At 37.2% G+C, this 144,179-nt stretch overlaps 1 pseudogene; it reads left to right on the forward strand.

The window, feature by feature from the left end:
• The first annotated feature begins 19,816 nt into the window (after positions 1-19,816).
• Positions 19,817-78,013, forward strand: LOC149218574 (putative cellulose synthase A catalytic subunit 1 [UDP-forming]; annotated as a pseudogene).
• The last annotated feature ends 66,166 nt before the right edge of the window (positions 78,014-144,179 follow it).

Raw genomic sequence — 144,179 nt, forward strand, 5'->3', positions numbered from 1 at the left:
TAGATGTGAAAAGAAAATTGATAAAAATGCAATGTTGTGTATTAAATAAGAAGAAATTCACTTGTCAACTCTACGAAAGAGAGTCTGAACCAGGAGAGTCTAGCTCTACAGAATGCTCTACATTGTTCATGTACATCACACAATATATAGTAATCACAGATTTAGGGAAGTTAGAACCGTAACCTAAAAAATAAAAACTAATTCCTATCCTGAGGTCTTGTGAACCAACTCACTATTCTAAGATATTCTCCATTATCTCTAACACTCCCCCTTAATGGAGAAGGGGTTCACAAATATGTCTAACATCTCCCTAAACATTTCAAACTTGATTTTGCCGAGAGGCTTAGTGAAAATGTCTGCAACATTATCACATGTATTACAATATACCAAATGGATTTCTTTTGGTTTCACTTTCTCCCTAACAAAGTGGAACTATGTATCAATGTGTTTAGTGTTTTTGTGAAACACCGGATTATTGGCAAGTTTGATTGAACTCTGATTGTCACATTTTCTCATTGTTGCATCTTTCTATTCTTCCCCAACATCCTAGAGAAGTCTCCGCAACCAAACTGCCTCACATATTGCTGCACACATAGCTTGATACTCTGCTTCCACTGAAGACAAGGAAACTGTGTTATGTTTCTTACTGCTCCATGTAATCACCCCGGATCCAATGCTGAATGCATAGCCTGTTATGGATCTGTGATTGTCTACATTTCCAACCCAGTCTGAATCTGTAAGTCTTGTCAATCTAAAATCAGAGGAATCAATATAAATAATACCATAATCTACAGTACCTTGTAGATACCTCAAAACACTTTTCGCTGCATTCCAATTACTTTCAAGTGGCTTGGACATGTATTGAATTAACACATTGACTACATAAGCCAAATATGGTCTAGTAGTGGTTAGGTAGATTAGGCCCCCAACCAATTGTCTGTGAAGTGTCACATCTGCCTCTTTAGAGCCATCCTCACTCTGCAGTTTGATGTTCTGCTGTAATGGTACTGTTGCAGGCTTACACTGATCCATCCTAAATCTTTCTAGTAGTCCTTTGACATACTTTCCCTGGGACAAAAATGTTTTTCCTGAATCTCTCCAGATCTCAAGACCCAAACAGTATCTTAATTCACCAAGTTGTTTCATTTCGAACACCTGTGACATTTGTTGCTTGATTTCTTTGATTAGATATGTAGCATCACCTGTAATAATAAAATCATCTACATGCAAAGAAATCAACACTATGCGCCCTTGTTCATCTTGCATGGTATAAAGATTAGGGTTGTTTTTGCTTCTTTTGTAGCCAAATTGTAGAGAAAATGAATCAATATTTTCATACCAAGACTTGGGTGTTTGCTTTAGTCCATAAAGTGATTTATTTAATCTACACACTAAATTTTCTTTCCCTTTCTAGACAAACCCTTCAGGTTGCTCTAAATAAACCTCATCTTTCAATTCTCCATTTAAAAATGCAGACTTTACATCTAGTTGGTGAATCATCCAATGTTTCTTAGTAGCTAAAGCAATCAACATTCTGATGGTATTAAGTTTAGCTACAGGGGCAAATATTTCTTCATAGTCAATGCCTTCTTTTTGTGAATACCCCTTTGCTACCAATCTAGCTTTTAATTTATCTATAGTTCCATCTGCATTAATCTTGGATTCATACAGCCATTTACAACCTATGGTTTGTTTCCCTCTAGGAAGTTCAACCAGTTCCCAAGTGTTGTTTCTAATTATAGATTCATATTCCCATTCCATAGCTGTTTTCCATTCGCTACATTCATTTGCTTCCTTATAACTAGAAGGTTCAACAATATTCATCATACTAGTTATAAAAGCATTTTCCCTATATCTTGTAGGCAATTGAGCTTTTCTACCTAATCTCCTAAGTGGTGGGGTAGCTTCAAACCTTGTATGATCATCATTTTCTTTTTCTTCCCATTGTTGTTGTTGCTGCTGCTGTTGTTGTTGTATCTGCTGCTGTTGTTGTTGTTGTTCATCTTCTGCCTTTGTCTGTTGTTGATCCTGATTGTTTCCTGTTTCTTCACTTTCTTCTTCCACCAAGTATGGAATATCCCATTCCTCATTGTGCTTATCAGATTCTTCACGATCCTGCTCATGGAATATGACATCTCTACTAACAAAAATTTTGTGAGTAGAGGGATTAAATAATCTATAAGCTTTATATTGTGAACAATACCCTATAAAGGTACATCTGACAGCTTTTGAATCTAGTTTTCTTCTGTCTTCCTTTGGAATATGGGCAAATGCTTTAGACCCAAATACTCTTAAATGTTTTACTGCAGGCTTAAATCCATATAGTGCTCCATAAGGAGTTTTAAACTCAAGACTCTTTGTAAGACACCTATTTTTTAAGTAAATTGTAGTATTCAATGCTTCAACCAAAAAACCATTTGACAGATTCTTACCTTTCAACATGATTCTAGCGCATTCCACCAATGTTTTGTTCTTTCTTTCTGTTACTCCATTCTGCTGAGCAGTATGGGGTACTGTGAATTGCTGTAATATTCCATGATCTTTACAATACTTGATAAGTTCATCCTTTATGTATTCTCCCCCTTGATCGAAGCGGAGAATTTTTATCTGCTTCCCTGTTTACTTTTCAATCATATTTCTAAACTGCTTAAAGTATTCAAATGTGTGACTCTTCTTACTCAAGAAATATACCCAAGAAAACTTTGTGCAGTCATCAATAAACAGTAAAAAATATAGTGCACCTCCTAATGACTTTGTTTGCATGGGTCCACAAAGATCTGTGTGCACTAATTCAAGTATATCTCTTTGTTTCTTCTCTATTCAAACAGGGAATTCTTCTCTATGCATCTTTCCTAATGTACAAGCATCACAATCATTATGCACTTGTTTTAACATAGGAATATCTCTTACCATTTCCTTTTTCTAAAGCAACAACAAATCATTGTAGTTGATATGAGCAATTCTTTGATGCCACAACTTTTCTATAGTCAAACCCACTACTGTTAAAGCTCAAACTGGTGCTAGTCTTACATCCAATTTGTACAGACCTCCTGTTCGAATTCCTGTAGCAATTGTCTTCATGCCATCTAGTAGATCTTTAATATAGCAGTTAGATTTTAAAAATTCAACTTTAAGATCTTGATCTGTAATCATGGATACATAAATCAAGTTCTTTGTTATACTGAGCACATACATAACATTATAAATTTGTCTTACATTACCATTAGGTAAAATGATAGAAATTTTCCCACATCCTTTGATCTGATGACTTCTATCATCACCTAGGTAGATTTGTGCTCCGTCGTTGATTTCTTTAAAATCTTCAAACCATTGCTTGTTCCCTGTCATATGTGTCGATGCTCCCGAATCTACATACCAGATGTCTGCATCAACATTCTCATCACGGTCTACCATGAACAATATGAGATTTTGCTCATGATTATCATTCGTGAGATGACCTGCATGTCATTTCTGCCTCTGCTGTTCTTCATGATATTTCTTCTTCTTTCACTCTCTAGCTATGTGACCAAGTTTTCCACAATAAAAACACTTAATTCCAGAGTTATTTCTATTTGGATTCATACCTTGGGTCTGATTTGGTCTTTTCTGTGAGCTTCCTTCGTTTTGATGTTACGGATTTCCTTTTCCTTTGTAGAAGTTATTTTTGCCATCAATTCAAGATCGACACTCTAGGGCTTCAGAGTCGATCTTCTTTCTTCTTCTTGCATCATTATTCCTGTCATTTCTTCAAAATTCAGGATTTTCTCTCTCGCATTTATCCCAGTGATGAACATTTGGTAGTCATCAGTCACACCATTCATGGTAATTGTTACAAGATCTGTATATTCAACTGTATGACCAATGTCTACCAATTTTTTCTTCAGATCTTTGATCCTTTCTATGAAGGCAGCAACTGTTTCATTCTCCTCCATATTCAGGGATAAGATCTTGCTCTTCAGGAACAAAAGATGATTTGTATTCCTAATCTCATACAGATCCTTCAAAATTCCCCAAATTTCGCTTGTTGATTTACATTCTCTGATATGTGGTATGATGCAGTCTTTCACTAACATCTTCATCAATGTCCTTGCTTTACCCTCACGCTTTTATCCCAATCTGGGATTGTTGCTGATCCAGCTACTGGCTTCTGTTCATCCCCATTTCCAATTCACATAATTGGAGCCATCGAGCTTGTTATGCTCATTCAAGCATGCTTCAAACATTTGATTATTCATCTTGGCAATTTAAAAAATTTGACAGGTAAAAAAAAAATGATAGATTTACCCCTGATCTGTGTCAAAGACAGACAATCACTTATCTCCCTTAGCTTAATCTCTGTTGTTTTCAACAGCCTCCTTCTAGTCTTCTCTCAGCAGACCTCGGCCTCCACGCAGCATTCTCTCAGCCTCCACGCAACCTTCTCTCGGCAGCCACCACCAAAACGTAGCCCCTCTTTTTTGTTGTGTTGTTTGTTGCTTCCCTAACCTTGCAGCCTTCTCTAAACTTCTCTCACCATGTTCGTCACACTTATCCACCATAGAGTCGTGGAGATCTTCGCGCATATACACTTGATATCTGCGACGATCAAAAAAAAGAAAATGTATAGAAGGTGTATAGTGTGATATTCGCGGTTTTTCCTCAAAGACACGCAATGATTTCACGTTAGGCACAACTGGAAAGTTCCACACTCAGCGAACAAGTTTTCTTAGCCCTACCGCTCTGATACCACGATAAAAATGCAATGTTGTGTATTAAATAAGATGAAACACACTAGTCAGCTCTACGAAAGAGAGTCTGAACCAGGAGAGTTTGGCTCTGCAGAATGCTCTACATTGTTCATGTACATCACACAATATATAGTAATCACAGATTTAGGGAAGTTAGAACCATAACCTAAAAAATGCAAACTAATTCCTATCCTGAGTTCTCGTGAACCAACTCACTATTCTAAGATATTCTCCATTATCTCTAACAAAAATTACTTGAGAGATTATCTCTAAGTGATCCATTTGGCATGTACTCATACACAAGCGTTTGCTCAGAGCTTTCCTCGAAACAATATCCAATCAGCCCCACAATATTCTTATGATGAATGAGAGACAATAGTTCTAGTATTGAGAGTAGCCGCATGGATCGAGTAGGTAATAAATGAAGATTATTGGAAATCGCAGACTGTAGATGATAAAAGTTGGTGACTATTGGCTCTTGAGGAAATCTAGTTGCCATCATCATTATTAGGTCTTCTTGTCAATAACATAGCTCGAAGAATTGTACCAAGTAATGATGAAAATGCATTAAGGGTAAAATAGGTTTGCATGAATATATCAATCATAACCCTATATGGAACTATAAACATTAAATCGAATATAGAAGTGTAATATACGTCCCAACCAGAGATGCGGTGTCGGCTCCATGTTGTTGCACTTGATGCAACTATCCTCGATAGAGAAGAATGGAGGAAACGAGGTTCGAACGCAACTCGGAAAATGTTGTGAAATGAAAACCTCGCCACTACTACTAAGGGTACTTTTAAGACATTTTTTTAAGATAACATAAATTTTTTGTCTTAAAAAATCACTTTTAATTTTAGTTATTTTACATTAAAATTTAATAGGCAAAACTTTATATTTAAGACAAAAATAGTTTAAGACAAAAATATTTTAAGACAAAAGTAGTTTGAGACAAAAATATTTTAAGATAAAATTCTATATTTAAGACAAAAATAATTTAAGACGAAAATATTTTGAGACAAAACTTTATTTAAGACAAAAGTAGTTTGAGACAAACATTTAAAGACAACTTTATATTTAAGACAAAAATATTTTAAGACAAAACTTTATATTTAAGACAATGGCCACTTTAGATGGAGCCTATTTAATACAATTAACAATTAAGACACAAACATATCAATTTAAGACAATATTATCTAACAACTACAAAATTGACTCTAATAGTGCACCCTAAGTCCGCCAGCTTGCAGGCAACTACTGTCTTGCACCTATACTGAGGTTTTTATTTTACTTACCATTCCTGTTATCTTATATAAAGACAACAATTTGTTGGGCTCTTTGTTTTGTGGGTGTAGTCAACTAAGAAGAACGCGACAACTTTTACTAACAAGATTTCTCAGACATCAATTCCTCTTTTGTCCCTTTCATATCTATTGATACGATTAGAGACAAATTGTCTATTGTTGCATTCAGCACTGCTACATGGAGGGGGATTTAAAGACAATTTTTTAAGAGAAAAGAAATATTTTGTCTTCAAATTTTCAATATGAGGCGCTAGTAAAGAAAGGTAAAGGTAAAGGATTAGAGGCCCATCTACTAGCATTCACCAAGTAGTTGGTGTACCATGGTTGTGAAGTGATATTCAACAAAGGAAAGCATTCCTAAGACACATAGCCATAGGGTAGGTGAAGCAAATCGGGGTTCATGTGAAGAACACGTATAAGCTAGATGTGGAAGATTGTTCTGCATTAAGCACTATGGCGGAGAAAGTGCAGGTCGCGATGTCAATGAACTTTGGCACAAAATGCTTGGTCATTTGCATCATGGTGCCTCGAGTATACAACAAATAACCATGGGCCTCCCTAAAGGAGCACTTAAGCAGTAGGATATATGCAAAGGATGTACGTTGTGGAAGTACATAAAATCCACATTCCATGATCGGGACAACAAAGCACATGCAGTCCTAGAAAGGATCCACTATGATGTTTATGGACCTTTCTTGACAACCTACACTATCAAACACAAATATTTTGTCATTTTTATTGATGACTTCTCATGGAAGTGTTGGATCTTCTTCATGTGGAAGAAAGATGAAGCACTTTCCAAGTTCGTAGAATTCAAGGCACTGGTTGAAAAAGAAGCTAGCAAGAAGGTGAAGGCTCTGTTGTAGCGGTTGCAACACCCTCCAAAATTTTGGCCTGCACTTAAATTTCGGAGCCTACTATGGATATTGTGATCGATCGTTCCTTAGTCACTTATTGGTAAGTTGATGATATCAATCTCCCCTTTTCAATCTTAAGATTCGTTCATGCTTTTATCTTTACATAGAATGTGTCATCTTTGGGCATGGGAGTTATTGCTTGTCATGCAAAGGGAGGTTTGTTTTTCTTCAAGGGGAAATCTTTATGAGAATGGGTTGTCCTCACCACATAGACATGTTTCACACTCATTTCACACACTCTTACACAAGTGTCGCCTTTATCCTTCCAAAGTCTATCATCGGAGCCGCACTAATCATAAGCTGCCACAAAGGTTGTTGCATTAAACGAAGTATGTGTTATATGTTCTGGATTGTCTATGTTGTATCGCTAAGTTTTCAAGTGTGTGATCATAGTCAATATTTATCATGTTCACATCAGTTCCACTGATCCCACACTTAACTAAATTTTGGAGTTTCCTTAGCAACCTAACCTCATCCAACTTTCCTGAACTACGCACTTCACATATGTAACCCTCAATATTTTCCCTTACCTGTTGGAACTATGTAATGTGCATAAATCCAAACCTCCCTTAGCATTCAAAACTGTGCAGTGGTTTCCTCCAATGTCCTTCCCTCAGTCGGAACTCACTGTCTCCAAAAACTGTGCAATTTTGTCCCTTGACTACCCAGTCTGCCTTGCATCGTGAAATTGCGTAGATGTGTCCTCCCAGGCCTCATCCCATAGCAATTCCTTGCATCCATAAATGTGTCCTCTCAGGGCCTCATCCCGCAATAGTCACTGCCTGTTGAAACTACACAATTATGTCTCTCAGGGGCCACGAAGAAAGATGACATGATAGATGACTCTCAAGGAGTTGAGGAGAAAAATAAGCAGATCAAGGAATCCAAGGTATGATAGAATATCAATACCGCATGAAGAATCCATCTGATGCATAACCTTTTGGAGGTTAGGTATGGAAAACAAAGCACATCTTTTGAAATACACCTCTTATTGTAGCTTAAAAGTTTGCTTATCATTGTTGTATCATTCTGTCTTCAATGACATGCATGGTTGCAAGAACTGAAAGTTGTTCCATGTGTTTCCTCTACGTGTCTTGTTCCCTTTCACTTGTTTATTACATAGCTTAGAAGATGAAGAGTATTACCACTTATTTATTTAAGCTACGATGGTTGTGACCAGCATGATCTTATGACTAACCAGGCATGATGCAAGGCATCCTAAGTGGGATGAAAGATGTTTGATTATATGTATATAGTCAATACACTCCTTTGAATTGCTCCTTTGCATTAATCCTTGCTTTGTATCTTGCATGTACCCTCACTGCTTGTCAGATTTGGCTACCTGTTGCTAATAGTCTCTGAGCTCTTTCCTAACAAAGCAGGGGAAGGAATTTCCTTCAGCCTGATTTCTTCAAGGCTCTTCATAGAAGTATAGAGATAAGAGAAGGAGATGTGGAATCTCACTATCAAACTCTTGAAAATACTTTGCATGTTCGAATCTATCCAAATGATTAAGCTACCACTCAATAACATTGTTAATCTTGGAAGACTCAAGAAAGATCACATCTCTAGATATTATAAACTTCTTATTCACTTCATCATAGAGATGGTATGCTTTGGAGGTATAAGTACCCAAAGAAGATACATTTGGGACTCCTTGCACTGAGTTTTTTTATTTATTCCTTAGGTATGAAGGCATAACAAGAAGAACCAAAAACCCTGAGATGCCTCACCGAAGGAATGTGGCCATAACACATTTCATACGGAGTCTTGTTTCTAATAGCAGGAGATGGACATCTATTCTTTATATACACAACACATAGAACCACATCAGCCCAAAACCTTATGAACTTAACATGTGAACTATGCCAAGTTCATAGTGAAAGATACATTCCAATGAACTATGTGTTGAAAAATGCAGCAAGAAATTCTCAATTTGATTTTTCCTTGACTAAATTGAAAAAAATTGAATTTCCACATCAACAGACAACTTGAATGATATTAACTTGTGTGACATGGCTTGTGTCACCTAGTTTACTTAATAAATTCGAGTTGGAGGAGTTGGAGTTCAGTTCTGCATATGTGATTGCTAATTTGTAGCAATAAAGGTCAATTATCTCAGGTTGTTGTTAGTTAAACTAGTTCTAACTTTTGGAGGGACTAGTGAAAGGTCACTTAAGCAATGGGACTTCAGTCAAACTCATTGATCGTCTAGCTAACTCATCAATCAACCCAAAATAGTTGGGGCATGCAGAGATGTCAAGTTCCCTAAGATTGTTGGAGATTACAAGGAAGTTTTAATTTCTTGTAGCTCACACAGTTGCAAGAACATACTATATAACCATAGTAGAGGTAACTTGAGTAGGAGCTTCTTGTGAAATTGGAGAGGGAATGATTGTTGGTAGCATTAATAGCCTACTAGCAATTTGTTTTGCACCACACTTCAATGTTTTGGGCAGGGTTTTCAAGGGTGGATAACTTTTTATGGTGCTTTTTGGTCATGCACATCCTCACTAAGTATCTTGGGAGACTATAATAGTTCCTTGCATGCACGTCCTCACTAAATATGTTTTGGGATGTTTGTACTAGTTCCTTGCAAATTTCTGTTTGTCAAGGCTTAACTACTTATGATCTTAGGTGCTCACAACAGTCTGACAATTTATGACACTCCCCAAATCACCATTCCTGAAAGGATCCAACAAAAAAAATTGAGAGGAGGATGAGAAGGGCACACTCTTATTGGAACTAGCCTAGAACTAGTGGAATTGGTTGGTCCCAATGGTTTTAGAGTTGTACCAGTCTAGTTTGGTGGTTCAGATTGGCTAAGGTTGGTTTTGTATTGAACTGACCTTAAAACACCAAAGTGACTAGTTCTCTACTAATCTGACCAATTCTGAAGAATGTAGTGTGTGAGGCTCCTTCCTAAGGTCCTCTAACTAAAACCAAATTTCTCTAATTTTAAGCACGATAAGATGGGAAATAACATATTTATATCTAAACATTTTTTTGATGATAATATATTGTTAAAATTTATTTACCACAAATTAAATAAGTAAGAATTTCATTGCAACCATTTACATAAGTAATCAATAAACGGAGGAATACCTCTTCCAATAGGTTAGTTAATATGCTCCTGAGCTCCTGACTCTATTGGGATGCTCCTCTTGACTACCTGACTGGATTTGCCTCCCAGCCAGCTAGGAAGTATTTCCTAGCCCAGGGAACCTCCACAGGTTCCCTAGCCCTCCGAGCCCATGTCCAACCAGATGTAGTGTGTCCAAGTTTAACCAACACTCTCCATATCCAATGTTGATATCCCTCCTCTTTCTCCACATCCCTCATCCAAAACAAAATCCTCCAAAATAGAACCAAACCAAAACCAAGACCAAGGATCCCCCCCTCTCCTCTCATCTTCCTTCCCTTTTTATGTCTCTTCCTCCCATCCACCTCAACCACCTATCATTGACGTCATGACTACCCCCCTCATCCTTTAATTTATTATCCTTGACTTTTCTTACCATATCTTGTTCAAGTAGATTTGAGAAGACATTCTAGGGATAAGATATGAATATTTAATTTGGAAATTAATTGGAGAAGACCATATCTTCTCCCAAGTATATTTTGAGAAGACACCTTGGGATGTGGATATTTAATTTGGAATTAATGGAAGGATACCATATCCTATCCAAGATTAAATTTGAGAAGACAAGTTGGGAATTGAATAATAACAATAATAAATTTTATATCAGTAAATAAAAATTACAGTTTCACAAATGTAGGTATTTACCAATATTTCTTGATAATTATAAGTCAATATTTTCAGGTAATTTAAACACTAATAAAATTTGCATGATAAGATTAAGTGGGGCATTACATACACCCCTCCTTCAGAAAACTTCGTCCCGAAGTTAGAGTGAAAAAGATATAAGGAGTTCGAAAGCAGTTTGATAATAAGGCATAACAAAATAGAGAGAGAGTTATAGTAGTAAAATATAATAATTCAGACAATGTTACCACTTCCCATCAAGTGTCTCCAACTAATATATATCCTCATATCCTTCCTAACCTACTTTTGTTCCCACCCTATCCATCCTCCGTTGTTATATACTGTGGTATTAGCTATACCAATCTAACCACTGATAAAACCAATATGGTAGAAGCGTCGACTATATCGACCTAACTTTCCCAGTAGGAAACTGGTAATCGTCATCACCCGTCTAGGGGAGTGTGTCCATCACTACCCACCCACAATTCCAGGTTTGGAGGTTACACAGTGGGAAATACCTCCACCCCTCCGTACAACTAGGGTCAACACCAACTGGCAATCATCATCACATGTCTAGGGGAGCGTGTCCATTATTTCCCTCCCATGATTCCAGGTTTAGAGGTTACACAGTGGGAAATACCTCCACCCCTCCTTACACTAGGGTCAACACCCTAATATGGACCACACTATAGTGTTGGTTGGATACTTGTCATCGAATAATCCAGTCAGGTAGTCTTATCACCTGTCATTTACATTTTACCCATGACTTCAAAGACTCTAATTCATGACTTCAAAGAATATGCCAAGGTAATTAGAGTCTTGTAAACAAACAATGTAACTCATCCAAATGGAAATAGTATAAAGATGTTAGGGAATTATCTCCCAGGATCAACCAAATTGGCCATAGATATTAATCCCATAGAAACATGTGCCACAATTGTCCATAAAGTTGTTATAACCTCCTCAAAGAAGTGGGCTGTCCTCATTCAATGTGCCAAAATGGTTAAATGCACATGTACCAACACCTCTCCTCCAAGGGATAAGATAAATAGTTCACCCTAAGATATTGTTTAATGAGGCTAGGACACTCTCCAATATAGTAATAAAGAAGCTTCCCAAACCCAGAGAAACTATATGATACAATGTGAAAATAACATACCATGTGACCAAAACCATGGGTGTCAATGTAAAAGACCACCCAAGTAAGGTCTAAATGCCTCCAAATGAATGAGAAGATGCCAAATAACAGAAGTGATTTCCTTTATCAAGAAAATAACTACTCACAACATGCCACATCATAGCAAAACTATAAATATCCATTGTCGTTCTTCTAACAAAACATAAACACTTTTCCACGTCATCAAGACATCCACCAAAGGGACATCAATTATGCAACAAAGGGTGGGTATACTACTTCAAGGTTCATCAATCAAAATCATGAAACAATAATCCAAGTGAAACCCTATGAACACATGCAAACATGCCCAACAACTAATTCACTATGTCAAGGAGCAATAATTAACCAACAATACTTAAGGAAACTCTTAATTGATGGATATCCCTCATCATAAATGTGCTAAGGGTAAATCAAATGTTTGAGCAATGTTATGAAAGGCCCTCAATCACATTTCAACTACCATATGTGCTAGATGCAAGCGTCCAAACAAGAAATGATGATGCCAACACTAGTAGAAAATGAGCAATTAGTGACTAGGTGACTAAAACCGTTAGTCACCATAGCTTTTCCAAGTGAAATACTACCAAAAATGAGCAATCTTAAGTGACCGAACTAAAAACGACTAACATAAATCACTAATTTAGTCACGGGTTAAAATATGTGACTAGCTAATAAGTAATACAACTAAAAATGACTAACATGAATGACTAATTTAGTCTAAGAACAAAAATACAACTACCTAACAAGTACTACAATAATATGAATCAACTTTTTATGTTAGTCATCTTAATTGTGTCATACAATCTAGACTTACAAGTGATAGGGGATTGAAAGGTTGTTAAAGATTGATTGAAATGTTATCCTTCCTTAAACACTTATTCATCCTCACATGGTGTATAGGTGAGCCAACTTTGCACTATGTATTTCTAATAATTTGTAATTTTAAAAATATATTTTTTAATAAAAAAAAATAATTTATGTATTTTTTTTAAATCTATTCATTGAATCTAATTGGATCTAGTTCTAATTTAAAATTAATTTAAATGGAAATTTTAATTTTCAAGACTATAATATCAAATAAAAACTACTTTAATTTCATATTAACCGACCTACATCCATCTTAACCTTGGATCTATCAAGCGTTGAGAGGGGTCCAATCTCTCGAGGTGAAAACTTTTTTTTTCTAGTGCAAAACTTGAGGAAATGTTTTCACCTTGAGAGATTGGATCCCTCTCGGCACTTGATAGTTATATGGTTAATATGGATCTAGGTTGGTTATATAATACTATATAATATCTATATTTGTATTTGTGTCTCTTTGTTATTCCCTCTATCTCACCCCCCAAACATACACACACTCTCTCTCCCTCTCTTCCCCTTCTTTGTCTATATCTCTCTTCCCCTTCTCTCCCTCTCTATCTATATCCTTCTGTCTATTCCCTCCCGCTCTCCTCTCTCCCTCATTCTCTCTCCATGACTCCCTTGTCACCCCCTCTCTCTCTCCACCTTTCCCCCTCTATGTTTTTCTTGTCCACTCCCTCTCCTACCCCCTCCAATTCCATGTCTCTCTCCTCATCTCTATATTCCTTCCTCTCTATCCCTTATCTCCCACCTCCCTCTATCTCTCCCCCCCAAATCACTCTCCCTCTCTTTCTCTCTCTCTTCTGTCCAACTCTATCACTATCTCCCTCCCTCCCTGTCCTTCTCCATCTCTATGTCTCCATCTCTATCCCTTCCCCTTCTCTCCCTATCTCTATCCTCTCATTTTCTTTCTCTTCCCTCCTCTCCTCTCTCCCTCACTCTCTCTCCATCTCTCTCTTCTCACTCCTCTCTCTCCACCTCTATCTCTCTGTCTTTTTTCTTTCCTCTCTCTCTCTCCCACTCCAAATCCATTTCTCTCTCTCCTCTTTCTCTCTTCTCTCTTCCTTCCTCTCGCTCCCTCTCTCTCCTCTCTCTTCCTTCCTCTCGCTCCCTCTCTCTCACCTCACTCTCTCTCCCCCCCCCCCCCCCCATCACTCTCTCTTTCTCTCTCTCTATCCTCCAACTTTTTCACCATCTCGCTCCCTCCCTCCACCCCCTCCCCAACTCTCTCTTAAATTTGATCACATTGTATTATGTTTAAGAAATTATCTAAATTAGAAAAACTTAATTGGTTGTAAAATATTAAACCTATATTTTGGATCAATCATGTCAAAGAAAATAAAATAATGAAAAACTTTAAAAAATCATGCACTATATTTAATCTATTATAATTAGTCAATTTGCTTGCTCTCATCCCTTGGATCCTTAGCTATGATGGATCTATGCCAGTTCTTTATATATATATATATATATATATATATAACCGACATAGATCCATCTTAGCTTAATTTTATTAAAACCTTATTTTAATTTCTATGGGAATATTTTTAGTAGTCGTGAGGATAGAGAGTTTAGATATATCTCAAATTGTAACATTTTCCCTTTTAGATTCAATTAAAAAAATGTTGTAAAATTAAATTAAAATAAAATATTTTTACTATGAAATAAGTTATGGTTTTTTGGCATGTGGTAGTGATGAGCCATGGTATTGGCCCATAAAACGCTGTAAAATTAAATTAAAATAAAATATTTTTACCATGAAATAAGTTATGGTTTTTGGGCATGTGGCATTGATAAGCCATGGTATTGGCCCATGATATTGTAACAAAGCGGATTTATAAGTTAATATCCATGATAAAGTGAGGGTGAATATCCATGATCAACAATCTTGTCATAATGTTATAAAATATTTTATTGTGAAATAATTTATGTTTTTTGGGCATGTGTCATTGTTATAAAATATTTTGATTGTGAAATAATTTATGTTTTTTGGGCATGTGGTAGATAATCCATGGTATTGACCCATGGTATTGTAACAAAGGCTATTTTTTACAAGTTAATAATATCTACCGTAATGTGGGGGTGGATTTACAAGTTAATATCCATGATAAAGTGAGGGTGAATATCCATGATTAACAATCTTGTCATAATGTTATAAAATATTTTATTGTGAAATAATTTATGTTTTTTGGGCATGTGATATTGTTATAAAAACATTTTGATTGTGAAATAATTTATGTTTTTTGGGCATGTGGTACTGATAATCCATGGTATTGACCCATGGTATTGTAACAAAGGCTATTTTTTACAAGTTAATAATATCTACCGTAATGTGGGGGTGAATATCCACAATTAAGAATCTTGTCATATTGTTGTAAAATATTTTAGTTGTGAAATAAGTTATGGTTTTTGGACTTGTAGTATTGATAAGCCATGGTATTGGCCCATGGTATTGGTTGTAAAATATTAAACCTATATTTTGGATCAATCATGTCAAAGAAAATAAAATAATGGAAATTTTTTAAAAAATCATGCACTATATTTAATCTATTATAATTAGACAATTTGCTTGCTCTCATCCCTTGGATCCTTAGCCAAGATGGATCTATGTCGATATATAAAGAACCGTCATAGATCCATCTTAGCTTAATATTTCTATGGGAATATTTTTAGTAGTCGTGAGGATAGAGGATCCTTAGCTAAGATGGATCTATGTTGATATATATATATATATATATATATATAGATAAAGAATTATCATAGATCCATCTTACATGTGGCATTGATAAGCCATGGTATTCGCCCATGGTATTGTGACAAAGTGGATTTACAAGTTAATATCCATGGTAAAGTGAGGGTGAATGGAACAATAATATTTGATTATAGAATAATTTATGATTTTTGGGCATGTGGTATTGATAATCCATGGTATTGACCCATGGTATTGTAACAAAGGCTATTTTTTACAAGTTAATAATATCTACCTTAATGCGGGGGTGAATATCCACGGTTCAGAATCTTGTCATATTGTTGTAAAATATTTTGGTTGTGAAATAAGTTGTGTTTTTGCACTTGTAATATTGATAAGCCATGGTATTGGCCCATGGTATTGTAACAAAGTCTATTCACAAGTTAATAACAAAATCAAAATATAAGAAATTAAGTTTTATTATTTTTACTAATTTAACTTTTTATTATTAATTAAGGTCATATTTAAATGTTTACAATCATCCCAATATCATTTTTAACTTCTTCTTCTTATTTTTAATTTAGCATATTACTAAAAAAATAACAAATTCTTTCTTTTCTTTTTCGTTTCCAGTTTAGGGTTGGGTCCAAATAAAATATTCACAGATTACAACATCACATTGTAGCACTATATTTTTCTCTGCCTTGTCTATATCTGCGTGGAAATTCCAGAAGAAGGAAGACCATCAATGTGATCTATGGATTTCATTGGGGTTATATCTGCGTGGAAATTCCAGAAGAAGGAAGACCATCAATGTGATCTATGGATTTCATTGGATTTGAACCCCAGGTGGAGTTTGCATGGGAAACATCTTAGGAGAGAATCAACGATTACATGGAGAAGGGCAAGGTCACTGAACGTGGATATTTTGGTAATTTGTATATGGGTATGAATTTGGACGCTATTCTTCCTTTTTATTAAAGAGGATTTTTGTTTGTATGGATAAATAATTTCGAGGGTTTATATGATCAAAGCATAAATTTTATCTAGAGTTGAGGGTTTAATGATTATGAAAAGGGCAAGTTCAGTGGGTGTGGATATTTTGGTAATTTGTACACAGGTATGAATTTGGACTATGTTCTTCCTTTTTATTAAAGAGGATTTTTGTTCTTATGGGTAAATAATTTCGAGGGTTTATATGCTCAAAGAATAAATTTTATCTAGAGTTGAGGGTTTAATGATTATGATAAGGGCAAGGTCGTTGGGCATGGATATTTTGGTAATTTGTGCATGGGTATGAATTTGGACTTTGTTCTTCCTTTTTACTAAAGAGGATTTTGTTCTTATGGGTAAATAATTTCGAGGGTTTATATGATCAGAGCATAAATTTTATTTGGAGTTGGGAGTTTAATGATTATGATATTTTGGTAATTTGTACATGGGTATGAATTTGGACTCTGTTCTTCCTTTTTACTAAAAGAGAATTTTTGTTCTTATGGGTAAATAATTTTGAGGGTTTATATGATCAAATCATAAATTTTATCTAGAGTTGAGAGTTTAATGATTATGATAATGAAGATCTTGATTGCAGCCAACAATTCATCAAAAGACAATGCACAAGTAAGCATTTTGCATGTCCTTATTGTACAAAGAGTTTAATGATTATGATAGACAATGCACAAGTAAACATTTTTCATGTCCTTATTGTACAAAGGGTTTAATGATTATGATAATGTAGATCTTGATTGCGACCAACAATTCATCAAAAGACAATGGACAAATAAGAATTTTGCATGTCCTTATTGTACAGATTAGTTCGCTCCTCCCTAACTTTTCTAGGGTCAGAATGCATGAAATTTTATTTTTTCTTTTCACATTTTTTTTAGTGGTTGATTGTTTGTGTAATGGACTCTACCATGCCCAAATTAAAAGGGCTCAAGTGATGCAAGAAAATTTTATGGTAGGATGCAAATGCTAGACCTTCCTCAAACTTTGTTACATGAAATTAAAATTTCTTGTAATCATTAACATAAAATGTTTTATGTTTCATCTCTAGATTCCGATCTCAATGCCTACAGTTTTAAACCATGTTAATATATTTTAAGTAGAATATACTTAGATCCAATAAAACTTACAACTCTCCAAAGCTTAGGTTAATTTCAACTAAAAAGAAGGAACCTGAAAGACTTTTGCAATTTAGATTCATTTCTTACAGACAATGATTAAAAATGGAAGAACTCAATGGTCTGATAACTTTTACCCACCCATCAATTTTGAAGACCTTTGGTATTGTTTTGAGCCTAAACAGAGAGAGTAGAAGAAGAAGAGGAGCCTAGATGAGGTGGACCTTGACCTGCTTGATACTTTTCAAAAGTTAGGCATGCCCTTGACTAGAAGAATAGACTAACCAACATTGTTGTAGATGTTGTTTTCGATAGTATTTTCATTGCTACTGTTATCACTCCAATATTTTTCTAAATTGTTTGAAAAAGAAATGATTAGAGGTAATCACAAACCAACTCTAGAGATTAGGATCTAGCCTTCCTAATTCTCAGAGAGGGCTCTCTATTTTTTATTTAACTTTGTTTAGTTATTTGATTTTAGGCTAGTTATGATTGTACTTGGGTTTTTGATTTGCATTTGGTGGTGGGATCACTTACTTAGTTGAAAAGAGGGGTGTCTTTTACCATTGGGCTATGGGGTCAAATGTCAGGCAAACAGGATTGGATCAAGTTCTAAAAATAGTGTCTACAGGGCAAGATAGTAGAGTTACTTCAGATCTCAAGGTTAGATGGTGAAGTGGTTTTCAATCGGATCCAAAGAGAAATTAAGTTTTCCTAGGCCAGATTATGAAGAAAGTGAAAGAGATGAACCAGGATGGGAGAGAAATTAAGGATTCTCAGATCTAGATATTAGAAGAAAACATGTAAATTATCAATTGTTCAAAACAGATTGTACTTAAAATTTTTTTGAGATAAACTTCTAGTTAATTCATTCAACTTTAGATAAAATTTAAGTTTGTGAAAAACATAAGAAAATAACAAATTTGACAAAGAAAATACTTCACTGTAATATATCAACACATGAATCCTATAATGCAATCTCTTTATTACTTGGTCCAGTTTGCTGACTTGAAAAATTGGTGCAATAACCCTTAGGTTTATTATCAAAATAACTTTACAAATGTATAGCAATCCACCCTCAATACTTTGAATTTATGAAGTATTTATACAAAAATAATTTACAAAATATCCCAAACTGTCTTGGGAACTAATCTAGGAGAAAGAAATATCTTCATGCAAGAAGATAGAGACAGTTATTGAACTGTTGTTTGTTGTCCCTATTTATTAGGTTGTGTTGTCTTTAATCCTTGATATTTTGCCTTTTAATCTCTGCTTTGTTGTTTGGTCTTCATGCTGGATGTTATATTCACTCTAATCTTTCAAATGATACATTTTCATCTGATACACTTTCATCTGGGTGCCCTATCATTTATCCTTTTACTATGCTTTTCAATCTTACTGTAGATTTTTATATTTTAACTGTGTATTTCTACAGTAAATCATTTAAGTTCTCCCATGTTTCAGCATCTAGTAATTGGATATTTATCATCTTCCTGTAAATTTCATCTGTCTCTGTGTACTTGGTAAAATTAGGCTTATTCACAAAAAGGTGATTTACCTCATGTTGGAGGTAAAACAAGTTCTCAAAAGTTTGGTATAGGACCTTGCCAGTTGGCATTCCTTTCATAGATGAAGTGTTCAATTGATCTCTGCCCACTTCTCTGATTTTTCTATTGTAGTCCTCCTGTGTCATTAACTTGTCATTTATTACCAAGGGATTGGGCAGACCCTTTTGCCTCAAAACTTCAAACTTAACCATGAATCTGTCTAAAGCTAGTTGCATGGTTTGGCACTTATCTTCAAGGTTTGACATTAAATTCCTCTTGGTGAGGACCCTTTTCACTTCCAGTATTGTACCTGTCCTATCAGGTATCTCTAATTCCTGCAATTCATACTTATTTTTTGAGTCGAGGAAGTGAATGATCCTTGCAGCTTCCTTTGGCATGTCTCCTAGTTCTACTTTTACTCTCTGTATGGCTTCTGTAGCCTATTTTATTAAGTCAATCTGCTCAAAAATTACTTGGATGGATGGCCAAATATCATTGACAGAGTCAATGATATTGGCCCACAATTGTTCCTTAGCCTGTCCAAGGGGTTCCTTCAAAGTTAATTCCTTCTCCAAGTTTTTTATTCTTTCATTCATCATGGTGGCTTTCTGCACTTCTTCCTTGTGCATAATATGGGCAAGCTTGTAGTCAATCTCTAGACTGGTCACCTTTTCCTTGAGCTTGTTCATTTCAGTGGTCTAAATGGACATGTCTTCCATTTCCTTGACCAACTTGCTTGCCTCATCACCTGTTGACCCTATTGGTGTTGACCCTGTTGTTGATGTATATGTTGTAGAAGCTAGCAGTGTTGTAGCCATTAGAGCTGTAGGAGATAATGATGCTACCAAAGTGGAAGGTACTGCAGTAGTAACTATTGGGATAACAGTGGTAGGGGAAGTCTCTAGATTAGCTTGTTTTACCTGTATCAAGCTATCTAACTCTTTTTCCATTTCCTTCATCTGATCATTTAATTGTAAAACCAAGTCCATCATCTCCTCCTAATGTGTTTGGCTCTCCAGGACCTCTTTTGTCTGTGGGTGCTTTGAATTAGGAAGCTTTAATTGTTTCTTAAGAGCTGCAATGTCCTCATTCTTCTTCTTAATCAACTTCTTAGCAGCTTTGATGTCATTGGGATCATGTCCCAGCTCAATTAACAAGTCCTCCAATGACTTGATCCTATTGTCCTTGGCCTGTGAGGAGGCCTTTTCCAATTTATACTGGGCTGTAATGTTATCCAATGAATTCTGGAGCTTATGTGTAGCCATGGCCTTCCCTGTCATGGTGGAGTAGATCATCTCTCTAGTTTGCTTATGGAATTCTATCTGTTCAATGGGATGAACATCCTTGACCAACACTTCGAAATCAGTTTTCTTGTAGTCAGCTAATGTCTTTGGCTGCTGAATAGTAGGCTGCATGAAAGACACCTGCATTTTCCCTACTTTGATGTCAAAAGTTGACATCAACCTGCTCTGATTAACTGGTGTGTGCTTGAAGTATTGGGCATATGTTTCAGCCTTCAACTTCTCATTTCTCAGCTTGATCTCCTTGTACTTGTCCTTGATATCTTTTTCCTTATCTGCTGGCCTACTAAAAGAAGAAACCTCAACACTGAGCTATCTCTCAATCAGTTGAGTGTTAGATGTTGATGGCTGTTGTGTTTCTCCTGAGGCAGTTGTGGCTTTGCTTCTTTCTACCATTGTATCAATGTCAGTTATTTCCACTGATTCAATGGTTTCTTCCTGTTCAGTTACAGGATTCATTTTGGGCCTTTTCCTGAGCTCAAAATGCTCATTTGTGGTCTCCATAGCAGAACTAGAACCCTCTTCCCTATTTCTCTTTGGTTTTATCTCCTCATTTGCTAGGGTCTGTAGAACTAGAGGGATATTCATGGGTTCGCCTAGTTCTGGAACCTGCAGGACGGAACTTTCATCAATTTGTTTCTCTACATCAATCAGTGTATTTTATACATCCACTGTTGTGTTATCCATATCAATTAATGTGTTTTCCAACCATTCTGATTGGTTGGAAAACCTCTCAATATCCAGTCTAGGATGGTGGATGAAAGGTCCCAATTTGACCTTGATCCTTAACTTATTTATGACCCCATGAGGGTCATAATACCACATAAATCTATTCTTGAGTTTCATTTCCTACAATATCTTGTCATCCTTTGGTCCAACCTCTTTGTTATTGCAAATTAAAGGGCCCAACCGATTTTTCATTTTAAACTGGGTTTTCTTCCTAGCTGCTAGGAAGTTGACTTCATCAGAATTGATGATCTGCCTAAAATATTCCAGTGCAAATATCCTTATAGGTAGGTATTTGGGCAGTTTGTAAGGGGCAAGTTGGAATCCATAAATTCTAATCTCTGTGTGGTTCTGGTACAGATACCAGTCTCACACCTTGTTGTTCTTGGCCAACTATAACACCCTTTTGATTTCTTGGTTGATTTTGGGCTTAGGGCTACTGTTCAGCATGTTCATGACTGGATGGACAAATGAATCGATGAAGTCCTTATAGGTGAATGCAGTGGAGTATGTCTGGATCAAGGGTGTCCAATAAATAACTGACCTTGGATTCCCTTTGGTATCCAGCTTCTGGATGCTAACAAGGAATTTGTCTGATTGATAATATAAAAACATATGAAATAACACAGAGGAGTACTTGAAGACTCTCTCAGTTGGTAGTCTGTTGAACTTTTCATGCATCATGTCTCCAATGAACTGAGCATAGTTGTAGATGACAACAGGGAGGCTTGCCTGGGATAAAAATAGAAAGAAAGGCCAGGACAACCTCATCCACATGCTCATCTGAGGTATATCCTAGGATGCAAGAGAGCATGGTAATAATCTGTCTACCCCTCTCTAAAAAAATGATGGCAGCATAAGGAGGACTATCTATGGGAGTATGGTGGTCCTCTATAATGAAAGCCTGGAATATTTGGGCTATTTTGGCCAGGTCTAACTAGACATATAGGTCCAACAAGTCACCAATAGACAATGGGGTCTCATTAGGGCTTGGTTGGACCTATAGCATTTGGTTGATACACTCTGCAATAATGCTAAATAACAATTGCTAGTTAGGGGTGATATTAGCCCTTTGGCTAGGAATGTAACAGGAATGACAAAAGTGGATGATGTCAAGGAATGGGTGTACTTCTGGGAACAAATACTTGGGTAAATTTGATTCCCAAAGGTGAATTTCATCGTTCTGGTTTAGGAATCAGTCCTTACTCCAGCAGTGGAGCTTTAGAAGGTAAGATGGGGAAGCAGTATCCTTTATTTGAAAATATTTGTCTGCTAATGCTAGGTGGTCGATGTCCAGGTGAGGAGTTGACAGAGGTCTCACATCCAAAGAGGTCTAAGAAGCCATGGCTGAGTTTATATATGGATATGAATTAGGCCTGTAGAGATTCTAGAAGTAAGGTTTAGACACCCTTGAACAGTGGGATTACAGTTACAGTCTGTAAAAGAAGGGTTTGGGGTATACAAGTAAATTCTCTTCAATTTAGGCAAGTTTATTGATTAATTTCAATTAATTAAGCTTCCATTTGGACCGTACTTTTCAAATTGAGAAGGTCGTTCCGGTTTTTCTCAAGAATACCTAGAATTTGGCGGTCTGGATTGCAAACTGAGTTCAATGGTGAATGTAGAGGGTACGATAGCTTGAGATGTTAATTGGTTGCTTGAATTGGGTGTCCAAAGCTTTTTCAGGTGACAGATGGTGGTTAATATTGGTCGCAGAGGTTCAGGGTGTCACAGAATGGCTTGAGCAGAAGTTACAGTGAAAATGAGCGAAAAGAGTGAATTGGGGCTTTTCCGACCTTTTAACGGGTAACGGTCACATTTTGGCATGGAAAATATGAATGAACAGTGGGTAGTTTTTGGCTTTGGTAGGGAGGTGGTTTTTTGGCCATCGCATCACTTTTGGAGGGCAGGTAATATTTTTCGTGAGCACGCGATCTAGCCTGGGGCCGCCACGTAGCAGGAAAGCGCCCAGGTAAAACCGCGAATCTCGCGTACTCTCAAGCTACTATTGGTTGGACGGTGAACCCGCGCGATATGAATGTGCACCGTCAGATTTGGGGGTAGGAGATCGGATGGTATTTGCGTGGTTAAGTTGCACGGAGGGAATCATGGGAAAGGATTTGCGAGATTTGGGGTTTAATTACAAATAATTGTAATTAATTAGTAAATACGGTAGGGATTAGATATAAGAAGCGGGTTTAATAAAATGGGACTAGGGGTTATGTGGCAGGGTTTTTTAACTACACCGGGGGTTGGTGGGTTAAAAGGATTTGTCGGGGAAATATGAAGCGGGGAGTTAATTAAATAATGCAGGGGGATAAAACTTAGGATAAGGGGGTTTTTTGGGTTTTTGAAGGGAAATAGGGAAATTAATAAGGGGGGAAGTTAATATTTGTAATGGGGAATGGTTTTCACACTAGGGAAAGGGGGTTGTGGGTAGCGAAATGATTTTTGAAGGGTAATTACTAGGGAAATGTGTGAAACCAAGGGGTAAGGGTCAAAATGAGGGGAAAAGGGGATTTATAAATGATAAAGGGATAATGTGGAAATTAGCGAATAAGCATGTGGGAGCATAATGAAATGAGGGGGAATTAGTTAAAAAAGATTGTGAACATGCTTTTCTTTCTCATAAATGTCCCTACACATGAAACATAGGATTAAGCATGATAAATGTGCTTTTGACTCAGCATCCTTGTACAGATGCAACATTTCTTCTACCTACCCTTTATTTATCCTAACATTTTTTCTTCATTTTATTGGGTGCATATGAGCTTGCTGACCCTTTATTTCCTTTTCCTTTGACAAGAAAACTCTCTAATTCTAACCTTATAACTTCCAATGGCTAGATTAGATTGTTGAGCTCGTTTTTATTCTCTACCTAACTACTGATTTTCCAAGGTTAAACAGTTTAGCTAGATCTTTATTCTCTATCTATCAACATAAAATTTAAAACATGAATGAGTCAAGATTAAGTTGTTTGACCATCATGGATTGTGGAATTTCTAACAAGATGCACACAACCTTATTTTGCATATTAAAGTAAAAAGTAGTGGAATTTGAATTTTCACACTTTCATGATCTATTTTATTTCTTTTTGGGGTTCATATTTTCCACTTTTTTTTATCTTTTTATCTTTCTTTTTGTCCTTTGATTATTCTTTTAGGACATGCCCTCTTTAAATTTTTTAATTTTTAATATGGAAAACATTTTGCAGAAAGCAAAAGTGTGTACAATATTACAAGACTAACCATAGCCAATTCAAAATTATGAATCCTATTATTATAGGACCCTAACAGTGGCTCCACATGGGGATGGCATTTCCTGGTGAAATGTCAATAACTTTAAGATTAGTAGCCTTTGAAACTTGACTGAGTTAACTTGTAAACTATTCTTTTGTGATTTCTTCTTTATTCATACTAACGATGGTGAACCCTTCAAAGCTCGAGGCCTTCTCTCCAAGCTTGAACTTCAAAAGATTACCATCCAATCCAATATAAATTCTACACTGTTATATACAATGAGTAAAGTAAAGTGAACTATTGTTAATTGTGGAAAAGTAATGCTTCAGCATTCTACCATTGACAGGTCCTCCTAGTAGATCTATCCCATCTAACTCTCTCAAGAAAAATGCATTGTTACCTCTGTGACCATAAATGACATAAGGGCCTTGCCACAGAAAATCAAATTTGCCATGTTTTCCCTTGTCTTCTCTTCTAGAATCCCATTTAAGCACTTTATCACCTATGTAAAAATCATCAGCTTTAGTCTTTTTTATCAAAAATCTTTTTGATTTTATCCTGGATTACTTGTGATTTGACATAGACTTCTTCTCTGGTTTGTTGCAAGTGTATTGTTTGATTTATCCTCCTCTGAATATCGTTTGGTTCTACCTACAACTCCTGGATGATCTTCATCACTAGTACTCCTAAATAGGATGGAAAATAATCATCCATACCATATACTAACTAATAAGGAGATGTACCAATGGACTTCTTGGTAGTTAGTCTATCTACCCATAAGGCATTGACCAAATTTTTGTTCCATGTCTTTTTGTTGTCTTCTAGTAATTTCTTAATGATATTGACAAGGATTTTCATAGAGGATTATGCAATTCCATTACCTTGAGGGTAATAGGCAGTGGAATGGCCAAGGGTGATGTGATATTTGTTACAAAAGTCTACCATTTTCTTGGATTTAAAAGCAACTACATTATCAGTAATGAGTTTTTGGGGGCATCCAAATCTTGACAGGATATTGTTTTCAAGGAATGAGATAATGATAGAGTCTGTAGCTTGTCCAGAATGGATGGCTTCTATCCATTTGGTAAAGTAATCAGTGGCTGTCAAAATTCATTTATGTTGGGCTGAGGAGGCTAGGTGAATTTCTCCAATGAAGTCTAAACCCCATTGTTGAAATGACGCTTCTGTGGAGATGGGTTTGAGAGGTAAAGGTAAAATCTTTCTTTTTCCCTCAAATATCTGACATTTATGACAGGAGGTCACATGTCTCTTAACATCTACAAAAAGAGTGGGCTAGTAAAAACCAGCCCTCAGAATTTTATCAGCAGTAGTTTTCCAATACAAGTGTCCTCTACAATCTCCTACATGAAATTCTTGCATAATTTTATCAGCTTCATCTTTCAATAAATAGTTTAATAGAATACCATCATTATCTTTATAAAATAAAGCATTATCTGTGATACAATATCTCATTGATTTCATTTTCAAAAATCTAGCTTTAGTTCTAGATAAACCAGGAGGAGCTTGTAAGTTTAGTAAGACAAATATGATATCTGCATACCAAGGTCAATTTGTAAAAGGTTCATTGATCTGTGGAGTCGTCATCTCTTCCTGATCATCTAGGGCACCAATGAAATTTATGTCTAGGGCCCGATAGTTCGATTCAGCCATGAGTTTGGCTAAACCTTCGCCTTTGATAAGTTTTGTAGGCTTTATTTATTCCAAAATAGTGGCAATCCATTTTCCTCTCTTTCCTTCAGGCCCATTTTGTGTCAAAATGTCCTTTACTACTAAATTTGGAACATAAGCAATGATGTGTGAATACAAGATGTACACTCTAAAACCTTTAATAGCTTTCACTAAAGCTAGTGGTTGTTTTTCGATTATGTTGTATTCTGTTGTTGCATCTCTTAAAGATTTACTGAAAAACGTAATAGGATGTTCATATCCTTGATCATTCTTTTGCAACAAGACTGCTGCAATAGTATGTTCTGAAGCAAAAGAAAAAATTATAAAATCTTTTTGAAAGTCAGGACTTATAAGGACTGTGTTGAAATGTGCCAACAAGAATATTCCAATTTTAATTTGTCCTTGAATTAAAATTCAAATTTAGTCTTACCAACTGCTTGAAAAATAATTAATTAATTCATCTTGGATTAATTAGTTGGAGAAATTCAAGCTAGAAGCCTTTGTGAATTCATGCAAAAGTTATCCCTTAAATTAAGGAGATTATCCCTTAATTAAGGAGATAAGGATGAGTTATAATTGAGTTGTAATTATTTAGCTCAGTTAACTGAGTTATGTCTAGTTAAACTAGTTTCAAATAGTTTGAGGAACTAATTTGAGTTCAGTCAGTTAATGCATGCATGCATCAAAGTACTACAAATAACTGAAGATTCTCTCATAAATAACTCATGCATGTCTATTCAGAGAAAGACCCAGTTGAGATTAAAGACAGGGACAGTGTACTATCAGTTGCTAGAATTTTCCTATAAGGAAAACTATTGCATGCAAAAGGAATTCATTCATTGAGATTTGTGCAGTTTTACAGGGTGTAAGATCAGTGTGAGTGATCAGTGTTACACATGGTAACAGCTAGATCACCCAGGAAAAACTACGCTAGGAAATAGGAGCTTGGAGGGCAGTGTGGAGGACTTAATGAGAAGTCTATTTTACCTGTGAGCATCTGAGAGGATTGTACTGAGCTGGTTAGCTGTGAGAGCTAAAGCTATGTGTAATTCTGAGATATTTCCACTTGTATGATAATACAAATAGCGGGGTTTTTAGCTTAGGCTTTCCACTGAGTATTTTCTGTGTTTCATGTGCATTGATTCTTTTTTTTTCTGGTTATATTGTTCAAATCGATCCTTAAGCTTCCGCAAGTTTGATAGTAGAAGTAGAATATAGTATTTTTCTTTGGTATATTGCATTATCGAGTTAATCTATAGTTAGATTTTCTACATAGATCTCAGAGGTAGATTTGTAGAGAATTTGCAGGAAATTCTACATGGTATCAAAGCAAAGGTTATTGGAGTTGTGAATAGTATACGGAGAAGAGAATTCCAAGTTTGAAGTTTGGGATCGCAGGTACAAATCAAATTCATCTAATACTTCGGGTTGGTCAATGGCATTCTATGGCTTGAGACTTGAGTATGCCTTAGAAGGCAACTCGAATTACATAGCATGGAAGGATAGAATGGAAGTGGTATTAGAAGACAATGGTTTGAAGGATTTCATTGATCAAGAAATCCCCAAGCTAGCTGCAACTAATGCAAAAGAATTATCTGAATGGAAGAAATGTGTGGTGAAGGCGAGATGAATTCTTCTGGAGGGAGTTCAAGACCATATTGTCTCAAGTCTCCATGGGAAGAAGACTCCGTTTACAATGTGGAAGATATTGAAGGACCTCCATTAGAACAATAGTGACAAGAGGAAACTGGCGCTCAAGGATAAGCTTCGGAAAATCAAGATGGAGAAGGGTGATACTATTTCTACATATCTGAACAACCTCACCACTAGCAGAGATGAGCTTGGTAGTGTGGGAATAACTACTGTCGATGATGATATGGTGAGCCTTGTTTCCAAGGAGCTGGAATAGCTACTAGGACTCTATGAATGGAAGCGAGAAATTGTCAAATTAGGAACGACTGTGGTCGGATCTCATGCAGGAGGAGAACTCGAGATGGTTCTGCATCAAATAATGATGATGAAGAAAATCTGGCCTTAGTGAGTAAGGCAAGGAAAAGGAAAGGGAAGGATTCCCATTCCAAATTGAATTCTTCTCATGGAGGGAAGAAGGGTGACAAATCTAAAGTGAGATGCTTTAATTGTCACGATATGGGACATTATGCAACTAATTTCCCATCGAAGAAGTCTAAGAAGGGATCCTCGAAAGGTGAGGCATTAGCCTCTCAGTTTGAAATGGACTTCACCCTCATTGCATGCATGGTTTCATCGATGGTGGGTTGTGTTTGGTATCTTGAAAATGGAGCCTCATTCCACATGACCGGTGATAAAATTTTATTCAGTACCTTGGTGGAGAAATACCTCAAGATGCGCATAGAGATGGGTGATGATGGAAAGTACAGTGTTTCAAGAGTGGGCATAGTTGCTTTTCAGAGGGAGCATGGAGCTCCTCTCACCTTGACAGATGTGAAGTATGTGCCTGGACTGAAGAAGAACTTGGTATCAATCACGATGTTGGAGGACAAAGGCTACGATGTTATCTTCAGTAAAGGAAAGGCGTTCCTAAGACACATAGCCACAGGTCAAACCAAGAGGATCAAGATTCGAGTGAAGAATATCTATAAACTAGAGGTAGATGACTGTGATGCATTGAGTTCAAAGGCAGAATTGGTGCAAAGCCAAGACATTGGCGAGTTATGGCATAGGTGATTAGGCCATTTGCATCATGGGGCCTTGAAGATAATGCAGCAAATATCTACAGGACTTCCCAAAGGTAAACTTGAGCAAGTTGACACATGAAAAGGTTGTACCTTGGGAAAGTACGCCAAGTCTTCCTTTCATGATCGAGACAGTTGAGCAGAAGCGATCTTAGAGCGAGTTCACACTGATTTGTGTGGACCATTATTGACGGCATCCATAGCGAAACAAAGGTATTATTTGATTTTCATTGATGATTAGTCTCGTAAATGCTGGATTTATTTCATGCAGAAGAAGGATCAAACCTTCTCAAAGTTTTGTGAGTTCAAAGCTTTGGTTGAGAAAGAATCAGGGAAGAAGATCAAGGCCTTGAGAAGCAACAATGGTGGAGAATATGTCTCTCAAGAGTTTAAGGACTTCTGTGTAGTGGAAGGAATTAAACAGGAATTGATGGCACCTCATAACCCACAACAAAATGGGGTGGTCGAGAGGAAGAACAGAACGATTGTAGGGGCAGCACGGGCAATGCTACATGACCAAGGCCTACCACTTCATTTATGGGTTGAGGCATGCAACACAACGGTCTATTTGCAGAATAGAAGCCCACATCGCATACTTGGGATGAAAACACCAGAGGAAGCTTTCTCCGGTAAGAGACCAGATGTGGGTCACTTCAGGATCTTTGGCTCATCGGCATATTTCCATGTGACAAAGGATGCATGGAAGAAGCTTGAGCTAACAGCTAAGTTGGGGATACTTGTGGGGTACACTGATACACCCCACAACTATCGGGTGTACTTTCCTACTAGTCGGAGGACAGTGGTTCCCAGAGAACTCAAGTTTGATGAGCAAAAGGCCATGCGAGTTTCCCTTGAGAGGGAGCTCCAACTAGAGGTTGTGGAGGAACTTTTGGTTCCTAAGGAGGAGGAGCCTCAGACTGATGCGGAGCAACCGCATGTAGAGGTTCCAGGAGTGGACACATACACTAAAGCAGAGTCTTCCAGAGATGGACAGAAGCGCACAAGAAAAGCTGACAGATTGTTGTCAGATGCGAGAAAGAATGTGGGAGAACCATCTTCTCAGCGCAGACAGAGGAGGTCACCTGAGAGGTACACTGGATACATGGCCTTTGTTGGGGAATGTGTTGAGACCGAGCCATATTCCTTTGAGGAAGCAGTGCAGCAGCCGATTTCGGTTGATGCTATGGTGTAGGAGTATGACTCCATAGTTCAGAACAATGTTTAGGATGTGGTTCCAAGACCGGAGAACAAGTCATTTGTGAGTTCTCGTTGTCTTTACAAGGTAAAGCAAGCTATTGATGGTAGTGTGGAGAAACATAAGGCAAGATTTGTTGTCTGTGGTTTCTCATAGGTCGAGGGGATCGACTATGATGAGACTTCTGCTCCTATAGCAAGGTACTCATCTATGAGGTCGATGTTGGCACTATCAGCACAGATGGTTTGGAAGATCCATCAGATGGATGTGAAGACTGCATTCCTCAATGGCAAGATTGAAAAAGTGGTGTACATAAAGGAACGGGAAGGTTTTGAGACCTTCGATCATGAGTCGCATGTGTGCCGACTCAAGAGATCTTTATACGGGCTAAAGCAAGCACCTCGTGCTTGGTACACCAGGATCAACAACTACTTCACCGGGTTAGGCTTCACAAAGAGTGAAGCGAATACGAACCTGTACCACATCATGGTAAAAGGTAAGCTGTTGATCATTTTACTTCATGTTGATGATCTCATATTGATAGGTGATGATCAATTGATCATGTCCTGCAAGGAGGACCTTGCAAGAGAATTCGAGATGAAAGACATGGGTCTCGTGCATTACTTCCTTGGCATGGAAGTATAGTAGAAGGATGGGGAGTTGTTTGTGTCTCAGGGCAAGTATGCCAATGAGATACTTAGGACATTCCACATGGATAAGTGCAAGCCCATGCAGACTCCTCTAGCAGGTAACTAGAGGAAGGAGGATGCTACTTCAGGAGAAGTAGTAGAAGCTACTATGTACAGACAGCTTGTGGGTTCACTAATGTACTTAGTGAACACACTACCAGATTTGTGCTATGCGGTGAACCAATTGAGTCAAGCTATGGTTCAGCCTACCAAGATGTTTTGGAAGGCGACAAAGCATGTTTTGAGATACCTCAGAGGCACATCTCAGTATGGATTATGGTACAGATGGACAGAGGGAGTGAATCTATAGGGCTTCACTGATGTAGATTGGGCAGGGAGTACATTAGATCGGAAGAGCACATCAGGTGGAATTTTCAACCTTGGGTCGACGGTAGGTTCTTGGTACAGTAGGAAACAGAGGTCGGTAGCACTCAACACAGCAGAGGCCAAATACATGGCTACAAGTCAGGCAGCATGTGAGGCCATCTGGTTGAGGAAAATTTTAGTTGGTTTGTTTGATCAGAGGATGTATCCAACTGTGATCTATTGTGATAATCAGAGTTGTATCAAATCCTCTAAGAATCCAGTATTTCATGACAGGTCCAAGCACATTGACATTCGGTATCATCATCTCAAAGACTGTGTGGCGCGGAGGATCATGTTGTTGTAGTATATTTCAACCGAGGAGCAAGATGCTGACATTTTGACTAAGGCATTGTCAAAGTGTAAATTTGAGTTCCATAGAGACAGGATCAGGGTGGCAGATGATCCCTTTCTTGTTGAGAGGGAGTGTTGAAATATGGAAACAAGAATATTCCAATTTTAATTTGTCCTTGAATTAAAATTGAGAATTAAAATTCGAATTTAGTCGCACCAGCTGCTTGAAAAATAATTAATTAATTCATCTTGGATTAATTAGTTGGAGAAATTCAAGCTAGAAGCCTTTGTGAAGTCATGGAACAGTTACCCCTTATATTAAGGAGATTATCCTTTAATTAAGGAGATAAGGATGAGTTATAATTGAGTTGTAATTAGTTAGCTCAATTAACTGAGTTATGTCCAGTTAAATTAGTTACAAACAGTTTGAGGAACTAATTGTGAGTTTAGTCAGTTAATGCATGCATGCATCAAACTAGTGTACTCTAGATAACTGAAGATTCTCTCATAAATAACTCATGCATGTCTATTCAGAAAAAGACCCAGTTGAGATTAAAGATAGGGACAGTGTACTATCAGTTACTAGAATTTTCCTATAAGGAAAACTCTTGCATGCAGAAGGAATTCATTCCTTGAGATTTGCGCAATTTTACAGGGTGTAAGATCAGTGTGAGTGATTAGTGTTACACATGGTAACAGCTGGATCACCCAGGGAAAATTGTGCTAGGAAATAGGAGATTGGATGGCAGTGTGGAGGACTTAATGAGAATTCTATTTTTCCTATGAGCATCTGAGAGGATTGTACTGAGAGCTGGCTAGCTATGAGAGCTAAAGTTGTGTGTAATTCTGAGATATTTCCACTTGTATGATAATACAAATAGCAGGATTTTTAGCTGAGGCTTTCCCCTAAGTATTTTTTGTGTTTCATGTGCATTGATTCTTCTTCTTCTAGTTATATTATTCAGCTCTGATTCAGCTCGATCTTTAAGCTTCCGCAAGTTTGATAGTAGAAGTATATTATAGTATTTTGCTTTGGTATATTGCATTATCGATTTAATCTACAGTCAAATTTTCTACATAGATCTCAGAGGTAGATTTGTAGAGAATTTGCAGGAAATTCTACAGACTGGAGTTCTGGTAAGGGCTTGTTTGATGGCCTCAAAGGTCTGCTTAGATTCCACTATCCATTTAAGTGTTGAATCTTTTCTTAACATGTTATTTAGTTCTCTAATTAATTCTACTAAATTTGAAATGAATCTCCTAAGAAAATTTATTTTGCCTAAAAATGACTGTAATTCTTTGATGTTTCTAGGATGAGTGATGGTCAATATTGCCTCTATTCTAGCAAGATCTATTCTAATTCCATCTTTAGATATTATATGTCCCAAGAGTTTACCTTCTTCTAGACCAAAGAGTGTCTTTTTGGGATTTAAGGAAATACCAAATTTTCTGCATTTAATGAAAACTCTTCTCAGGTGATCTAGATGTTCATTATCAGATTTGGAAAAGACTATGATGTCATCTTGGTAAACAACTAGGAAGTCATGTATTTCTTTATTAAAAGCTATATCCATAGCTCTTTGAAATGTTTCTCCTGCATTCATTAATACAAAAGGCATTTTCAAATACATGAAAGTACCCGAAGGAGTAGTAAATGCAGTTTTTGCTTGGTCCTTTCGTTGAACTAAGATTTGGTTATATCCAAAAAATCCATAAAGCAATGAAATTCTGGATGAACCTACTACCCTCTAAAGAATATGGTCCATTTTTGGGAGAGGATATTTATCTTTCAATGAGACTTTGTTCATATTTTTGAATTCAATGCAGAGTCTGATTTCTCATGTTTTCTTCCTAGTAGTGACTAAGTTTGAGACTCAATCTGAACATCTAATGGTAGCTATGATTTGGTCATCATACATCCTTTTGACTTCCTTTTCAATTGATGGCATAGGAACTGGATTATTTCTCCTAAGTTTCTGTTTAAAAGTTTTATGATCTTCTTTGATAGGTATCTTGTGTTGAATTATTTTGGTGTCATAAGACTTTAGGTCTTCATAACTCCAGGGAAAGACATCTTGAAACTATTTGAACATACTTATATATTTAACCTTTTCATCTACAGGTAAGCCTTTTGATATTTTAATGAACTTAGGTCTTTCTTCAGTTCCTATGTTACATTCTTCTATATCTGCTCTTAAAGGCTCCATTTTTGGTTTCCTAGCTACGTCATTTGAATCAAACAAATCTTCTAATGGGACTAATCCCTTAGGCAAAAAATTACCTTTAAGATTTAGAATTTAGGATCAGCATTCATTATTTCTTCTATTTCTACATTTTCTAAGTTATATATCTCTAGTTTAGTGAAATTAATGGGTTTACCTATATCTAAAATATTTGCATCTATCCCATTATCTATGTCATTATCTACTGTACAATCTATATCTATATTACAATTCTGAAACTCACCTTCAGCATTCATGAAATCATAAATTTGAGAATCATGTGAGAAAATATGCCAATATTGCAAATTGTCAGGTATGACAGGCCTATGTCTCACTTCTGTAGTGTACTGGTGGTTGGGCTGAAAAGGAAATTTGCAGGTACTAGCAAAAGTAGCCAGACTGTGGGCTTGCATATTCCGTTTCCTAGGAATGGTAGCAAAGTCTGTTTCCAAAAGGTCTTTGATCAAATCTAGGACAATCTCTCTATATTGCCTCGGTCTAGGATTATTTACAGAGTATTCACCTTTGATTTGTTTGATAATCAATTCTGAGTCTCCCATTATAAAAACTCTCTTGGCTCCAAGTTTGCTAACCATTTGTACTCCCAAGATTAGAGCTTCATATTTTGCCATGTTATTTGTGCATTTAAAGTTTAATCTAAATGCATGTCCCTCAGAATGATTGTTTTCCATATTGTGAATTCACACTCCTGCACCTACTCCTAGTCTATTCACAGATCCATCAAAATCCAAATGCCATAGAGACTCATGAAAAATGTTTTCACTGTCAGGTGTTTTGTATTTTTGTTCTACAGCTGTGATTTCATTTTTGTCATGGTCTGAATTGTACAAGATGAAAGAGTCCATATTAGAATGCATGGAGTATATATGGAAATTTTGTGGTTTTTCTACACTACTCACCATGTATTTCATCAAGGTCTCTCTATAAAGTTTTCTTTGTTGACGAAAAACAGAGATGGTGGCATATGACATATCTAATTGTAAAGATCCCTGCAATTTTTCTCCCCATGAGCGAGATAACAACATTCCATATTTGGGTGGGATGTCAGCAACTACTATGTCCATCACAATACTCTTTGCTAGGCATTGGACTAGAGTTACACACAAATACTTGATTAGGCCAAGGCATCTAACTTAGCTAGAGTCAAAGAAAAACAGGTCCTTATATGGTCTAGTGATATCTAAGTTTAGTCTCTCCATGATTGTCTTTGGCATTAAGTTATGGGGTGCCCCTGAGTCTAGCATAGCATTATGTAATATTTTGTCATGAATGTTCAAACTAATGTAGAAAGGAGGATACCCCCTTGCTAATGGGTGTCATTTACTTCAGGGCCAAACAATAACTCAGGTTGATCATCATTCAAATTCACAGCCTCCTCTCCACCTATATTCAATGTTTGAGTGGTCTGTGATCTATATGATTCATTTTTCACTAGCTTAGTCAAAGGGACTGATATTTTCAATTTTGCTATCTTAGTTTTAATGTTGAAAGGCAATTGATTTTTGCTTGATTGGATGATATCTTCCTTAGCAAATGTGGTTTGTGTGTTTTTATCTTTGTTTTCAGTATTAGGCACTTCGGTCTGTGTTTTAGTAGTTTTGTTTTGAATTCTCTTATTTGGAATGTTTTGAGTAACAGTTTCAGTTTGAGTTTCAGATGAAGTTATATCTACAATTTTTGGGCTAGAAGTCTCCTGAGTTCCCCTAGGGAGGATTTGCAGGACTTTGGGCATAAGAGATTTTGTTATCTTTTTAGTTTGGGTCTGGATTGATCTCTTAGTGGGAGTTTCATTGTTATTTTTACCTCTCAAGCTATATTGTTTGTGAACCTCAAATATGGCAGATTCATAGCCCTGTTTAAAGTCGAAGGACTCTCTAGATTCTAATTGCAATTGTTGCAGCATGTACAATTCCTATTCTTCCTTAGTAAGAAAAACATCATCTTCATTTTTTATTCCTAATAAGTTTATCTGCGTGTCATCCTCTCCTTCATGGTTTTCCAAACCCTCAACATAGTTTTCCTAGAAGGGTGGTCTAATTTATTGATCTGGTATTGCATTCTTTTCAGTGTTAAGATTCTTCCTGAAGTTGGGGTTTCTTATTTGGGGTGGCTGTTGATTCTCCCACTGAGTTTTTCTTTCCATGTTTTCTAATCTATCCATCATTCTTTCTACACTCTTTGCTAAACTATCTATTTTACCATCCGAAGTGGAATTTTCCTCTTTAATGACAACTCTCTTTTCATTTCTCATTCTAGCTTTCTTAGCTAATAGATTGGATTCTACACTAACAACACTACTTTGCATTTGTTCCAATGTTTCATGGTTTCTTTATCTTAACTGGTATGACATATCGGTATCAAAACCATCAGGGAATTTGATTAATCTTAGTTTTGGTGGAAGCTTAATATTAACAAGGATTGCATTGTAGATGCTATTGAACCTAGTACAATAATCCTGAACTGACTCATTAGGAGCTCTTCTAATGTTATCATATTCAGAAAGTATTTGCAGAGGGTTTTTCTTTCTCTCCCATCTATCAATAAACAATCTATGAAAAGCAACTAAGTCTACAATATGATTATTAAGTAAAGCTTTGAACCATTTCTTAGCATCCCTAGTTAATGTTTGGGCAAACAACCTCATTTGGACATCAGATTCATCAATCTCATGCAATTCAAAATAGTCAGTCATTTTGTTCACTTGTTTTTGGGTAGTATACTGACCAGTAGCATCAAAAAAAAAGATTTTTCTTTGATAATCTTGGGGCATGCCATGGAGTTGTGCTCGTAAAACCAAAGGTGCATATTTGTCTGCCATGGCTGAGATTCTGGCTTGACTAGGGGGTAAAGTGTTGGTACTTACGGAAGGGCTTGAAATGGATGGAGATGAAGCAGATGAGGATGAGGAGTTTGGTTGGATAGGATGCTGATGAATGACTGGCTTAGGGTAATGGACTGTGGTGGATATAACTAATGAGATGGTAGTAAATGAAGGTGTATTTACGGTATTTGAAGATTGTGCAGAAATTTCAGAGGTAGCAACAGTGAGGGTAGCTAATTCAACTGATTGTTGAAGGTAAGAATCATCTATATGGCTTATCAATGTGGAGGTTAAAGCTTCTAACTTGTTAAAAGATTCCCACACAAGTTTATCTAAATCTGGATGTATAGGCACCTTTTTTGACTCAATGGATTGAATAAAATTAGGGTAACATGGTTTCATGAATTACATTCTCTGATTTAGTTCTAAACAATGAGAGGTCAAATGACAAATCAAATGGAATTTCCTCTAAAGTTGATAATTCCTCGGGGAGTGAATTTGCTTTAAGTAACTGGCTACTACTTTCTTGAGTTTCTACCTTTTTTTGTTTTCTTAAAATCCTATCTGGGTCGTCAACTATGGTAGCAGGGTTTGGATCTGGATTTGCCCTGGTATAGTGAGTCTTCTTGGGAGCCAGAATTTTAACTTTTTAATTGTTTTTATGAAACTTTTTAACAACACTCTAAAAATGACCTTAAGGGGCACAAGATGAAATTTAAGGTTTCCTTAAAGTTTTATTACACTGAGGATCGAAGTCCCCAGTATGGTCGCCAATATGTTATCACTCCAATATTTCTCTAGAGTTGTTTGAGAAAGAAATGATTAGAGGTAACCATAAACCAACTTTGGAGATTAGAATCTAGCCTTCCTAATTCTCAGAGGGCTCTCTCTTTTTTATTTAAATTTGTTTATTTATTTGATTTTAGGCTAGTTATGATTGTACTTGGGTTTTGATTTGGATTTGGTGGTGGGATCACTTACTTAGATGAAAAGAGGGGTGTCTTTTACCATTGGGCTATGGGGTCAAATGTCAGGCAAACAAGACTGGATCAAGTTCTAAAAATAGTGTCTACAGGGCAAGATAGCAGAGTTACTTCAGATCTCAAGGTTGGATGGTGAAGTGGTTTTCAATCGGATCCAAAGAGAAATTAAGGGTTCCTTAGGCCGTATTATGAAGAAAGTGAAAGAGGTAAACTGGTATAGGAGAGAAATAAAGGATTCTTAGATCTGGATATAAGAAGAAAACATGTAAATGAGATAAAATTCCAGTTAATTCTGAGATAAACTTCCAGTTAATTCATTCAAATTTAGATAACATTTAAGTTTGTGAAAGACATAAGAAAATAACAAATTTGACAAAGAAAATACTTCACTGTAATAGCTCAACGCATGAATCCTGTAATGCAATCTCTTTATTACTTGGTCCAGTCTGCCGACTTGAAAAATTGGTACAATAACCCTTAGGTTTATGATAAAAATAACTTTACAAATGTATAGAAATCCACCTTCAATACTTCGAATTTATGAAGTATTTATACAAAAATAATTTACAAAATATCCCAAACTATCTTGGGAACTAATCTAAGAGAAAGAAATATCTTCATGCAAGAATATAGAGACAGCTATTGAACTATTGTTTTTGTCCCTGTTTATTAGGCTGTGATGTCTTTAATCTTTGATATTTTTCCTTTTAATCTCTGCTTTGTTGTTTGGTCTTCACACTGGATGTTCTATTATCTCTGGCCTTTCAACTGATACACTTTCATCTGATAGACTTTCATCTGGGTGGCCTATCATTTATCCTTTTACTGTGCTTTTCAATCTTACTGTAGATTTTTACATTTTGACTATGTATTTCTACAGTAAATCATTTAATTTCTCCCATGTTTCAGCATCTTGTAATTGGATATTTATCATCTTCCTGTAAATTTCATCTGCCTCCATGTACTTGGTAAAAGTAGGCTTATTCACAAAAAGGTGTTTTACCTCATGTTGGAGGTAAAACACGTTCTCAAAAGTTTGGTATAGGACCTTGCCAGTTGGCATTCCTTTCATAGATGAAGTGTTCACTTGATCTCTGCCCACTACTCTGATTTTTCTATTGTAGTCCTCCTGTGTCATTAACTTTTTGTTTATTACCAAGGGATTGGGTAGACCCTTTTGCCTCAAAAATTCAAACTTAACCATGAATCTGTCTAAATCTAGTTGCATGGTTTGGCAGTTATCTTCAAGGTTTGACATTAAATTCCTCTTGGTGAGGACCCTTTTCACTTCCTATATTGTACTTTTCCTGTCAGGTATCTCTAATTCTTGTAATTCATACTTATATTTGGATTTGAGGAAGTGAATGATTCTTGCAGCTTCCTTAGGCATGTCTCCCAGTTCTGCTTTTACTCTCTGTATGGCTTCTGTAGCCTATTTTATTAAGTCAACCTGCTCAAAAATTACTTGGATGGATGGCCAAATATCATTGATAGAATCAATGATATTGGCCCACAATTGTTCCTTAGCCTATCCAATGGGTTCCTTCAAAGTTAATTCCTTCTCCAATTTTTTTATTCTTTCATTCATCCTAGTGGCTTTCTCCACTTCTTCCTTGTGCATAATCTGGGCAAGCTTGTAGTCAGTCTTTAGACTTGTCACCTTTTCCTTGAGCTTGTTCATTTCAGTCGTCTAAATGGACATGTCTTCCATTGCCTTGACCAATCTTCTTTCATTATATCACCTGTTGACCATGTTGGTGTTGACCCTGTTGTTGATGTAGATGTTGTAGAAGCTGGCAGTGCTGTAGGCATTGTAGATGTAGCAGCTAATGATGCTTCCAAAGTGGAAGGTACTGCAGTAGTAACTGTTGGGATAACAGTGGCAGGGGCAGTATCTAGACTAGCTTGTTTTACCTATATCAAGCTATCTAACTCTTTTTCCATTTCTTTCAATTGATCATTCAATTGTAAAACCAAGTCCATCATCTCCTCCTAATATTTTTGGCTCTCCATGACCTCTTTTGTCTATGTTTGCTCTGAATGAGGAAGCTTTAATTGTTTTTTAAGAGTTGAAATGTCCTTATTCTTCTTCTTGATCAACTTCTCCATAGTTTTGATGTCATTGGAATCATGTCCCAACTCAATTACCAAGTCCTCCAATGACTTGATCATGTTGTCCTTGGCCTGTGAGGAGGCCTTTTCCAATTTATATTGGGTTGTAATGTTATCCAATGAATTTTGCAACTTATGTGCAGCGATGGCCTTCCCTGTCAGGGTCGAGTAGATCATCTCTCCAGCTTGCTTATGGAATTCTATCTGGTCAATGGGATGAACATCCCTAGCGAACACTTCGAAATCAGTTTTCCTATAGTCAGCTAATGTCTTTGGTTGCTGAACAATAGGTTGCATGAAAGACACCTGCATTTTCCTTGTTTGATGTCAAAAGTTGACATCAACCTGCTCTAATTAACTCGTGTGCTTGAAGTATTGGGTATATGTTTCAGCCTTCAACTTCTCATTTCTCAGCTTGATCTCCTTGTACCTGTCCTTGATATATTTTTCCTTGTATGTTGGCCTGGTAAAATAAGAAACCTCAACACTAAGCTGTCTCTCAATCAGTTGAGTGTTAGATGTTTATGGCTATTGTGTTTCTCCTGAGGCAATTGTGGCTTTGCTACTTTCCACCATTGTATCAATGTCAGTTATTTCCATTGATTCAATGGTTTCTTCTTGTTCAGTTACAAGATTCAGCTTTGGCATTTTCCTGAGCTTAAAATGCTCATTTGTGATCTCCATAGCAGAACTAGAACCCTCCTCCCTATTTCTCTTTGGGTTTCTCTCCTCATTTGCTGGGGTTTGTAAAAGTAGAATGTTATTCATGGGTTTCCCCAGTTCTAGAACCTGCAGGAAAGAACTTTCATCAATTTGTTTCTCTACATCAATGAGTGTATTTTCTACATCCACTATTGTGTTATCCATGTCAATTAATTTGTTTTCCAACCATTCTGATTGGTTGGCAAACCTCTCAATATCCGTCTAGGATGGTGGATGAAAGGTCTCAATTTGACCTTGATCCTTAACTTATTTATGACCCCATGAGGGTCATATTGCCACATAAAGCTATTCCTGAATTTCATATCTTGTCAGCCTCTGGTCCAGCCTCTCTGTTATTGCAAATGAAGGGGCCCAATTGATTTTTCATTTTAAACTAGGTTTTCTTCCTAGCTACTAAGAACTTGACTTCATTGGAATTGATGATCTGCCTAAAATATTCCAGTGAAAATATCCTCATAGGGAGGTATCTTGGCAGTTTGTAAGGGGAAATTTGGCATCCATAAATTCTAATCTCTGTGTGGTTCTGGTACAGATACCAGTCTCCCACCTTGTTGTTCTTGGCCAACTATAACACCCTTTTTATTTCTTGGCTGATTTTGGGCTGAGGGCTACTGGTCAACATGTTCATTACTGGATGGACAAATGAATCGATGAATTCCTTATAGGTGAATGCAGTGGAGTATTTTTGGATCAAGGGTGTCCAATAAATAACTGACTTTAGATTCCCTTTGGTATCCAACTTCTTATGCTGACACAGAATTTGTCTAATTGATAATATAAAAACATATGAAATAAAACAGAGGAGTACTTGAAGACTCTCTCAGTTGGTAGTCTGGTGAACTGTTCATGCATCCAGTCTATAATGAACTGAGCATAGTTGTAGATGATAGCAGGAGGCTTGCCTAGGCTACAAATAGAAAGAAAGGCTAGGACAACCTCATACACATGCTCAACTATGGTATATCCTAGGATGTGAGAGAGCATGGTAATAATTTTTCTACCCCTCTCTGAAAAATGGTGGCAACATAAGGAGGACTATCTGTGCGAGTATGGCAGTCCTCTATAATGAAATTCTGGAATATTTGGGCTATTTTGGCCAGGTATAACTTCACATATAGGTCCAACAAGTCACCAACAGATAGTGGGGTCTCATTAGGGCTTGATTGGACCTATAGAGTTTAGTTGATAGACTTTTCAGTAATGATTAATAACAGCTACTGATTAGGGGTGATAATAGCCCTTTGGCTAGGAATGTAACAGGTATGACAAAAGTAGATGATGTTAGGGAATGTGTGTATTTCTGGGAACAAATACTTGGGTAAATTAGATTCCCAAAGGTGAATGCCATCATTCTGGTTCAGGAATCTGTCCTTACTCCAGCAATGGAGATTTAGAAGGTAAGTTGGGGAAGCAGTATCCTTTATTTGAAAATCTTTGTCTGCTAATGCTAGGTTGTTGATGTCCAGGTGAGGGGTTGACAAAGGTCTCACGTCTAGAGAGGTCTAGGAAGCCATGACTGAGTTTATGGATATGAATTAGGCCTGTAGAGATTCTAGAAGTGAGGTTTAGACACCCTGGAATAGTGGGATTATAGATACAGTCTCTAAAAGAAGGGTTTGGGGTATACAAGTAAATTCTCTTCAATTTAGGCAATTTTATTGATTAATGTCAATTAATTAAGCTTTCAATTGGATTGTACTTTTCAAATTGAGAAGGTCATTCTAGATTTTATCAAGAATACCTGGAATTTGGTGGTCTAGATTGCAAACTGGGTTCAATGGTGAATGTAGAGGGTACAACATCTTGAGGTGTCAACTGGTTGCTTGAACTGGGTGTCCGGAGCATCTTCAGGCGACAAACGGTGGTTAATTTTGGTCGCAGAGGTTCAAGGTGTCATAGAATGGCTTGAGCAACAGTTATAGTGAAAATGAGTGAAAAGAGTGAATTGGGGCTTTTCCGGCCTTTTAACGAGTAACGATCATATTTTGGTGCGGAAAATATGAATGAAAAGTAGGCAGTTTTCGGCTTTGGTGTGGAGGTGGTTTTCTGGGCCATCACATCGCTTTTGGAGGGTAGGCGGTATTTTTCACGAGCACGAAATCTAGCCTAGGGTCACCACGTAGCAGAAAAGCACCCAGGAAAAACCGCGAATCTTGCGTGCTCTCAGGCTACTATCAATCAGACGATGAACCCGCGCGATATGGATGTGCACCGTCAGATCTAGGGGTAGGATATCGGACGACAGTCGCGTGGTTAAGCTGCATAGAGGGAATCAAGGAAAGGATTTGCGGGGCCTGGGGTTTAATTACAAATAATTGTAATTAATTAGTAAATAAGGTAAGGATTATATATAAGTAGCGGGTTTAATAAAGTGGGCCCAGGGGTTATGTGGTGGGATTTTTTAACTGCACCAAAGGTTGGTGGGTTAAAAGGGTTTGTTGGGGAAATATGAAGCAAGGAGTTAGTTAAATAATGCGGGGGGATAAGACTTAGGATAAGGGATTTTTTTGGGTTTTTAAAGGGAAATAGGGAAATTAATAAGGGGGAAGTTAATATTTGTAATGGGGAATGGTTTTCACACTAGGGAAAGGGGGTTGTGGGTAGGGAAATGATTTTTGACGTGTAATTACTAGGGAAATGTGTGGAACCAAGGGGTAAGGGTCAAAATGAGGGGAAAAGGGGATTTATAAATGATAAAGGGATAATGGGGAAATTAGAAAATAATCATGTGGGAGCATAGTGAAATGAGGGGGAATTAGTTAAACCAGACTGTGAACATGCTTTTCTTTCTCATAAATTCCCTTGTACATGAAACATAGGATTAAGCATGATAAATGTGCAACATTTCTTCTACCTACCCTATCCTAACATTTTTTCTTAATTTTATTGGGTGCATTTGAGCTTGTTGACCCTTTATTTCCTTTTCTTTTGACAAGAAAACTATTTAATTCTAGCCTTATAACTTCCAATGGATCAGATTAAACTGACAAGCTCATTTTTATTCTCTACCTAACTATTGATCTGCCAAGGTTAAACAGTTTGGCTACATCTTTATTCTCTATCTATCAACATAAAATTTAAAACATGAATGAGTCAAGATTAAGCTATTTGACCATCATGGACTATGGCATTTCTAACAAGCTGCACACAACCTTGTTTTACATAGTAAAGTAAAAATTAGTGGCATTTGAATTTGCACACTTTCATGATCTATTTTATTTCTTTTTGGGGTTCATATTTTTCAGTTTTTTTATCTTTTTCTCTTTCTTTTTGTCCTTTGATTGTTCTTTTAGGACATACCCTCTTTACATTTTTATATTTTTAATATGGAAAACATTTTGCAGAAAGCAAAAGTATGTACAATATTACAAGACTGACCATAGCAAATTAAAAATTGTGAATCCTATTATTATAGGACCCTAACAACTACCATGCATAGGTAGACTCTTTAGGTAGTTGAGGTGATCCAAGTCCGGATGTAACAAAGGACCCTTCCAAGACCTTTTACTTTCGTGATGTGTTAAATTGCATTTTTAAAAGAACATAAATGAATACATCTGCATGTTGTAAAGAAGAGGAACATGTCAATAATCAGTAACATAAAAACATAATCCGTTGATAACAGAGTTCTCCGGGCCCCGGTGTCAAGATGGTGTGGGCCACTGCATTAAGTGTTGTCAATAGTGATGATGTAATAGAGATGATGTCGCTATCATACAAGGAAAATTCCCTCATGCAGGAGTGGCGCCAAGAGATGTTCCACTACATGAACTCTCAATCAAAATAATCCTATCAGTATGACACAAACTCACGCATGATGAGCATCCTGCCAACATGGCATAAAATGGATCTCAATGCAAACATAGATGATGACAATATGAGTATCCCATCAACATACAACAAAGGTATCTCAAAACACAACATGACGAATCATGACAACAAGTACATCACATAGATGATTCCGCATCACATCAAGTAGGAACCATGAAAACAAGTAATAAACAAGATCCCTCATCAACATCAAATAGGGATCTATGCAACACAATGCATGGCAAAATAAGTACATGAACACTACATATACCTCACAACCAGGGGCCATCTGAAGAAGCGGATGCCAAACTGCTGAAGTTGTTTGTGCCATCGATCTCACGGCATCAATTGCATGAAAATGACTGCTCACACATAAATTTTAACACCTGCATTCCACTTAGAAAAGTGGCTGGAAAATGAAATGATCGAATGAAAAATCTGAACGCACCATCAGATTTGTGGCATCAAATAGTGCAAAATCGATTGTAAAATTTCTGAATTCTGAGAAATTGAGAATCTGGGGCTCAAGGAATCTTTTAGATTCCCCCTAGATTCCTCAAAGATTCTACTCCATGGGTGGACTGGAAATCTACAACTCAAAAGGCAAATCTGACCTTGCCATTGCAATGCCTATAGAAAACCATGAAAAACGACTGTAAACTTGACTATGTTCTGACAAAAATATTTTTTTACCTCCCCGAAGAATCTTTGGGCATCAAAGAATATTCTACCTCCTTTGTCTTGAAATCCGTGCCTGCTCCTGGTTCCTCCATCTCCTCCCCGGGTGCACTAGTGAAATGAAGGTTTATATAAGTTTTGAGGGCAGACAAACCAAATGAAACAGTTTGGTATAGCGAAAAATAGGAAAAATGGTTGAGGAGGGGTCAGGTGGTCAAACCCCGCCCCTCTCATTTTAACATTTTATTGTTTTAAAAAATGAATCCGCATATGATTTTGGTAGGGGTTGAGTCTGCATTGGATGGCCCACACCTTAACTCCCGCAGCCCAAAGTTTTCAGTGGCGCATTACTGTTTTGAGGTACCATGGATGGTTGCATTAAATTTTGACATAAGTGGGTCCATTGGGGAGTTATGATGTGGGGTTACGTGTGAGGGTGCATGGGAGGCAGGCCGGCCGCACCGGCCGGGCGGGCTTGAGCCCTGCCACCCTCGGCCTATCATGTGTAAGTGAGGTGGGGCGTGGGTTGGGTCCACCGGCGATGGCCCACCCACCACCCTTGTAATAATGTTTTAATAGATATGTGGTGGAGATGGAGGGTCCGACAAGGTGATGGACGCCGGCCTGATTTTTTTTTTTAATTTTTATATGTAGTTTGGGTCCCGGTGGGGATGGCAGGGGTCATGGCCTGCCACCCATGACCCCTGCCATATATATATATATATATATATATATATATATATATATATATATATATTTATATTATTTATTTATAATAAGCCTATGGGCCTTTTTGAAAAATCGAAAAATGGACCGAAGGAGACAAATTAATCGGGCCGCAAATTCTCCCGGAATCTGGCCCAGGTTGGCCAGAATCCAGTCGCCGGATTTTGTCCAAATTGTGGCCTCCTTAAGCCTGCCTAGTCACCAAAGTCAACCTAAACATTGACTGCGCCTAACTTTCGCATACGGACTCAGTTGGACGAACCATTCACCTGCGATTAGGATGACGAGATCTACGCTCTGGTCCTGGTCCAAAATCATTCTGATCACTTTGATTTTTGAGTGTTAATAAGCCCTCTTTGTCTTGTGTGTGTCGCTAGAGCCACCTGGATCAATCCTCCCCACTAAGGAGCTTTTGGTCCTCCAAAATCATGAAAACAATCTACAACTTTTCTATACCTTGTCTGCATCACAAGCATCTTGAAAGGCCTCACTTCCATCTCCTTCACCTTTGTTCTTTGGAGCCTTAAGCGATGAGCTAACACCTACAACCTCTACAACCTGAAGTACATTGCTTTGCAAATTACATGCTTTACTTTCATGACCAACTAATGAACCAAGCATCCCATACTTACCACGAGTTTATATCACATACTCGGTGGTCAAGTTTACATCAAGATGGACACAATACCCCAGCTACGAAAACAAGGCCAACATATCACTGTTGCTCCAACAAGTGATGGAAAACACATCATCACTGCAACACATGATTTACAAAAATCAGACCAAACACTATTGTTTTGCTCTGACAAGTGATGGAAACACAACATCACTTTCGCAGTTTATCATGCTACTCAAAATAAGACCACACATCATTGTTGTGGAACAAGTGATGAAAAACACATCATCACTTTTACATTTTAAAATGCAACAAATGATTTACAAAAGCACGACCATGAAATGCTAATATATCTAGAAACCATTTTTCACTTATCAATGTGAATGGGTTGCCTCCTTGTGGCGGTTTTGCTTGTCGAATAATTGCTTCACCTGGTTCATGCATTGACACTTTGTCTTTAAGGCATTGCTCTGGATGGAGCCTCCAAAAAGTGGCTCTTTGATGACCAATTTCTATCACAATGACTGCAATACATCTTCTTCCTCCATATCTGTTTAACATGTTTCTTTACCTGTTGTTGAGAGGGTCCTTCATGCCTCATCCTGTTGTGTGCTGCCATTCTTTTCCAACACTTAGAAAATGTATGGTTATGTAATCCACAAAAGGTACATGTTTTTAGATGCCATGTTTTATATTCATCAGTAACAACATGATGATAATCGAAACGAACATTTGAATGTCGAAAGTGATTATACCTTTCCTCTCCATCTCTAGTGTAAGGATGGCGATGAGAGCTTGTCTCAGCTCTTTCCCAACAATGGAAATTGTCACAGAATGATGGGGATGTTTTCCATTATTCTCTTTCCTCAATGATTTTGACGATGTCTCGGAAGAATCTGACACCTTCGAGCATTCTCCTTTGGTGTATCTCAAGCCTACAAATTGAGGTATCTGCACAGCCTCCAATGGTTGAGTTATGCCTTGGTTATTAACATCAAGTTGTTCTTCCTCCTCATGCCTCCTCCTAGTAAGGAGCCTCATGTTTGTCCCTGTAATTGGGATCTCCAAATCTCCAACAGAAATCATACTATGTGAAGATGAAATTGAAAGGAAATCAACATCTTTAACCTCCTCTTTTGATTTGGAAAGAACTGATGAGAGCTTCTCATCATCTGTTTTTGGTGCTTCACTAGCTGTCTCGGCGCAATCCCCAACTTGTTTTCTAACATACCCAAGTCCTATTTGACATGGTAATTCCTCTACATTGATGGGATTGACAATGCCTTGGCCATTAACACCTAAGCCTCTTCCTTCATATCCCATCTTCTTCAATATTTTGGAGCCAATTCCTGTGGTATGATTTTCAAAAACAATGAAATCATCATTAGGACACATACATGAATTCAGAGAATCACATTTTACCTCACATGGGTCATGCTGCAGCTTTTCCAAGGCCTCATCCTTTGCTTGCAGCTATTGTAGCAAACTTTCTTTTTCTTCTTTCTCTTCATGTAGAAGCATTTTCAATTCAACGTTCTCTGTTTGAAGATTTTGTTTGTTGTGCTTCAGTTCTTCTAGGGCCTCTTCCATGGCTTGTAACTGAAGCTACAATCACTCCTTTTCCTCTGTCTCTTTCTATAGAGTTTCATACATTATTTCCACTCTTTTGGAAATTTTGAGCATGGTCTTGTATATCACTTTTTCATCCTTTGTCACTACATGTTCCATTGTTCATGCTTGCAATTGACATCCACACAAAGACTGCTCTGATACCACTTGATCTAGGTCTGGATGTGACAAAGGACCCTTCAAAGACCTTTAAATTTCCTAATGTGTTAAATTTTATTTTTAAAAGAACATAAATAAATAAATTTTCATGCTTTAAAGAAGAGGAACATGTCAATTATCATCAACATAAAAACATAAGCCGTTGATAACAGAGTTCGTCCAGGAGGGACTACGTCTCCAGGCCCCATTGTCAACATGGTGCAGGCCGCTACATTAAGTGTTGTCAATAGTGATGATGTACATAGAGATGATGTTGCTATCATACAAGGAAAATGCCCTCATGCAGGAGTGGCGCCAAGAGATGTTCCACTACAGGAACTCTCAGTCAAAAGACTCTTATCAGTATGACACAAACTCATGCATGATGAGCATCCCGCCAACATGGCATAAAAGGGATCTCAATGCAAACATACATGACGACAATATGAGTATCCCATCAACATACAACAAAGGGATCTCAAAACATAACATGACGAATCATGACAACAAGTACATCACATAGACGCTTTTGCATCACATCAAGTAGGAATCATGAAAACAAATAATAAACAAGATCCCTCATCAACATTGAACATGGATCTGTGCAGCACAATGCATGGCAAAAGAAGTACATGAACACTGCATATACCTCAAAACCAGGGGCCATCTAAAGAAGCAGATGTCAAACTGCTGAAGTTGTTTGTGCCATCGATCTCCCGACATCAATCGAATGAAAATGACTACTCACACATAAATGCTGACATCTGCATTCCACTTAGAAAAGTGGCTGGAAAATGAAATGAGGGAATGAAAAATATGAATGCACCATCAGATTTGTGGCATCGAATAGTGCAAAATCGACTGTCAAATTTCTAAATTCTGAGAAATTGAGAATCTGGGGCTCAAGGAATCTTTTAGATTCCCCCTAAATTCCTCAAAGATTCTTCTCCATGGATGGACTAGAAATCTGCAACTCAAAAGGTGAATCTGACCTCGCCATTGTGATCCCTGCAGAAAACCATGAAAAACGATTGTAAACTTGACTATATTCCGACAAAAATAAATTTTTACCTCCCTAGAGAATCAAGATGGACACAATACCCTAGCTACGAAAACAAGGCCAACATATCATTGTTGCTCCAACAAGTGATGGAAAACGCATCATCACTGCAACACATGATTTACAAACATAAGGCCAAACACTATTGTTTTGCTTTGACAAGTGATGGAAACACAACATCACTTTCACAGTTTATCATGCTACTCAAAATAAGGCCAAACATCATTGTTGCTAAACAAGTGATGAAAAACACATCATCACTTTTAAATTTTAAAATACAACAAATTATTTACAAAAGCATGACCATGAAACACTAACATATCTAGAAACCATTTTTCACTTATCAATGTGAATGGGTTGCCTCCTTGTGGTGGTTTTGCTTGTCAAATAACTGCTTCACCTGGTTCATGCATCGACACTTTGTCTTTAAGGAGCTGCTCTGGATGGAGCCTCCAACAAGTGGCTCTTTGATGGCCTTTTCTGTGACAATGACTGCAATACATCTTCTTCCTCCAGATCTGTTTAACATGTTTCTTTACTTGTTGTTGAGAGGGTCCTTCATGCCTCATCCTGTTGTGTGTTGCCATTCTTTTCCAACACTTAGAAAATGTATGGTTATGTAATCCACAAAAGGTACATGTTTTTCGATGCCATGTTTTACGTTCATCATTAACAACATGATCATAATCGAAATGAACATTTTAATGTCGAAAGTGATTATACCTTTCCCTTCCATCTCTATTGTAAGGATGGCGATGAGAGCTTGTCTCAGCTCTTTCCCTGCAATGGAAACTGTCATGGAATGATGGGGATGTTTTCCCATTATTCTCTTTCCTCGATTATTTTGATGATGTCTCAGAAGAATCTGACACCTTCGAGCATTCTCCTTTGGTGTATCTTAAGCCTAAAAATTTAGGTCTTTTCACAACCTCCAATGGTTGAGTTATGCCTTGGTTATTAACACCAAGTTGTTCTTCCTCCTCGTGCCTCCTCCTGGTAAGGAGCCTCATGTTTGTCCCTGTAATTGGGATCTCCAAATATCCAACAGAAATCATACTATGTGAAGATGAAACTGAAAGGAAATCAACATCTTTTACCTCCTCTTTTGATTTGGAAAGAACTGATGAGGGCTTCTCATCATCTATTATTGGTGGTTCGCTAGTTGTCTCGGTAACATTCCCCAACTTCTTTTCTAACATACCCAAGTCCTGTTTGATATGGTAATTCCTATACTTTGATGGGATTAACAATGCCTTGGCCATTAACGCCTAAACCTTTTCCTTCATACCCCATCTTCTTAAACAGTTTGGAGCCAATTCCTATGGTATGATTTTCAAAAATAGTGAAATCATCATTAGGACACATACATGAATTCAAAGAATCACATTTTACCTCACATGGGTCACGCTGTAGATTTTGTAAGGCCTCATCCTTTGCTTGCAGCTATTGTAGAAAACTTTCTTTTTCTTCTGTCTCTTCATGTAGAAGCATTTTCAATTCAGTGTTCTCTGTTTGAAGGTTCTGTTTGTTGTGCTTCAGTTCTTCTAGGGCATATTCTATGGCTCACAACTGAAGCTGCAATCGCTCCTTTTCCTCTATCTCTTTCTGTATAGTTTCATACATTATTTCCACTCGTTTGGAAATTTTGAGCATGGTCTCGTACATCACTTTTTCATCCTCTATCATTGCATGTTCCATTATTCACATTCGCAATTCACATCCACACAAAGACCGCTCTGATACGACTTGATCCAGGTCCAGATGTGACAAAGGACCCTTTCAAGACCTTTTACTTCCGTGATGTGTTAAATTGCATTTTTAAAAGAACATAAATAAATACATTTTCATGCTTTAAAGAATAGGAACATGTCAATCATCACAACATAAAAACATAAGTCATTGATAATAGAGTTCGTCCAGGAGGGACTACGTCTCCGGGCCTCGGTGTTAAGATGATGTGGGTTGTTGCATTAAGTGCTGTCAATAGTGACGATGTACATAGAGATGATGTCTCTATCATACAAGGAAAATGCCCTCATGCAAGAGTGGTGCCAAGAGATGTTCCACTACAGGAACTCTCAGTCAAAAGACTCCTATCAGTATGACACAAACTCATGCATGATGAGCATCCCACCAACATGGCATAAAAGGGATATCAATGCAAACATACATGACGAAAAAATGAATATCCCATCAACATACAACAAATGGATCTCAAAACATAACATGACGAATCATGACAACAAGTACATCACATAGATGATTCCGTGCCACATCAAGCAGGAATCATGAAAACAAATAATAAATAAGATCCCTCATCAACATCGAACAGGGATCTGTGTAGCACAATGCATGGAAAAAGAAGTACATGAACACTGCATATACCTCACAACCAGGGGCCATCTAAAGAAGTGAATGTCAAACTGCTGAAGTTGTTTGTGCCATCGATCTCCCGGCATCAATCGCATGAAAATGATTGCTCGCACATAAACGCTGACACCTGCATTCCACTTAGAAAAGTGGCTGGAAAATGAAATGAGCGAATGAAAAATCTGAACACACCATCATATTTTTGGCGTCGAATAGTGCAAAATTGACTGTCAAATTTCTGAATTCTGAGAAATTGAGAATCTGGGGCTCACGGAACCTTTTAGATTCCCCCTAGATTCCTCAAAGATTTTGCTCCATGGGTGGACTAGAAATCTGCAACTCAAAAAGTGAATCTAACCTCGCCATTGCGATCCCTACAGAAAACCATGAAAAATGACTATAAACTTGACTATATTCCGACAAAAATAATTTTTTACCTCCCTAGAGAATCTTTGGGCATCAAAGAATATTCTGCCTCCTCTGTCTCGAAATCTGTGTCCACTCCTGGTTCCTCCATCTCCTCCCCGGGTGCACTGGTGAAATGAAGGTTTATACAAGTTTTGAGGGGAGACAAACCAAATGAAACGGTTTGGTACAGTGGAAAATAGGAAAAATGGTTGAGGAGGGATCGAGTGGTCAAACCCCACCCCTCTCATTTATCATTTTATTGTTTTAAAAAACGAATCAATGATTTTGGGAGGGGTCGGGTCTGCACTGGGCGGCCTTCCCCTTAACTCCCGCAGCCCAAAGTTTTCGGTGGCGCATTATTGTTTTGAGGTACCTTGGAGGGTTGAATTAAATGTTAACATAAGTGGGGCCGTTGGGGAGTTATGATGTGGGGTTACATGTGAGGGTGCCTGGGAGGCGGGCTGGCCGCACCGGCCGGGCAGGTTCGAGCCCTGCCACCCTTGCCCTATCATGTGTAAGTGAGGTGAGGTGTGGGCCGATACCACCGGCAGTGGCCCGCCCACTGCCCTTGTAATAATGTTTTAATAGATATGCAATGGGGATGGAAGGTTTGGTGGGGTCATGGCCACTGACTCGTTTTTTTTTTAATTTATATGTAGTTTGGGTCCCGGTGGGGGTGGCGGGGGTCATGGATCGCCACCCATTTTAACATGTATTTTTTTGTTATAATAAGCCTATGGGCCTTTTTAAAAAATCAGAAAATGGACGAAATCCAATGGCCGGATTTTGTCCAAATTGCGGCCTCCTTAAGCCTGCCCAGTCACCAAAGTCAACCTGAACTTTGACTATGCCTAACTTTCACATACGGACTCAGTTTGACAAATCGTTCACATCACCATGATCAAGACGACGAGATATACACTTTGGTCCTGGTCCAAAATCATTCTGATCACTTTGATTTTTTAGCATTCATAAGCCCTCTTTGTCTTGTGTGTGTCGCTGGAGCCACCTGGATCATGAGGTTATCTTTTGTTCGTTATAAGAGGTAATTCAGGAGTATATTTACCTAGTTAGGAAGTAGCTTGCCAGGGTTGTTGCTCCTGCTGATAACTATTACGTTGCATTGTATTTTTATTTTTTTAGTGATAGTTCCTTCTATTAAATCTCCAAGCACACAGTGTCACCCATGGAAATATCCACTTATTTCAGGATGAAGGAGATGGAGACCAGGTATTTTGAGAGGAATCTTATTTTTGTAGATGAGAGGAGTTCTGTGACATATATTGAAGGATGAACTATACCATTTTATGACACCAATCGTCTCCATGCCACAGTAGTGGATCTCTATTGCACTGAGGGAGAAATGATAAAGTATTCCACTTTAAAGACTTGGTATGTTGGGGACAAGGAATGTAGATGTGGGATTTATAATTTTATTACGAAAATATTTTTTTGCGATGGAGACAAATCAAGGATTTCATGGACCTGAGTAGAGACTAGTTCAACAATCACTTGGAAATACTCAAGCATTGTTTTGAAAGGCAATGATGCAATTGGAGAGTTATAAAAAAATAACTATCAATAGCGGGGGACAAAGATGATCCATATAGGGAAGAATTGCAGGAGTAGTCAAGGGACTACTACAGAGGATTAGTGTAGGTGCAACCAAATTATCATAATGCAAGGAATTTTTCACAGTGTGATTTGATGCTCATAAGTGACCAGGAAGTTGCAAATACTTATCATTACATTCAGGTACAATTGAGTTGCATTCTAAAGTCTCTAATTTCATTTATTGGTAGTCCTTCTTGTGTCCTTGTCTCTCTTCATTTCATTGTGGTAGGATTGGAATGGGTTAAAAAATCAAGCATATCATTGATTCAAATAGACACCCACATGTCAGTACATGTCATTATGCATACTCTTTGTTTTTGATACAATTATAAGTGAGCAATATGATGTGTGCACACAAAAAAAAATCCTAGCATGCATGATGAGTCCCCCTCCAATTCCATTTTCTATGGTGACATTTTATTCGCTTTGTTTATACAGGTCATCTAGCCACATAGTGGCTACATCGAATGTTGAGGTATATGTCATATAAATATTTTATAGTCTACTTTATTTTATATTCAAGTATTCATTGCCTTTCATGTCTTATACTCTGCATTGTATCTTCTTTCATTTTCAGGAGAGGAACTCAATATTGATGGTAAGAAGCAATAATTGAAGAAAGAGGAGAACAATAACACTGGAGCGACAAATGAAAAATGAGAGTGAGAAGAGAATTTTTCTAGTGATACCCTTAGAGCCAATATCTTGCATAAGACACACTCATAGAAACTGATGGTCAAGCCTTCAAAGTTGGTGAATTCACTTGCAATACTTTGGCAACACAGTGATAATGTTTTGAAATGATGAAACAATATTTCATGTGTAAATTGTAGTCCAACCCATATTAAGTTGGAAATTCATATTGTAATACTTGATATTTTACATAATAAAATTTATATGGTTGAAACTTTTTTTATTTGCACTTGATATTATGTAGTCTCGTAATTAACATATGCAACTTTGCGTTATCATATTAGATAAACATGCACATTGTATTCCATTTTCTTAAAATATAGTCACAAAATCATACTAATTAATTTATGGTGATTAATAATAAACACATAAAATCAATATAAAACTACTAAATTAGTATTTTATATTAATTAATGATGAACATGAATAAATGAAATGAATAGAAACTACTAAATCAATCGTTTAAATATAGAATATGAAAATACCAAAAAAAGATAAAAGACTACTACAATTGATAAAATTTTTATTATTAAATGATGACTAAATTTTGCATATATATGACTATTAGTAGCTAATTTACAACATATTATAACACGACTAAAATTTAGTCATATATCTTTGGTCATTAATTGGTTTTAAATGATGACTAAAATTTGCATATATTTGACTATTAGTAGCTAATTTACAGTATCTTATAACACGACCAACGTTTTGGTCATATTTATTTGGTCATTAATTGGTTTTCTCAAGGATTCATATAGTAATATATTTCGTTATATATTTGTTCATTAATTGTGACAATTAATGACTAAAACATTGAAAAATTAAAGACCATATTAATCACTAAATATACTACTAGATGGTAAAATTAAGGAAACCAATTAATGACTAAGCTAAAAATGACTAAAATTTGGTCGTGTTATAAGATACTGTAAATTAGCTACTATTGGTCACCAACTGAAAAATGGTCGTTTATATGCAAATTTTAGTTGTGTTTTTAGTAACTAATTAGTCATTTTGCACTAGTGCAGCCAAGGACATAATGTGTATTATATAACATGGGATATCGATAATAAATCATAGTAACAAACCCTCATGGTTATGTGATTTCAAGGACAACAACACTAGGTAAGTGTGCATAAGAACAACTTTCCATAAGACACCTCAACACTCACCAGAGGTGATCAACAATGTCATGAGGGAAGTGTCAAGGAGAATGTAAGCACAAACCATGACTTCCCTCAATAAAAGCATTAAGCTCCATCAAATAATCCTACAATTGCAAGTTTAGTATAAATAAGATGTTAATTGATAGTCACTTATATAAGTGCATTTGGTAAGAAGATATGCAAAAAAAAATAAAAAAAATCAATACTCCATGTGCAACATGCTTGGTTAGGGTTAACAAACACCATCTAGCACTCAACCTTGATTAAAAAAAAAAGAATAACTCTTATTGTGAAAAAAATGATATGGATTAGACTAATAAAGCAACTAATGTAATAACATGATGCCAAAAGGCTAGGGAGATGAATGCCATTCACAAAGCTTTATATCTTTTTATATATAAATCCTTCATCAAGTGTGACTTATGGAACTCATGAAGTGTTTTCTTTTTTTAACATTGAATGGGGCTAGCTCAATTGATAGTTGCCAATGTTGTTAGTCGTTTGGTTACTCTATTTCCAACAAATGATTAGTTTGACTCCCCTTGGGTGAGGCACACTAATTTACACCTATGGATTTACAAGGGAAATGCCATGTAAGGGGTATGTATAATGGATAGAAAGTTGGTTACAGATATTTTCATGTAAAACATTAAACAATTCCCTCTCATGATTCTAGGGTTAGGGAGTTTTGAGGAGTTAATGAGAGTTTGAGTGGTTGTCTCTCACTAGTATCATGCATAGGGGTTTAGAGGACTAGATGCTAATGTTAATTTTGGAGGGGAGTCTAGGCATAAGTCTTGGTTGGCTTCAATACTAACAATTTCCCATTGTGGTGTAATGGCACTCCGACAGAATGTGTAGTATTAAAATGTTGTAGCTTAAGTTGTGTTTCAGATATAGAAGTGTAGTTGGAATATTTAATCAAGCAGTTTGGCAAGAGTATGATTGTATTTGTTTAGGACCTTGAACCTTCCGTGAATTTGAAAAGGAATGTATAATTTCCTGAAAGTTGAATTGTGGCATTTCTACAACTTCAAACCAAAAATGTAGCCTTACAACTGAGCAATAGAAGTTGAATTGGAAGTAAGTTCCAAGTTTAAAGCAACATCTCTCTTGAATGATATTTGTTTTTGTCTTGGTTGAATCGATTTCTAGGACTCTGGAGGATCACTATCGCACTAATTAGAGCCTTGCGAAACTTGTAATGTTAATTCAGCTTTCCAACAAATTTTGAATATTATTTGGCCTTGTCTCTATTGAGTCAATTTTCGAGGATCTGAGGGATCACTACTGGACAAATTTGAGCTCCACAAAACCTGCATGCCCCCAAAATGGGAGAAGGGTAGCATCAAAGAGAGTCAAGGAATGGGCACATAAGACAAGGTAAGAAGAGATTTTGCTGTCGTCACTGCCATAGGAAGGAGGAATGTAGAGTTGCAACTAGAATAAGAGCTTTTCGACCAACCATTGATCATGTCCTTAGTCACTAATGGCGATATCAACTTAAATTGCTTCCCTAAGGTTTGACCGATCATGGTTACTTGTAGTTCATTGTTTTTTTCATGGTCATCATCCAAGCTAGAGGTGTCCTAACTCCTCTCTACATAGAGTATGCCACCAGGGAATTTGAATTCTATCTAGTTGAATTTAAGTCAGATATTTTGTTGTTTCTAAACTAGAACACAACCACGAAACTAGTTGTTCAAAGGTTGAATTCCCCATCCTCAAATTTCATTTTAGTCTTTGTCCAACAACAATGAGAGCGTTGAGTTTGTGTCAAAATCAACAAGGTTCAATCTTGGGCTTGGCTCAGACATCAAGGCCATGAGAAATTGTGATATCCATGACAATATCAAAGACCACATGGCAATGTTCATGTACACATCGAGAATAGCCAGAAGAATGAGGAGGGTGCCCTTGACTCAACTCAACCCCGCAATGTCCATGCTAGAAGCATGTACCTTCCCAATAGGAGAGCATATTAAATGAAGAGAAGCTAGTTCAACAAATGCTTTTCATCTCCCACTGAGGAAAGTGTGCACCTTTCCAATGTGAAAAAAAAAATAAAAATCAAAAATTGCTTACCCCTAAAGAAAAAAGAAGGGACCGAACAGGGTATAGCGATAAATAGACTCAACATATGAGAAGGAGACTAATTTTTAGCACGGATAAACAAGGTTCAAAAGATTCAATAGTATAACATGCCAAGAAGTAGCCCAAATTGAGAATAAATAAATGATTTCAGACAGATGAATATGAATTTAAGACTAAAAGTAGTTTTACCTTATCAAAGAGAAGAAAGACAATTTTGAAGAAAAATTTCAAATTTAATGTTATAAGCACAAATATTTAACAATGACAGAAATTTTAGGGTGAAAACATAAAAATTTGATGTCACAACCCAAGGAATGTCATGAGAACACATTTTTCAGTAGCAGAACCTGACATTATCACTATATTGGTGAGCAAACTACAACGAAGCAGAATGTAAGTCTAAAAAAAATACAACAGATTATAGTGCTTAATTGTATACAATAACCTAAAACATCATAACCGACAAATAAAAAGCACCAGAAAAATTGGTTCAAAGCCGAAAATCAACTTTCAAGTCACAAATAACTTCATATTTTTAGGAGGGCTGTGAATTTTTAAACACTTGGAATCAAACCTGAGTTCTAGGGCAATGTTTGCTCTCTCATTTTTCCCAACCATATTTTTTTCCAAACTTTACCCACATGGCAATGCCAAAACACCATGGAAAAGGTCAAGTTAACCTACATGGCAATTAAACTGATGACCACTATGCACCACTTGTATCCCGTTGACATTGTAGCCATTACTACAACCATTAGGTGTTGTGTTGTCACTATATTGAATGCATCAACAACATATATTTTCTTTCCATTTATAAGTTTAAAAGTAACATAAATTTGATTCAATTTTCACGACTCACTATGCAGCCCACACAATGCTATTTAAATTGATTTTATTTCTAAATCTAGATTGGTTCTCAAGTCTTCTAACCTAATGTTTAGAAAGAGTATTTCATTTGCAAATCGTTTCATTTCCCATGCTTGAATCAATTAAACATTTTTCATATCTCTTAGATCTATAATGGTTTAACTTCAAAAACTTTTGTTGATCTAAACAATAGATTGACTAAGCAGACTAAAGCAATGCTATAATTAACCAAACAATCTTGTGGTTTTAAGTTTATTTCATAGCTTCATTAGTTTAGCTTCATTATTGATCAGGGGTTTGACAAAATTGACATTGTATCTTGAAAATTCTATATAATTCATGATCTCATGACCCACATGCATTAAATCGATATCCAAGAATACTTAATGAATTTCCTCTTTCTGGTTTGTCAACTTTTGAGGGTTCAAGAACTGGTTTGACATATTTGGCACCTATTTTCTTTAACATTCACTTGTTTTGTGCTCTAACACCAAATATACACCAAATCGAGGTAAATATTCCTCAATGACTTGCTTAAAGAACTTAACGTATAAGTTGAATTTAACCAATCCTACCCTCATGAACATGATAAGCTGAATTTAACTAATCTCATTGTATATGAGATAAATAACCCATCCAACTAGGTAGATTGAGTTGAGACCCTTTTAGAAACTAAATCCATCCCTCCATAATGATATGTCCCTCTCCAAACAACATCATCATGTTGTGTTCAAGATCTATCATTCCCATGATCACCATAAATTTCCTAGTCCTTCACTTACATATTTGGTAACGTCATCATTCAGATCGCTTATACTTTGTTGTATTGTTGCTTGTGTTATGATTTCCTTTAATGGAAATATCTCCCTAGTAGGCATGAGTAACCAAATTCAAGTTCTTATTGAACTCTTGTGTTAACATACTTAATTTTCATTTTGACCTATTCAGTTTCAAATTCTAGTGTGGTTGGTTATTAATGATCATAGTTAGTTTAGAGTGAACGTTGGACTTTGCCTTGAAAACCAAGCCCCAAAAATATGGAATTATCATGGAACATTTCAGAGCTCATACTTTTCTACAAAGGAATACACTATTTTCATTTGTCAAGAAAAGTTATATGAGAAAGAACCAAGTGATTATGGATGGGAATATTTAGTTCATGATACTAAAAATGGGATCACAAATTATCTTAAGTTTACACACAATATATTGACAACATATCCATGTGAGAAGTACTAGAGTAGAGGGATTGGATCAACCAATTATTTTCAATATATGAAAATGTTAGGCTTCAAGAGTTCATGTGTTGTAGTGATGGATGCATTAAAGAGGGACAATCAAATTAACTCAAACTAATAGAATGGGATATTGATGGGTGGAGGTTAAGTTGTACCTATTATGGGAGCCTCATCTTTAGTATCTCCTTCGTCTATATGTTAACCTTAGGTGATGGAATTTTTTCACAAATATTTTTTGAGCGTTAACATTTGTTGATTACATAGTCATCTTGTTTCATTAAAAGAATTATATTTCTTGATCAAACAAGTAGCAAAAATCCTATTGGTGTGTTAGGATTCAAAGTAATTTTTCCTTCCCCTAATATTTTTTTTAACTTGAGGAGGTGGAGGATTTTGAGGATGGCATATTATGTTCTTCTAAGCAATGTGAGCAGGCCTCAATGAAATTTAGGGCCTCAATAACTAACCTTTTGTATCTATGTGGATGATATTTTGGTTATGGATGACATAGTATCTTGGTGGAAAGATGTTTGGATCCATATGACCATGGTGATAATATTTAACAAAATCCTCATGTCTATTCATCAATTTCATGTGTGATTAGTGGGGACCCAACATGCACACTTGTACCTAGGATATAAGATTATGTAACCCTTTCTTGGATGACTTCATTGTCAACATTGAAGGAAACATTTATACTTGATAGTTTTATTTTTGGATGCATTTCTTGGATGACTTCATTCTTAGTGTGGAGTGTAGTACTTGAACATGGGACCTTGTTTTATGGATGATCCCTTTATGGACACACTTATTGGACTACTTCATTCTTAGGGTTGGGGGTAATGCCCATACACAGGAAGTTGGTTTATGGAGATACATCATAGATATAAAATTTGATAGCAATGTGTTTGAAAGGGGACGAAATGATGGGATCCCCCCTAGTGATGTAATGGGGTCCATAATGGTTAATAATATTATAAGTATGGTGGTCATTTAATGTAATATATACAAAGTCTGTTGTGTTAGTTATTATTAAATAATTCATACTAGGTAGTTTTCATGTGATAAATGTAATATGGCCTATTCATTAGCATAGGCACCAATAGTGGTTAAAATTTAGGTTTTATAATTGAATAATATTTAAGTCCTCCTTATTGGATTTGTTAAGTATAGTGATTTTATTTGAGCATTAGTTCATTGGGAGGTTGCCCTTGAAGAGGAAAATGAACAAGAATTTATCTTTCCATAAAATGATTACCATACCCTGTTAACTTACCTTGATGGTTTTGGATTCAATGAAGTAAAATGAACTTTTATCATATTCTTAGAGACATTACCTCGCAGTGAATTCACACACTGGAAACTTATGGAGACCTTTTCTAATCCTTACACATGTCTTTATCTCAGGAGTTGGATCTCATCAACAGTCCAAGATGCATATGCCCATTCGACGGTGAAGGTTTTCTTGAGTTTGGTCATGGTAACTACCCGCCCGATCGATCTCATCAACAGTCCAGGACGCATATGCCCATTCGACGGTGAATGTTTTCTTGAGTTTGGTCATGGTAACTACCCGCCCGATCCATGCTGGCTGAGGTTCATTCGTGATGTTTTCTGTAGGGTTTCCAGACATCTTCTCCCTCGTAGGTTCCAGATGTTTAGCAAGGTAAACTTTGCACCCTTCCTTGTGAAATTTTATCGCCAGTTTCCATAATGGTGATGTAAGGTTTGCTAACGAACCTAATACTTAAATCTTTGTCTATCTCTCTCAATTATCCAGATATCATGCAAAAAATTCGATTCATTCTTCTTGTATTAGTTTCTACAATCCCATGTCCAGCTTTTTTTTTGTTAATGGTAGCAAACCGATGTCCAGCCTTGCAATGATGGGAAGGGGTAGGGTATCTAAAAGCTACTTTGTCTCCTTAACATCATCCCATTCATGTGGAGGGTTAGGTTTCTTAACTATTTTTTTTCCATGCCATTAGTGTAGTTTTACCCTAATTCAATATGCTTGTGTGTTCACTTTTGTAGTATGGTGTCATTTTAGATTAGTTAAAAGGCTTGATTTGTTAATCACCATGATAGGTTATGTTCATGGTTACACATGGGGGATTAGGTTTTATTTTCATGTGAAATGCTTAGCAATACCTCATGGAAACATTTGTGTTTCACCATCAAATTGATCATAAGGAGGAAGCTTCACTGGTATTTGTATTGATTTCTCTATCCAATTAAGCAGTTGTGACAAATTCAAAACCGAGTGGGAAGAATTACAAAACCCCTCCATCAACCACTTCTCCTCTCTATTTGTTTGAAATCGGACTCCAATGGCGGAATTTTGATGTGAATAGTAGGATATGTACTTCACAGCCTCAATTTGGAAAAGACTCTATTGGGAGTTCTGTAAAAGGGAACACCATTAATAGGTAGAGTGATTCATGCCCCAAAGTGAAAATCATAAATAGGACAACATGTATGACATCAACCATATATATAGACACAAGTTACATACCTTTTTCTGTTTCTTATTATAGAAAATCCTAATGTCTACATTTTAGAAAAGGATAACTAGATAAGAGACTAACTCAAAAAGGATTTGGGGAGATTACAACACACGAGAAAAACTTCAACTACCTTGAAACTGGGTAGTTGAGTCACTCCCTAAACGTAGTAAATAACAACTTTCAAAATTGGTTATAATCTTAATGATAAGGTGTTTTTAGTTTGGTGACCATAACTACTTGTAATTCACCATGAACATTTTTCACTATCATTCTAGTATGCTAGAGATCTCCATCAAAATTTATCTTCCCAAATCACCTTTCAGATAAGCATTAACAACAAAGTACCATTACCCAATGATCATAGATTTAGTTAGTGCAGAATGGCTTCTCTTCAATTTTTCATATAGGCTTCCATAAATTTGATTGCAAGGTATGCTTGGGCTGTAAAATATTGTCCTCACTTTTTCATCTAACACATTGCTTCAGATATCTGTGAACAATCACTTTGTTGCATGATGCATCCTCCAGGTGACCAATTCATCCATAGTTTGTTCACTGAATGAATCCTGATTGGCAGTAATCCTCCATAATAGCTCTGATATCTATATAAAAGTGACCAACCATCGATTTTCTCTACATCTCCTTCAACCAATATTTGACTATTAGAGATCCGAAGCCATCCTGAAGGTATTCTGATAGTTCTTATTCAGCCATCCACAGTACTTCACTGGGACATACTCTGGAACTTATAATTAAAGAATATAGGTGAGATTTGATTGTAACATTGTACTATGAATCTTCCAACCTCAAGATCTATTTGAAGCCCACTAAAGTCTATCATTTAGAGATTTCCAAGTACCATACATTAAGCAATTAGGATGCATCCTTTGTTAAGAGCCAATAAAAATCAAACTCAATTTACTATTCACGTGCTTAGTATTATTATTTTCCTTACTCCGATGATGCCGCAAATCATGACAAGATGAAACCTAGAAATCTTCCTTCATCTTCATCTCGTCCTCATGTCAATTACGCGTTATCCTCCTTTTGATGAAAGGTTGGGGTTCTGTTTCCATTGTGAGCATTATGGTTTGGCTCTCATTGATTCTGTCTATGAGACAAACTCTTCAAAATTCTCTCATGTTCTTGTGTAAGCCTCTCATTGTGAGTTCTTAAATTAGTAATTTATGCACACAAGTGTTGGATTCTTTCTAACACAAATACATTGCGCTCGCAAGACTCCTCTCCCAATTGTATCCACATTTCATGATCGACCCCTACATAAGATGATTCTGGTGTGTTTGGTGGTATACTTCCCCTTTGTATATTGTCTCTAATTGTCTCTGTCTTCATTCACATGTTGTTTTCTTTAGTTCCCAAGATGTCATGGTGTCGGAACCTTGGCTCTCATACCACTTGTAATAATTATAAGAATACCAAAAAAATACTCACAACCATATTCTTACCATACGAATGTTATAAATTCTTACCATATGAATGTTATAAATTTTGATACACTACTTGGAAATAGTCTTATGGTAAGGATTAAGGATATTTATGTTAATGTTATATAAATGTTTTGAAAGAATTTACCATCCTAACCTAAACCTTTACATGTTCTTAGCTTAATACTTCAAATTATTTACTCATATCCATGTTACCACATATATATCACATATTATGGAGGTTGGTTTATCGTCACATTCGTTGTTGTTTTTGTTGTTTAATTAACATTGAAAACTTTGATGTATATAAATCTTGACAGTACCAACCTTTAGTAATTTATTTATAAATCCCAAGGGTGGTCTCTGGAGATTTTCGTCCCCTAAACACCTGTACCGATATCCACTATGTGATCATAGCTTGATGATCTAATGGTAAGGCTTCAGGCAGGACGGTTGAGGTAACCACTTTCACCTCAAGCTCCACGTCCGATGGGCATTCTGGCGGTGAGTTTAGGGTTGAAGGTGCCCTGCAATATCGCGAGGGTTTCCTGAGAAGACAATGAAACTCTTATCAGGTAGAGTCTCCTACTGCACCCAGTACCTTACATACGTTCCAGTTGGAATATGTCGGGTTAATTTCTGGTTGCTTGGGTTGAACGTAGGGTTTTCTCATAGAGTTTCCCCATTCCTCACTCGTTAACGTTTAGGCGGAGTAATGGTGGCCACAACAGACGAGGTATTCTCCATGCTTAGGCTCACAGAGACACAAACTCTGAGATTTCATAAAAGGGTTTGAATTAACCATTTTCTTATGCCTTCGCAGTAACTATGGCGCCACCGAATTTAAAGACAGCGCCCCAGGTTGCAGAATGAGTCTTTTTATTTCTTTATTTTACATTTTGTTTAAAACAATGCATCTCGTTAATTGACTTATTTCTGGTTCAATATTCAACGGGTGAGATTTCCTCTAGGACCTTCACCCTGATGGTATGTGTGCGGATTGACAACAGTCTAATTCTAACACCAAGTCTACTTCTCGAGTTGGTTCCCTGCTTCTTCATAGGGCTACATCCCACCGATTGCAAATTCATTGTTTTCCATGTGGCATTGTAGTACTGTTTGAGAAATCATCGTCTGTTCCTCACGGTCTTGGTTAGGCTATTTAAATATGGTGAAATCCTCTTGATACCATCCAGGTGCCTAGTTAGGGTTTGATGGTTTTATTCCACTACAGTCAATATAAACTCATCCACAAATTCTGTAATTAGAATGTGATTTTTTTTATATCTCACTGTTCAAATTATATAAATCGTTATATGGCTTGAGTATTTTCCTTTATATTTCATTGTTTAAATTTTGATCAGCCTGTTATATAATTTGAGGATTTTCCTGTACTTTCGATTCATTCTATGAAAATTATTCAACATTGCCTTGAAGGTTTCATTCAATATTTTAATGTTTTTTTGTTGTGTTGGATAGGAACCTCCATTTGGAAACAAATATCAATCCAAAGGTCAATGCTCTCTCTCAACAATCATGAGGCTTCTATTCTAGGTACATTTCATCTCAGAAGCCCCAACCCTTTCATTTCAGCAATCCTAGGTCTAGATCTTCTTGTATTAGTTTCTGCAATCCCATGTCCAGCTTTGTTTTTGTTAATGGCAGCAATCCAATGTCTAGCCTTGAAATGATGGGAAGGGGTAGGGTATCTAAAAGCTATTATGTCTCCTTAACATCGTCCCCTGTAGTCATGGACCATGGCATTGAGGCTAAGAACAGACACATGGGGGATTATAGAACTAAATTGAGAAGGAAAAAAACAATGGTGCCGACCCAGTTTCATTGTTGTCGGAATTACGCCTAAAAGAAACAGCACTATTAGCATCAGTAGCATTATCCTTTTTGTTCTCATCCTCTGCAGCCACAAGGATAATTTTCTCTGAATTCCAATTCTAATCCCAAGATTGGCAATTCTCCCAGGAACATCGAAGGTGAGAGTTACTGCAGGATGGTCGACCTAGTTTATTGTTGTCGCTGGCGAAACGATCAAAGGTTGGATCCCATGCTGGGCCGACTCTTTTGAGAAGCTTGATAAGGTCATTAGGCTTGTTGTATCTCTCTTTATGGAATCAATATCTCGTTATGGAATCAATATTAGTAGAATGATTTATTCACATAGTAACAAATCAATATTAGCAGAATGATTTTTTCACATGGTATGAACAAGCAATGGCACCAAATATTTCAATGGAAATGCAGTATATCTGTCACATGATTCACATCTTATAAATAAATTATATTATATTATAAATTAATTAAATTATGATCACCATAAAGAGAATTCAGCGAATATCATGTGCCAAGAAGACACCAAAAGTATTATCGATTAGCCCCAGTTCCATGAGAAATTAAGTTCATGGCCATAATAGGTATTCTACATTGTATAGTATTCTTTACAGTTATGAAAATTTATATACAAAATTGATTCAGAAATTAAAAACATTCTTCAGTTCACCAAGACAGGATTTATACCTAATAATTAGCTAGTGTTTGAAAATGAAGCTTGAATCTGGCTTAAATTCATCTAGTATTACTTGTGCTACTTTAGTTACTACCTTTAAGCAAGCTTCTTCATTCAGCTCAAGAAGCACAAAAGTCAACACTTGAGCTTTGCTGCTTCAAAGTTTCCAAGAATTCAAATTTTGGAATTAGCAAGAATATGTTTGGGTGTGTGAAAGTTAAAATATAGGATTGAGAATACATAGAACTAACAATGGATTTTTCATAAAGAGGTTGCATTATTTGGTTTCACGTTGAATGGGATCATTATCTTATTTAAGATGCTAAATTTTCAACTACATTTGCTTTGATGTTTCCCGTCAAATGAAGATGTCCAATCGAAGGGTCAGAGCTAAACAATAGGTCAAAACACAATGCTTGTGCTTTGGCCATGCATAAACTTATTTGATTATTTAGTATAGTTTGATGGAAACATACTTGAAAAATTTGTGGACAAATCAATTTATACTATAATAAATTGATTCAATCACTCATTATATGGATATAGGTGTTAATAGAAGTGTTAAAATATTGTTTGCATTGTGAAATTAAACTATATCTTAGGCAGAGGAAATCTTATTAAATTATAGGGTCCTCTTTATAAAATGTGAAAAAAGAGTATTACAAGACTTTTTCAACTCATTATATGGATATAGGTGTTAAAATATTGTTTTTATTGTGAAATTAAACTATGTTTTGGGTGGAGGAAAGCTTATTAAATTATAGAGTCCCTTTTATAAAATGTGAAAAAAGAGTATTACACGACTTTTTCATGCATGCCATGTGATCCACCAACATACAGTTCTTTTTATTTTGGGTAAGAATTTGTAGCAAAAAGTTAGTTGTCTTGCAAATCCTTTTGTAAAATCATGACATGGTTTGGATTATTCGGTTTCAGGATATTGTAACAAAAATTTGTCTTGCAAGGGATTTATAGATTTGGATTAGAATGTTTTTTCATATATGCGATATACTGTTTCTTTTTTTTAATTATATGGTGCGTCGCTTGATTTAAATTGTCAATAATAATTGATCTGCATTATGTTTGGTGAGATGTGGGGCATCTATGGGTTTGTATTTAGAGCTTGATCACCTTATTTTACTTGGTCTTATTTTAGATGCATGTACTTATAGCTTGATATGTGTGGATATGTCACATGGATAGGGAAAATTGGTTGAAGTACGACAAGGAGCAGGACTGCTTTTGAAAAATAATCTGAGGGCAAGTTTTCATCTCATGATTGCTTCTTATCAACAATATATTAAATCAGAGTTTCTATATTATCTAGAGGCACTAGATAGATACCTTTTTTCAAGAGTAGGAACTGTTGTCAGTGTCATAGTTCAACAAGTACAAGTGTAGGGTTGGTTAGAATTACTGCAGGTATTGGTTCAATGCTTTAATAGCAATGACTTTAATCATATGGAAGTTGCTCTTGATGTACTATCAAAGGTAACTCAAGGTCTTACTCTTGGCTCTGTCTGATTAAAGTTATTTTTGCCTATGTTTTAGAGAGTGGAAGCTGCTCTTGATGTACTATCAAAGGTAACTCAAGGTCTTACTCTTGGCTCTGTTTAATTAAAGTTATTTTTTCCTATGTTTCAGAGAGTTGCATATAAACTAGATTTTTTCTTTTCGATTTTTTGGAAATTATCATTTTTTTATAATAGATGTGAATTCTAATCAAGCCATGAGAATGGGGTAGTTATGGAATTTTCTTGGTTGATGAGTAATAATGTCCCAGATTTTGTTTGTTGAGGCTTGCAATTATGAGAACCCTAAAGGATTTAGGAAACACCCCCTTACCCCCTCCAAAAATAAAAGAAAAAACTCGTTAACCTATATTCAACCTTTTGGTCACAACTTCCACTGTAACCAAATCCAATTCCCATGCTTGTTAGGTTTTGGAGTGCATACTTAGAAATTAACAATTGATAATGGAGAGAGTATGAAACTTTATTTTTAATGATGTTGTGGCAATAGTGTAAAATATTTCATGTACATCATGTCATTTATAGTACCCTTCAAAAGTGATGGTGGTTAAACGACCAACCTATAGCGTCGTCATATAATGTTTACATTGATCACATGTTAAACACTAAACATTGAAAGTATCACATGATGCCAATGCTAACAATAAAGTCATACAATAATTAAGACTTTGTTGGAGCTTGTTGTTTTCTCCTCCAACATCTCCCTTCAAATATGAGCTACTCAATAAAGAGTTGTTTATCCCCTCATTCAACACAATATTGTAGTTGATTACAACATATTCTCCATCCACAGTCTCTGGGACCCATTCTTAGTATACCAGTTTATCATCACTTACATTTCAAAGTGAACTACACATCATGGTATTGTGGCTGTAAACTTGTGTAACCATCATTGAACATCCCCTTCAATGTCCATCCAAGTCAAGTAATTACTTGATTATTCACCCAAAACTTTATCTAAAAGATTGGATATGGGTTAACTCCCATCCATGAACTCATCTGGGTAACCAATTGTTATGCTTGGTTCATTAGGAGAGCAACCTAGATACATGAGGTGTCATCCATTTATTTGCCTCAAAATTTTGTCAATTTCTTAGTTTTTTCTTTCATATCTTTAAGGATGGTGATTTCTATCTCTACTTTTCCTATTATTAGTGTAGAAAGTTGTTGTTTGTTATCCTTATTTACAACTATTAAGCTCGCACCATGTCCAACACCAAGACTCCTGGCCAGATAAAAAAAATTCAACACTTGTGATCATTGGTGCCAGCATTGAGGTTCAATTGTTTACTTCTACTTAATTAGTCACATTAATTGGTTTTCACTACCATTGAAAATTAGTATAACCTTTTCTTTCTTTCAAGAAACATTGACACTGCAACTTAAATTTAAAGGTTTCATATTTTTCAAGAGAAGGGGTTAGTAGGGGTTCATAAAAAGGTGTATGGGAATCATAGTGAAAAATGTTAGGAACTGAATATGGCATCAAGCTCAGGAATTGCCGCTAATGCAAGATGGGTTTCTAGCGAGGGAAATTTCTGAATGGCCGTGACATTTTTATCCACTTAACATGGAATATATAACTATTTAAGTTGTGTGAAGGTTGTGATATTTGGATCATTTCCATGTGCAAGTGGTGCAAAAAAGAATGATTTAGTTGTGTTGTTTGTGGTTGCACAATTTCTCATACAAAATAGATCATAAATATGCAAATTTTAAAGCAGAGTACATTGTTATTTAAGAATTTGAATTGATTCTTCAATGATACATCAATACAAGGACTATATTGACCCAATAAGGCTTCTACAAGTGCTAAGTCTCCACAACTGAATGTCTAACAAAGGTCACCAAGGAAAGGTTGATCCTATCATCATACCACAAGGAAACAAGACTGAATACACCTTTTCTTGAGTTAAGACTTCAAACAAAGAATAGATCTTGGACTGATATGATGATAACAATATAGATCAGAGATAAATATAGGTTCCAAACCTCCTTGACATACCTTAGACATATGTTATAGATATTAGACCAATATCACAGATTTAGATAAAGATCACAGATTAGGATCTATGGTACATAATTTGATCAAGTTTCATAGGATTTTGGTCTAGTCTCCACTGATCTCCGATATATATCACAAGAAGTACCTAGTGTCCATTTTGACAATGGATGTCAAAGGTTTCAGGGTGGCATTCATTGATGGAAAGGTACATGTTTGAAAATGAAATTTTCAAAGATGCTTTTACTCATGGGTTTAGGGTTGGAAATTTGTATCTAGTTGCATAAGTCCATTAGGGATCATGTCAGTTGACACATCTCATCTATAATACCAGAGGTCTACTTTATGGGGCCCTACTCGATGTGAATCAGGTGGTGACAAGGATGCCTGAATTCAAAAAGAGCATGAAGGTACATGTCTGAGATGTACTGAAGGAAAATCTTACAAGGGGACCATTCCCCTAATGTAGCAGGTCCACAGGTTTGGAACAACCCAAGGGGTTTGAGATTCATGATAGGGAATCTCATGTATGAAGGTGGAAAAATCCCTCTATGGCTTGGAGCTAACACCCGCTTAATATGAGAGGATTGATAGTTGTATGATGACGCTGAGATTCACTAGGAGTGAAGTCAATCCAAACCATTGCTTGAAGGTTGTGGATGATAGACCTCTCATACTGGCACCTTATGAGGATGACCTCTTTCTGACAGGTGCAGACCCTCTCATTTGCAACAGTAAGAGGGAGTTGGATTCTGGATTTTGAATGGTGAACTGCAAGCCTGTGACTACCTCGATGGAGCTTAACTTTCAAAAGTTATGTGGTAGTGATGCTGAAACATATTTGGGAAATGCCTCTGAGTTTCATAAACTCATTCGTATTGATGTTCTTGGTGAACTTCTAGATATATGTTTTGCAGTTAGCATGTTGGGCTGATATTTTGGTTGAGCCTCACTAGATTGGTGCCAAGAATCTTCTCAGATATCTTTGGGGAAAAACCTCTCATGGATTGAGATACATTGCTGGAAATATGAAGCTACATGATTATTCGAATGCTAACTGGGTAGGCAGTGTGGAGAATCTCAAGAGCACTTCTGAGTGCTGATTCTCTTTGGGTTTTGTTTGATATCTTGGATATAGTGATGATGGGTGCAGCATGGTGCAGCACAGTGAGGTACAACATGATGACGAGGTGCAACACAATGATAGGTGAAGGAGTCACCTTGGAGAATCAGTTGAAGTAGCATGTCTTCAACTGAGTTCAACTATCTCATGTATCATCTTCTTAGAGATGATCTATGAAAATCTATGAAAATTTCATGCAATTCCATAAATTCAATTCTGTAATCTCTATTCCTTGTCAGTTAGCATATCCCGATGTTATCTGAGTACAATTTCGTTAGTGATCTCCACCTACTCAAGCATTTAGGATATCACAAACAATGCTAATTCCAAGTGTGCACACATATATTACAATAGCAATCCCAATCCCAATAGAATTTCAATTAATGAATTTATAAGTTTTCCATATGATCTTAATTTCTATTCCAAGCTCACTACACAAGAAAATTATAGACATTCCAAGACACATTGATTGGTACTATTCTAAATGGGAAACAAAAGAACTGAATGATTTTTGCTTCAAGTGTAGTTTCACATTCTTCAATTTCATGACATGACACTTTTAGTGAACATGAATGTTGCTTCCGATCCTTATCAAGAAAATACCCCATGCTTTCTGAACCAATTGGGAACTTCACATACATTCACTTACTAGTTCACTGATTTACAAATTCTACCACCCTCATAGTAGTGTCAGTATCCATCACTTCAAGGGTAGGGGTGTCTAGTGAGTGCTCAACCACAAAGCCTAGACTTGAAATATCCTTAAAATTTGAAGAGTTGGGACCAGGCTTGAGGGATTCCTTAAAATACTTGGATGTAGTAATAGAAGGAGCCCCCACCTCCCTTGGCTCCACCTTTCAACTCTACGATGAGGGAGATTGAAGCCTCATTTGTGATGCCATAATCACATAGAAGGAATTCCTTTCTTAGTATCCTGTCTTTGTACAAAAGTCTCAAAAGCATAGCCAAAATTCTTGTATGTTCTTGGATTTTAGTAGCAAACTTTGCTACCGAGTCAACTGTTGGCATCATAATACAAGGAGTCCCTTTTGATAGATTTTTTACAAATATGGTGAAAAGGAGCAGGTCTGAAATTAAAGATCCATGCTTTACAAGTTCTATCTATGGGGAGAGAGGGACAAATGCATGTCTACCCTCTTCATTCTAGTGGAAATTTCTTATAAACATATTTTAGAAGCGATGATATAGTGGTAGTTGCATGAGCGAAGGGAGGATATCAATTCAGTTACCTCTTTGAGACAGGATCCTTAGACTCCAATTCCTCTTCTCACAAATGTTCAACCGGTATAGTGTCTAATAACTTCTGAGAAAATTGCACTGTCATTCTCCTTTAGCTGCATCTGCGATTGGAATTTGGACCTGAAATGTGACTATATGGGATGCTATTTACAATCAATTTAGCTTGTATGGATTTAATTGTAATTGTAACTGTAATGCCTTTTGGTAGGTTTCTGGGGAGTTTCAAGATATCTCCCCCAAGCATGTGCAAGTCACTGGTAGTCCTGTCAAAGCCTGGTAACACGCAGTGTGAATCAGTAAGTCTTGAAGGATGATAAAAATATATATTATTTTAACTTTTGCTTTCCATTGAATCATTATGCATTTAGTCTGTTAATGAAAATATATGTATGTGGAAGCAACTGGGCTAAGCAGGAGCTGCAACAGGAACAGTAAAAGTGGTAGTGTGCAAGCAGAAAATGTAAAAGTTCATGCCCCATCTATCACAGGTTGCAGTTTAGGCGGCAATTACAGGCATGAATATCCTCAACAAAGTCTCTTTAGAACAAGGAATGAAAAACTTTGTCTTTGTGGCATACAGACAAATTATTGCTACGTTGGCCATTTCTCCTTTGGCTTATGTTCTAGAACAGTACAAATTTATAAGCCCAACTTTTTCTCTAAATTGACCTTTATTATTTTGGTGAATAAAACTGCAAAGCCTTATCTCTTTTTCCTAAGATATATATTTCCACTTCTATGTAAGTTTTAGCCTAAACTTACATACTTCAAGTCTAAATAATTTTTCTTAACTGAACCTACCTACAGATCTATTACCGGTAAGTTTAACCCCAATAAAACATATCAAAACAACAAAAAAAATTTGATCATGATGTTTGCCTGCTGGGATCACCATTGAATGTAAGGCTATTAACCAATGAATATATGTTTGTCTGCTAAGGTTGTTAACCATGGAAGTGTTTTCTCACTATGCTCCATTAGTGCGCTTGATAATTTTCCAATAAAATTTTGTCATCTTATCATATACCCTTCTTTGGATATCTGCAAAACCAAAACTGGGAATCCAAGAAGAAGAAGAGGATGAGGAAGTGGGTGCACACTGAAATTGCCTATTCCTCCCATTGGAATTTATAACCAAAAAATATATTGTCCTTCCTACAAGTCATCCTAGATAGCATCTGAGAAATATTAATAGTTGTAGGTATCCCATCCAATCATAAACTCTAAGAACTAAATGTTAATAGTTGTAAGTATCCCATCCAATGATAAACTTTGAGAAGTGTTAATAGTAGGAACCTTGTGGGTGAGACTGAATATCTTCTTTTGCAATTTCACAGGTTTGATAGAGAAGGAGAGCCATCTCAGTTGGCCAGTGTTGACATCTTTGTCAGTACAGTGGACCCTCTAAAGGATCCTCCTCTTGTCACAACAAATATTGTTATTTCTATACTCTTCACATCTACAACAACGTTCCTCCAGGTGAGTTCCTTCCTATTCTCCTCTCTTTCAGATTCAAGACTTAGGTTAGGTTAGCTAGCTTGCTGGAAGGGGTCTTCACTGATAATAACCTTACTGACTAAAAACCTACCTATTTCAGTAGGCATCGTCAAGTGGGGGTGTTTGAAGAGAAGTAGGCCTAGCTCAAGCAATAGCAATGGATTCCCCAGCCACAAGGGAAGGTTAATAAGGCGGCCGATAAAAGCATGATGAGCATAAATCTTATTTGTTACCAATCAAGTGGTATTAAGGAGCAATCGACACACATACCACACTATGAACTTTGATAACTCTGTTGGGATATGAACATGGATTATACTATTATCACTTGACCGAGCTAGACCTTTTGGCTTAATTCCTTCCTGACTCTACTTTTCTTTTCCCGTATACTTCTTTATGCCTACCAGAGCTGCTACCTGCCAAAGGTGTTATACTTATTTTCTGCATACAAACAAATTATTGCTACGTTGGCCATTGCTCCTTTGGCTTATGTTCTAGAACGGTATGAATTTATAAGCCCAACTTTTTCTCTAAATTGACCTTTATTATTTTGGTGAATAAAAATGCAAAGCCTTATCTCTTTTTCCTAAGATATATATTTCCACTTTTATGTAAGTTCTATCCTGAACTTACATACTTCAAGTCTAAATAAGTTTTCTTAACTGAACCTACCTATAGATCTACTACCGGTAAGTTTAACCCCAAAAAAATGCAGCAAAACAGTGAAAGAAACTTGATCACGATGTTTGTCTGCTGGGATCACCATTGAATATATGTTTGTCTGCTAAGGGTATTAACCATGGAAACATTTTCCCACTATGCTCCCTTAGTGCGCTTGATAATTTTTCAATAAAATTTTGTCATCTTATAATATACCCTTCTCTAGATATCTGCAAAACCAAAATTGGGAATCCAAGAAGAAGAAGAGGATGAGGAACTGGGTGCAAACTGAAACTGCCTATTCCTCCCATTGGAATTTATAACCAACAAATATACTATCCTTCCTACAAGTCATCCTACACAACATCTAAGAAATATTAATAGTTGTAGGTATCCCATCCAATCATAAACTCTGAGAATTAAATGTTAATAGTTGTAAATATTCCATCCAATGATAAACTCTGAGAAGTGTTAATAGTAGGAACCTTGTGGGTGATTCTTCTTTTGCAATTTCACAAGTTTGACAGTGAAGGAGAGCCATCTCAGTTGGCCGGTGTTGATATTTTTGTCAGTATAGTGGACCCTCTAAAGGAGTCTCCTCTTGTCACAACAAATATTGTTTTGTCTATCCTTTCCTTGGATTATCCTGTCGATAAAGTTTCATGCTATGTTTCTGATGATGGAGCAGCAATGTTGATTTTTGAAACTCTTTCAGAAACTTCAGAATTTGCAAGGAAGTGGGTACCATTTTGCAAAAAATACAGTATCGAGCCGAGGGCTCCATAATTCTACTTTGCCGAGAAAACTGATTATTTGAAGGATAAAGTACAACCTTCCTTTGTTAAAGAATGGAGAGCAATGAAGGCAAGTGCACATTAAAGTATCCAAATGTAAGAGCTACTTCTGTTGGTTTATTGGTTTTTCTTGCCCTTGATATCTTCCATTTTTGTGCCAATATCAGAGGGAATATGAAGATTACATGATCCAAATTAATTCTCTTGTGTCCAAATCACAAAAAGTGCCAAAAGAGGGATGGACCATGCAAGATGGAACTCCATGGCCAGGCAAAAACACTCGAGACCATCCTGGGATGATCCAGGTATCAGATACTCATCTTTTACCCCAGATTCTTATCTTTCCTTTGTAGTCTATATGAAGTATCATGATTTTCTCTCCCTTTTGTTAACATGCTTATAAATATGTTGCAAGTAATGGAAATTAGTACTACTAAATTTTTCACTTTCTGCTTCAGGTATTCTTAGGTCACAGTGGGGGAGTTGAAAATGATGGTAATGAATTGCCATGGTTATTTTATGTATCCCGTGAAAAGAGGCCTGGTTTCCAACACCACAAGAAAGCAAGTGTAATGAATGCATTGGTATATTTCTAGCTATGTACACATCTCTCTTTTTTTGTTGATTTCCTCATATGAAATTCATTAATTATTATCTTGACACTGATGATTGTTATCCATTGCTCCACTTAGGTCCGAGTGTCTGCTATCCTAAAAAATGGCCTCTTTCTGTTGAACCTTGATCGTGATCATTATATAAACAACAGAAAAGATATTCGTGAGGCAATGTGTTTTCTAAAGGATCCATTTCTTGGGAAGAAAACTTGCTATGTATGGTTTCCTCAGAGATTTGATGGCATTGATCGACATGATCGATATGCTAATCGTAACACTATGTTCTTTGATGTAGGCATTGATAAAAACCCAAAATTTTTTCTTATACGCAATTATGCAATTTTCATATAATTTCAGCCTGGCATATTAATTCTGAAATTTTTGCAAATCACCTTGAGAGGTTTCAATGGTATCCAAGGGCCTGTTTATGTGGGTATAGGGTGTTGTTTTAATAGACAAGCACTCTATGGTTATGATTTGTAGGTTTTAACCCCATACAAAAATTACCTGCATACGAATTCTAAAACACAGAAAATAAACAATGCAAGAGCAGAACACATAAAACACATATACACAGAGATTTTCCCGTGGATCCCAAAACCGGGATTACCAGCTTGATTTTTTATTATGTTCCTTTCAATGTTCTAATACATATTTATACATGCCGAAGCATCCAATACCATGGACTAAAAACCATCACGTCCAATACCATGGACGGAAAACCATCGCGTCCAAAAAACATGTGTGAAAATCATGCAAAAAACCATAGGTGGGTCCGCCCACCCTAACATAGGGTCCAAAACCAAAAATTTTCGGGGCGCTGCCCCGGACCCGATAAAGTGGGGTTACAGATACGCCTCAAACCCCCTGTGATCCCCGCGCTACACAATCGGCGCAACGAAGTGAGGCTCCGCCACCCCTCTAACCCCCCATTTAACTACGTGGTCTAGTCGTGGAAAGAATATAACACAACCCAACATGATCCTATTCTCATTGAGAAGGATCTTGAACCAGCATGTTTTCTGAGATGTTGATAGGGGTCTAGAAAGAAGAGCAGAAAATCAAACAAAAGGTATGATGACGATAAGAAGAGAACCAAGCGAACTGAATCTACTATACCCATCTTTAGTTTGGAATACATAGAAGAGGGTGTTGAAGGTGAGTCCAAGTCCAGACCAGTGATTTGTATTTTTTGACAACTCATTTACCCTTAAACATTGTTCGCCCTCACCCTTCTTTGAAATTGCGTATTGCAGGATTTGATGATGAGAAATCATTGCTCATGTCCCAAAGGAGCTTAGAGAAAAGATTGGGACAATCACCAGTGTTTATTCAATTTACCCTCATGGAAAATGATGTTCTTCCACAATCTGCGAATCCTGCTTCTTTATTGAAAGAAGCCATTCATGTTATCAGCTGTGGATATGAAGACAAGTCAGAATGGGGAAAAGAGGTATGAGTAGAGGTGGATCTGCATCTATTTGATGATGCTGTGGATTTTTTTTAGTTCATTGAATTAGTTTTTTCTATAGTGAAGTTGTATAAACATTTTTCCTGAATGTGCATAAATTCTCTTCAAAATAAGGCAACAGTTTGTTTAGGAAACCAAGCACCAAGCACCTATTCTTGAAGCAAAGATCTAATATGAATGGGTTCTCATATTTTGTGCAGATTAGGTGGATTTATGGTTCTATCACAGAAGATATTTTGACTAGGTTTAAAATGCATTCTCGACACTGGATTTAAATATACTACATGCCTGCACATCCTACATTCAAGGGATCTGCACCAATCAATCTTTTAGATCATTTGAATCAAGTGCTCTGATGGGCCCTTGGTTCTGTTGAAATTTTATTGAGCAGGCATTGTCCAATTTGGTATGGCTACACCAATTGCAGAAGCTGGCATACATCAATACCATAGTTTATCCTCTCACATCCCTCCCACTGGTTGCATATTGTACCCTGTCAGTTGTTTGTCTTCTTACAAGGAAGTTTATCATTCCTAAGGTAAGATTTTCAACCCTTACTGACCTTAATCTTGTCAATCTTTACTCACCTGTAATGCAATCTATATTTTAGATTTTTTTTGGATTTCGTTCTCATACAATGCTTCACATTTTCCCCTAGTTTTTATATTTATTTTGATCTTCAGATTAGCCACTGTGTAAGTGTGTTCTTCATGTTATATTTTATTTCCATTTTTACAACTGCTATTCTAGAGCTACGCTGGAGTATAGTTGGCATCGATGAATGGCTGAGGAATGAGCAATTTTGGGTTATTGGAGGTGTATCAGCACATTTGTTTACCATCTTTCAAGGGTTACTGAAAGTTCTAGCAGGGATTGACACAAACTTTACTGTCACATCAAAGACTTCAGATGAAGATGGTGAATTTGCTAAGGTTTATGTTTTTAAGTGGACCAGTCTTCTCATCCCTCCAACTACTTTGCTTGTGGTAAATCTTGTTGGTGTAGTAGCAGGTGTTTCCCAAGCTATTAATAGTGGTTATCAATATTGGGGTCCATTGTTTGGAAAACTGTTTTTCTCTCTGTGGGTGATTGTTCATCTTTATCCATTCCTCAAGGGATTAATGGGTTGCCAGAACCGGACACCAACAATAGTTATTGTTTGGTAAATTCTTCTTTCGTCCATATTCTCCCTACTTTGGGTAAGGATAGATCCTTTCACAACAAACACAGGAACATCATCAACCACACAACAATGTGGTGTAAATTGCTAAAACCCCTATTAGCGTTCATTAGCAACAAATAAGGAGGAACTAAAAACACATCTGAGGGCCAAGAATATCTCAAATTTATTTGTGTCATCTCTAGATAATAATATTTGAGAGGGAGGGGCTTTAAGCATATTGCTTTCTAGCTAGTTCCAGCATAGGGACTAAACCTTGTACTTTGTCTTTGATTGATAGTTAAGATTGTACGGTGCAGTTGGTTCTCTATTTCAACCAAGACAGTTGAGGTTTACTTGGAGTCATGCCTGTTCCAGAACTAATCTAATGCCACAAAATAGTGGGCAATGGATTATAAGGTTTGATATTGAAGAATGTATTTTTAAAAATATTTATTCATTTTTAAGTGGCATTCCTATCACAGACAAAATTATGGCACATCTTAATTGAATGTCATGTTTTTTAAAATGTGAAGTGGTCAATATCAAATAATTGTGTCATGTAGGAGCAGTGGCAGTTATTAAGATTTTAGGCATACAAGTGCCTATGAAAATGGTAAATGTATGTTGTTTGTTCGTTTCATAAAATACAATTATAAGTGCCTAGGAAAATAGTAAATATACGTTGTTCGTTTGTTTCATAAATTACAGTTATAACTATGTTCAGAAATCATTGACCCCATCTTTGATGACTCCATTGCATCCAAAATTTTAGTTCTACAATGCGTTAAATAACATGCATGTTTTGACCTAACCCTGAATCATCTAAATTTGATATTTTTTTTAGAAGTCTTTGTTCTAGGTTTCTATTTAAATTTGAGTGAATGGCAGTTTTAACTCTGTTAAATTTTTTTATCAGAGAACTTGCTTAGCACACAATTCTTAATCTTTCTTTTGATACATTTAGTTGTCTCGTAATATTTCTTTGATTGGATAAAGAGAACATTACTGCTGGATGCCCAAACTCTTCTTCTCAGACAATGTTGCAGGCTAAAGAGACAATGTCCCGGCCCCTCATTGCAAAAGTTCCATTGGAAATGAATTTTGATTGTTACCAAGTGTCATCTATCTCACCAAGAGAAGAATCTCTTTTGTGAGATATTTGTAGATTTCCAGAATCTACTTGATCAAACACAATTTTTGTTTGCAATTACTACTGGGTAATCTGGCTATTCCTTCCTCTATTTTATTTTTATCTCTCTATTTACTGCAGTATTGTTACAGTGGATTATAGTGGGTATCTTAAAATTTTCATGTCAACATTATATTGCAAGTAGCAGTTCACCAAGATTACTATGGTATTTTAAGGAATTCTTTTGGAGGATGGTATTGTCAGCCATGTGAAGCTTTAAACTGGCAATACCAACTCCAAGGCATGAGGCATCCAAATGTAGCTAGCCATGGTATGCCTGGTTGTGGTATGAACTGTGCTCTATGTGGTGGTTTGAGTGGTGGTTTTAAGAGGACTACTAATGGCTAGTGGGTTCATGTATTTTGCGCTGAGGTAAAAATCTCTGATTGAATGGTGTTCACTTCAAAAGAATACAAGAAGTTAATTATGCAAAATCGTATTGTTGATTTTATCTTGTGTTAATGATTTGGTGAGGAGCAATATATTTTCTCCCTTATGGTATCTTCATTTCCTTTGTGAACCTGCAGTGGTTGTTGGAGAATACGTTTAGGAGGGGTCAAATGGAGCTTGTTAAAGGGCTGGTATGTTTAAATTGAGATGTTGCTTCATTACCATTAATGCATATAAGTTTGAGCATGCTGAACTGTTTTGTTTTACTTGTTTTGTGCATGATTGTTGCATCTGGATTTTGTCTAGTGAGATGTTGTTAAAGACCTAAATTAGCATCCCACTGAATGGTTTGGTCAATAGCATATTGATGAAGGTGGATTTTTGCAATGTTAAAATTAACGATTGGTATGTTATGAAATTCAGGAAATACTTTTTAGATAACAATATATGTTTCCATGCAGTATTTGTCATCAGCAAGGTGCCTATTTGAAGGTTAGGATTCAATGTATATGAAAGTTTGAAACTTATAATAACACTTGATGGGTTAGTAGATTGTTCTAACCTGGTAATTCTCATGGAATCTATATTTTGATTCTGCACTAACTGACATAAATATTTTGTGGTTTCGTAGTGCAATTTTGGCACTAGCAAAGTAGTTTTCATCCCTTATGTGCAAGAGACTCTGGGTTTTATTTGACTGTGAGTACTCATGGTTGAAGGGTTCAACATAAAGCATATTGTGTAAAACATACCGCAGAGAAAAATCTAAAGGTACATGTAACATCATATTTATTCTAGTGAATTTCCATAGTGTTAATTTGATATAATAATTTTCTTGCTTAACCTGTCTCTATTGAATGAAAGATGTAGGCTAAAGCACAATGATGCGGAGGAACTGAGGAGTTGAAGGAAATAAAACAAATGCAGGTGATCATATGTAGCAATCTTCTGCAAGTTTTTTTCATTCTAAAATGGTTCGTATACATCCTAGGGAATTTTCTTGCATACAATCCCGGAGGCTTTATGTAGATACATGTTAGCTCCTACATTTAAAAAATGCAATCTAGAATTCTGTTTTTCACATGGATTCTTTTATGGCCTTCTTTCCTATCCTTGTCATCATTCATTTTTAGATGGATTCATTCATGAGCTTCTTAGTTATCCTTGTTATTTCTTGCATTGTGCTTATGCCTAGACCCACTCTCATAGTTCCCTCATTCCAAACCATCAGTACAAGTGACTTTCATTCTAAGCCCCCTCTAGGTTGAATTATTGTGTGTGGGTTCTATTTTGTCAATCTTTTGATGATTTTGAACATTATAGGGTGTTGTCTATTACTAGAGTTAATTCACTACTACATAACATCATCACACATTTGATACTGTTCCATCTATTGCTCAAGTTTTCATTTTGGCCAAGATGAATCCCCTACATGGCTGAATCATTCCCCTACTTGGCTAAATCATAAATGAAATCTTAGGGGAGATTATTTCTTATTTGGGCAGGTCCTTTAGTAAATAGTGTTTCAGTTGTAGTTTTTCAATGTTTGGTTGTTGGAGATGGATAATAGCCAAGTTTTAAAAAAGAAAAGTTCAAGCTTGGAGTAATATTGACCTACTGCCTTCCAAGAAGATTGCAATTGTTGATAAATTTCTAGCTGGGTCACATTGGTTTATGTGTCTTTTTCTTTTTTTCTTTTCAAGTAGCCTATAAAATGTTGGAATAGGTACTCCAAAACTTTTATTGGGCAAGCAAGGTGGGGTAAAATGGATTGATATGGTGTCTTTGAGTTTTTTGTAATTGCACTTTCCATATATTTCACTTGCTTATTGGCTTCCACATTCCCACTTCTATCAGCGTTCCTTTGCACCTCTTGGTGCAATTGCTAGTTTTAAAATCAATGCCTATATATGCAATTTCACATTCCCACTTTTATTGGCATTCCTTTGCACTTCTCAGTGCAATTGCTAGTTTTAAAATCAATGCCTATATATGCAATTTCAAGGACTACCATAATTCTCACATAATTCTTTAAAGGTTTCTAGCTCAATGGTAGAGCACCTGCTTTATAAGCAGGAGGTTGGTGGTTCGATTCCACTGCGTCCAAATATGAATTAATCAATGATATTGTAGTTCATTTTTAATTAAATACTTTTAATATTGCTTTGTTTCAACTGTGAGATACTTTTCTAGATTCATTATTTTATATTGTCTCTAAAGAGACAAAATCGATGATGTATTATCTTTGAATGTAATTTTTTATTGTCTCTCGAGAGACAATAGTTAAGATCAAAGACATTGTCTTTTTAAAGACAATGTGTCTTTAATTCCAACTATTGTCTCTAAAGAGACAACTGAAATTGTCTTTGGAGAGACAAAAATGAAATTGTCTCTAGAGAGACAAAAATGCTTGTGTTATATATTGTCTTTATAGAGACAATATTTTAAGACAATTTAATTTTAAGATAATTTAATTTGAGACACTCGCTTAAAGACAATATTTAATACAATAGACAAGGTTTCTTTTTTCTCAAGTTAAGACAATTTACACAAATATTGTCTTAAGTATTGTCTTAAAACCCCCCTTTGTGTTGTAGTGCGTGCTTACAAGCTCCCCTTTTTGGCAAGAATTGTGAAGCATAAACAACATGTACGGGTGATTAATGAAATGCTTTAGAATGGTCCATGGATGGTTGATTAATGAAATGCTTGAGGGACAATCCACACAGGCGATGAATGAAACAGTTGAGGCAAACTCAACTACCTAGAGGAGGAGAGCGTTAATCAATCGTGTGCTTGTATCCATTGCAATAGTTAATGAAGCCTATTGGTGGCCATATTTTTATTTAAATATTCATTAAACTCAACAGTAGCATACAAGATAAAGCCCTTCAACAACCCTTCATCAAATCACAACCATCAATCCTGTGTTCATTAATTTAAAAATTTTAATGATGAAACCATACATCTAGAGGTTGAAATAGGTACACTTATCCACTTAATAAAAATTCATAATTTCTATTTATTTAGAGTATGGTTGGGATGGATTTAATGATTGTGTTGAATTTGTGTGATTTAGTAAAATAGAAATAAATAAATAAATATTAACAACTATTTAAAATAAATAGTAACCATTTGAAATAAGGATTTAGTCATTTTAGATTATTAAAATAAAATTTAAAATCATTATTTAATTTTAATAATTTATTTTCCATAATTGACCATTTGAAATTTACATGATTTTAATTCTTAAAAAAAATGTCTTTTATTAGTATTTAATATCTTTAGTTAAAAGCTCTCTCTCAACTATGTTATTATTGATTAAATAACATTACCATTATAATTTAAAATAATTGATGTTAAATCCTTATTAGTTGTATTATTAGCAATAACATTAATTTAAAAAATAATTAGTACAGTAATTTAGTAATAATTATCAATCTTATTAATAACATTAATTAAGAAAAAAATAGTTATTATTAAACTTACTAATCACATTAATTACGAAATGTAGTTATTATTAATCTTATTAATCACATTAATTACGAAATATAGTTATTATCAAATATTAACTATAATAAATTATTAATTAATCAATAATATTCTACACTACAAAAAGAAAGTTTGCACATCAAGGATTGAAAATTTACACCTTAAGTGATTTGATTCCTCTTAGCTCATAATAAATCTAGAGTTAAATACATATAAGTTGGTTAAGAATATGTACTTCCTATAAAATTTAAGAGTCAAATAATTATCTTACAAATAAAGGATATAGCTACCTTACAAACAACGGGTATACTTGGGTACACTTTTCTTCCATTGTGAAAACCAAAACATTATCTTCATAAACATCAATATCAAGGACATGTCATCCATCAAATTGAAACTATAATTTTTTTTCGAGATGATATATAAAATATTCCATCTAAAGAGTCATCGAGCACCATAATTCCAACATCAACAACATTAATCTATTATTATTGTGTTGTTCTCTCTAAAGATATGTGTTGCTATCTCTCTCTCTTAATCATATATCAATGTCCACAAAAATATTCTCATGGATAATTGAATTAGAGGAATATGTATTATTTCCCAATGCTCTCTCTCTCTCAATTATATATCAGTGTCCAGAAAAATATTCTCATGGATAATCGAATTAGAGGAATATGGATTGTTGCCCAATGCTAGCATTTGAAGTCATGTTTTGTCTATCAAATATTCTCTCTCTCTCTCTCTCAACATAAGAACACAATCATATATCGATTTCCACAAAAATATTCTCATGGATAATGGAATTAGAGGAATATTCATTACTTCCCAACCCTAGCATTTGAATTCATGTTTGGTCCATCAAACATTGTTGAAACTTAGGCATAAATACAAAGAAACAGGATATCATTTGCATAAATCGGAAACATATGAAGAATAATATTCAACTCCTCCACTTGGGCCATCGTATTTAGCCTCTTAGTATTAGAAAATTAATCCCTCATAATACCATCATATGTTACAATAGTTTCCCTTTTCAAGAAACCTAAATTCAAAAGCATGTTCTAGCTTTTGGCTTCCTTGAATTATAAAAGTTACGTTATGAAACCAGCTCACAGAAAGATAGAAAAGATAGATCAATGCCTTAGAAATAAGCATCTTCGAGGGGGAAACCTCCTTTACATTACACAAGTGAGCAATTCTTGGATGATACAAATGACAAGACCTCCTTTCTATATATAGGAGTCTAAGGGGTCATAATGTAATCAGAGCCGACATAACAATAATAATGTAAGGGCACAAAATAACAATAGTGGGCTTCTATGGGGCACAATAATAACAATAGTGGGCTTCTATGGGGCACAATAATAACAATATGGGGACTACATGGGAAAAACAATATAATAAGGGGTTACACTAGTAGTATAGGGACCTAACATGATCCTCTCCTTCAAAAAGCGTTGTCCTCAATGCTTGAGTAGTTTTGGATGCTTCTGTATAAAATTCTTGTCCTTCCATGTGGATTTTTTAGTGGATAAGTTCTTCCACTTGATGAGATACTCTGAAATTGATCGATTTCGTAGCTGTCAGTTTCTTGTTTCTGTGACTGCTTCAGGTTCCAATATGATTTTTCCTTCCTCGTCAAGTTCTGACAATATTGTTTGAACTGGGAGCTTGTCACTTATAAACTTATTTAAGCATGAAACATGGAAAACTGGGGGCACTCGGGAAGATGCAGGAAGCTCCAATTTGTATGCCATAGTACCGATCTTTTGCAGCACCTTGTAAGGACCATAGTACTTTGGTGATAATTTATTATCTTTCTTAGCTTGCTTGAGGGACATTTGTTTGTATGGTTGTATTCGTAAAAATACCCAGTCGTCTATATCAAAACTTCTTTCGTTGTGATGTTGATCTACTTGTTGTTTCATTCGATTCTATGCCAAAGTGAGGTTATCCTTTAAGAGTTGGAGAACTTGTTTTTGTTTGGGGTCTACCTTAACACCTTCATGAGATACAATATAACCCAAGTATTCCACTTCTTGTACTCCAAAGAAACATTTGGAGGTTTTTGCATATAATTGTTTCTCGTTCAACAGTCTGAGCACTCTATCAACATGTTGAACATGATTCTTCCAAGACTTGTTGTAGATTAGTATATCATCAAAAAATACTAACACAAATTTTCTAAGGAAGGGTTTGAAAATGGAATTCATCAAACCTTGGAATGTAGAAGGTGCACTGGTAAGGCCAAAAGGCATGACCAAAAATTAATAATGACCCTCATGAGTTCTAAATGTTGTTTTTTGAATGTCTTTAGCCTTCATTCTGATTTGATGATATCCTGCATCAAGGTCCAACTTGCTGAAGTAAATTTCTCCATGCAATTCATCCAATAATTCATCAATGAGAGGAATGGGAAATTTATCTTTAATAGTGAGCTTGTTGATCTCTCTATAATTAAGACACATGCACCATGATCCATCCTTCTTGTGCACCAATACTACTGGAGCAGAGAAAGAATTTTGACTAGATTGAATTATACCAACCTCTAGCATTTCTGCAACCATACGTTCAATTTCGCTCTTTTGTGCAAAGGGATATCTGTAAGGCCTAATGTTTGGAGGAACACTTCCTAGAAAATGAATAACATGATCATGATCACAAATAGGTGGGAGGCCTTTGGGAGTCTAAAATACCTTGGAATGATTGTCCAAGGCTTTTTGGAGATCTGGAGAAATAGATGATTTCGACGTGGGAACCTCTAGCGAACATAATTGTGCAATTAGGGCACGTTTTTCTTCCTTTAGAAGCTTTTTCATGTTGTTAGAGCTTATTATCTTTCCCAGTTTCCCCAAAGATTGTTTCCATTGGACTCCTAGTACAACATCAGCACCACCCATTGGAATGGAAAGCATTGGAATATTCAAAACATATTCTCCCATGGATAGCTTGATATTATGGCACTTTCCAGAGTAATTTATGGTTCCTCCACTTACAACCGTCACTTGACACTCTGGTGCTGGATATAGGAAACAATTCAATTCTTTGACTATCTTACAATGAATAAAATTATGGGTACTACCTAAATCAATCAACATTATTACGTTTTCTTCTTGATATGTCCTATCTTTATAGTTTGAGGAGTGGTAATTCTAGCCAATGCATTACAAGATATGGTTGGATTCATTTCTTATTTCTCTGGGGTTGGTTCCTAGTGAGTATCCTTTTCTTTTGACGTTTCTTGATTCTTTTATTCTTGATATTTCACTGCTTGAACCTTCTTCTTCTTGATATGTCCTTCTATCTTGAGAGTTTGAGGAATGGCAATTCCTGCCAATGCAGTACAAGATATGGTAGGATTCATTTTTTCTTTCTCTAGGGTTGGTTACCAGTGTATATCCTCTTCTTTCGACATTTCTTGATCCTTTTCTTCTTCCTCTTCACAATCTATGTAAACTAATTTCTTCTCAACACACTTATGACCTTTAATGTACTTGCTATCACAATTGTAACAAAGCCCTTTTTCTCTTTTTTCTTCCAATTGTTGTGGTGTCAACCTTGTAGGTTATGGAAGGCTAGGAGAAACAACACTTCCATATTTATAACTGTGATGGGTAGACTTCCTTATTTCCATAATTTTGCTTTCCACTTTTCTTGCCAACCTGTATGCCTTCTCCAATGAATTAGGTTCCCAAAGGCGAACCTCATGTTGGATGTTATATTTTAAAGTCCTTATGAAGACATCAATCCTCTGCTTCTTTGGAATATCATTTACCATTATATTCAATTTTTGAAAGTCCTCAATGTGCTCTGCCATTGAATCCTTTTGTTTGATATTTATCAATTGGCTAAAGAAGGCGTTGCTCTTTATGTCCTCATAATACGCTATCATTTCCTCCATGAAAATTGACCACATGAAAAGTGGTTTATGAGAATAAAGCCCTTTATACCATAAAAATTGATTTGGTTCTAAATATAAAGATGCAATACATACCTTTTGTAACAGTTTCACCTCATGTAGATCAAAATATTGCTCCATCTGTAGTATCTAATTTACCAGATATTTGCCATCAAACTTCCTCATATCGCTTTTTCTTGATTTTAGGAGCTCGATCCTGAAACGACTATAACTCTGTAATATCGAATGTTTAAGTTCTGAACTATCGGCCTGTGATTTCCCTCTGAGTCCTCTTTCTAACCCCGCCAGTTTGATCACAACTGGATTCCCGAAGAAAGAGTTATGCCCAATCACCCTTCAATGACCTAATTATAGACTGGTTCAGTAGAGAAAACTTGTACGACGTGCCACATGTCACTGTTTCGACCTTAGGTTTTGAAACTAATACCCAACAATCTACAGTCTGTCTTCTTTCTGTCACTTTTTACGAAATTTGAACCAGATTCTCTGAGAGAGTGTTATGACGAGTTTCGCAAGGTCACCTATTTGGGATGTAATTCAGGGGCCTGCAGAAACCCTAAATTTCTTGGACTGTATCTCTGAAAATATAGCAAATCAAATTCTTAAATTCGGGCCTCAGCTTCACCAAGATTTCGGCTTAAATGGGTTTTAATTTAAAAATCTAAAACTTCGCAGAAAACAAATTATAGCAAAAATTCCACGATGACCTGTTTGAGATGGAATTTTGGATCTTGCAAAAACCCTGACTTCCTCAAATCGTATCTCCGAAAATATAGAGAGACAAGATCTGAAATTCAGACTCGAGGTTTAGAACGATTTCGTCTCAAGTTTTTTTAATTTTTTTTTATCTTCTCAAACGCCATAGAAAAAAAGTTATAGCGAAAATGATACAAAGGCCCTTTTGGAGTAGTGAAACCCTAGAATCCAAAGCTCTGATACCAAATGTTATGAAACTAGCTCACAAAAAGATAGAAAAGATAGATCAACGCCTTAGAAATAAGCCTCTTTGAGGGGGAAACCTCCTTTACATTACACAAATGAATAATTCTTGGATGATACAAATGACAAGACCTCCTTTATATATATAGGAGTCTAAGGGGTCATAATGCAATCAAAGCCGACATAACAATAATAATGTAAGGGCACAACAATATAATAAGGGGGTTTCATTAATAATAATAAGGGGTTACACTAGTAGTATAGGGACCTAACATCCCTTCATATTATCACTAATGACAAGCATACATGTAGGAAATTTAGTGTGGGCATCCTTCATCATATAATATCCAAATGAATGTTGATATTTTATGTTATCCCTCGTACAACCATGAGTCTTAGCTGTTAGGAATGCTTCTATCTTCAACCAAAAGAGTACTAAGGTTTGGTATGGTTGTAATATTTATTGATGATGGGCCTCTAAATTAGACATAAATTAAGGCTCATGCCTGTAAATTATACATAAATTAAGGCCTATGACCATCCTTCAGAACATTAAACCTCTCTTTTTGTATTAGATAATGTATTTTTAACTTTAATATATTCATTAGGAAGGTTTATGAATAATTGGATATTTGTGCCTAATATTATTTATTTTTGTGGAATATTATGAGAATATTGGGTAGATTATGAAGATTTGGAGGAGGAGATAATTTAGGGACTTGCTCCCTACTACAAGAATCTTACAGATCCATTTAGGAACATCACTCCTATCATCCAGATTAGTGTTTTAGGGCTCATCAAACCTTAATTTCAGTTGCTACATGCCCTAAACAAGTCAACCTTTTGAATGCCTCCTTCCCAGACAGTTTCATGGCCTGAAGACATCCTGAAATGACCTCTAAGGGACCAATGCAGGTAGGCCCATGTAAGGGTGCGCTGCAGAGTACTTAAGTCCAAGCCAAGGTGCTCTGCAAAGCACTTAGGCCCTCTATGACCTGTGCTAGGTGAGTTTGAGTGAAATTCACATAGGGTTTAGGGAATATTCTTATCCTCTGGAGCCTTCTAGAAGGTTCTCACACTTATGTTCAACAAGAAATTACTTATGAACCTGAACCTGTTCAACTAGAACTGGATCCTGAACCTGTTACAGTTAGTATTTGCATACTTCCACCAGCGATCAAACATGCTCTTACAAAGTGGTCTTAGGGTGTCAAAGTCAAATTTTGTCATTTCAGTGAGTCTTCAAGTAAAATTTGGTCACTAGGTATTAGGTCTAGGATTGTTTTCACTCCTTCCAAAGTTTTCCAAATATTGTTCCATGTCACCATTTAGCTGAGTGTTCCATCATTCAAAGAGTTGTCATCATCATTTCAGGATCCAATGGGTCATTTTACACCTTGTTCATTCTTCAGTTGTACTTAGGTAAGGCTCATTTCCCTCTCGTAGGGTTTTGAAGGTGATTTTCCTTGGATGGTCAAATCATCAACAAAGATTGTATCCTGATGCTCATACACCTTCCCATACCCTTAAAATACATTCTTAAACACTTCCTATCATTGATATCCCTCAAATTCATCATTTTCCCACAAACCCTAGCCTATTGCTACAATTTGACACTTTTCTAGGTTAGGATTGTGTTTTTCCCTTTTGGACCCCTTCCCCTCACTCAATATTTGAAATTACACTTTCCCCTGCTTCCTAACATTCCTCCCTACAAAAAATTTTCTCAATAAATTAGAAGCCCCTCATCCCCTTTCTTTCCCTTCATTTCTACAAATCCCCTGTTTCACACATCGGGATAGGTTTTATTAAAATGATGTTTCTGAGCAAGAAAAAATGAATTTGACAAAAGAGAGAGAGGTTTTTTTCCATCATAGACTCAAGAAGAAAAACCCACTTTAGTTTTTACACAGGTCTCATGGTTTGGGAGAAATTTCCAAAACATCATTTGCCTCAAGAGAGTTGCTACACTTCTGAAGTGACTTTGGGAAAATCAAGATTTCTCCTAGATGGAATGTCCAAAAAACTTTCTTGATGAGTCAAATGATAACTAGACACAGAGATATTTCTAATGAGCTATCATGAGTGCAATTTGAAGTTGAGGAAGACCTCCAAAAGTTGACTGGAACATCACTCTGCATTTTGGCAGCCTCATTCTACACATTTTTACCAATCTTCGGAGATTGAGCTTTTGATAGGGAAAATGAACTCCAAATTGAAAAATTCAAGATGTTTTGGAAAGTAAACTCGACAATATTTCCAACAAGATATCCCATGCCTAATTTGGACACCATGAAGATAGTCAAAATTTGTCTTGAAGTGGTGTTGTGCACTCAATTCAGGCGCTGCGCGTTTACCCATTGCAGCGCACTCCCTTCAGGCGTTGCGCACTCCCTTTAGGCACTGCACACTCCCTTCAGGTGATGCGTACTTCCTCTGCACACTGCACGTTTGGCTAGTTTTGCCCATATTCATTCTTCAGCGTTCCTAATAACTCCTCAGCCTTAAAGCAAGGGTGTTGAGAAGATGGCTTACATTGCCCAAAAGAAAGAATACAAAGATCAAATGAAAAGCTTATTTCACCATTCCCTCATAAAGATCATAGTTCTTTATCACCTTAACGAACTTAACATTACATGGAGTACATTTATAGCTAACCCCATTTTCACTCAAGTTTCCACTCAAAAATGTTCAAGGCATTCCATCATCATCTCATCCACCATCACCCCCATTATCACCATTCCATGGACTTCTTCTTTCATTTGACAGGAAAGAGGACAGTGACAAAGAACAAAGTGATCAGGGTCAAAGTAGCAAGCCCAGAGGGACTAATTTAGGTACTATGGTGCACATCTATCACAGAGGAAAGAGGCAAGTGTTTGCCCCACAGATTGTGGGAGGGGCCTTGCTCTCTTCATCAGCAAAGCAGGTACAAAAAGGAAAGGAAAGAATGGTTGAAACAGAAATGCAAAAACAGGAAGAAGAACCCCAGGCAACTGAGCAAGATTTTGACTTAGTTGACATAAATGAGGAAGATGAAAAGGAAAACACCAAAATGATCTCCAAAGAGCAAGAAGCATTGATAGGTGAGTTGCAAGTGAAACTACAAAGAGCAAAATACATTATATCTTATTATGAACAGGAAAATAGGCAAATGGAGACCAAGCATGAGCATATGGAAGTTAAACTCATCAAAGCTAAAAGGGAAGCTGAATAGACTAAAGTTCAACTTGAGGAAGCCTATGGTGACTATGGTGAGCCCATGGAGGAAGAAATGCCCAGGAGGAGGCCTAGGACTAGAGGCCTAAAGCGAACTTTGGAGCTTGAAAGAGAAAAGGAAGCTCAACTTGCCAACCAACTTACCTTAAATGAACAATTTGGCATAATGATGAATGAGAACTAGGAGTATTGGCTTGAGAGGGCTAACACTCATCTTGAGGAACTGTTATATAAAGCTAATAGAGATACGGAGGTTCAAAGAAGAATGGCCAAATACTATGCCATGATAAACAAAATTGCTAGAGCCAAGCTCAAAAGGGCTCATGCAAAAATTGAGGCCTTAACTCATCAAAGGAGGACAAGCTTGACCTATTGGTGGAGGCTTCTCTCCATGCTAGTCACCTTTAACATCAGCTATGTCAACCATTTTAGAAGACCCTAAACTCAGTTTTTTTCTTTTAGCAGTTCCTGTTTTCTTCAGGTAATTTTTGTATTAGTCTCGTGGTCAAACGCGCAGTGCATAGGGCGCTACGCACTTTTTTGGGGCATCTTTTGGAGGAATGGCCACCACCATTGGATTCATAAGACCATTTACACTCAAGAAAACCATGTGTCTAGATTTGAAAGTCAAAACTACTAGGTGGAAAAGGAAAAAAACCACCTAAAAATCATGTTTCTGCCTATTTTCTGAGCCAGGCACTGCGTGTTTGACCAGTCTTGGGAGACTCCATTTTTGGAGGGTTAAATAAAGTTCATTTTGAAAACTGAAGATAAATCTGGAAACTAGACAAGATAATATTTCCAACGAGTTATGCTGGGCTCCATTTGGACATCGAGAAGGCATTCAAAAGTGGGTTTGAACATGGCACTGCGCACTTCCTTCAAGCACTGCGCGTTTGACACTGGTGCTGCGCACTTAACAGGCAGCCAAATTTTTCACTGTTTCTCTCATAAAATACTTTTCAGCTATGGTATTTTGATGTTTTCACTGATGTAATTCATAATGATGATGTAATTAAAGTGTATTTTTGTTACCTAGGGTAAATATATCAGATGAATGGCCTAAGTGGCATGTAATGAATCAGTTTGCTTCATATTGGGGATGAGTCTGTTTGACCACCCTCGTCTTTAGCTTTCAATTCAATCTTTTGTGCAACTTCTCCTCCTCTCATGGATTTGACCCTTGAGGCTAGGATTAGCTATTTTGAGGCCTATATCATGTATTTTCTTATTCATTTTGTTTGTTGGACTCAGTTGGATGCTTAGAGCTTGATTGTACATCATTGTAAGCATTTTAGCAAGGAGATTAATAGGAATTGCAGCTATTTTTATGGGATCCCTATGGTATGGATTTTTAGTACAGTTTCTTCTTTTGTGACTATATGTTTATATGTTTTATGTATGCCATCATTCATTTCATTGCTTCTAGTTAAATGTTTTGAAGTTTTATAGGTAGAATCCATTGCATCAGTGCTCTACCTTGGGAAACCATTCACCATTTCATGTTTTCTGCAGTCCAAGAAGGATCCATGATTATCACATGCCCCTCTTAGCTTCTCACCAGTATTAATATCTCACCCCATCAAACCTAAGAGTGTTAAAGCCTATGCCTACCTTGCCCCATAGAAGACCCTGCATTTCTGACCTAATTTCCCAGACCTAAACTGCCCAGCTCCTCCTGATCTGGAAAAACCTCTATAAAATCCAATCAAAGCTTTTGTGCTACTATACCTAGCCTAAAATCCTTTACCTGATCCAGTCATCTTGACTGAGATCCTTACGGAGAGAGCCCTCTCCCAACCTAGTAGGGCTAGCTACTTGGCTAAGCTTGGTTTGTGGTTACCCTGGCATTGCCTTCCTTCAACCTGAGGTCAATCTAGGTGATAACAAAACCCATCATTATTCAATCAGAAGTTACTTATGAACCAGGGGTTGTTCACGAAGCCCAACCTAAACTTGTTCTTTTACCAGAACATTTGGATCTTGAGGTGGAACAATCAGAAGTTGTTACCTTACCGGAAGAAGATCAACCAATAGATCCTTAGACATCCGTAACTGTCGAGACCTCCTCTTTACCTCAACAACAACTAGAAATCTACTACGGACCAGATGGTGAAATTCTTCCCCCTGGTTTGATTTCAATAGAAGAGGAACCTGAGGTAGAATCACCCAAAACTCCACTCCATTTTGGAACTGGACTTTATCTGTATCCTCATACCTCTCATTTCACTGCTCCTTTTGATCTTGATTACTTTTAGACACTTGTTGATTCATTAGGAAACTTATTTGGGCATTTAACTATGGCAGAGTCAACATCCCAGACCATACCATCTGTTATGGCTACAACAGAATCTTTTGTCGCAACCTCTTCGATGTTTACTATGACACTTGAGTCACTTGTATGGTGTTCCGTCTATCCCATCGGGTTACCAATATTTATCGGGAACCCACTCAGGTGTTGCTTCTAGCCCTTGGTCTTCACCAATGTCCTCTACTGGAATTTTATCTGGTTCCTCATTTACGGGTACTGAACAGCTGGACCCATCAAGTTCACATCAAGCTGGTTCATCTGGTTACCATCCTATGTATCCACTTAACACTGGACTACCCCCATACGGAGAACAATATGCATATTCTCCTTATCCTCCATATTTTGGGGGGCAACCATATGTCGGTATGCCATCATCTTTAGGTCAGCCTGGAATGACTGTCTGTTAGTGGCAGCCAACCATGCCTGTTCAACCTAGGCTTGTGTATCCATCACAACCTATACAATCTGTCTCATCCATACCTACAACACCTGTTGTTACAACTATGCCGCAGTCACAAGCCCAAATTGTTGTATCGCAACCTGTGCAAGCTGACCCTTTAACCTTAGACCCCCCAAGTTTCAGGTATATAGATCCAACCTTCTCAGGCATTTTTACAACAACCACTTTTGTCTGGTGTCCAACAACTTTATGCTAGCCATTTACTAGAATGACTCAGACTTACACTGGTTTAGTGTATTCACAACCTAGTCAACCTTATGTTGGTGGGCAACAACAACTATTAAATCAACAACTGTTGTACCAACAACAACAGTTGCTTCAACAGCCTTGGCTTCCCCAATATCAACAACAACAATTCCATCAATACCAACCTCAATATGGACTTGGACAACAAGCTCATGCTGGGTTTGGTTAGCAACAAGTTTATCCAGGCGCTGGTCAACAAGCCTATGTTGGGTTTGGACAACAACAAATTTACCCTAGTGCACAACAACAACAAGCTTACCCATATCAAGGTTATTAGCAGCAGATGCCTTATGTTGGTATGCAAAGGCCCATTGCCGAGGCAATTCCATATTACCCTGGATATGCTCAACCTGACCTCAATAGACAGTTGCCTTTCATTGTGACACTTGAGTTACTAGATCTAAATCGGCTCCCCAATGACCCAATTCTTTACGCACCTTGGTGGCTGGTGATTCCTCATAAGATACCTTTCAATATTCTGAAATTCAATGGAAATCCAGGAGAAGACCCATCTGATCATGTCATGACTTTTCATTTATGGTGTTCAACAAACTCCTTGAATGATGATTCTATTAGACTTCATCTTTTCCAGAGAACTCTTACTGGTCCGACTGCAAAGTGGTACATCGAGTTACCACGAGCTTCTTTCGATAACTTCACTACCTTAGCTACCACGTTTTTAACCCACTTCCAGTTACACATATGATATGAGACTGGAATGGAACTATTAACCAACTTTAAACAGACTACTTCTACTCATATCTCTAATCATATTCATGAGTGGCATCGTTGTCATCAAATGGTTAAAAATTTTGTTCCTCAATAGCTTCTGGCAAAGTGGTTTATAAAATCCTTGCTGCCATATATCACTGAGGATGTCGCAAAAGGTGGAGTTGTCACAGAAGAGCAAGTAATTGCTCATGCCCAATATTTGGAATTGATTTATACATGGTCTGGCACTCTCTATGACAAGATCCCGAATGGACCCCGACCAACTTTCACTGTTCCTCCTCCACCATCGAGTAAGGATTCTCATGCCAGCGATGGTGTGATTGGTTCTTCAAGCACACAAAGGACAAGTAGACCATCTGGTCAAACACTTGCCATTACCAATCAAACCAAATAACACTCTTACTTCCAAAATAAACGTTATGTCATCTGACAAGGGAAAGAATGAAAATCAACCAGGAGGTAAGAAAAAGGGGAAAAACAAGAAGAAACAAAATAACTCCCCTCAAGAGAAATCACTCTTCTTTGGCTAGGAAACCTTGTTACCCATGTTTGATCTATAACGATGAGCATTTTACATGAGATTGTCTGCACCGCTATGAAGTCTCAAAGCTTCTGAAGACTTCTAATACATCTGTGGTATTGATTGGTCCTTTCCCAAAACTGGAGACAAATATGGTTTCTACAGACCAAGCTTCCACTTCCTAAGTGCGTATGTTATCCGCCTCTAAGAAGAAAGGTGATGTTTTGGTGTCAACTCAAAGTAAAGATTATGGAAATCAACCGTCTTCGTTGAATAACTAGGCTGATCGACCTAACCCTTCGACTACAACTTTGAATGATCCTATTCCACCACCTAATGCACCAGATTTAACAATAAAATTGCCTAAGGGAGTTGTACACAAATTGGAAATTAACCCTCGAGGTTAAGCTGCACAAAATTATAATATAGTAGAAGATTTGGCTCAGTCACCTTCTGCTATGTCTACACTCGAGGTACTTCAGAATTGTCCCTCCCAAAACCAAGCTTTGTTGTCAACAATTGGTGGAATCGAACCAACTGATTCCAATTTTTTGGTTTTCAACCATGCGGGTTATACGCCACAATTACCAACACAATTAGCATTTTCGATTCAAGTAAATTCCTTGAATAAACTTGTTCATCGAACCATTATTGACGAGGGGGCATCTACTTGTATAATGTCTATGAGTTGTTGGAAAACACTTGGCTCATCGCCTTTGTCATGTTCACCAACAACATTAAAAGCTTTTGATGGTCGCACATATACGCCTTGTGGAATATTGAGTAATCTGCAAATTGAACTAGGAGGAAAAACGGTAACGGTTGAAGTTGAGGTAGTTGAAGGACCCCTTGACTACAACATTTTACTAGGAAGATTGTGGGTTTATGCCGTGGCTGTTGTGGTTTCAGCATATTTTCGTATGATTACATTTCCTCATAAAGGTAGAATCACAGTTATCGACCAACTCGCCTTCTTCGCCTCTAGTTCATAGGCTATTGGAAGCATTCTGTTGGTACACGGACCCCTGCTATCTCTGCAAAACATTGGTGTAGGTCTCTTTAAATACTCTTCCCTAATGGGTACTTTTTCACTACCACCACCATCAAACTTGGCGGAAGTGGAAAAAGTTGAGACTTGCAACATGATATCTTCCACTTCATCTGACTTAAGGAGGATTACCAATAGTTTTGAATTTGATAGTAGTAATGAAATCATGCCGCTAAGCCCTATTGAGCTAGCATATAAATCAATCTTTCTGGCTTGCGTGGCAAACCCAAATCCATTTTCGTCAATTGTATGGGTAGGTCGTTCATTAGAATTTGGTACTTATCTCGATCCTTTTTCACGTATATTTTCTACTGATGAAGGAATCGTCCAATCAATTATGATGGAATGAGAACCATAGGAGGATTATCATCATTGTTCCCATCTTCCAAATCACATCGAATATTATTCAAATGAAATTAATCACCCTTCAGTTGTCGATTTCTTTTCGCATTCAGTTTTCATAGATACAATAGATTCCGAGCGAAACTTGTCAAATATTGAAGAAACCATTTCTATCAATATTTTGACCAAACCTAACATTGTAGAAAACATTCATGTTGGAAAATCTGTTGGAAATAATACTGAGAGGGGGGGGTGAATCAGTATTATCACATCAATAAAACTTTTTCATTTCCATATTCAGATTCATATATGCTACTTCCACAACTTCTTATGATTCAGTTAGTTAATCCTTAATGAGTGCATTAGAACATTATCAACCATATTAATAGTAAACAGGTGCAGTAAAAATAGAACAGATCATCACACATAAGTCACACACATGAACACCATGATATAAGGTGGAAACCCAATGTGGGAGAAAACCACCTGCTGCAAGTCATCTCAATCTTCTTCTTAATAAGAAAATCCTTTCACAATATTTATGTACTGGTGCAGTCTTATACCAGTACGCAGGCTTCTACCTGCAGAGAGCTACAACCCTCTCTCGTTCTCCAGTCTCTCCTGGAAGGGAGCTACCACCCCCTTAGCTCTTGTACTAGCTAAGATACTAGTACGTAGGCGCCGGCCTACAATCTTCTCTCCTCCAAGTACCACGTTTCATGCATTTTCAGACTGGATACTCCTGAAGCACAACACATAATCTGAAAGGCCACGTTTCATCCAATTTTCATACTGGACCCATTAATATCATTGAAGCACATAATCAATCAATCTTCTGAATCACCCAAACACCAGATCAATACATTTACAAGGATAATATATGTGTTAGCACCCAGATCTAGTCCATCAGATCACATAAATATGAGTCATTATGATCCTGATCCAATATTAGTTCTCATCCATCAATACTGAAGCTAAACACAATCAACCAAACAGGATATGCATAATACTGACACCTTTAAACTATCATCAGAACCCATCAAAAACCAGAACCATCTATGACTTCAAATATCATAGCTCAAATTGTATACGCTACTACAATGAACCAAACCTGCATATATACGCGCTTACACCAAATCCAACCCACGTACAGATCTATAAATATTCAAACATGACTTGCAGCGATTTCAAACTTAAGTTATACCCAGTTCAGATCATTTTTCAATATACAGATCTAGAATAAGCATAATCAAATATATAGAGATAGTTCATTTCAAACCATTTGATCCCGATCTATCCTTAGATCTTGTTCTCCATCAACCGGTGAGATCCCTCTTTAGCTCAGATCCAGATCTGCACCATAACCCAATCACAGTATTCCAGATCTAGCACTTTATCAGATAATCAGATAATTCAGATGATGCTTTGTCAAATGATCTCCTTCCCCTTTTATAGCCTTAGTCCTTTCTCAATACCACGGTCCAAAACCATAGGATCAAAAAACTGTTGGACTAATACCATAAACCAACCATGAAAGTGTGTGAGATCAACACTTTTGGATGCAATACCACGGGCCAAAACCATAGGATCAAAAACTGTCGAACTAATACCATGAACCAACCGTGAAAGTGCGTGAGATCAACACTTTTGGATGCAATACCACGGGCCAAAACCATAGGATCAAAAACTGTCGAACTAATACCATGAACGAATACTCGGGATCAACACTTCTAACGAGGTACCATGGTCCAAAACCATAGGTTCAAATACCAAGGACTAACTACCATGGACCAAAGGTAAGTTCTCCAACATATACGTGCTTTTCCTTGCATGAAGGTGCGTGAACGTTTTCTCTACATATAATAAACCAATACCACGAACCCAATACTTGGGATCAACACTTCTGACGAGGTACCATGGTCCAAAACCATAGGTTCAAATACCAAGGACTAACTACCATGGACCAAAGGTAAGTTCTCCAACATATACACGCTTTTCCTTGCATGAAAGTGCGTGAACTTTTTCTCTACATGAAATAAACTTTTCTCTGCATAAAAGTGCGTGAACTTTTCTCTACATGAAATAAACTTTTTAACTACAATTGACCAAAGGTAAGTTCTCCAACATATACGCGCTTTTCCTTGCATGAAAGTGCGTGAACTTTTTCTCTACATGAAATAAACTTTTCTCTGCATAAAAGTGCGTGATCTTTTCTCTACATGGAATAAACTTTTCTCTGCATAAAAGTGCGTGAACTTTTCTCTACATGGAATAAACTTTTCTCTGCATAAAAGTGCGTGAACTTTTCTCTACATGAAGGAAACTTTGTTGCACTATAATTTATCAAATAAATTTGCTGCACTATAATTTATCATTTGTGTGATTTTCCATCAAGGACAACACTTGTCTCATAATGCCAACAATCTCCCCCTTTGGACTTGTCATACTGAGAATTGTCATCTGATATCTCTTCCGTAGATTCATCTAGATATATATAAGTGAGTTGATCTTCTATGAGTTGCTTGCCATCAAGTACAACACATGCATCATAATGCCAACAATCTCCCCCTTTGGACTTGATGGCAACAATTACCAAATCACTCTCCCCCTTTGACATCAAGGGCAAAGGGCAAACCAAGATATTCTCTTCCTAGAAAGGCATTCCGCTGTTCATACTCCCCCTGAGTACCTGTTGAAATCTCTGAATGAGCTCCCCCTTTGTATATGCCAAGGTGTACCAATCTGTTCATGCTACATGCTGAAAGCTCTGCTCTTTCTGAATTGTGCTGTTCATGCTCCCCTGACTGTAGGAAAGATCTGCAAAATATGTTCTTCAAGAAGAACCAACACTTATACATCATGAAAGACCTTCCTATCACCAAAAGACTCAATACATACATCCATCACCCAACCAAGTGAGGATACATCAGAAATATGACAACCAAATACGTTACATCTTCATCCCAGGCATAGTGGGGAAACCAAACATAGGCCGTTACATGACCTTGATATGACTGAAATATTTCATCAAATGACTAGATAGAGACACACTATTACACCATGAGTCTTGATATGACCTTTACATCGAATGATATACATGAAATTTATAACAGAGACCAAACACCTAAATAAGATCATGATAAACATCAGCAACAACACTGAATGATCTGCTCCATAGCATCTGTCACCAGCAACTTGTATTAGTGCATGAATCATCAAGGTATGTCCGTATCAACTCATCCTTTTGAACAGAATTTTGTATATACAGAATCATTCTATCATATGTGAGAAACACCATAGCCATCCAGATCTGCATGGACCAAGTATCATCAATTGGGAATATCAATCAACATATGTACGAAACAACCTATCATCATATAGGTAAGAACTCATCATCATCAAGTCTCCAACAATGCAACTTTGAATAAGCATCCATGTATCCAGCCAACAATCCTCATCCATATATGTGCCAAGAACAATAGGAATCCTGCATCATAACTGTAATATATGATCTTTATGCATATGACGACAACAACATATGAGTGACTCATCATCAAGTAAAGAGGATGTGAATTCAAGCTATGTACTTCTCCTTATCCTTATGAAGATCACCATGTAAGCACCATTAGAGGATCAACCACAAATCTGATCTAAATATCAACTATGTAACCCCAAGAATCATCTGAACAACTCATAACCATATCATAGCAACATGAATCATTTAAGCATCATCACCAAGGACTATTAACCATAATGCCAAAAATGCATTAAAAGCATATGCTCCCACTAAACCTATGCCATCTTGTTTACTGTCAGATCTGATCATTCATATCAGCAAGAAGTATCAATACATCATCATTATCAAGTTAGAAACAAAATACTTCTAACCATCATATCCACAAATCATTAGCAAAATGTAACCATTATCAATTAGAGCAAAACTGATCCTTTTCTTGAATCTGTCCCTACTGCCTTTCTTCAAACAATCATATACGTGACTGTGCAGTAACAAATTCGTGTATATATGCAACTTCCCTTTATCAAGCTTGCGTAGGATATTGAAGTTTTACACTTCCGGCTCCCTCTGTTATGTCTGTATAATGTGTTGTGCCGCCACTTTCTGACTGAACTTCCTTTTTCTTCCATATCTTCAAGTGTGATGATGTTTTCTCCTTTTGGTGTGATGTCCGTGCTTTGTTCCTGCAATCCTTTGCTATATGTCCAAGCTTGTTACATGCATAACATCTTACATGTTTCATATTCCTTTTGTAGCAATCAGCAGCTTTGTGACCAAACATATTGCAAGCAAAGCAATATCCATTAAAGTACCTTGACTGAGATGATCTGTTTGTTTGATGATCTTGAACCCTTCTTCTTCTACATCTGGCTGCAACATGTCCAAGGTTATGACATACATAACATTCAACATTATTCATAGGAGGAGTAAAAGATTTTCTTTGAAGAATTTCTTTCCTTGGTTGATGATGAGATTGACCTTTCATCTCTCTTATCTCCTTGTTGATCATTTTAGATTTCTCTTTAGAGTTCCTTGCCTCACCTTGTGAACTAGATTCACCTTCAACAGATTCATGAAAGCCAAGACCAGTTTTGATAGCAGGAGATCTTTGACTATTAAGAATATCATCCAAGACTTTAGTACTATATTGAAAACGTAAGAGCTTATCCTTTTCTTCTAATTTACTTTTCAAGATATTTACCTCAACCTGAAGTTGTTCTTCTTTTTCTAGATATTGCTTCTTCATGTCTTCTTCAGCTTTCCTTTCTTCTTCCAACTGATGCTTTAGCTTGAGAATCTCCTTTTCTTGTTCTTCATTCAGATCCTGTTGCATTTGACGAATTCTGAAGGCACATTCTAGCTGAGATTTTAAGCTGATAACTTCGTTTCCCTGTTTTTTAATATCTTGGACTAGATCTTTATTCTGCTTCTTTGATTCTTCAAGATCTTCCTTTAGAGAGCGGATCGTGGCTTCAAGACTTTCATAGTAACTGGATCTATCTTTGATTTTCTTGATGGTTGTGTTCTTTTCATTGATTTCATTTCTTAGAGATGTTGCTTCAACCTGCAACTTTTGATATTTCTCCTTGAATAACTCTCGTTGAGCCTTTTGTCTAGTAACAACTTCTTTGAGGGCACCACTCTTTATGTTCAGAAGTCTTTCTTGTTCACTAATTTTGTTTGTCAGCCTGTTAAATTCTGCTTCTATTTGATATCCTTCTTCCTCACCCATAAGAGCACATTCAGTTGTTTCATTATCACTTCCATCTTTTCCAAATGGATAGATAGCTGGAACATTAGAGGATAGCAAATTCATACCTGATAGTTCATCTTCATTCTGAAATGATTCCGAATCTGAATCTGAATCTGAAGAGCTTCTTATACCTAATCCCCAATCGATTCTCCCACTGTCATAGTTCTTCTGAGATGTCTTCTTCTTCTTATGAGCTTTCTTCTTAAGCTTCTTTCCCATTGTTCCACGGATATCCTTCAAGCGATCAAGCTTCTACCAAAGGACCTGCTCTAATACCAATTGTTGGAAATAATACTGAGAGGGGGGCGTGAATCAGTATTATCACATCAATAAAAAATTTTCATTTCCATATTCAGATTCATATATGCTACTTCCACAACTTCTTATGATTCAGTTAGTTGATCCTTAATGAGTGCATTAGAACATTATCAACCATATTAACAGTAAACATGTGCAGTAAAAATAGAACAGATCATCACACATAAGTCACACACATGAACACCATGATATAAGGTGGAAACCCAATGTGGGAGAAAACCACCTGCTGCAAGTCATCTCAATCTTCTTCTTAATAAGAAAATCCTTTTACAATATTTATGTACTGGTGCAGTCTTATACCAGTACGCAGGCTTCTACCTGCAGAGAGCTACAACCCTCTCTCGTTCTCCAGTCTCTCTTGGAAGGGAGCTACCACCCCCTTAGCTCTTGTACTAGCTAAGATACTATTACGTAGGCGCCGGCCTACAATCTTCTCTCCTCCAGGTACCACGTTTCATGCATTTTTAGACTGGATACTCCTGAAGCACAACACATAATCTGAAAGGCCCGTTTCATCCAATTTTCATACTGGACCCATTAATATCATTGAAGCACATAATCAATCAATCTTTGAATCACCCAAACACCAGATCAATACATATACAAGGATAATATATGTGTTAGCACCCAGATCTAGTCCATCAGATCACATAAATATGAGTCATTATGATCCTGATCCAATATTAGTTCTCATCCATCAATACTGAAGCTAAACACAATCAACCAAACAGGATATGCAGAATACTGACACCTTTAAACTGTCATCAGAACCCATCAACAACCAGAACCATCTGTGACTTCAAATATCATAGCTCAAATTGTATACGCTACTACAATGAACCAAACCTGCATATATACGCGCTTACACCAAATCCAACCCACGTACAGATCTATAAATATTCAAACATGACTTGCAGCGATTTCAAACTTAAGTTATACCCAGTTCAGATCATTTTTCAATATACAGATCTAGAATAAGCATAATCAAATATATAGAGATAGTTCATTTCAAACCATTTGATCCCGATCTATCCTTAGATCTTGTTCTCCACCATCGGTGAGATCCCTCTTTAACTCAGATCTAGATCTGCACCATAACCTAATCACAGTATTCCAGATCTAGCACTTTATCAGATAATCAGATAATTCAGATGATGCTTTGTCAAATGATCTCCTTCCCCTTTTATAGCCTTAGTCCTTTCTCAATACCACGGTCCAAAACCATAGGATCAAAAAACTGTTGGACTAATACCATGAACCAACCATGAAAGTGCGTGAGATCAACACTTTTGGATGCAATACCACGGGCCAAAACCATAGGATCAAAAACTGTCGAACTAATACCATGAACCAACCATGAAAGTGCGTGAGATCAACACTTTTGGATGCAATACCATGGGCCAAAACCATAGGATCAAAAACTGTCGAACTAATACCATGAACGAATACTTGGGATCAACACTTTTGACGAGGTACCATGGTCCAAAACCATAGGTTCAAATACCAAGGACTAACTACCATGGACCAAAGGTAAGTTCTCCAACATATACGCGCTTTTCCTTGCATGAAGGTGCATGAACTTTTTCTCTACATATAATAAACCAATACCACGAACCCAATACTTGGGTTCAAGACTTCTGACGAGGTACCATGGTCCAAAACCATAGGTTCAAATACCAAGGACTAACTACCATGGACCAAAGGTAAGTTCTCCAACATATACATGCTTTTCCTTGCATGGAAGTGCGTGAACTTTTTCTCTACATGAAATAAACTTTTCTCTGCATAAAAGTGCGTGAACTTTCTCTACATGAAATAAACTTTTTAACTACCATGGACCAAAGGTAAGTTCTCCAACATATACGCGCTTTTCCTTACATGAAAGTGTGTGAACTTTTTCTCTACATGAAATAAACCTTTCTCTGCATAAAAGTGCGTGATCTTTTCTCTACATGTAATAAACGTTTCTCTGCATAAAAGTGCATGAACTTTTCTCTACATGGAATAAAATTTTCTCTGCATAAAAGTGTGTGAACTTTTCTCTACATGGAATAAACTTTTCTCTGCATAAAAGTGCGTGAACTTTTCTCTACATGAAGGAAACTTTGTTGCACTATAATTTATCAAATAAATTTGCTGCACTATAATTTATCATTTGTGTGATTTGCCATCAAGGACAACACTTGTCTCATAATGCCAACAATCTCCCCCTTTGGACTTGTCATACTGAGAATTGTCATCTGATATCTCTTCCGTAGATTCATCTAGATATATGTAAGTGAGTTGATCTTCTATGAGTTGCTTGCCATCAAGTACAACACATGCATCATAATGCCAACAAAATCTTGTTCTCCATCAGAACTTGATATTTACTATGCTCTTTTTCGTGAATTTCGAGATATATGTGCATGGTCATATGAGGAGATGCCTGGAATTGACTCTAGTATAGTTGAACATGAAATTAAAATGTATCCTGATGTCAAGCCAGTGCGACAACACCTTCGTCCTGTTCATCCAAAGAAGGTTGTTTCCATTAAGGCAGAAATTGAGAAACTTTTGCATGCCGGTTTCATTTACCCTATTCGCCTTACTGACTGGGTTTCCAATATTGTTCCTCTCATGAAGAAACAAGGGACAATATGAGTGTGCGTCGATTATAGGGATGTAAATCAGGCTTGTCCAAAAGACAATATCCCACTCCCTTTATCGACCAAATTATTGATGAATGTGCCGGATGTCAAATATTCTCATTTATGGATGGATTTTCCGGCTACAATCAAATCAATATCTGCCCACAGGACCAATCTAAAACTGCTTTTATTTGTCCATGGGGCACATTCGCTTATCGGAAACTCCCATTTGGTTTGAATAACGCAGGGGCCATATTTCATAGGGAAATGAATTATGCCTTCTATGACATCAAACATATTGTTTAACCTTACCTTGACGATTGACCTGCTCATTGACAAAAGCAAACTGATCAACCGCAGCATTTGAGATATATTTTTACGGTGCTGACACTACAAAATATGACTCAATCCACACAAATGTTTGTTTTGTGTTGGTTCTGGTTGTTTTCTTGGTTTCATAGTGTCTAAGATGGAATTCGACTCAACCCTCTTAAGGTTCAGGCAATTCTTGACTTTGCCTCCACCTTCAAATCTACTTCAATTACATAGACTCCAAGGGAAGGCTAACTTTCTGAGGAGGTTCATTCCCAATTATGCTAAAATGGCTAAAGGATTTACTCGTCTTTTGAAAAAGGGGATACCCTTCCATTGGGATCATGTTGTGCAAGCTTCCTTTGATGCTCTTAAAGATACTTTGATTAGAGCATCATTAATGTATTCCCCGAATTATCAAAATGACTACTTCCTGTATCTTGTCACTGCAGATACAACCATTGGAATGGTTGTAGTACAAGAGGAAGATGGGATTGAACATACAATATATTATTTGAGCCATAATCTCAATGATACAAAAAGTTACTCTCATGTCAAGAAACTAGCTCTAGCTACTGTTTAAGTTGTACAGAGATTTCGCCACTATATCTTGCTCCGAAATACCATCGTCATTTCGGATTGCAACCATATGACATATATTTTGTCACATCAATTGTTGGGGGGGAAATACTTAAAATGGATCATCATTTTGCAGGAATTTGATTTGCAATCCATCAATCCAAATCAAAGAAATCTCTAGTCTTTGTTGAGCTTCTCTATGACCTTCCCTCGAATATCATTGATTCAACATCAGAACCATCAATTATGGACGAGTCTCTATTCCTGATTTCATCATCTGATGCTTGGTATGGAGATATACTGATTTACCTCCAGACCCAAACTTTCTGGCTACATACCTTTCGCTCGCAACAGCACATATCCAATACCAAGCCAAAGATTATTTGATCTTTGGCAACACTCTTTACTGTCGTGGTATCGATACGATTTTACGAAGGTGCCTCACTCATGAGGAAGCCAAGAAAGTTTTGAATGATTTCCATTCAAGTGCTTGTGGTGGACACTTATCTGGTTATGCTACCGCACAGAGAATTATCCTTGTTGGTTACTTCTAGCCTAGTATATTCAAAGATTGCATAATTGCCATCAGAAGTTGTCACGCATGCGAGATCTATGGTCGTAAACCTAGATTACCACCTACACCATTACATCCTATCGTCGTTGTTGGACCATTCACCAAATGGGGCATTGACTTCATGACATGTAACCCCACCTTGGTCGGGGGGCATGGGTACATTATAGTCGTCGTTGACTATTTTACCAAATGGGCCGAGGTGATGCCAACATTAAACAATAGTGGCGAAACAGCTGCTCTTTTCTTTTTCAACCACGTGGTTGCGCGGTTTGGTGTACCACAAGCTATAGTTACAGATCATGGATTGCATTTTTTCAATCACATGATGGTTGAGTTGATTTCTAAGTTAGGACTTTCACATGATAGTTCTACCCCTTATTATCTGCAAGTGAATGGACAATTTGAGGCCATCAACAAATTCCTGAAGCGAATGTTTCAAAGAATGATAGGGGTTCATAAACGAAACTAGAATTTAATCATGTACTCTTCTTTTTGGCCATATCAAACCTCGTTGAGAAATGCAACTGGATTCACACCTCTCAATTGGTGTATGGTCTAGAGGCAATCTTGCCAATACAATACGAAATTTCATCTCTCAAACTCGTGATTGACCTGTTACCCGACACTTCTAAAGAAGAAGTGCATTTCTTGGAACTTATCCATCTGGATGAAACCCGTCATGAAGTCGCATTAGCTAACGAAGTGCATAAGAAACGAATCAAGGCGCAATATGACAGAAATGTTAAGCCTCTCATTTTCTTAAAAGGAGACCTGGTCTTGCTTTACGATCAGGAAGCTAATAAACTAGGAGCAGGAAAATTTGAACCACTTTGGATGGGTCCTTATATTGTCAAGTGTGTTTTGGAAAAAGGTGCCTACAAGTTGGTGGATTATGATGGAATTCCATTGTCACAACCCGAAATGGATTGTATCTCAAACATTACTATTCTTAATTGAGTGTAGTAAAAAGCATTGTATATATGCTTTAATTGCATGTGTGTGTGTGTTAGTGTGTCTTTTAGAGTTTTTATGTGGTTAAGTAATCCACTTTGCATTTGTTGCAGATGTCGGAACCTTTGGAACCATTTGTTGGTTATGCCGATGGTGCTAGTCGTAGTACACAAAACCTATCTTCTGCGGCATGGGCCATTTTCGCTCTAGGTGGCGAGTTAGTGAGTTTTCAAGGGATTTGTATCAATCAATCGGTGAACAATATCGTTGAGTATAGCGCATTGATCGAACTTCTCTCTGATGCCATTTCACTTGGCATCCATTGAATCATCATTAGGCTGGATTCACAACTCGTTGTACTACAACTAACAAACATTTATACTGTCTGAAATCCAACAATTCTTCATATGTTCCTTAGAGTTCGTCTTTTGCAAATACATTTTGAGTATATTAAATATCAACATATTTCCATAAACTTTAACACATTAACTGATTCTTTATCGAATTATGTGTTAAATCGACATTTGTGACACATGTAGAGTAAAATTTTCAATTCACATCATTAGTTGAAAAGGATTGCATATAGCCATACATATAAAAACTCTGAAAGTAAAAATAGATAGATGTTTTAAAAAAATTTACAAAATTTGTGTCCAAGATATGTTTGGTCATTTGACCTAAAAACTCAAAATGCATGCAAAAACATCCTATGTATACCTAGTGATGCTCATGATAACAAGTCTCAACTTGAGCTATCATGCACAATAGCCTCATCCAACGGCTAGGAACACCAATAGTATGGCACTGCAACCTCATAGGTAACTCCTTAATCTAGACATTCGGAATACCAAGGGTTAATCCCTCCACATGATCTTGCAACTCTGCCAAGGTCTCAGTCAAATCCAAATCCTGGAAAACCGCTCTCCCAATGTTTCTCCTCGCTGGCCCACCTACCTCCTGTTGGTGCCTCATAGTTTGAACAATACCCACATCTGCATGCATAAGAACAATTTTAGTTTAGTCTTGGAACATCAAAACACAAAAACATGTAGAAACTTAAAAAATAAAAAAACATCTTGGTCAAACAATTTACCTATAGCACCCCATTGAGTGGTCACTGGTAAAATAAAATCTGGATCTCCACGAAAATCTATCCCTGAGTATGAATGCTCCTCGAAGACAATGTGTTGTTGATTGAGCCAACTGAAGAATGCAGTGGAAAAAATAATTGCTAACTGACCCACATGTCTAGCCATCAGTTCGACCCACCTCTACATCCATGGATCTCTAGGACCAACTACACCCAATGTTACATGTTGTGGTTGTATCAATGGAATTCTTTCTAAGGAAAAAGCGATTAAGATTGAACCATAGCTAAAATTATTTGTCTTACTACTTTTTACCTTTTTCAGTTGTTCTTTCAGTGAAGGATGCATGTCCTCACACCAGTTGAATACTGTTGGCTCAAGACACTCTAGTGCATACTGCATATATGATTTGTTCGCAAGATGAAGTGTCACACTTCCAGCAAACTTTGCGATAATGAAAAGGATAGTTCTCAAAGGTAAATCACTTACATCCTTGATGTTTATTTTCCCATCCTTGCTAGGCTGTGTACCTGGCCGACAAAATTGTCGAATGTAATCCCTCACCGATTCACCTCCACGGGCAGATCCTGAAAGTGATATGGGGGCACCTCGCCTCGATAGCACAGTAAGAAAGTAAATATCATTGATCATAATAGGGACCACTTTGTCCCCTATGTGAAAATCCTAATCTGTCGGTCCCATGCATGAACTAGGAACTACAATAGTTCTATTTATTGCCTCATTTCGGACAATCTGAAGTATTTGAGCAACCCACATTTTTTGAGGGCCTCAACTGTACCCAGATTATTTAGGGAAATCATGCCTTGTTCTTCATGCTCTCTTTCTCGCCAAGTAATAGACATTCTAATCCGACGAAAGCTTGAAATCAAACCATAAGCTTAATTAGGATCCTTTACATGCAAAAAACAGGACAAATTTTGGAGCAAACAGGTGAAACAAGTTTGGGAAACTCGCCCAACGCAACCCAGGAAAGGATACAATGCATTGCAGAGCAGGCAACCTTCTATCTAGGTGCTCTTAAGCCCATTTTTCGACATGCAAGCCTACACTGATCCCATGGCGAAAAAATCTAACCCCAGAGGCCCCAAAAAACCCTAAAACTTGCATGAAACAGTAAAAGAATGACATGAAAAGAAAGAGGAGGGGTAGATCTCCTACCTAGTCTAGATAGCACGAGAAATGGTCCATAGAATCTCTCGTAATCAGCAACTGATGTTCGAGGTAAAAAACTAGCCTAGAGCACAACACTGAATGGTAAATATCAAATGGTAAAAATGACATGGTAAATGCTTGTTTATGTTTATTTCATGTTCATTAATCGAATAAGCTTTAGTATTTACCTATTTTTACTCATGAAACAAGTATGTTTAATCCATTTGGTGGTGTTTTGAGTCGGTTTTACAACTGACTTACATAATTTGACGCGCTCGATTGTAAATTGTATCTTTGACCACAGAGCATACTTTTATCTCTTTTTCGAGCTCTGTTAAACATCGAAAAAGGAACCCCTTTGGAGTCCTCTTTAAGCTCTTTTCAAAATTGTTAGTGTCACTATATGCATACTTCCATCAGGGATCAAATCTGCTCTTTGCATTTTCATTTTAGGTGTCTCATATTGAATTTTTTATCATTCTACTTGGTCATGCCAAAATTGTCCACTAATGGTTGTCTTCTTCTCAAAAAATCAAATTTTCTCTCATGAGGTACATTTGTTGACCCATCTCCATGTTGCATTCAGTTATGGTTTTAGTTATGTTATTTTTAGAGTCAAGACAGTTATCTTTCCATTAGGTCTTAGGGTTCATTTACAAGGTCTTTCAATTAGGGCTTAGGGTTCATTTCCAAGGTCAAAAGCATAGTTTCAAGTGTAAATAAAGGGAAGAAAAGGCATGAGGAAGACCAATAAGCAAAGAGTGATTGGTAGTACGTCATGGTTATTGTACAAAAATCTTATTTCACTGATGTAATTTTCATCTCAAAAACATGTTTTTGAGATGAAACCAGAGTATTTTAGTTGATTCATATTTTTCTTTATGTAATTCAAGTCATTTCATGTAATAAGTGTTCCCATAAGCTACCAAAGCATTTCTCCTTGCTGCAAGAAATGAAGCCATTGAAGAAATCAGTTCAATCAAAGCATCATCCACCTGAAAAGAGACAAAGAAAGAAAAGCATTAAACAGAGATTTGAAGACAAAGTAAAAGTTCCAAAAAACATTATAAAGTGGGTTTTTTCTAAGGGAAAATAAAAATCACCCTCTATATAAGATTTCAAAATCCTTTTTCAAATTCATCATATTCATTTGACAAAGAGAAAGAAGAGACTTAAAGGAGAGAAGGGAGTCGAAGCGAATTGGTGGCCGAGCAAAGTGGAGGCGCTGCACCTAGAGCAGGGAGCGTTGCGCACAGCGCAAATTGTGGAGGTGTTGTGCATAGAGCAGGGAGCGTTGCGCATACAGACAGAGCATTGCGCATAGAGCCTATGTGCCAGTGCATTTTTTCACAGCGTTGTGCATACAACCAGAGTGGTGCACATCTATACAAGGCGCTGCGCATAGCGCCAACAAACACTAAGACTACCCTAACAACCGTTTAAATTTCTCTTTTGCTACCTACAACCTCTAATCAAGTAAGTACACTCCTTGAGCCATCCTCCTAGCACTCATTTCACGATTTTGAAGTTTGTTTGCTATTTAAATTTTTAAACCCTAGGTTGTCTAAAAAACAAACCCTCCCTGCTTACCATATCCCTTATTCCCACATTCTGTTGTCAAATCCCTCCACCTATCCCCTATACCCTAATCCCCCAAAAAAAATCCCTACACCTATCCCCTATACCCTAATCCCCAAAACAAAATCCTTAAACCACAATTTACTAAACAGTCCCTCCAAAAAATACCCTCCTTCTCACTCTCACATCATACATATCTCATCCTACATCGCACAAACTCTTCTCCCCTTCCGCTATTCCTATTCACCATAACTCACTTCTTGATTACCTTCTCTAGGGTTTTTAAAGTTTCAAATTCAAAATACATGGATAGAGAGGATAGAGATTGTGAGGAGGAGGAAAACAATGGCAGTGAAAGCATGGGAGATGAACCTCAGCATCAGAGAAAACCACATAAGGGAGGTAGAATTATCAGAGAAGAACCATCAAAAATAAAAGAGTTACAGGCTTCTCATATGACTGTCTCTTGTTTCAAGCATCTAGGGTGTTATGAGTTTTGTGAGCAGGTACAAAGAGTTCAACATCATCCTAAGCTGACCAAGATTTTTGTAGCCAATCTCCGTGATAACAAGGTAACTCTTGCCGGGGTGACATTTACAGTTTCATCCTCCATCATTGTTGATGCTACAAGGATTCTGAATGTGGGGGAAAAATGGTATAAAGCACAAGATTTTTATGAGCACTACTATGAGCCATACATTAAATCCAAGTACAAGAATGAAAAGAAGAGGACCTTTCCTTTCAAGTTCCTTGACGACAAGTATGCCCCTATGATGAGAATCATTATGAAACATATTGAGGCATATTCACGATAAATCCAAGACACGCCTACATATGCATGTTGCATTTGTGATAGGACTATCCTTTGGAAAGGACATGCAATCTATTAACAAAGACATATTATCTACAATTTACTATCTAATGCTTGCTTCAAACTTCAAAGCCAATAAACTCAATGAAAAAATATGCAAATCTTGTAGTAATGAAATACTCAATGAAAAAGTTCCTACATTTTCATCACCTCGTTATATTCGATGAAACGAAAAATTGATCTTCAATGCACGATTGACATATTTGGAAGAGAGATTAGTGGTACCAAGGATGGATTTTACTGAAATAAGAAAACTTGGTTACAACATATCACAAATTGGATTAATAGAAATAATCACAAATGTTCCTTCTAGTCTAGATAGAATTCAAAGAGAATTTCCTAGAGGTATTGATAACAATATGACAGTGGGAATTAGGCTAAAAAGAAAATTGGAATATAAGAATACCTATTTGTCTGGAAATATTTGACCCAAGAAAGATTTGTGTGCATTACATGACTTGTGTAACACATATCTATACAAGAGTGAACAAATATTAATCAACCTTGAATGGAAAAAACATTTTGATCAAAGTACTCAAGATCATCAGAATGATAGTCCAAAAATGAAGGAACTAAACTCACCAAATGTAGATAATGATCTAGAGCCAGAAACTAAAACACTTGTACATGGTTATTAAGAGGCCCACCTTATCCATGATCTTGATATAAGGATAATACAAATTTCACCTTCTAAAGAGTTTCGTCCCCTAGGAATTTTTAAAGAGAAATTATCTGAAGAACTGAACTTCCTGGCACTATTCTTTAGATCAAGTCGCCCTACTGATGTTACCAAACGCTTTTCATATCAAAAAATTTCACAATGGGAACTGTTGCACATGTCTAGTGAATTTTCAACACATATTGCAAACATATTTTCTAAAGCAATTCATATTTTGATAAACTAGGTTTCTACCTCAACTTGGATTTCTATTCACAAAAGAGAACTGAAAGAACAAAAGCTAGTTGCTAAAACATTAAAAATAAAATCAATCTTAAGAAATTATTACAATCGCCAATTTCATATCAATGTTTATGAAGCATTCGCACATCACCTCACTATTTTGAACATTTACGAAAAAATAAATTTGTAATGATACGACATCTTGTCCTACTGACTTTCTTTTTCACATTCACTAGTGTTGAGCATCCTTGGAAACCATTGATAAATGCACTAAAAATACAAAGTATTGAATCCATAACGAATTAGTCAAAGAAAATTGATGATGGACACATTGACACATTGATCAAACATCAATCGGTCATATGTAGTCGATATTATAGTCATATAGCATCTCGTCACTACGTTCCTTGATAACAAAAAATAATGAATTATTTGTTCAAGTGCAAGATTATTTTTTTATTACATAATTCTAAAGTAGAGGAATAGAGCATGACCATGGATTAATTTAGATTCAAATGTGCAAATATATCAACAATCCCTTGATGTCAATGTCATAGGTTTCATTTATCAGTATTTGAATTGTGATTCAATAATTTTGTCGAATGAAATGATTCAATTTCAAACTCATCACCACACAAAAACTTGCAAAAAACATAAAATTTCTACTTGTATATTTGGTTTCCCTATCCCACCAATTGATGAAAATTGTATCTTGCATCCTTCATGCAATTAAAACAATGATATATAAACAATGCAAAAGAAACTTTCATTTATTCTACAGGATAAATCCTATTAAAAAAGAATAACATTTGCCATGTTTTTAGTTGATCTTGGAATTACAAAACAAGAATACATCACGCTCTTATGATTTTGTATTACTAGGCCAACTGTGTTGCTCCAAAGAAATCTTTGCAATGTGTTAATAAATGCATTTGCAAAAAAAATCCCTTCGTTGTGGAAAGAAAACAAAAATGCCCAATTTATTTTAGATGCCTATGCTGTTGAAACATATTTCAACTCTTATATGAAAAAAATGGATTGCTCCATGGTAATTGTTTTCAAACAAATTTGAAAAAATTGCATGCCTTGTGGAGACAACAAAATTGAAACTATTCATAAGATTAGAAACACATTGCTAAATATGCAACAAATTTCAAGTTGACAAGGAGTCCACATTGCTTTGTCATTGCCTTTGTATTCAACTTCTAGAAAAACAATTTTCATTAAAACTGCTCCTGCTGAAAAACAAACATATGTTCTAAAAAGACCTATTTTGTTAGAACAAGAACCTGGTAATTATGAAGATATTGTTTGCATGACAACTGTTGATAGATATGTTGCACATCCTGTTTCCCTTGAGCAAGTTTTATTGGCAGAATATGTTTCCTCTTATTCAATCACGGAAACAACATAAAAAAACAAAAATGTCCATGTGTCATAAGATTCATTCAATATAATGAGAACATGAACCTAGAAAACCATTATAGAGAAAAAATGATGCTTTACATCCCATATAGAGATTATGAATACACATTAAAGAAAAATGAAGAAATATGGTTTGAAGCATACTTTTCACATAAATACATTATCGATGTCACAAAAGAAAAGTTTTCTCATTTAGTCACACCATGGTGTGATATTGAAACTGCTTCTACTACAATTTCATCCCAAAGTGACGTGATATTTATGCTTCCCTTGCCATTAGAAACTGACAATAGGGCTTGTTCTAATGAAAAACATGACATTGAACAAGATTTGCAAGAGAAAATGCAATTAAAAATCACTCAAATTAAATATCCAGAAAACAATGAATTCATTAAGCATCCCTTTGTTTTGGACACATTCGCATACCATGAAATTATGAGACAGTTAAATCAAGAGCAATAATAAATAATCAAACAAATAGTTTTAAAGAAAAAGAATAATCCTACTAAGCGCTTCTATTTTTTCATCACTGGAGGTGCTTGATACAAGAAAGATATTCACTGCACAAGCACTTTACCATGCACTGGTATGTCTTTATAACAAATACTTGAAAAAAAAAGGTTGAATACTTGCATTTACTAGCAAAGTTTCATATATTGCACATGGTTTTACAATCCATTCAGCCTTGCATTCCACTTTCACCATGTCACATAGTTCGATTGGCTTCTAATACACTCGATATATTGAGCAAATAACACGAACAACTTAAATTTTTTTGATATATGAGACTTCATTAATTGGGTCTCTATTGCTATATAACATTGACAAGAATCTCAGCAAAATTTTGTATACTCCAGCTTCAACGTTTGGGAATGTTGACATAATATTCTTTGGTGACCTATGTCAAGAACAACCTGTATGTGATTGTTGGATATTTGAACAATCGTACTTAAAGGAACTAGTGCCCCTTACAACTTTTGGAAAGAAAATGTGAAAACTTATGAACTAAAACAAGTACCGTGACAAGATAATAAAGAATTTGTATCCATATTAAATATAATTAGGAAATGTTCACATACTGATGATGATCTTGCATTCTTGAACAAACATTGTTATACATCGGTACCAAATGATCCAACTTTTCCATACCTCTTTTATTTAAAGAAGAATGTACATGAACATAATGAAAGAATGGTGTCTCTCATAAACAAAGAAGAAATTATATTAAATTCATATGATAGAACAATTTAATCAACAAATATAAATTTCAATAATAGATCAAACTACAAATGCCATCTTCTATTGTACTCAAAGAAAATATGCTTATTGAACTGATTGGCGAAAATTACAATTTCAGGATGGCTTGGTCAATGGTGCTAAAAGAATTTTTAGAGCATCAACGACATTTGAAAATGGTGCAATTTGGATCGAATTTGTTGATCCAGCCATTGGAACTATTCAATGCAAAAAATGGCACATATGTACAAAGATGGAATAATGTCTATGTGGACACCTATTACTAGAGTTTATAAGAATAATGAATCAAACAACAAAATTAGTTTTACAAGAGAACAATTTCTTGTTCAACTAGCATGTGCACAAACTATACATCGATCACAAGGGTTAAAAATGAACAAATTGGCTTTTGACCTCGAAGGAGCTAGGCAACATGAACTTGTTTATATTGCACTTTAAAGATATTAAATTATTGTATTTATTAAATAAATTGGGACATAGTAGCTTTTCCCTCAACGAAAAAGTTTCTATTGAGCTAAATAAACTTAGACAAACTGCATCTTATGAACTTGAATATAACATATATCAAAGTAAAAAAACTAATGATTTGGCAATATGTTCATTGAACACTCATAGTTTCATTACAAGAAAAAAGGTCATTGGTGAGGGTCATGCTTGTGATGGACCTTTAAGGTTCGTCACCAATGTCGCATATGGTGATGGTACTTAAAAAACCGTTGTTTTAAGTGTATATAGTGATGGTCCTTTAAGGTTTGTCACTAAAACCATTTTCAATGACACTTTTGGTGAGGGTCATTAAATGCCCGTCACTAATTCTCTCTTTGGTGACAATTTTGGTGAGGGTCGTTAAAGGCCCATCACTATTTCTCTCTTTGGTGACACTTCTAGTGACGAGATTTTATTGACCCTCGCCAATGCTCTTTTTGGTTACTTTTGGTGATGGTCAAAAAATGTTCATCATCACTGATCATTCCAATGAGTTTTTTATGACATTATGTACTTGTTACTATATTTTTTGTCAAAATATAACGACTTAAGACCACTTTTGTGGAGTTCTTTCATTATGTGTCCAAGGCCATAATGGTTAGACTCAGCCAATTTGTTAAGAAGCAATTAGTGTGTATCATTTCCCTCAAGCAACAAGAATATAGTTTTCCTATGAGTCAACACATGATTCATCTCTATTAGGTTTATTATCTAGAAAATTTCCTTTAGATAAAGTTCCACTAGTGTGTGTAGGAACTATAATATTTAATACATAATCAAGATCTAGCAATTCAATTAATGAGAGAGACCTAGCACTCCTCAACACTCATGGCACACCTTAACATGCTTTGGCACACACTAACATTCCTTAGCACCTCGCATGTCTTGGAACATCTTTGTTCCTAGAACACCTTTCCATGAGTAGGATTCCCAAGCACATGTTGGCATGCCCTAGCATAGCATAACACTCCCCTAGCATGTGTTGGCATGCCCTAGCATAGAATAACACTCCCCTAGCATGTGTTGGCATGCTCTGTAGTCCCTAGCATGCCCTGGAATACCTTGGAATAATATTTCATTGACATACATTAACACTTGGCACACATTGGCACTTGGCACATCGGCACTTCGCACATTGGCACTTTTACGACTTGGGAACCCAACCAATTCATTAGAAAAACAATATTGTGCCCAACCCAAAGTCTCCCTTTCTCTGAAATTTCTTTGTCCATGCCTTATCACAACCATAGGCTTGCCTCCTAAAATTCCTATTATGAACTTCTCCTAAAACACTTCCTCCTTGGGACACTTGAAATTCACTAACACTCCTTGGCACACACTCTTATTCATTCATTTCCAAGCATTTTGACCTAGTCCTCTCTTGTGTTCCCCTGACACTCCCTAACACTCCTCAACATCCATTGACACTGTATGCTATGTGTTAGCATGCCTTTTCATTCCTTGGCATTCCCTGACACTCCTTAGCTATCATGCCCTCAAAACTGCCCTTACCTTTTTTGAGACTTGGGAACCCAACCAAGTCTTGCCTCAACTACAACAACTTAACCAAGTTATAGTTACTACAACTAGACTATGCCTTGTTCACCTAAGAAATTCATATAACACATATTAGGCTACTCATGTCCAATCTCAACTCATCCCACTTAATAAGTTACCAAGTCAAGGCTCATGTCCAACCATGGCCATAAAATAACTAAGCAACACAGTTTACATCTTGACATGTCACAACACCTGGCACGTCTAACAATCTTGTAGCACTATGTGGTGCGTGTTAGCATCCCCTATATTTATTGGCATGCTTTTCACTCCCTAACACACCATAGCACTCCATGGCATGCCCTATCACTCTAGCATGTCTTGGCACTTCCTATCATATAACCATGTCACTCCCTCCTTAGAACACTTGGAACTCACTAAGACTCCCTATCACACACTCTTATATATTCATTTCCATGCATTTTGAGCTATTTCTCCCTTGTGTTTCCATGGAACTCCCGAACACTCCCTGATACCTGGCACATCTTGGCATGTTGCCCTAACACTCTAACATTCCTTAGCACTACCTGGCATACCTTGTCACTCACTCCTTAACACACCTAGAACTCACTGACACTCCCTGTCACATACTCTTATTCATTCATTTCCATGCATTTGAAACTACCGCTCCCTTGTGTCTCAGTGGCACTCCCTAACATTCCCTGGCATGTATTGGCACACCCTGGCACTTGGCACATCTTGGTGTTAGAAAATTATATATTACAAAGCAATGGATTGCATAAAATATATTGCATAAATATAAACACATAAAACAAGAGAGACACAGATATACGTGGTTCACCCAATTTGGGCTACGTCCATGGAGAAACAACCAGTCCTTCCTTTTATATTATCCAACCTACAATAGATCCATTGTGATTCCCTCTTTGCTCTCACACAATCTCCTCTCTCTTTCTCGCTCAGAATACAGATCTACATAGATGCAATACAATTCCCTCATATATAGCAAGGGGGTTTCCTTCTAGGGAAGAAAACCCTAAATTAAACATAACTTCTACCGTCAGATCTCTGCCTAATGAATGACACATATTGACTACGAAATTACAACATTTTACAAGGAAATTTTACATCTATTTTTAGCTTCAGGGATGCTACCCTCGATCCCCCACCAAGGCGGGGATCTAAATAATCGTCGTCGCTCCCCTTGGACCCCCCTAGCGATGAACAATTTACGGGCAACGTTTCTGCCACATTATGAACTAGGGTCCAATGTAGTGATACCTCTGAATAAGGAAGATAATCAGGCTCCACACCCAACAATCTCCCACTTGGAGACTGATTATAGCAACTCCATCGCTACTTCATTTGTTGGACAATGACTCCACTTTGGACCTGGTTGTTTCTCATCTTCTTCATCATACTTGAAGACCAATTGAAACTGAGAAGAACCTCAGTTTCTCCCTGGTTACAACTTTTGTTAACATATCTGCAGGATTCGAGCTAGTGTGTATCTTTTCCAGCTTCAATTGTCCATCTTCCAACCCTGACCGTATGAAATGGTACTTGAGTTGTATATGTTTAGTCTTGGAATGAAATGCAGAGTTCTTTGCAAGATGTATGACACTCTGGATGTCACTGTATAATCGGCCTAAATCCTGCTTCTTTCCCAATTCATCCAGAAGCCTTTGTAAACAAATCATTTATTTACTAGCCTCTATAGCAACAACATACTCTTCTTCCATTGTTGAGAGTGCAACAACACTTTGCAGTTTTGAAACCCAACTGACAGTTGTTCCACCTACAGTAAACACATACCCTGTGGTGCTCCTCATGTTATCTCTATCACCTGCCATATCTGCATCAACATATCCCTGTAGAGAAATGTTTGAACCACCAAAGCATAATGTTTGATTTGTGGTACCTCTCAAATACCTAAGAATCCACTTCACTACCATCCAATGTTCTTTTCCTGGATTGTTCATGTACCTGCTTACAACTCCCAATGCATGTGCAATATTAGGCCTTATGCACACCATTGCATACATTAAGGTACCAACTGTTGATGCATATGGAACTTTAGACATATAATCCATTTCTTATTGAGTCTTGGGACACATTTCCTTACTTGGTTTGAAATTGCTAGCCAAAGGTATACTAACTAGTTTTGCATTCTGCATATTAAACCTTTTGTATGTACTCACTCTGAGACAATGTTAATTTGTGATTCTCCCTATCTCTAGTTATTCTCATACAAAGGATTTTTTTTGCAGCACCCAAATCCTTCATTTCAAATGAGTTTGCCAATTTTCTTTTAAGCACATTTATTTCCTACATGTTAGAACATGAAACAAGCATGTCATCTACATACAATAAAAATATAATATAGATTCCATCATTTTTCCTTTTGAGATAAATTATCAGAGTGACATCTAGTATAACCTTGTTCAGACATAAACATGTCATATTTTAGATACCACTGCCTTGGAACCTGTTTTAAGCTATACAAGCTCTTCTTCAACCTGCACGCTAATTTCTCCTTCCCTTTTACCTCATATCCTTGTGGTTGCTACATATAGATATAGATATATATATATATATATATATATATATATATATATATATATATATATATATATATATATATATATAGATATAGATAGATATATATATATATAGATATAATATATAGATATATATATATATATATATATATATATATATATATATATATATATATATATATATATATATATATATATATATATATATCTTCCTCCAAATCCCCATGGAGCAATGTTGTCTTTACATCTAAATGCTCAAGATGCAAATCTTCAACTACTACTAGACTTAAAATAGTTCTGATTGAAGTCATTTTAACAACAGGAGAAAATATCTCATCAAAGTCTATACACCTTTTCTGTGCAAACCCCTTCACCACAAGTCTAGCTTTCTACCTTTTTCTACCTCCATCTTCTTCCTTCAACCTGTAAACCCATTCATTCTACAATTTTGTTTTACCTACGGGCAACCTCACTAAGTCCCAAGTCTAGTTATGTGCTAAGGGGTCCATCTCTTGTTTCATGGCTTGCTCCCACTTCTTCCTGGTTTCTACCTGCACTGATTCTTCATAACATTCTGGTTCACCAGAATCAGTCAACGATATATAATATAATGAAGGAGAGTATCATTCAGGGGATCTACTTATCCTGGTAGATCTTCTAACACCACTTTCAGATGTTTGAGGTGCTTGTTGTTGTTGTGGTTGTTGTATTTGTTCTGGTTGTTGATCATTATGATTTTCAAGCACCTTCACTTTTTCTGTGATCTCATCAAGCATTGTATATTCTTTGTTTTCTTTTTCCTGATTCTTTTCCTGCATCTGATCCTTATACAAAACCTTTTCATTGAATATGACATCTCTGCTCCTAATGTTTTTGTGTTTTTCATAATCATAAAAGTGATAACCAAAATCATTAACACCATATCCAATAAAGGTACATTTATTTATTTTTCCTTAAGATTTGTTCTATTTTCTTTATTAATGTGGACAAAGGCTTCACAACCAAAGGCCTTTAAAAATGAGTAGTTTACCTTTTTACCTTTCCATTTCACCTCTGGAATTCCACTATCCAAGGAACTTGAAGGCCCTCTGTTTATTAGATAAACAGCAGTATCTATAACATCTACCCAAAATTTTAAAGGCAATCCTACATGCAATCTCATGCATCTTGCATGCTCCATGATTGTCCTGTTCATCCTTTCTGACACACCATTTTCTTATGGTGTTCCTGGAACTGTCTTCTCTCTGCAAATTCCATTCTCTGAACAGTGCCTATCAAACTCTTTGCTGCAATATTCACCTCCATTTTCTAATCTGAGACACTTCAACCTTTTTCTTGTCTCCTTTTCAACCAAAGCTTTCCATTTCTTTAAAGTATCAAATACATCAGATTTATTTTGAATACAATAAATCCATGTTTTTATGGTTGCATCATCAATAAAAGTAACATAATAATGAGAGCCACCGAGAGATGATACCTGAGTAGGTCCCCATATATTTGTATGCACAAGCTCTAATCTTTCGCTCTTCTTTTCTTTCCCAACTCTGAGGAATCTAACTCTCTTCTGTTTTCCATAAACACAATTCTCACAGAATTTTAAATCAACATGCTTCAAACCTGGCAAAAAATTTCTTGAGTGAAGAATTTGCATCCCCTTCTCACTCATGTGCCTAAGCCTATAATGCCACAATGTCATATCTTCTCGTATATAGGTTAAAGCATTAGCATAATTAGAAATACCATTGCATAAATACAATGTACCGACATTTTCTCCTTTTGCTATTACCAGGGCTCCTTTAGTGACCTTCCAGGTTTTATCTGTAAAAGTAGTTACACAACCTTCACCTCCCAACTGCCCTGTTGAAATTAGATTTTTCTTCAGATCTAGAACATTCCTTACCTCCTTCAACAACCATTTATTTCCATTATGTTGTTTTATGAAAATTGTACCCATTCCAATGATTTTATAGGGTTTATCATCACCTAATCGAACATGTCCAAAATCTCCTTGAACATAATCATGAAAATGTTTCCTATCAAGTGTGGCATGGAATGAGTCCCCTGAATCTACCACCCAAGCATCAATAATATTTTCTAATGAAAGAATCAAAGCATCTTGCAACACATCACCTGTCACATTCGCTTCATGATTTTTTTATTGCTGCACATCTCCTTCATTTCCCTTCTGAGACTTGCAGTCTTTCTTCAGGTGCCCTTTCTTCCCACATTTCCAGCACACTATCCCCTATCTGGAATTGGATCTACCTTCCCTTGACTTACTGCGATATCCTGGGCTCTTTCCTCTTTCCATTTTTCTTTCCCTATTCACTGTAGTCAAAGCATTACCTGATGTCACACCGGATCTTTTCCGTCGTAGTTCCTTGCTAAGGATTGGATCGACAACATCATCAAACTTTAAAGTACTAGATATAGAGATAGAGTTACTAATGGCCATAACTAAACCATTCCAACTTTCTGGCAATGAGCATAGAAATAACAAAGCCCTAAATTCATCATCAAAAGTTACCCCTACAGAACTTAACCGACTGGTAACTGTATTAAATTCATTTAAATGATCAGCAATAGATCCACCTTCTGACATCTTCATATTAAATAAACACTTCATAAGAAATACCTTATTTGAGGCCGAGTTTTTTCATATAGTTTTGCCAATGCCAACATTAAACCCTCTATTATCGTTTCCTTTGAAATATTAAAGGCTACCAACGTTGCTAAACACATCTGTATTATTCCAAGTGCCTTTCTGTTGAGAATATCCCATTCTGTGTCTCTCATACCTATCGACTTCTTTGTCTTTCCACTCAATGGTAGGTATAGATCTTTTTGATACAGATAATCTTCCATCTACATCTTCCATCGCTAGTAGTTTTTGTTGTTAAATTTTTCGACCCTAAACCTACCATCTTCCACCATGGTGCCCACTCGAACAAGGAACCCTTCTCTCCTACGAGTTTATCAGCTAAATAAACCTTCGGCTCTGATACCAGTTGTTAGAAAATTATATATTACAGAGAAATGGATCACATAAAATATATTGCAAAAATATAAACACAGAAAACACATAAAACAAGAGAGACACATATATACGTGGTTCACCCAATTTGGGCTACATTCACGGAGAAACAACTAGTCCTTCCTTTTATATTATCCAACAAATTGAAGAGATACAACCTACAGTAGATCCGTTATAATTCCCTCTTCTCTCTCACACAATCTCCTCTCTCATTCTCGCTCAGAATATAGATCTACATAGATGCAATACAATTCCCTCATATATAGCATTGGGGTTGCCTTCTAGGGAAAAAAACCCTAATTTAAAGATAACTTCTACTGTCAGATCTCTGCCTAATGAACGACCCAGATTGACTATGACATTACAACATTTTACAAGGAAATTTTACATCTATTTTTAGCTTCGGGGGCGTTTCCCCTGATCCCTCACTGAGGGGGCTCCAAATAATCGTCGTCGCCCCCCCTGGACCCCCATAGCGGTGAACATTTTACAAGCGGTGTTGCTGCCACATTACGAACTAGGGTCCAATGCGGAGATACCTCTAAATAAGGAAGATAATCAGGCTCCACACGTAACACTTGGCATATCACTGCCCTGACCTCTAGCATGCCTTAGCACTACAAATAATATCTTTTCACTCCCTCAACACACCTGGAACTCACTAAAACGTCCTATCAGAAAATATTATTCATTCATTTCCATGCATTATTTTGACCTAGTGGTCCCTTGTGTTTCCATGGAACTCTGTAACACTTCCTAGCACGTGTTGGCACACCTTGGCACTTGTAACATCTTGGTCGGACGTTATCCTCACACTCTAGCATGCCTTATCACTTCCTATCATACCATGTCACTCCATCCTTAACACACATGGAACTCACTACACTCCCTATCACACACTCTTATTCATTCATTTCCATGCATTTTGACCTAGTGCTCCCTTGTGTTTCCCTAGCACTCACTAACACTCAACATGCATTGGAACACTTTGGAACTTGGTAGATCTTGTCATGCTTTCTTAGCACTATAGAACACCTTGGCACTACCTAGCATACCTTGTCACTCCCTCCTTAGCACACTTGGAACTCGCTAACACTCCCTATCACACACTCTTATTCATTCATTTCCATGCAATTGAAACTAGTGATCCCTTGTGTTGCCTAGCACTCCCTAACACTCCCCAGCATGTGTTGGTGCTAAACCCTAACACTTGGCACATCTTGACATGCCTTAGCACTTGGCATGACTTGGCATGCCTATCATGCCTTGGAACTGTCTAGCATGTGTTAACACTTCTTGGCATTTCCTGGCACATGTTGGCACTCCCTAGCTGTCATGTCTGTATAGATAGCCTTACCTTTTTTGCGATTTGGGAAACCAACCAATTCATTGAAAAAATAATGTTGTGCCTAGCCCTGACACTCCACAACACTCATTGGCATGCATTCACACTATATGGCATGTGTTAGCATGCCTTTTCATTCCTTAGCATGCCATGGCACTCCTTAGCTATCATGCCTCACAACTACCCTTACCTTTTTTGCAACATGGGAACCCAACCAAATCTTGCCTCAACTATAACAACAACTTGACTACAACAACATCTTGACCAAGTTACAATTACTACAACTAGACTATGCCCTGTCCACCTAAAAACTTCCTATAACTCATCTTAGGCTACTTGTGTTGAATATAAACTCATACAACTTAACAAGTTACGAAGACAAGGCTCACATCCAACCATGGTCATAAAACAACTAAGCAACAAAGTTTACATCTTGACATGCCATAACACCTGGCATGCCTAACAATCCCTTGGCACTATGTAGCATGTGTTAGCATCCCCTGCATTTTTTTGCATGCTTTGTCACTCCCTATCACATCCTAGCACTCCCTGACACTTAGCACACCTTGTACTCACTAACACTCTCTGTCACACTCTTATTCATTCATTTCCATGCATTTGAAACTAGTGCTCCTTTGTGTTTCCCTAGAACTTGGCCCTAACACTCCCTAGCATGTGTTGGCGCCACACCCTAGTGCTTGGAATTTCTTGGCATGCCTAAAATTCCTTGGAACTATGTAGCATGTGTTAGTACTTCCTAGCATTCCCTGGAACACATTGACACTCCCTAGTTGTCATGCCCTCATAAATAGCCTCACTTTTTATGTGACTTGGGAACCCAACCAAGTCATTGACAAAACAATGTTCTGCCCAACCCAAATTTTCCCTTTGTCTGAAACTACTTTGTACACGCCTTATCACAACCATAGGGTTTCCTCTTGCAAGTATTATTCTGAATTTCTCCTAACACACTTCATCCTTGGGACACCTAGAATTTGTTGACACTCCTTGGCACACACTCTTATTCATTCATTTCAAAGAATTTTGACGTAGTTCTCTGTTGTGATGCCTTGGCACTGGCTATCATACCTTTTCACTCCCTCCTTAACACATCTAGAACTCGTCGACACTTCATTTACATGCATTTGAAATGAGTGCTCCCTTGTGTTTCACTAGCACTTGGCCCTCCCACTCCCTAGCATGTATTCATGCTAGACCTTGGCACCTGACACATCCTGGCATGCCTATCATGCCTTGGAACTATATAGAATGTGTTAGTACTTCCTGGCATTCCTTGGCACACCTTGGTACTCCCTAGCTGTCATGCCCTCGTAGATAGCCTTACTTTTTTTGTGACTTGGCAACCCAACCATGTCATTGGAAAAACAATGTTGTGCCCAACCCAAAGTATCCCTTTGTCTGAAACTACTTTGTCCAACCCCTTATTGTAACCATAGGCTTGCCCCCTACAAGTCTTATTTTGACCTTCTCCTAACACACTTTATCCTTGAGACACCTACAATTCATTGACACTCCTTGACACACACTCTTATTCGTTCATTTCCATACATTTTGACATAGTTCTCCCTTGTAATGGTATCTCACTCCCTAACACTTCTCAACATGCATTGACACTATATGGCATGTGTTAGCACAACTTTTCATTACTTGGCATGCCTTGGCACTCCTTAGCTATCATGCCCTCACAACTACCCTTACTTTTTTTGGGACTTAGCGCTGCCTAGCATAACATGTTACTCTCTCCTTAGCACACCTAGAATTCGTTGACACTCCCTATCACACACTCTTATTCATTCCTTTCCATGCATTTTCACCTAGTGCTCCCTTTTGTTTCTCTATAACTCCCTAACACTCCTTAGCACGCATTGGCACACCTTGGCACTTGACACATCTTGGTATGCTTCCCTAGGAACTTTGGCATGCCTTGGCACTGCCTAGCATACCTTTTCACTCCCTCCTTAGCACACCTGGAACTTGCTAACACTTCACTTCCATGCATTTGAAACTAGTGCTCCATTGTGTTTCTTTGGTACTTGGCCCTCACGCTCCCTAGCATGTGTTTTCACCACACCATGGCACCTGGCACATCCTGGCATGCCTTAGACCTTGGCTTGTCTTGGCATGCCTATCATGCCTTGGAATTGCCTAGCATGTGTTATTACTTCTTGATATTCCTTTGCACACCTTAGCACTCCCTAGCTACCATTCCCTCATAGATAGCCTTCTTTTTTTTTTAGACTTAGGAACTCAACTAAGTCATTGGAAAAACAATGTTGTGCCCAATCCAAAGTATCCCTTTGTTTGAAATTTCTTTGTCTATCCCATTATTGTAACCATATGCTTGCCTCCTATAAGTCCTATTTTGACCTTCTCCTAACACACTTTATCTTTGAGACACCTAGAATTCTTTGACAGTCCTTGGTACACATTCTTATTCATTCATTTCCATGTATTTTTACCTATTTCTCCTTTGTGATGTCCTAGCACTCCTTAACACTCCTCATCATGCATTGACAATGTCTGGCATGTGTTAGCACGTATTTTCCAATACATGGTCCTCTTTTGTCGACAATTTGGGCCCTTTGTCTCAAGATATCTTATCTTCTTTTGAAATAGGACATAAACATGTTGTTCTAGATATTTCAAAATGGAGCACTCTTCGCCTATGTTCCTCTCCTTTGTGCCACATGTGATGTGATTTCCAATTTTCATTTTCTTGACTTAAACGTTCTCTTTTTTGTAAATGTGACCCTTCACTATGCCATGAAAACCCTCCAAAATATTTTTAAATGATGGGAGTTCTTCTTCATGTGTGAAGCTAGTGGACTGTGACAAGTCATCCAAGATGCCTCCAAATATTTGATTTGTGCCTTGGGGAATGTGAAAGATGCCCTCAATAGAAAACATACATACAAATTTGTAGCCAAGTGCCCCAAATATGATATCTTTCCACTTGTGCAATTGTGCTTCCAAATATGTGAACTCAACAATAAAACACACCTTAAAATACATGAATTTCTCTCAACATGTGAAAGAAGTAAACCCTTACCCGGGTCTTCCTTTGTTGGCAATTTGGACTTTTTGTCACAAGATATCTCCTCTTCTTTGGAAAGAGGACATAAACAAGCTTTTTTATGTTTCTAAATGGAGTACTCTTTACCTATGTCCTTCTCCTTTACGACATGTGATACAAATGCCAATTTTTTTATTCTTGGCTATGGTGTTCTACTTTTATACATGTGACCCTTAACTATGCCATGAAATCCTCCAAAATCTTCTAAAAGGATGGGAGCTCCTCTTCATGCATCAATCTAGTGGAATGTGACAAGTTATCCAAAATTCATCCAGATATGTAATTTGTGCCTTGGGAAATTTGAAAGGTACCCTCAATGGAAAAAAATTCATAAATATTTGTGACCAAGTGCCCTAAATGTGAGATGTTGCCACTTGTCAATTGTGCCTCTTGTTGATGATGAAACCGACACCCTAGTTGTGCAAGGCTCACAAAGTGTCACTTTGCGTCAACTCAAGGTTGTTTCCATTATCACCTCAGCAACGAATCCTCACTTTGGATTAATTATTGAATCTTAGGGGTATCACAAAGCACAAAATTATGGAGTCTTTTATGTGACTAGATCACTAGCATTGAAAATCATCTTTACATTGGATGGTTTAAGATCTTGATGATCCATGTCCTATTGACCACAACTTTCGTATTCATTATTTCTTTCATCGCAACACCTCTAGTAGATATTGATGTTGTTCATGAGACTATTTCTAGTTGTGATAAGGGGATTAGGGATTCCCTTATCACAACCCATAACCCCTAATGTGCTTAATCCCTTAGCCAAGGGGGCCCAAGGGTGTAGTTGTAAGGGCATAACATTAAAAAAAGTGGAATGGCATGACCAAAAAATGTTGCCGGGGGGGGGGTATCGTGTTATGGTGTATTGAATGGGGCAAGGGAACACAAAGGTAGCATGGATGGTAGAATTCAAAGGTAAAAGCATGGTTTACTAAGATCTATAATACTATCATTAGAGAATGAGAATGGGTCTTCGGACTTACTTTCATAGGATCTATGGGACTTAGAGAGAAGGTAGTGACATAAATTGATAGGGGAACCCCCAATAGTGGTGATAAGGGTATTAGGAGTCCAATTATCACAAACAATAAGCCCTTAACCCATAACTACTAAATTCCCTATCCCCTTAACCCCCAATCCATAATCCCTTAACCCCTACACTCACAACTCATAACCTATAAACCCCTTGACTCATTAAATCATAAGACACTAACCCCTAACCTATAATCCATGAACCATCTCCTAAGACATGACTCCTTATCCTCTTAACTTGTGACCCTTAACCCATAACCCTTCACTACCTAAACACCTAAACTACTAACCCCTTAACCACTAACACCTAAATCCCCTAAATCTTAAGTCCTTAACCGCTAAACTCAATCGTGTCAATGTAGAATAATATACACAAGAGAAAATAAAATGATCTTATCCACATCAATGCTTGTAATAGCCTTAAATTAACCATGAGTGGTGAGCCAAGGGGTGAATTTGGGGCACTATTAAAGTTACATCATGTTTAAATTCCTTTTCCATTGTGAGGTTTTTCTCCAATAGGGTTGAAGAATCATCAAAAGGAAGCATGACACATTTTTGTGGGGGAGCGATTAAAGTTGTAACACAATTCAAGTGATTTACACCTCCAATGTAAATGGCATCATTATATGTTTGTGTCAGGTTGTTAGAGAGGTTATTTATAGACAATACATTCAATGTACTTAGACTTCATCTTTTCAGGGCCTCGACTCTAACATGGATTTGTACCAGGAACACTTCATGCAAATGAAAGGGGGCTTTTTGTTTAACCACATATGCATAAGAGCATCACATGCTACCCTTCAGACCCCCCTTGGTGCATTCAAAGTGGGTTTACCTTCCCATTCAAAGTGGGTTTACATTGGAACTCACTAACACTCCCTATCACACACTCTTATTCATTCATTTCCATACAATTGAAACTAGTAATCCCTTGTGTTTCTCTGACACTCCCTGGCATGCATTGGAACCACACCCTAGCACCTAGCACATCTTGGCATGCCTTAGTACTTGGAATGTCTTGGCATGCCTAACATGCCTTGGAACTACCTAACATGTGTTAGTACTTATTGGCATTCTCTGGCACACCTTGGCACTCCCCAATTTTCGTGCCCTTATAGATAGCCCTACTTTTTTTGCAACTTGGGAACCCAACCAAGTCATTGAAAAAATAGTGTTATGCCTTGCCCAAAGTGACCCTTTGTTTAAAATTGCTTTTGTCTATCCCCTTATCGCAATTGTAGGCTTTCCTCCTACAAGTCCTATTCTAAAATTCTCCCAACACACTTTGTCCTTGGGACACCTGAAATTCACCAACACTCCCTGACACACAATCTTATTCATTCATTTCCATGAATTTTGACCTAGTTCTCCCATTTGGTGCCCCAACACTCCCCAACACTCCTCGACATGCATTGACATTGTCTATAATTTGCTAACACACCTTTTCGTTCCCTGGCACACCCCGACACTACTTAGTTATCATGCCATCACAACTAGCCTTACTTTTTTTGCAACTTAGGAACCCAACCAAATCATGCCTTGACTACAACATCTTGACCAAGTTACAGTTACTACAACTAGACTATTCGTTGTTCGCATAAGAACTTCCTATCAAACGTGTTTGTATAGGTTTTGGATTCGAACATGGGTCTCAACTATAACTATACCAGAGTTGAAAATGGGTTTCAATCACGAGACCTTTTTGAAATTTGACCTCACCCATCGTCATAGCCAGAATATTTGTGTAACTCTGGCATACTTTTAATGGTATCTATATGAAGCAGGTGTGCAACATGTAATCACATTTTAGAAGAGTCAAATATTCATAGTATAAAAATACTAGTTTAATTTCAAAAATACTATGAATATTTGACTCTTCCAAAATGTGATTACATGTTGCACAATTGCTTCAGATAGATACCATTAAAAGTATGCCAGAGTTGGCAAATATTATAAAACGTGGAAAACTCTAATTCACAGTACGATTTTACATCCATCAAGAATATATTTAATATTCATCAATAACACCCACATCGCTAGAAAACGTAAAGGAAAATGGTATATAAATAAATTAGAAAACCGCTAGTAGAAAAACCTAATGATGGACCACTATAATCTAAATTATGTAGCTTTATAGTTGTTCTTGATTACAAGTACTATATAACACAATTATTTTAAATAAATGTTATCCTAAATATTAGCCGACGATGATGCTAATACGCTTCTTCAATGACCTTTGAAAAACGTATGAAGGTGAATTGCACACTATGTTGCATGGTATACACACTACCATAACCGGAAACATAAGAAAATGTTAATCAGTTCATTATATTGAAGTTCTTGCCAATGGAAATGACATATAATTCTTTACAATTGCAATGAAACCTTTCTTAAAAAAGAAAGATCTGAATGTAAGATCAATCCCAATGTAGGATCCCAATAAAAGTGAAGGGTTTTTTGCTTTTCATCTTACAAATTGGAAGGTTCCCTGGTAATTGTCAGAGAATCGAACCTTGGCTAGGAAGTGACCTTACCAAGTTAAAATGAAAGATATCAATGTAAGTGAAGTGCTGGTTATTTTTTAAATTACAAATTGGAAAGTCCTCTGGCTAATTGGGAGAGAATCAAGCCTAGGCTAGGAAGTGCCCTTACCAAGTGATAAGTTTACTAGGATAAAAATGCAAGGTTCTAAGAGTATGGGGTCCTAAAAGGTTTTAACTTAACTAGGGTATGTTCTTGAAAGATTAGAAAAAACTAGACTTGAATCTGGTTTTAGAAGTAAAAAGAGGGAGACCCAAAATATGACATGTTGCGAACAAAAGTATGAAGGAATGGAGTTAAAATATACCCTTATATTGGATTTGACAAATCAATATTACCTTTGATAGTTTTTGGGATGGGTGATGGAAAAAATGATATCTAAGGACATGGAATGCAAACATAGAAAGGAAAAATAAAAAGCATGGAAGGCCTAGCACTAGATAATCACAAACAAATCCATGATATATGTAGGGTTTGTTACTGGGCCCTAAAGTAAGAAACATACTGGGTTGTGATAAGAAAGTGCTAGTAAGTGGTCATGCACACGTGAAGAATATCTATATATTTCCTAGAAATGTCATTCATAAGTAAGATATGGATAGCCATTATCTTAAGAGGAACTCATATGAGGAACCTTGTAATTGTAGCAATTCATTTGTTCCATTTTAAAAGGATATGCTTGGCTCTCTATCACACGGAATAAGTCAATCTTGCGGACAAGATAGACCTTCCTAGAATCTAAAGAAGACCTAATGACAAGCAAACCAACCAGACACTATCTTTCTCTAAATATGCTTTAATAAACAATAGCAAACAAGTGTTTTTAGGGCCTACCTTAGGTCCAACGCTAGCTTGTGGATGCCCTCGCTCCTTCGATCCAAATGAGCTCCTTTTTGCGAATCTGCAAACACAAACAAGGCAAACAAATTAAATAGCACCTGAAAAGCCAATTGCATAAAACATATTTAAAATGAAAGTCAAGGAGTCCATGAAACAAATAACATAAGATACTTGTTGAGAAAAATGAGTTTGATTGTATTAATTCAAAAGAAGAGGAACCTTACAACCTTTGCCTTGACGCTATACAAGCTCCTCCCACGGTCCAGCAAGAAGTCTCCTCTACTTTGACAAGTTTCACTCACTCCCCAATGAAGCCAAAAAGATGTGTGATCTCTCCTCTTAAGCTTAACTATGAAGTCTTGATTTCACCAACATTTACCCTCAAAAATGTTCAGCTTCTAACCTCCTTAGCAACCAGCCCAATGCCTGTATTTATAGTGCAATGGAGGGAGGTTACTAGGTCCTCCTTCAAAGGGATAAAGCCCTCCTTCAAAGGGATAGCTCCTCTCATCAAGGGATTAGCTCCTTCTCTTTTGGGATGCATGAACCACCTCAGAGCGAAAAATCCACGTCAAAATTCCTTCTAGAAACCTCTAGAATTAACCCAAAGTGAGTTTTTTAAGATAAAACTTGCGCCTTTTGACTTTCACAGGGTCTGCACCTACACAGTTAGGGACAGAGTGGGCAGGTCAGCAGCTTTTGTACACAGAAGGTGCGGGACCGCAGGTGACCATGAGAGAAAGTGTGGAACCAGAGTTACATTGATTTTTAATGTCTTTCTCTCATTTCCAAAGCATGATTTGAAGAGCTGAGGTCTGAGACTTGCTTAGGAGGACAGTACAAGTGATGATATACCCATACTGACTGCAAATAATCATGGTGACGATATTTTTGTGTAACAGATTTCCCCCTAAAGTGAGAAGTCTGTAGTAGATGAGGATTTCTTATCATTTAGGAATAGTGAAGTACTTTATCATTTCGAGGATCATCTTGTGGAGAACCCGGTTGGAACCTGTAAAAACATTCAATGCAAAATATATATATGAGATCATATCATCGCTGAGGTAGGCATTCCCATACTCAGATAAAAACTGACTAGAAACTAACTACTGCTCTAATACAGGAATGATCTTGTAAAACATCACAAGTATAGACTCATGTGGACACAGTATGGACGCAACCATCTGTTTATGAATAGTCCATTATATAATGAATACAAAATTTCTCGCAGCCTGGATTGTGGAAACTAGATCCAGGGTCTTCATTTCTACTTCCCGAAATAGTACGATTCTATCCATGCGAATGAATGTGTTGATGTCGAACATGGTAGAAACCACTTGATTACCAGTCAATGATGTAAACTGTTAACAAGTGTGAGAGAAACCACCAGTGATGTCAATGGCTCTCAAAGTACCCAGTACAATCCATGAGATGCGAATAAATGTGTTGATGTCGAACATGTCACGGAATCCTCTGATCGAAAGTCAATGATGTAAACTGTCGTCAAGGGTGAGAAACCTGCCATTGAGGCATGCAGATCTCAAGGTACTGACGATTTCTAGATCATCTTTCTAGATAATGAGCTGATGTCGATAGAAAGCGATCCGTCGTAGGTAAGCCCACAACACGAAATCATAGATCAATTTGAAGAAATTTAGTTGCAAGGACTGACTCAGGGATGGTCAAGATGGATGACAGATATTTTGAAAATGAATGGCTTGTTGGCAGTGACCTCTTGAACACATAACGACACGACATATGGTTTGGTGAAAATTGACCCAAAGTTAATACCCAGAAAACGGCCGAAGACTTTCAATGTGGTTTGATCAATTGTTAGGCAAAGGATTTCCCAACCCAGGTGAACGAAAGTGTCGTGTTCAAGAGTGGTTACAAAGTATGACAAACAGGCTCATTTTTCTCTCTTTTCCCCCACCATTTCTGGCAAGTACCTCTTTATTTTTGACAAGCTTGAGGAGGATAACGTTTGCTTGATTATAAGCTCATCCTTCGGATGAGTCCAACTTAGTTTAAATTCGAACCCAAAGAAGGAGTGGTTCGTTCCTGTTTGTAATTGAACAGGTCCTTTACTGTGAAATTTTAACAAGTCCAGTATAGGAGAAACTCGGCATTTTTCAATTTTAGAGAGTCTGAAAAAACTTAAGAAGACTCCAGGGTTGACCTTTTTCGTAAATTTGTGTCTCCCAAGCCCGAAAAAGTATAAAATAATATTTGAGAGAACCGCTTGATATTTTACGACCAAGGAGTACTTTTCGTCATTAGTGCCTTTGACCCGAAAAAGTAAAAAAGCGATCAATGACACGTCGTTTTATAACCAATATCGAATTTGAAACGACAAAAATCCAGCAATCTTTTCATGTTTTTAGAGTCGGAAAAGAGGTGTAAGTGGACCGTCTTCTAATTCTGTTTTAACGAGTCTAAAAGAAACACTCAGCAATCTTTTCATGTTTTAGGAGTCAGAAAAGAGCTTAAAGATGACTCTACATGTTTTTCGTCGAAAATGATAGATTTCGCCTGAATAATCCTTTATTCTGCACAAAAACACAAACATTACTCATACCTGTTTGAAATGGATAAAAACGTCGCAAAATACCTTTTCAAAGTGAAACATAAACAAATTTTCAATTTATTTACTCAAAAAACTTATAAAAAGGGCCTTTGTCAATTCATTTTTACCGTTTGAGTTTGGGTGAGAAAATAGTGCTTTTGCTCAGAAAACTTCCCGTGAAGATTGCGGGAAATCCAACCGTCGGAATCGAGCGCCGTCTTCTCCAGGTAATCCACATCATCCCACTCTTCATTTTTAACCGTTTAATTTTTTGTTTTAGTCCTTTGTTTTCATTTTTGGGAGGGTTTTTAGGCGCAAAACCCGCGCGCGGGGGCCCGCACATTTACCATTGCGGGCCTGCGGACCCCGACTTTTTCTCCATTGGGAAAAAGCTCGGGGTCCGTACCTTCTGTGTAGACAAAGTGCAGTCCCACACACTGTGTCTAACTCGATGGGTGCGTACCCCGCCGCAAGGGTTTTGAACCCAAAAATTCTCAAAAATGGACCACACAAAATATTTTCTAGCATATTAATTTGTCTTTATACTTGATGCAGAGAGTACATCATGCTAGATTGGCGTGAACGAGAGCATGAGGACGTGGATGCTGCCGCATGGAATCATCAGCCTTCACTTGATGCTTTGAGGGCGTGCGGATTGTACAAATACTGCGCCATTCCTGGCATGAGGGCTCAGGTGGATTTCTTACAGTGGCTGGTTGACAGATGGAGCATACAGGACCAGTGCTTTTTCATTGGTGGCCACCAGCTCGAAATCGAGCCGGTGGACATATATGTCTTGACTGGTTTGCCTAAGAGAGGCAAAGACTTGACTCTGTTTTGGGCTAGGCCAGGTGGCCAGTCTGTCGATAGCCTCAGGCTAGAGTACTACAACAGCCAGGCTAGAGACAAAGGGATGGACATAAAGACCATATCCCGTCCTGAGCTCATGGTGATTGCATTCACTGTCACCAGACTTTGCGGAGCTGCCGCATTACATATTGCCACCGGATCCCAGATGCATATGGCAGTTGATTTCTTCCGAGGCAACATCTTCAACTGGTGCGATGCCGTGTTGGCCAATCTGAAAGGCCAACTGACCAGGGCCAAAAATGGACAACTAAAGACCTTTGGTTATGGGGCTTTGGTTGTGAGTTTTGGCCTAGAGAGAGTTCCTATGCTGATCCCACAGCACCTTACTGTTGGAGGTGGGATTCCTCGAGAGCCCAAACTGATGCGATGGGTCACAGTCATGGCCCGTCACCCGGACGAGAGGACAGAGGTTGATCGCTTCAAACCTGAGTATTTCCAATGGTTGGAAAACCAGATCTTTTCCATTCAGGACTTCCCTTACGCTGGGATAGATTTCGTGGTGACCCAGACATGGTTCTTCCACCAGGAGAGCAGTGGGACGAGTTAGGTAAAATCCTTTTCAACATTTTTTTTCTATTTTAATTTTTTTGTTGTTATTTTTCCACCGTCTCAAAACTAATAGTAAAAATTTAAAATGCAGATGTGGGTCCATAGCGACCTCTGGCCTTTCGAGAGGAGGCAACCAGTTGCACCCGCGCCAGCCCCACAGGACGAATCAGCAGAGGTTTTGGCTGAGTTGGAGGGTCATCTCGAGCGCTTGACAGGAGATATTCCTGATACCACTATAGACGACATTCCTCATCGACTTCAGTGCTATGTGATTGGAGTCCCGGGACTTTTTAGGAGGTTCCTTTGCAAGGTGGCCCGTGCAGTGGTTTCTTATAGAGATCATCACCAGTGATAGGATGATCGCCTATTGTGGGCACATGTGACATTTTTGTTTTTTGTACTTGTCATTTTTGTCGATCATAAGGTGTTTTTCAACCTATGATCGAGGACAATGTATTTTTTGACACACTCCTATATATATATACATATATCACTATTACCAGCTTATCTTGTAAATCATGTTATGGAATGGTTTTTAAATTCACATGTATGATTATTGCAAATGTCTATTTAACATTCGAGAAGCAATTGCATCTGCTAATGTATTTAAAGATCTCAGAATATGCTGATATTCAATGTAATCAAATTCACGTTCCAAGAGATGCACTCTCAAAAACAATCTTAATAACACTGGATTTCTAATGGCATACACTCTATTAAGCTGTAATACAATGAGTTCAGAATCTAACCTCACTATCAAACTCTGAATCCCAAATGAAATAGATTCAGATAATAACTCAATCACTACACTATACTCGGCAATGTTGTTTGTTGTTTGACCGAGGCTTACCCCATGCATAGATACTAACTCGTCAGAGGGCGAATAGATAACCCAAGCTGCGGAAGAGATGTTCTGTGTATTACGACAAGCACCATCAGTGAAACCAATGTATGTTTGGAGAGGCATCGACATCTGCAATATCAAGAGTAAAACCAAGATAAGCAGGAATAATGACGAAAAAACACTTTCTAAGCTAAGCACACTGTTTAAACTAAAACACACCAGCTAGAAAGAAAAACTATCCTAACTAAATCTCCATTCCCATTCTTTTAAGCACAATACCTCTTCAAGTAAAGGCCATTACTGGGTTTACCCAAAGAGTCCCCATCAAAGTCTACCAATTCATAAGCCCCTTTGGCTAGCTTTCGCTTGACAACATAGGGACCATACCACATAGGAACGAATTTTCCAACGCCTAATTTATCATTAGCTTGATCATAAACTAAGACTAGATCTCCTTCCGAAAAATTTTGAGGGGTCACATTTCGATCATACTGAGCTTTCATTCGTTTTGCGTGAGTCTCGATTGCCAATGCAACATCACGTCGATTCTCATCTAATTAAGCCAAGGATAACAAATGCTTTTTCTCTTCGGAAGTTGCTGGAAGTAACTCGATGGCCATTTGTAGTGACGGGATTTCACATTCAATGGGTAACACGGCTTCCAAACCATAGACTAGTTGGAAAGGAGTGAACCCTGTTGATGTTTTTACTGAAGTTCGGTATGCCCAAAGCGTTGAAAATAGCATGTTGTGCCAATTCGACTGATGAATCCCAATGATTCGTCGGATCATGATAACTAAAAATTTGTTGATGGATTCAACCAGACCATTCGCTTGTGGATAATAAGGGGTTGAACTATCATGACGTAAACCAAGCTGGCCTGTAAGTTCAGTCATCATAACGTTTCGAAAATGACGCCCATGATCAATGATTATTGCTTGCGGGACACCAAACCTAGCAATTATATGATTGAACACAAAAATTGCAGTTGTCTTGTCGTCTGCCTCGAATGTAGGCATCGCCTTGGCCCACTTAGTAAAATAATCTACCGCAAAGATGATATACGCATGCCCCCCGGCAATAATAGGGTGGAGAGGAGCAGGTGGAGCGCGCATCTTACGATAAAAAATCTAGCAGTTGTGGCATTTTCAGACCGCCGTAATACAATCTTTAAATAAAGACGGCCAGAAGTAGCCAGCGCGCAATATCTTTTGGGCTATGGCAAACCCAAACATATGACCGCCACACGCTCCAGAGTGACAGTCATTTAGAACCCTTTCAGCTTCTTCGTGAGTTAAGCAACGTCGAAAAACAGAATCCACCCCGCGACGATAAAGAGTATCTCCAATAATTCTGAATTGTTGGGACTGGAATCGAATTTTTCGACGTTCTGACCTTGTAATTTCTGGCCGAAAGGATTGGGTCTAGAGATAAACGATGATATCCCCATACCACGGATCTAAAGTGCTAATTAGAAACAAGGATTCGTCCGCAATGAGCTCCTCTGCCACAGTTTCCGTGTCAGCACGCGGGAAGTCACACATTAACTCCGCAAAAACTAAAGATTTCTTAGACTTAGATTTCTCAAATTCCAAGTCGAACTCTTGCAGGATAACGATCCATTTAGAGTACTTGCCCCCTAGCAATTTCTTGGTCAAAATGTATATCATAGGGTTGCAATCCGAAATTACGGTAGTTTTACGTAGTAGAATGTAGTGACGAAAATGTTGGATAGCTTGAACGGCTGCCAATGCCAATTTCTCCACATGTGAGTATTTTAGCTCAGTGGGATTTAAGGTTCAACTGAGGTAATGTATCACATGTTTCGTTCTGAATTCATCTTCCTGAACTAAGACCATTCCAATGGTGGAATGAGAGGCAGCGAGATACAAGAAGTAATCCTGGTTGTAATTGGGAGGATGCAACAACGGTGCATGGGTCAACGCGTGCTTGACTGCATCAAAAGATTTCTGAGCTATCTCATCCCAATAGAATGGAGTGTTCTGCTTCAACAACCGAGTAAAACCCTTTGTAACCTCGGCATAGTTAGGAATGAATCATCGTAAAAAGTTTGCTTTCCCCTGCAAACTTTGGAGTTGGCGAAGACTCGAAGGAGGAGGCAATTTGATGATAGCTTCGACCTTTGAGGGATCAACACGAATGCCGGCCTTCGAAACTACAAACCCCAGAAATCGGCCCGTTTCTATACAGAAGACAAATTTGTGTGGGTTCAACCGAATACGATAATGCCTACACCTCATAAAGGTTGCTCGTAAATGGACGAGGTGATCAGCTCGATGTAAGGAATGAGCAGGCAAATCATCGAGATACAGTTGCACAATGTGCTTGATGTCATGAAACGCATAAGACATCACCCTTTGAAAAGTTGCTCCGGCATTCTTAAGCCCAAAAGGTAATTTGCAATAAGCAAATGTCCCCCATGGACAAATGAAAGCCGTTTTTGGTTGATTGGCAGGTAGAATATTGATTTGATTGTATCCGAAAAAACTGTCCATAAAGGAAAATATTTCGCTGCTGGCACAATCATCAATGATTTGATCGATATAGGGGGTTGGGTAATTGTCCTTTGGACAGGCTCGATTAATGTCCCTATAGTCGATGCATATTCTTATTGTTCCCTGCTTTTTGTTAACCGGAACAATATTCGATACCCAATCTGTTAACAGGATCGGATAAATGAAACATGCTTTCAACAATTTTTCAACTTCTGCTTTAATTGCAGCAGCTTTTCGTGGGTGAATATGACGCAAACGTTGTCGGACGGGTTTAGCGTCCGGGTAATTCTTGATCTCATGAACAAAAATCGCGGGATCAATTCCTGGCATTTCCTCATAGGACCAGGCAAACACGTCGCGGAATTCTTGAAATAGGGCCTTATATAATTGAATTTTGTCATCTATACACGACGCACCTATATGAATGTTCTCAACAATTCCTGACTTAACTGAAATGTCAATAGGAATAGTTCGAGAGATGTTTTCCAAATTTAACTCTGAATCGGGATGTTTTATTGGATTCTGAGGTTCCTTGACATATTCAGTTGTAAAAATTGATGAGAAATCATTTTCAAAACAATCATCCTCAGGTAAAAATGAAGATCTGTGATGGAGATCTTCCCATGGTAAATCATCTACACATAGGATTTCACGAATTTGCTCATCAGAGTGAACAAGTTCAGAAAACGTAGTTAAATCCGAGGTTGATTTGAAAAGTGATTCCTCACGGACCACATTCATTAAGTCATTTTTGGTTGAACACAAGTCGGCAAAAGACTGCACGGCTTCATAGGCAATTTCATATGGACTCAAAGGCATGAAATTACCAAATGAGTCTATCTCAGATTCAGAAGGAATGATCCAAGGATCATCATAAATAATGGTGTCTGATGTAATCATATGAATGGTTGCAAATGAAGATGATGCGTTGATTGGAGGAAAAGGAAAAGTTCCCAGTAAACTGGCATCTTTAACTAATCCTACTCCAACATCCTTATATGGGATAGTCATTTTACCAACATGCTGAATACTCTCCGAAGAGGCTGGGTCGGATGAAAAGTAAGCCAGCTGGTCTATTGTTACGATCGTTCCATTGTGTGGAAACTTTATTACTCGAAATACTGATGAAACGATCGCTGCCATAGCGTAAGACCAACTTCGACCCAAGAGAAGGTTGTAATCTAGAGGGGCATCAACCACCTCCACATCTAGACTAACGGTTTTTCCTTCAACCCCTATAGGCAAATCCTATAGAATGCCAAAAGGATGAAACCCACAGCCATCAAAGGCCTTTAGAATCGTCGGGGATTGATTTAGCGAAGGAGAACCAAGCGATCTCCAACACTGTATCGACATAATACACGTTGAGGCTTCCTCATCAATTAAAGTCCGATGAATAGGCCTGTTTTTGACTATCACTGGAATCTGGAAAGCCATTTGATGAGGCAAATGCGGTGTACTATTTTCTAGATCGAAAATTATTAGGTTCGGGTCCTGAACATCAATAGCTCCTATAGCTGACAAAAGTAATTTATGTTGTGCTGGGCATGATTGCAGCACTTCCAAAGCCGACATTTCTGAGGGTGAAACAGCTAAATCCTCAACAATGTTATAATTATGAGCCGCTCTCGCATGTGGATTGAAAGCTGACTTTCGAAGTATACCCTTGGCGGGCGGTTTGATTACCAAGTCTGGATTAGGTTTCTCGATCTGTAGTGGATCGGAACCGAGAGCTGAGGTTGATGGATTAGAATGAGAAGATTCTGCTTCTTTACCATCAACAGGACTCTTACTACCATAATTGTGCGATCGAGTCGCAATCCTAACATGGGACATCATCAATATGGGTTCTTCATTGGCACTCGAGGATGAACCTATCATCTTGTTGTCTTGAGCCGGAAAAGGATCCTTCAAAACAGCAGGAGTTTGGGAACCCTTGACAATTTTCGCAACCTCTGCACGATGAGGGCAGTCTCTTGTAAAATGTTCATCGTCACAAATGAGACAAGGATAACGAGGTTTGTGCTTTTCATCATTGGATTCCGCATTTTCAGGTTTCTCCTTTGAACTTTTGTCCGTTTTATTCTTCTTCTTTCCTTTCTTCTTCCTACCGGATTTTGATTTGGCTGTAGATGACTCTACAACGTGAATATCGGCGGAAATCTCTACAGAAGAATCTCCTATCGGGGAGTCAGGCAAGGTTATGATAGGGGAAGAATTCTTGGAAGACTTCTTCTTACTTTTAGTGTTAACCGTGCCAATCATACCATCAGCGGCATGAGATCCCGAAGGAGCTGCAGCGATTTGATTTTGCTTGGGAAGATAGGGGATTTTTTCGTGTAACGTACCTGACTGAGTATAGACCAAGTCAAGGTACTGTGCTTGAGCAATCACTTTCTCCTCAGTAACAACACCGACTTTAGTAACATCTTCAGCGATCTTTGGCAACAAAGATTTTACAAACCACTCAGCCAAGATCTGATCCGGAATAAATACCTTCACTAAACGACGTCGATGTCTCCACTCATGAATATGATCTGAAATGTAAGTGGATGTCGATTGTTTCAGCGAAGTTAACAATTTTGTGCCATTGTCATATCGAACTGGCAACTGAAAATGAGTTAAAAACGAGGTATCTAACTGACTAAAATTATAAAAAGTGCCTCGCGGTAACTCAATGTAGCACTTGGCCGCGAGACCAATTAGAGTGCGCTGGAAAAGTCTAAGATGGATTGAATCATCTGTGATGGGGTTAGACGCACAACAGAGGTGGTAAGTCATCACATGGTTCGACGGGTCCTCTCCTGATTTACCTTCGAACTTGGGAATGTCACTGGGCAACTTATTCGGCATTGGCGGCCAAAACGGAAGATAATTAATGGGATCGTTCGTTAGGCGCGACAAGTCAGGTAAGTCCAAAGTTGCGATAAATGGTAACTGCCGATTAGGATCCCTAAAACTCTGGGTCATGAGACCAACCCCAGGAGGAGGGTATCCAGGATATCTAGGAAAGGGAATCGCGTTCGGGATATTGTATCCCCCCAGAAAACCAGGATTAACCAGACCGTACTGGGGTTTTTGAGGTTGTTGATAAGTGCACCCAGGATACGGTTGATACTGATAAACTGTGGTTGACTTGTGACAACCGTACTTAAACCAGGTTGTCCTACAAGCATCTGAACCGAATTTTGAATCATAGATCCAGACGGTGGTAAAGATGTCTGAGGAGTAGATACAGGAACAGTAGAAACCCGAGCTGTCGATACTCCAGAAGTAGGTGGGGTAGATTGAACAGATGTTGCGGCAATTGTAGCAGTCGTTTGAGGCGGAGTACGAGGTGTATTGGGCCCAGGCTGAGAAACTATCGAAGGTACAGAAGTTTGAATGTTAGACTGGACTGGTTGCTGGGGTGTACCAGAAACTAAGGGTTGTCTAGTTTGAGATGACAACTATACACTTGGCTGCAACACCTGTTGGGTTTGCGATGGATCCCACACTATATTCATTCCGGGGTACTGACCCATAACTGGTTGAGAATATTGAGGACCATAACCGGGTTGAGGGTAAGATTGATAATTGAAAGGTACATTTCCCGTTCCTTGAACATATGTTTGACCTTGGGGTGGTTGGAAACCATGGTTCGAGTATTGACCTTGGGGTTGATACCCTTGAGGCACATACTGATACTGGGGTTGACCTTGACGTATAAATTGATACTGGGGTTGACCTTGGGGTACATATTGAGTCTGGGGTTGACCTTGAGGAACGTACTGTCCCGTAGGTATGTACTGTCCTTGAGGTTGCCCCCCAGATGCAAATTGTGTACCTTGAGGTTGCCCCCCAGGCGTTAATTGAGGCTGCTCCCCAGGCAGTAACTGGCCACCTTGAGATTGAGGATTGGGAACAGAACCTGACATCATAAGAATGTCTTCTACACTCAACGGCTTTGTACCATTGCTTCCAGTTAATAACCCTTGCTCAATGGGTTGAGGAGATGCTCTCAAAAAAGTACCAGAAAGAGACTGATACACAGAGGGAACAGATGGACCACCGTACAAAAAGGATTCAGACGATTGAGTAAACATGGATGACTGTCCTGACATATTTACGGGAGTATAAAAACCTCTAGGTGTTGAGTGATAAGGAGCACGAGGTGGTGAAAAACTTAACCCTGTGTTTTCTAAATAATTAGTCAAAGAAAGATACCAAGAACTGTTCCTAGGTGGACTGTAAAAAATCGATTCACGCTCCCTTAGTTCAATAACCGGTTGATTTTCAGGGATAGGGATGCCTACTTCTTCTTCTTCCGGAGCAAGTTCTTCGATAGAAATAAGTCTAGAAGGAAGATCTTGAGTGATTACTCTTTCTACCCTAGGTGAACCAGGACCACTAAAAGTTGGAGAAACAAACCCCGATGTCGGAGTAGCAGCAAATTCACTTTCAGGCTCGGATATTTTGGGTTCTTCACCTATATCACTAGTAGATGAAAAGCTACCAGTGATTTCGGAGACAGACACTGACTGCGGATTATACTCTGCTATTGGCATTTGAAAATCAGGATGTACTATCAAAGAAGATTCTCCTTCCTCAGGTGACCCAACTCTACTGTCTCTAGGAGTTACGAGGACTTTCAAGCCTTCAAGATGGCTTGGTACTTCCTCAGGAGATTGGCCCTGAAGTCTACGGACTTCCTCAGTAACTCAGCCACGTTTATAATCTCAGGAGAC

The sequence above is a fragment of the Pinus tabuliformis genome, chromosome Q (genome assembly GCF_031772625.1).
Source record: "Pinus tabuliformis cultivar Carrire ecotype Pingquan chromosome Q, CPIR1, whole genome shotgun sequence".
Taxonomy (NCBI): domain Eukaryota; kingdom Viridiplantae; phylum Streptophyta; class Pinopsida; order Pinales; family Pinaceae; genus Pinus; species Pinus tabuliformis.